Source organism: Anarhichas minor, unplaced genomic scaffold, assembly GCF_050575085.1.
Source record: "Anarhichas minor isolate MPS153535 unplaced genomic scaffold, ASM5057508v1 ptg000073l, whole genome shotgun sequence".
Lineage (NCBI taxonomy): Eukaryota > Metazoa > Chordata > Actinopteri > Perciformes > Anarhichadidae > Anarhichas > Anarhichas minor.
The window spans coordinates 8,005,014-8,130,370 of record NW_027466519.1 but is presented as its reverse complement, the minus strand read 5'-3'; the positions used below and the strand labels follow the sequence as shown (position 1 = coordinate 8,130,370).

At 41.9% G+C, this 125,357-nt stretch overlaps 5 protein-coding genes across 9 annotated transcripts; 2 read left to right on the top strand and 3 right to left on the bottom strand.

The window, feature by feature from the left end:
- Nucleotides 1–972: 972 nt before the first annotated feature.
- Nucleotides 973–16,908, bottom strand: crb2a (crumbs cell polarity complex component 2a). The gene is made up of 11 exons (XM_076079412.1): nt 16,801–16,908; nt 15,695–15,834; nt 13,956–14,126; nt 13,763–13,876; nt 11,449–12,402; nt 8,858–9,432; nt 8,049–8,214; nt 6,088–6,958; nt 5,671–5,787; nt 4,070–4,196; nt 973–3,462 (listed from the first exon to the last, which is right to left on the bottom strand). The coding sequence occupies exons 1-11, from the start codon at nt 16,809–16,811 to the stop codon at nt 3,241–3,243; spliced, it is 3,468 nt and encodes a 1,155-aa protein (XP_075935527.1). The 5' UTR covers nt 16,812–16,908; the 3' UTR covers nt 973–3,240.
- Nucleotides 16,909–17,176: 268 nt separating this feature from the next.
- On the bottom strand, nt 17,177–20,314 carry LOC142935256 (uncharacterized). Its single transcript, XM_076079470.1, has 2 exons — nt 18,684–20,314; nt 17,177–17,322 (listed from the first exon to the last, which is right to left on the bottom strand). Exons 1-2 carry the CDS (start codon nt 19,300–19,302, stop codon nt 17,177–17,179), a joined length of 765 nt encoding a protein of 254 aa, XP_075935585.1. The 5' UTR covers nt 19,303–20,314.
- A 14,677-nt stretch (nt 20,315–34,991) lies between these two features.
- Nucleotides 34,992–45,176, top strand: fbxw2 (F-box and WD repeat domain containing 2). Of its 5 annotated transcripts, none has more exons than XM_076079806.1 (8): nt 34,992–35,130; nt 36,760–37,052; nt 38,833–39,055; nt 41,038–41,232; nt 41,911–42,044; nt 42,488–42,574; nt 42,666–42,835; nt 43,878–45,176. In XM_076079806.1, the coding sequence occupies exons 2-8, from the start codon at nt 36,786–36,788 to the stop codon at nt 44,164–44,166; spliced, it is 1,365 nt and encodes a 454-aa protein (XP_075935921.1). In that variant the 5' UTR covers nt 34,992–35,130; nt 36,760–36,785; the 3' UTR covers nt 44,167–45,176. The 5 variants fall into 5 exon arrangements, with proteins under 5 accessions (XP_075935921.1, XP_075935922.1, XP_075935920.1 ...); XM_076079807.1 differs by lacking the exon at nt 34,992–35,130 and adding an exon at nt 35,246–35,385; XM_076079805.1 differs by lacking the exon at nt 34,992–35,130 and adding an exon at nt 35,417–35,648.
- A 6,687-nt stretch (nt 45,177–51,863) lies between these two features.
- Nucleotides 51,864–118,313, bottom strand: LOC142935463 (ras-specific guanine nucleotide-releasing factor RalGPS1). Its single transcript, XM_076079849.1, is given in 20 exon segments — nt 51,864–55,180; nt 55,914–56,005; nt 56,097–56,202; nt 56,521–56,613; nt 56,747–56,852; nt 58,726–58,806; nt 59,431–59,479; nt 61,967–62,118; nt 63,207–63,333; nt 74,287–74,354; nt 81,150–81,243; nt 81,797–81,934; nt 108,572–108,698; nt 110,989–111,081; nt 112,219–112,308; nt 112,948–113,031; nt 115,029–115,079; nt 115,762–115,866; nt 118,190–118,288; nt 118,290–118,313. Coding segments are annotated over 20 exon segments (1,809 nt in total). The 3' UTR covers nt 51,864–55,150.
- LOC142935416 (angiopoietin-related protein 2-like) lies at nt 95,318–105,910 on the top strand. Its single transcript, XM_076079785.1, is given in 6 exon segments — nt 95,318–95,356; nt 95,359–95,369; nt 101,140–102,041; nt 102,651–102,844; nt 104,686–104,956; nt 105,711–105,910. Coding segments are annotated over 6 exon segments (1,617 nt in total).
- Nucleotides 118,314–125,357: the final 7,044 nt, after the last annotated feature.

Below are 125,357 nucleotides of genomic sequence, written 5' to 3'. Positions count from 1 at the left end.
TCTCAGCTGGTCCGACTCCACTTGCACTTACATAATAAATATTTTGTCTGTCCGCTTCACTTAAATGAAATTTGACAATCTGACTCTATTGTCCTCATGTACACGTTGCTACTTTTTGCCAATGATGACAAAGTCCATGTGTCTGTTGATGCAGATATCTTGTCCACCGCTTCATATTCCCAGGACATTTAATATGGAAATGTAGGTCCCCGCCCAATGATTCCCCATTATTTGAACTTGGAAGCACTTAATATCCATAATCCTTAACACAATACATGATACACGTGGTCCTCTAGGGACTGAATTTGTGGTTCTCAGAGGATAAATTTTTTGGTGACTTGGACCCTTTTCTTTACCAACTCCAATCAGCAGAATGTACAAAAGAAATATTAAAAGAAATATGAAATATTACAATCCACAACACTGCTCTTTTTTTGTCTGGGTTTCTTAACGTCATTTGTTCTAACCCCCCTGTCAGTTGGGAGCATAGACTGTTTATAAAAGTGGACGTAGTCATGAAGTCACTCGGTTACCATTTTGTTGTCTTGAATTTGGCTTTTTTTTAACCAAAAGTGACTATGTGGACGAGAGGGTTGAGCTGGGGAAGAGCAGGGCCAGGTAGCGTTAGCAGCTAGCGCTAGCAATCTGCTGGTAGGGCTTCAAGTCAACAACTGCTGCAGCAGCAAAAAGACACATCAGGCTAAAAACAAAGCCTCAAACCAAATCAAATTGACATCCATAGAAAAGTCAGGTCTCACTATGAACCGGAGCGTCTGCTCACAGGTCACACCAGGACTGGACCAGTTTGAGACCAAGACCCTGGACCAGGTTGAGACCACCTGGCTGAGTGGACACGTTCTTCTAGTTTGTTTTCATCCCCTTCTCTAGAAACACGTGTTACAGGGTAACTTTCTCAAATCTTTGAATGTGTTTGTCTTCGTGTGATTGACTGGCGACCTGTCCTCGTGCCTAATGCATGCTGGGAAAGACTCCGAACAGACACTTATGGAACCCATTTATTGCATGTTTATAATACATTGTGAACATCCTGGATTTTCTACATCAAAAAACAGTGTCACAATGTGCAACCAACATCTAAATCTTTACTAAACAACGACATGTTTGTTTAAAAAACTAATACTTTACATCACATTACAGTGTGCTGCAGAACGTTTCATGTTTTAGTACTTTATTCCTTTCATCACTTATTTTGGTGCAATATTTCAACCTTGTATCCTAAAAACTCGGTTTAGGTTCTGGGAACCTTACTTCATCAAACCGTTGATTCTGGACCACCGCTGCCTCTGAAGAGGTCAAGACCAACACCAGCAGACACTCCTTTGTGCATGTGAGGCGCTAACAGTGAAACCCAAAATCCAACAGAAGTTAACACGGAGAATAAACATAAATATACAAACTGTACAGGCTTGACACAAAGAGGAAGAGCTCTGAAAAACAGTCCCCTCACTGTGGAGTAAACTGCAACCACGAGATCATTCACAGAACAAACAAAAGCTCTTAAAATGTCAAATAAAATTAGTTTTCGTATGGATTTTTCCCATTCTGCTCCTGTTTTCCAGTTAAAGGAATACTTTACCACCAAAATAACATTTTGCACATCAACACAATTCTTCTAAAAAATAATCATTTTCCTCACGTCTCCCAAGGTCAACGCAGAATCAAAAAACATAGAAAAGTAAAGGGGAGCAGCGTTTACAACAGCAAAACAATATCAAAAGATCCATTGACAAACTCACACAACTGGAGCAGTATAATCCCAGTCTCATGTATCCAGTGGTACGCTGCTTCCCAAACACGTCTCTGCTAAAACGTTACAATTCAAAGCTTGAGACTGTTTGTGTTAGAAAGTTTTTGAATTGGAAGGTTTTAGCGAAGCTAAGCAGGCGAGGTATCTTCTCATGAGCTCATTCCACTTAAGGTGCCATACATCTTTCTGGTGCTCTTGGGTGAGTTTTTGCAACAGAACTCACCAGATTGTCGCAGTGCCGTAACACAGTACCTTATAGCGAGGATTTGATTCGTTAATTGACGCTAATCTTGTTTTGGATTCACCACCGGCTGTCATTTTTTGTCAGTAAGTGGGACCAGAAAGAGCGCGGAGCCTCGTCTTGCTTTTCACACCAAATGCACAAGTGCAACCTTGTGCAGAGCCAGGCCGCCGGCGTCAACCGGAGAGTGCAGCAGCTTTTTGCAGAAACAAAATTCAACAAAATTGAACGTTGAGCAAAATATGTGCATCCGCTGGCATTCCGGCATTGACAGGAGGTGGGCGTCACAGTTTGACGGCGCTGATTTCACCGCTGAGAAAACCTGTGAACGCCATTTTGCGTGTCTTGAGTTTCGAGGCAAATGAAACTCGCTCAGTCCTCCATTCTGGTGCAGTCTGTAGTAAAGCTTGATGTAATCAATCCTACCTTCATACCGTGTGAAAAAACTATGCAAGCTTGTTTGTTGGACGTGAAAACCGTAAGTTCAGCGGAGGTGGGTTACGTGAATATCAGGGCTTCGAGGAGAACAGTTGGTGGCATCGATCCATTGCAGAAGAAGACGACGCTACAAAATAATGATGAATCAAAGAGCTCTGGGTCGAAGCTCAGACAAGCACCACGCAGTGGTCACCACTAAGACCCACATTACAAGTAAAACTGGACAGACAAGTTTTCTTTCTTTGTGCTATTAGAACGGTCTTTTTCTTCCAGCCAGCATCTAGTGGCCAATAGAGGAACTGCAGCCTCACAGCCCTGCGTATTGGCTTGACTGGACTGGATGCTGCTAACAGCGGGGCCCCAAGCATCTAATCACAATGCGAGAATTTGTGAGAATGCAACCTGGTCTCCGGCAGCACCACAGGTGAGCCTTTGACTCTGAGAAGACATTTCTGACAGTGTGTGTGCTTGTAGCGCTTCACTGGGAAGGAGAGCCCTTAAACTGTCCTCTATGCACTAGTTAGGACTACTAAGGCCCTGCCGTGGACAAACTACAGTGTGTAGAGTGTAGAAATAAAATATGTTCTATTTCTATGGTGGTATACCAAGGACTTGGGACTGTTGGGGCACACAGAGCAGCAGCTCATGGTTCAGTACCTGGTCACCACCAGGAGGGGGCTGTGTCCCACAACACAGAGTTCAGCCCAGAGTGTGTTTCATAGAGAGTCCCAAGCAACCTGCCCGCGGAGCTCGGACCCCCCCTCTCACACCCTTCATTTTTCGTTCTTTTGCATCAGATGAGTCTTTCCTCCGGTGGGACTTTGAGCATGCTGTCCATCTCCAGCCGAGCCCCGGCCACCTCCTGGGTGCTGGGGCTGTAGGCGCCCTCCGACTGGCGCTTCTTCCTCGCTGTGAGCGCCACGAAGGTCAAGCCGATGATCAGGGTCAACACGCAGAGGCAGAGCAGCGGGATGGCCACCACCAGCCAGGGGATAACTTGTTTGTGGGCTTGTTTCTGCGAAAGGCACAGAGGGGCAGAGGTTGTGTAAATGTCACGTCTTCAGATATTTGAGAACAGAAACCACATGGATGTGGAAAGATGTGCAGCTACTTAACAACACTCATAGATGCAAATAATGTAATGTATAATAATATAATGTTGTAATAATATAATGTTGCAATCAGGGGAAAATAAATAAGTTAATTGGATGTTCTGTTTGGATTTTTGTTGTTTCTAAGCAACAAGTGAAAAATGGAAAAATCTCTTGACCTGTACATACAACACTCTAGCTTTGGACGTGTCAGAGTGGTGTCTTTTCAAAATAAATGTACATGCATACAGTGTCTTTTCAAAATAAACTACTAACTACGCAACAAAACTACTTGATTTGTTTTAGGAAAAGATCCTGGTTTGATTTAAAATAAGCACGAGTAAACTAAAAGAAAACACCATCCTCCTGTTTGTTGGACCCCTCCTACCTTCACGCCAAGTGAACTTCTTGCACTTTATACAGTCAGATGCTCTGAGTGTGTAATAATGACGTGAATGGGTTTACATTGGAGTTAGCTGAAAGCAAACCAAAGAAACCTAAAACCAAAGAAGAAGAATGTAACAAACGTACGTTAGTGTCACAGGTCGGGCCGCTGTAGCCAGGCGGGCATTCACACACAAACATGTTGAATCGATCCAAACAGGAGCCGCCGTTTCGACAGGGGTTCGACTCACACTCATCAATCTCCAATTCACACCTGCGGGACAGAGAACACATGAGGGCACATCTGGAAGAGGACATGAACATTTTAGACCACTCTGGACATTTCTAAAGATCTTTATGGGAGAAGTCAAGAGTTTGCTACTCAAGTTTTCGTACTTTATCAGGATGAAAAACACATTTTACAATGGAGGTGAATGGGATTTAGTTTGTGCCGCTCAAAGAAATGTTCAACAGCAACGTGTCTTGCTTTAATTATATCATTTGGGTAAATAAAAGGGGGAACAGGTGGAAAAAATCACTAATATATGTCACCATGAGACTTCCCCAGTTGAATACGTTCATTCATTATTTTCTGTATTCCAGGTTTTTGTAAATTGTGAACCATTATCTTGTTAATGATGTGCTGATTTAAAGAAATCTTTATATTGGATAAAGCCAGGTTCATAATTCTTGCTTCATTTTGTTGACATATTCGAGTCAAAGGTTTTTACTGGATGTATTAAATCACCCTGTAAATCAGAAAATACTGTCAACAACCATAAAACGGTCAATTTCCGCCATGTTTTTAGGAATAAAATGTCGTGGCTAAGAATTATTTATGAACAAACCCATCATTAAAAAGCTTCAGAATAAAGAGAGGAATGAAAGCGTAACGTTTGGTGTATGTAAGAGCTGCTGAAGGGGAGAGTCTGAGAACAAACTCATTTAGAGAAAACAGTCTTTAGAGATAAGGATTATGATATTCCATACATTTTGAAGACACCACAGGTAAATAGGGTAACAATGTAACGAATAGACATCATCATGAAATTTCAGCTTATTACTGTGTTTTCTATGTTTAAATATGCAAATGAGGCATTTTCTTATGGCAACTTTTGGGGAATTTAGGAGAAATCTACAGAAGCAAATAGAATGTAGAATAAATAGAATAAATAAAAATGTTAAATGTGCATTTTGGATGTTTTCTTTCCACTCGACATAGGTGACATTATGTTCCTTACAGCTTCATTCTGCACTGCTGACAGTCACAGCATTGAGTTGAAAAGTACAAAGGAAGAAGACTGTTTTCAATGATATACAGTATCTTAAAATATGACTCTTATTATATCATGATAGACTGAATTAATGACCAGAGTGAGCTTCTACTCGTGCCTTGATGCTGGCACACATGACTGGTAGAAGCTGTTGACCTGGTTACAAATTACACAAAGTCAAAATGTCTTCTGGGAAAAGGTCTTTAGCCCACTGCTCTCTTACATTGTATTACATTCAAAACACACTAACAGAATTCCAGTAACTTCATTGTATGGCACCGACGTCACCATAGTAAATATGGCACTGTATGTTTCTGAATGTCGACGTTTCTGAACCAGAAAATGTGATTTATAAACATGTTTCGTACTGAGACATCAGCCAGGTAACACACTCATTTGGGTATCTAGGATTTTGGCACTGAAGTCTAAAACACACAGCTTCTGAACTTTCTATTCCATGAAAAGTGAGCTCACCTGCTGCCTGTAAAACCAGGCATACATGTACAGTTAGCTCCCCACAGCCCATCATCGCAGACTCCATCATTTTCACAGCGGACATCTTCACCACACTGTATTGGAGGATAGTTCCACCTGTAGGAAAAGGTGAGTAACTTAGCTTCAATGACAGTAAATGAAATGTTGCTTTGTGAGGGCACGGCCTGCTAAAGCTACAGATACAGATCTCACTGGTTCTAACTGATGACATCACATCATTGGCTTCTCTCCGTTGGCTCCCTGTTTGTTTTAGAATTGATTTTAAGATTTTACTTATCACTTTTAAAGCACGTCCGGGTCTGGCCCCAAAATATATGTATATATATATATGAATAAAGTTATTATTATTATTATACCACTTCCTGTTCGAACCAATAAACGGTTGGCAGTACTCACTGGCAGCGAGGGCCGCTGTAGCCCTTGGGGCACGTACAGGTATACATGTTGGGTCCGTCGTGACAGGTGCCTCCATGTTCACAGGCGTGACGCTCACACTCGTCAAGGTCCTCATCACAGAGCGCGCCGGCATATCCGGGGTGGCAACGGCACTCGAAACCAGCCAAGTAGTCCTTACAGCTCCCATGGACGCAGGGCTGAGACGCACAGTCATCGGTGTCCGTCTCGCACAGTTCTCCCTCCCAACCCGAGTCACAGACGCAGCCGAGTTTGTTAAAGAGGTCTTCACAAGTGGCTCCATTTACACAAGGATCTGAGTCACAAACAGGGGCACTGGTGCAACCCAAATGGATCTTTGGTTTTCCAGCTAGGTGGAACTGAGACGGCTGCGGGGCTTTATAGTCACCCACAAAAGGAAGATAGACTCCGCCGACCCTCACCGCCCCCAAGCAGCCGGTGAAGCTCTCTGCGATGGCCAACGTGGCCCCCTTGTCGTTGAGAAAGCGAACGCTTCCTGCGCGCTCCGGCCCGCTGCTGGCGTCTGTGATTCCGTCCACGGTGATGACCCAGGGAGAGGCTTTGCGCTCCTTGTTGGCCATGGAGATGTTCACGCGGTGCCAGCCCCCGTCGGCCACCCGGCGAACTCCCGTGAAGGCCAGCACCTCAACGCTGTTGCCAATGTGGATCTCCACCCGGACCGACGAGTCCAGCAGACCCACCATCAGCAGGTCAGAGCCCCGGGAGGCCCTCAGGATCACAGCGTTCTCTGAACGGGTCCGCAGCTCCACGTATATGCTAGAGACGGGTTCAGCCAGGGAGCCTCCAGCGCTGTAGTGCACAGGGTTGTTCTCAAACGTGGCGTTGTTCACACCTAAAGGTCAATGTGGAGAACGTGTTTATTGTATTATTATGATTTCAGTTATTGTAAGCATCAGTCTGACAATTTGAATTAGCATTTGTTCAGGGAAGAACAAATAATTCAACAACTTCTTCTCTCTCAGTACCTCAACTCAGGGCATCTGCCAACTCAGAGTACCCATCTGGTACCAAATGAACTGGTCAACAACAGAAACATTCCCACATTTACCAAGAATGTTCGCCAAAATGGACTCCCTTTACATGCAAAATATACCTTCAAGGAGTTGGGATTTCCATCAAGGTGTTTGTGTCTCTGAACCTGAGGGGTTTGGTTTTACCCAACAAAGACACTTTCTCCAAAGTTTTGCTACCAAGCAATCGTTTCAGGGAATCTCAGAGAAGGAAATCACACCTCACTAAGAAAAATGGATACATTTTTGCTCTGACTTTAAGGACTTCTACTAAGAAATTCCTCCTACCTCTGCTGATATTCTAGAGAACTTAAGAGAAGTCCTAACCTGTTAGGAGCCTTTTCTAAGGAGCAGATTTTCCACAAGAGGAAAGATGTTTTGGGAACCCTCGGTGACATTTAGCTCAACAAATACAAGTTATTTTCTTGACTGACTGAGGAATTGATGGTCTACAAAGAGACACCACCACTTAATCATATGTCATATATCAACATATGAAAGGGTAAGTAAAAATGGAAAAACATAAACAATTTCACTATTCATTATTTGAAGATCCGTGTTTAAAATGTAACTAAATGTATAATGACAAATCCCAGTTTTATTAATATACTGTATATTCCTTGGAAGTAATCATTTAAAAAATCATGGGACAACATTCAACCCTACAGCATACAGTATGTCCAATGCACTCCTTATACATTATTACTATAATTATTATTTGCATGCTGCTTGTATATTAAAAATAAGTAAAAAAATCTGTAATAATTAGATCAGGCAAAGTACTTCAAAGTCAGAGTCAAGACAACTAATTGGATGGAATGTACTGTATACATAAGGGCACTAGTGTTGCCCAAAGAATATGACCAGCATCTGACTAGAGCCACAGTTATAAAATGATCGGGATGTTCTTACATTCATATCCATCAGGAAGGTCCACACAGTGGCCGCCATTGACACAAGGATCGCTCACACACCACACGCGTGTTTCGCAGGTCTTTCCGGTGTATTCCGCCGGACACGAACACGAGAAATCGTTGAACGTGACGGTGCATTCTCCTCCATTTAGACAAGGCTTCACCTGAAGAGGGAGACATTGAGATATAATATAACGCAGACACAAGGAGATCAGACAGCAAATAATCTTCAGAGCAGGGTTGAAACTGATTGGATGTTATGACAGGTATCCAAAACTGTCAAGGGTCAATTCTGTGTCCCTAAAAACCTATACTTTGACACTATGGTGTAAGACGTCGTATTCGGGAGGAGGTGCAGGTTTGACATGGAGCTTAGTGTTAAGTCAATTCCAGCACTTAGCCTGTTAGCGCGTTAGCATTAGTTGATTTGGTTATACAGGCAACACAACTAATTTCTTAGGTTTAGGTAAACAACATTGTTTGGCTTACAGTAAGTACTTTTGTTACAATATTTAAGATACTTTTTAAGATGCTTCACACAAACAGCGGTCTCCTGGGTGAAAGTCCTGTGTTTGTTTGACCCACCCATACTCCCTACTTCTGTAAGAAAGCATCCTTCCCTAGAAACATATGGGAATGTAATTCAGTTCTGCGTCATAAGAGGAAGCAGAACTGAAGTAAAGTAAAGCGTGTTGCAATGACTAACTGATATGTTGGTCCTAATAACTACCAGCAAAGCTGGCCCCAAGTAGCTATTGTTACTGTACTACTGTAAGGAACAGAACCCTTTCAGGGACTATTTCCTACCTTGCAAGTATTGTCGCTGACGCAGGCCTTCTTCACATTTTCAGCATCACTTGGTAGATACACTCCCTCCTTGTCCGAACTGTTCCAGGCATCCACATCTAGATGCACCGAGTCTAAGCGAAGGTCCTGCAGGCAGCCTTTGTAATGCCCCCCCCACATGTCGGAGCCCCAGTCTCCTGGGAGTCCCCCTACATAAGCCTGATCCCCACTGTTGACATTCACCTCAGGGATCTCTCCTATCCCGTAGCGAAGGCCTGCATGCTCAAAGATCACCTGTCTGTGGTGGACCTCCACCTGCAGAAGTTGCTTCTCACCGGTGGTCACAAATATGGGAGCTGTTAGTGGGGCGCTGTTAGGCAGCGAGCTGACAAAAACCCTCCCCATCCCCAGGTAGACGGAGAAGTAGACATCTCCGCCCTCTTCCTCCGTGGGTCTCCTCAGCTGGAACAGCAGCCCGTCTGGCTTCAACGACCTCAGGAAGAAGGACACACTGAAGTTGCTCTTGTGGCTCCTGCCTACATCGTAGACACTGAAGCTCACTGTGTCCTCATGGCTGTATGTCCACGACGGGAACTCTGACAGGAGAAAATTGAAAGTTTGGATTAATTACAAAAAATAGGACCACAACATTTAGTAATATAACTTCAGTATCAGCCCCTGATGCCCCTGGAATGTATAAGTTCACATAGCAGCGCAAGCTGTTCCCTCAAACCTATGGAACTCAACACTGTTTCTCCAGGTGGCCATCAAATGCAAAATAATGTGGCTCCAATCATTTTTCACTGTAGTAAACCGTGGTGCAGCTAACTGCATCTTGCTCTCGTTTCGCTCCCGTGTGGGGCGACTGTGGCTAAGGGGATAGCAGGGCCGCCTTTCAGTCAGCTGATTCAATCCCCGGCTCCGGCTCTGCTAGTTGCATGTTGATGTGTCCTTGAGCAAGACACTTAACCCCAAAATTGCTCCCGTAGTTGTGCCTACGGTGTAGAAATCTGATAGACTCTGAATTGTAAGTCGCTTTGGATAAAAGCGTCTGCTAAATGACTGTAATGTAATGTTTCTGGGTCAGGTGATGTGCAAACAGGAGCTATCATCGCTCACAAAGTGACATACTTTTTTTTTTTTGCCATATATTCATTGTCAAGTCATAAAAATAACTAAAAACCAAAGTAACCGATCATCAAGGTAGGGATTCTCTGCAAGTTGCAGCCACAAGGGTTTTCTGTAAAATAACAAAGAATGATAAGTAAAATATACATTTTCCCTCGCTGGCTTCCCATCTACAAACAACAGCCATTTATGTTTGATGGAGAACCAGACTAAATACTTGTCTTTTCCAAGATATGCTACTTTATACTTCTACTTCACTATATTTCAAGGGGAAACACTGTACTTTTTATTTGACAGCTATAGTCACTGGTTACTTTGTAAATTAAATACACCCAAACTGGTTTCCGATTACTCTGCCTGGTTAGACCTACGGGCAGGTGTATGCTAGGTGGGGCTATGTTGGGTTTTATGTGATGTCACCAAACTCTATGTAGCCTACTAATAATGGGAGATCGTGGCTAAGTGGAGAGCAGGGCCATCCTTCAATGAGAGGATCGGTGGTTTGATCCCTGGCTCCGGCTCCGCTAGTCGCATGCCGATGTGTCCTTGAGCAAGACACTTAACCCCAAACATTGCTCCCGTAGCTGTGCCTACGGTGTGATAGAATCTGAATTGTAAGTCGCTTTGGATAAAAGCATCTGCTAAATGACTAATGTAATGTAATGTAATAAGATAATCAATAACTTAAGAGACTGACAACGGGGCAAATTGTCCCATCTTAACAATGTCATTAGATTAATGTTAATCAATGTTAATTCTGAGAAGACATCAAATTAGGCAACACCCACTAAGTGAAACTGTTTGCAGCTATACCTACGAAAAGTCTTGCACTGTAATTAATATAAACCATGTGATCGTGAGCCAAGATAGGTGACGAAGACTGCTTAGGAGGGAAGTTTGGGGAAATGGATGGGTCTATAAACACAAGACTTTCCTCCCGTGTGAAACCAGGAGTCAGAATGTATGTACTTGTACCACATCTGAAGTTCTTTCAACCCAAACCACGGCCTCTCCCTAAACCAAGTACTTTTGTTGCCTGATCGCTCCAGTTGGACACAAAGAAATATCACACAAACCATTGTGTAAGGAAACATTGGGGTGGACAATGAGTGTGCATTGGCTCTAAGATCTGACAAACAGTATATATGATCCCTTTATAAAATATGATGCAAATTAAACTACCAAGCAGTGTAATAACTAAATAGACTTTGCTCGACCTTGACTAACTACAACATTACAATGCTCCTGCTTCAATGCATTAGTAATAAAACAATAATACTGTATATAAGAATATAACAGGGTCCACTCTCTTATACGCACTATTACTTTTGATACTTTAAGTAGATTTTTCTCATAATACTTTTTTTACTTTTAACACTGTGGTTTTGCTTCTTTTAGTTAAGTAAATTACACCTATAGGGACTTGTTTTACAAGATTTGTCCAAAACTTTGGAAAAAAACTTGCTAGTGGTAAAGGTGCTCACCTTCAGAGCAGTTCTCGCTATGGAAGGGACGGTAGCAGTCACACTGATAGCTGGTCCACAGGTCCACACAGCGTCCATGCCCATGGCAGGGGTCAGGCTTACACCAATCCGTCTTACTGCATCCCAGCTCATGGCCTTGGTCCTTTGGAAGGGTGTGCGGTAGGATAGGCTTAGAGTCAATCATCAGGTCTTCCATACATCCAATGAAGCTTGCACCGCTTGCAGATAACTCTAAAAGCTCCTCTGGTGCTCCGCCGACATACATCTGAGTGAAGTCTTCAGAGGGCTGGAAGGGTGGTTCATCAGCACCGCCATCTGTAACTCTGCATCCGTCCCTGTCACAGCCCCGGCCTTTCAGAATCAGAACCAGGCCTTCCTTATCTACAAACACGTGAGCCTCCCGCCACTCTCCATCGCTGACCAAACCAAGAAATGTTACATCCAGTTCAGACTCCTCAGAAAAGGCTTTTGCGCGAAGACCGCCCTTCACGATCTCCAAGATGAGGTGATTGTCCGCATCCCCTCTGTAGAAGAGCAACATGTCAGGCAGAGTTGTCCGGAAGCGCAGCTGCACCCCAAAACCACGGTGAACGCTGTGCTCGACCTCCCTCCGGGTCCTTTCTTCTAGCACAACCTGGATGTGAATGAATCCAGGAGTGGAGAAGGAGAATGTCGTCCTCGTAGAGCACTGCTCATCGTAGAAGCCGTGAGGGCACAGGCACGCGTGACCCTGTTCTCCACCCTCCAGCCACGGGTGGCAGGTGGCTCCGTTCTGGCATTCGTGGTCCACACAGCCGTAGAGTTTCACGTCGCAGTGATCGCCTCCCCAGGGGAGTTCACCGGGCTCCGCCTCGGGACAGTGGCAAGTGTAGGAGGCCCTGCCGTCCTCACACCAGCCGCCGTTCTGGCAGGGTTGGCTCTCACACTCGTCAATGTTCACCTCACACAGCTCACCTAGAGGGAGACGACACTGAAGGTTAGACATGGTGGTGGCAGACTACTACCAGAGCTGCACCGCAAAAGAAAGGGGAAGGATCATGTTGATCATCCCTGTTTGTGGCTCTCACCTCCAAGCCCATCGACTCCAAAGATGTAAAACTTCCGATGGAACGTTTTATTTAATTAAAAAAAGGCTCAATCATTTCTTAAAACAGCTGGTCTCTGTAGTTTTTATCAAATGTCACTCAAACTGGAGACAGTATTGCATTTGTTGGGGACTATTTTCAGCAGCGGATGAAACACATGTTTTGCTATAGTGAGTATACCTTTCATTCTTTTTCTGTGACCGTTGATAGGGGACAGAAGTTATGTGACAGAAAATGAGGGGAGGGAATGGGGATTAGATGCAACAAAGGGTACCTGACTGGACTTGAACTGAGGACATTGTGATTCCATGGTAAGCATCTTTGAAACCCCTGCGGGTCAATACTGATATAGATTTGCCTTGTCCTTTCACACATCGAAAGCTTGGAACGAGCTTCAAGGCATACTTGACTTGGAATTTTCACCCTCTCGTTAGATGTTTAAAATATTTTAATCTGTGAACACAACAATGTTGCTGCTTTCAACAAGTGCCATCATTTGCCTTGATTCTTTGAGCCTCTAAATCCTGTATGTTTGGTGTCTGTTTTATTGATATGTTTTGTGTTGTGTTGTGGTGTTATCTGTCCCCATCTGTACTTTTTTACTTGCTGCCCATCTTTACCAGGACTCCCTGGCAAAGGACATATTGAATCTAGAGTAGACCTTTCTGGTTAGATAAAGGACAAACTGGAATTAGCAGCAAATTGAAGAAATTTGCTCAAGGCGTTTCGGAGATATCTCGTTCGCGAGAATGGACCGGATGTATGTACGTCCTGAAAACCTGGCCAAGGCTATCACTGGTGAGGAGGCATAATAAAATGGTTTGTAGCTCAGGTGTTAGATCGGGCCATCCAGTAATTGTCATTGTGGTGTGATCCCCGGCTCCTTTACAATCCCAACTAGAATCTGACAGTTTTGGCTGCACATGTAGCATGAGTTTCCTACCAGCGGATCAGTTGGATTTAAGGGATTAAACCAAGTGTTGAGTTTGCCATCATTGGCTCACTATTGCTGTTAGTTGGTTAACTATATACATACTATTTCGATCACTTAATTTCTATTTGCTGGGCCTGTTCTAGTGTAACGTCCAGTTTAGCTCATTTAAAAATAGCAGAAAATGTTAGATGTTCTCTTATGTTGAGTCAACAAACAAACGGATACAAAGCCTATATTTAGTATTCTATAATTCAACAGGAGATTGTGTCTATTTATTACAAGGTCCGAGACTCACCTAGAAATCCTACAGAGCATGTACAGGTGTAGCCGTTGACCTTATCCTCACAAGTGCCTCCATTCTGGCAGGGTTCAGACTCACACTCGTCAATGTTGACAGAGCAGTTCTCTCCTGCAATATGGAAGAAATGATGACGAATCAAACGATGAAATTGTTGATATGGCTGATTGGTTTCTTTAGTTTTACAGACCTGCAAACCCCGGCTGACACTGGCAGATATATCCTGCTGCATCCGCAAAGCTGAGCTCCCAGTCGTGCTCCCAGTGAGATGGATCCGAACGCTCAAAACATTCCCCGCCGTTCTCACAGGGCTGCTCGGCACACTCGTCTATATCGATCTCGCAGTTTGGGCCTTCGTAACCTAGAGAAAGCAAAGCAGACAATGTTTTATTCACACTGAACACACCGAGTTTGGACGCATTACCTAGAACCCAAATGAACCTTCAAACCTCATTTACAATGGAGAAGCATATTAACGATATCACAAAAGTAGCGTTCTTTCATCTCCGTTTATTGATTTCTGACATTTTGTAAATCTTAATTCAAAACTGAGAATCTTACCGCTTTTATGACTGAATTAATAACTCTTATTATATATAGCTAACATTATGCTGTTTTTGTTTTTAGACATGCTAGCATATTGGCATGGTCATATGGTCTAAAATATTTCATTAACTACTATTGTCATGGAATTTCCTCCAACATTCATGGTTCCTCTGACTTTGTCCAAAGAGAGGCTCCATATGGAGGCTCTTGAGAGCTCGAGTTCATGAAAGCAAATGTAACAGAGTTAATGATTCCACTTGCCATCACTGGCCATTATTTGCTAATATTACTGTATTATTTAAGTTATTGCTAAGCCATATCATTTTCATATTATTTCCTCCTCTATTTCTGTAAATATCATTTACAGCTTATTATCATTAGTTTCCCACGGAGACAAGTGTGTTGTGTGTCACATGAGCGCCCTCTGCTGGGCCCCTGCAGACTTGAGTGGTTCGCCCCGCTTTCCGTGACCAGTCTGCAGCACACTATCTCCGATCTGTGACGAGCTCCGTCGTGATATCTGTATAAGTTCCTTTTTGTTCGTAGAATTGTGTTTTGATCTATAATTTCTAGAACAAAAGCTTTAAACTGATAACTTTATTTAGCATTAGTAACATGCTAACAACAGCTAGCTTTAGCATTTGTTTCTTTACTTTGTCAGTGTTCCGGAGCTTGTAACCACGAGGTGGGCTGTGAGAAACCCTGAAATCATTCTGTTTGTTACCAGATGTGCTACCTATATGCTGTCCTGTGAATAAACGCCTGGTTGGAGCCAAAAAGACATCAAGTGTGCCTGAATTAAAACACAACGCAAAGAGAGAGTACACAACCGCTACACAAACACTTGCTCAGTTTAATCCAGTTTTATTTGGGTTTGGTTTTGGTTTCTCCCTGTTAAAGGTTTTGGGGGAGTTTTCCTGTTCCGATGTGAGGGTCGTGGGACAGAGGATGTCGTATGTGTACAGCCCTCTGAGGCAAATTTGTGATTACAAAAATGAATTGAATTGAATTAAATTAAATTGGTTTTGAAACATTAGGAGATACTCGTGTCTTTAAGTAATACAGATGCCATTTAAGTCACTGAAATAAATTATCCACAGGACCGTGACAGCGCAGTCCTGTGTGAAAGTCCTGTGTTTGTTTGACCCATCCACCCCAACTGTAGATGTTAAAAACGTGTTTGTGATGCGTCAAAAACAAACGTAATCCTGAAGAAAATACATTTTCCTCTAAATATAATGGACAGTAATATTAGCAGTTTTTGTCTTAGTGTGAAGCCAGCTAAAGTGCTCAGATTCACATGGACAGTGGGCTCAGTTCGCAATGGTTGCGTGTCCTTGTGTTGGTACAGGAACGTTTGATGTGCAGCATGTAGTTGGGTACCTGGCCAGCAGAGGCAAGTGTATTCGTTGACTCCCTCTAAACATGAGGCACCATGCTGACAGGGATCAGAGGCACACTCTGGAATGTCCACCTCGCAGTAGTCACCCTGGAATCCTGTACCGCTGCAGTCACATTCATAGCTGCAAGAGACACAAATTAGTTTTTAAACAGCAGGAAATACAATTCAGACAATGAGCAACACCTGAACAGGAAACCCACATGGGGATTTATCATAGCTGTAGAGGAACTGCTGTTTCTGCTGTTGCAACTGATATGCAGGCCTTTGTGGTTCCACTACCAAAAATGGCAACAAATGATAAACCCAAACTCCAGTCTTTTAAATAGATATCTATTGAGCCACTTCTTCCAACAGTCTGCGATATAAACAACAAAAAGCTTCACAGATTTTTCCAACTGGGAACCAAAAGCACATGTGACATGTGAGAAATGAAAAACCATAAAAGAGGCACTTTGAGATAACTCATTCACGATCAAAAGAAAACAGCTTTTTATCTTGAGAATACAGCATTATTGAATTGTGACCTTAAATGGCAGGTGTACAAAAATGAGCCTTTCAAAGCAATCAGAAGTGAGCAGCCTGAAGGTTCACAACGTCATTAAGGACTTATGTGTGGACATTCACACCAGAACATTTCCGGTATGTTTTGGTGGGATAGGTGGATTATGAGATCAAGGGCCTTTTGGCAGAGTCACTTCAAAGGCCCCACCTCCCATCCAGCAGCCCCAAAAATAAATGTTAATAGTCATGTCACACTGAGGCTCTGACCTGTATAGGTCCATTCATTAACTCATTCATCCCTGGTGGCCCAGACCTTTAGAAACATAGTTTGTAGTGAGCATAAAGTGTATATTGGTAAGTGCTGTTATATATTGTATTTTCAAAGATTTGGGTATTAATTTGTCAGAAAAACGAATGTTTAGCTCTGTGATAATGATAATAAATAAGAGGCACAAACTGAGGTTTGGCACAACATCACTAACAGGGGGGACCATCTGATGAAGCAGCACATTGCCAACCAACCCCCCCCCCAAACCCTGCACAAGTCTATCACTGTTGTAACTCCTACAGCGCATTCAGCTCCCACCTGTTCACCATGTCGTGACAGACGGCTCCGTTCTGGCAGGGCCCACTGGCGCACTCGTCCACGTCGACCTCGCAGTCGACGCCGTCGAACCCGGGGAGACACTCACAGGAGTACGCGGCGATCAGGTCGCGGCAGGTGGCCCCGTTGTGGCAGGGGCCGGACCCGCACTCATCGATCTCGGTTTCACAGTTGACTCCTTGTGTGTGTGTGTGGGGGGGGGGGGGGGGGGGGACAACAACAACAACAACGTGTAATGAGAAAGAGACATGTGAAAAGTGATGATGGTGATAGTGATGATGGAATGAAGCTGCAGTTTATAGCCAAATGATCGGTCACATTTTTTTTGTCCATATCATCAATGTCTGTGTCAGTCTGTCTATTCTGGTCTCCAGATACCAGCGGTGATAAAAGGCCCGTCTTTACATTCTCCAAACAAAGTGATAGCGTGCCGGCGGAATGCAGCGGTGCCGATCCACGCAGACTGCTCGCAGATAACACGGAGCTCCTCTGACACAGAGCAGGCTCGCGGAGAAGAGAGGGGAGTGCAAGAAAAAGCAAGACGGGAGTGTTTCTTCTCACTCTGCACGGAGAGGTTATCTGAGCCGCAGATAAGACGTCTGACTAACAGCATCTCACGGCACACTTAAAATACTCCCCATGCCCAGTTTATCGGGAACAAACGGAACACTTTGGAAACAACAAATGGTTGCGAGGAACACGGAGTAGAAAAACAAATAAAACGCTGTCAGCGAGCAGAACGTCCCTGTCTCGGCTCAAATACGTGTTGCTCGAGGAGATGATTAATGATGACATAATATTAAACATCTACACTCACAGCTCCAAACACGCACGCAGGAGGCTGAGGCAATATGGAGTTATATTACTGTGCACTCAAAATATTTATTTAGAACTGTTGTTTTTGTTATGAATACTTTCACACAGCGTCGTAAAAAGCATCGCTTTCGCATTCAAAATGAAGGCGTCAACCAATCACGCTGTGCAGAATGTGCATATTCTAAATGTATACTATATTGTACAACAACAATGCTCAATGGTCCGAACCAAGACAGTCAACTTTATTACTCCTTTCAGACCAGATCCACTCCTTCTGTTCTTACCTTTCACAATAAAAGCCCTAGACATGTAATATTGACAAGAAAGTATTTTGTGTTGTTTATTCATCACGCCAACATTGTGTAGAGGCCTTCTGGCCGTAGTTACACTTGTCCTTTCAATGCAACTATTGTGATTGGATGTGCCAGATCAGAACTCAGCTGCGTCCGCATATGTGTGTCCACACTTCGCCCCCTTGATGCGACCTGCCTGATCAGATGGTGATCGGATATACTTTCGTGGAGTGGCTCGGGAAAACCTTTAACAAACAAGCAGCTCCCCTCCTGTTGGAAAGTTAAATCGAGGGTTTTGCTGTCGTGAGATTAAACGAGGTGAAGGCAAACAAGAGACTGAAGAGAAGAGGCTGTTGACAGCGTCCCTGACAGGCTTTCTTCGGGGTGATCTCGTGAGGACACGTTCCCCTATACTGATGTGTTGTACAGAGGGTACCGACCGAAAGGGGACTGCCTTCTCTGCAACATTGTACTTCCTGTCTACATACCCCAAAGCCACCAAATTGTGGCAATGTAAATTACAAAATGCAAACAGCAACAGTTGACTGATAACTGTATGTTTGAAATGTGAAAGGACATCTGCCAAATATGTGTGTGTGTGTGTGTGTGTGTGTGTGTGTGTGTGTGTGTGCGTGTGTGTGTGTGTGCGTGTGTGTGTGTGCGTGTGTGTGCGTGTGTGTGTCAGTGTGTGTGTGTGCGTGTGTGTGCGTGTGTGTGTCAGTGTGTGTGTGTGTGTGTGTGTACATTTGGATGTACCTGCAAAGCCCTCCAGGCACTCGCACTCATAGTGGTCCTTCTCATTGATGCAGGTGCCGTTGTTCTCACAGGGCCGTGAGGCACACTCGTTGATGTCGATCTCGCAGGTGTAACCCTGAAAACCGGGCACGCAGAAGCAGTGGAACTCTGCCACTCCGTCCATGCAGATGGCCCCGTTCTGACAGGGCTCTGACGAGCACTCGTTGACGTCCTCCTCGCAGGCCTTCCCTTCGAACCCCGGCACACAGCGGCATTCGAAGCCCTCCGGTCGTAACACGCAGGTTCCGTTGTTACTGCAGGGTTCGTCAACGCAGTCGGTCACGTGCGTCCTGCAGCCCAATCCCCCGTACCCAGCGGGACACCTGCAGAAGTATCCGTTCGGCTGGTCCACGCACAGGGAGCGGGGTTCGGAGCACGGGTTGCTCTGACACTCGTCCACTTCCTCCGTGCAGTTGTCCCCCGTGAGACCGTCCGGGCAGATGCAGTGGTACTCCGCGGTGCCAGTGGTGCTGGTGCAGTCCTCACACGGTGCAAAGGAGCAGGCGTCATAGAGCTCTTCGCAGTTTTTGCCCATGTGTAGGACCCCCTCTCGGGCACAGATGCAGGCGTAATCATCCATGTCGTCCACGCAGGTAGCTCCATTCTGGCAGGGTGCAGACAGACATTTGTCCGAAGTGGCTGTGCAGAACGTTCCTAATAAAAGCAAACGGAATGTTATGCTGAGGACTACTTAATGCATTTTAAGAACAATATGTGTGTATTACAGAGTAGTGTTTCCTAAAGGAGTCCCGGGATAAATCAGAAGTTGTCATTGTACTGGCAGACTCAGGACTCCATTTGCCCACACATGTGCAAGAGTGTCACAGGAAACAATGCATGTATGTACTCCATCATTACTGTTCATAGTCCACTCTCATATACTGATCACTCTTCTACAGCTGCACCAGATCTGAATGTGTGAAGTCACTGCCAACATTTCCCACAGCTGCTGCTTCCAACACGTTCTCACTCCCAACTCGTCAAATACCGACGGCCTACGCTTCAAACTATATGCAAAGTGTCCTCATACAGCGGTGAGTATGATATCCTACAAAAAAGTTCCTCCTCGTGTTTCGTGTGTTTTACCAGGTTTAGGAATTGATGCTGAAATACTTGGTTACAAATACACTGAAAAAAAGCCAGGTGCATCTCATAGTTCATCGAGGCACTGACGTTTGTAATTAAAGATGGGATTGAGAATGAGTAGCTTTAAAATTAAAAGTCAAAGACCTTTATTTGACCCAATTGGTTCTGCTGTAGCATTAAAAAACAAACAAAAACAACAACTTAAAACATAAAAAACAGACATATTTAGACACATGTAATACAAGAGAGAAAGGTGAACACATGAACCTAAAGAGTTACAAAATTAGTGAAAAAAAGAACAACCATGTCAACCAGGAATGAAACCACGAAGATCAAAGGGTTATGAAGCTGTAATTATGTGTTTACAGTCTCTTCCTTCACGTTCTGAACTCCTCTGTCTGTACACAATGAGAGAAAAAAAACATTAAAATGTAAAAAATCAGATGTTATCACTATGTTGTTCCTGTAAAATTTGCGACAAATAATACGACTTTCTCACCACTGGTTTATCTCATTAAATATCCCCCCCCCCCCCCCCCTCTCTCTCTCTCTCTCTCTCTCTGCCCCCCTTCCTCACCACCATAACTCCCTTCACTGTTAATATCTTCCACATCAGTGAGATTTTGGAAACAGCACACTGATCAAAGTGTTGGGGGCTGGGAGGGTGGGAGTCGTGGATGGGGGTGTATTGGACGGGGGGTTGAGATTGTCCTAATAAAAGGAATGTGGACTAATTCCCCAGAGACCTCGTGGTGTTGGCCACTGTCTGTATTGTAACTGCTCACTTTAGCTGCTGTTCACATCCACTTTGTGAGCTGACGAGTGTGTGAGTGGCTATTCATAGAGTATAATGCACAATTCTAGCTGACTAAAGGAACTTTTATTCAAACTTGTTCCTGCATGCGTCTTTGTGAAACAAAGACATAAATCAGAGATCTTTGGGTACCATTTTTTAACAGGTCATAATTGTTCTCACTACTATCTATTTTCAATTGCTGTGAAAACCTTTAAAAATGTGTTTATTTAAGTTTCTTCCATTTTAAAAGATTACATTAGAACACATCATGATAACGTTATAATTAACCTTTGCCCAAAGCTCATTTTTACAAAATAGAGAACGCATAATCTGCCCAAAATGTCCACATTTATGAAAAGAAATATTTTAATGTCTCAATTAAAATGTCTATTAGTGATAATTATGATTATTACTATATTTTTGCACATAGGCGAGCACATTCATGTATGTATGTGTGTGTGTGTGGTAAGGGGCAGTAGTTTTTCCGTAATCCTGCTGAGAAACAAACCAAACACCCTCCACAGTGAGGAGGTAACAGCAAAGCAGACACTGGGACACGTGTGGGGGGGCTTGTCTGTACAGTATGTGTTCAGGATTTAACACGTCTGCATCTGAACACCGGTGCCAGGAAAAGAAGTGAAAGCAGATTAGTGGGAACGTCCCAATGAATAAGTGTAACAGGTTTAAAAGGTAATCTGTTTCGGTCACACTTGGTCGTTTTAGGTCGTCCAGGTCGTCAGGTTGTTTTTATTGATTTTTATAAGTATAATCGCTTGGTAACACTTTCTGTAATGCACATGTCTAAAGTGCATTTCAAACATATTTATAATGCTTTATGTTCTGCTTATAGCACTGTATTATTAGTCATTGGCATTCATGAATATTCATAATGCTTTACAGCAATAATCATAACCCATTTTTTAAGGACTTATAAGGTATAATTAATAATATATTTCATAATTGCTGGCCATTTTCTTTTGCATAAATCATAGTGTATTATAATTATTATAATCTTTTTTTAATCACTGTTAAAATGCATTATGATGTTATTACAAGTTACTATAAGAGGTCACTGTTTGCTTTAAGTTAATTGAAAAATTATCAATACATTTATGCAAGAACAACACACTGAACTCAACTTTACTAATCAGTCTTTATAAAATTCTCTATGTTCTCTATGTGTTATGGTTATAAAGCATTATGAATATGTATGAGGGCTTATTACTATAATAATACAGCACTGTAAACAGATTACATCACATTGTGAGTATGTTTATAATGCAATATAGACATGGCCATCATAGAAAGTGTTACCAATTATGTAACTGGGATCCAGTGCAGCACCAACAGGATTTAGTTTAAACTCCCCTCATTAAAAGAGTGGTCACGACTATTACTTGGTAATTAAGACCAAGAATAGTCAATTCCATTGACATTATTATTAATTTGTGAGATTCAAATGAATACGTGTCTGATGCAGCCCTGGCTGATGACCTCGTTATATTAAGGAATCTGATGAGAGATTTCTCGTTATGACGAGAACAAGAAAAAAACAATAAATAAATAAAAGTTGAAAGCAGTGTCTGCTCCACTGATGGATGAGCATGCAGCTCAGCCATCGGTTTAGTTTGTAGTACCCATAATCCACAACTCCATACTGTACGGATTATGACAAAAGCAGATTGGACAGACTACAGCACCTGTTAAAAGAGCTCAAATAGTGACTACTCAACTGTTACTACAAGCAGCAAATATGAAAAGGATTACAGTTTGAAATATAACATACAGATGTAAGTGTGTCACATATAAGTAAATAACCAACAAAAAAGTACAGGCAGTGAGCATCAGCAGTCATACCGACACCTCATTTGTCCATAACCCTCATCATGTTCAATATATTTAGAATGCTCTTTGGCAGCAGGTCTCAGGCTTTACAACGTGCCCCAGCATCGCCCTTCCGAAGCAGCAGGTTGGTGTCATTTCCAATTGCTATGGAGTTGCATCTTCCCCTCAGTCTGAACTGTGGACGCTAACTGTGTTTGAATGTTACAGATTACAGGGGGCCGCAGGAGTGTTAGCCGGCGGCGGACTAGAGGAGTCCCAGGTGGCTGTGGAGCGTTTTGAGATTAGGCTCAAGTCTCCCTGATGTTAGAAGGAGACCAGGATAAACATGTTAATTGATTGAGGACGTGATCCTTTGCTTGCTTCATAAGAAACTTAACATAAGTGCTGTTGGGTCAAACACTGGTCGAGGAAACACTGTACATTCGTGTGTTGTGAAGGGATGAATGTTTTCAGCCCTTTATTTCAACCATAAACTAATTAATCAATTGATTTTATCGTTTTGTCCCTTTCTTTGATTAAATGCATTCATATGCAACTAATCTCAAGAACTCCTGCCTCTGTGAGGCCTCTGTTCATAGCAACATCTACAAAAAGTGCTATAATTCGTATATCACCCACGCGATCAATTTGTATGTAATCAATAAAATCGTGAGCCAAGAACAGGTGATGTTGTATGAAGAGATGAAAAAAAATCAACGTAAGGAGGGTGGGTGGGTTTTCACCCAGGAAACCACCGCTCATGTCCCGTGTGAAACCAGAAGTCAAGGTTGACTTTTAGGAAAACACAAATAACCAAACACTTTACTCCCCAGTTTACATCGGGATAGGTTCACAATGTGAATGTGCAAATCTAGAGGTCCCAATGCTTGATTTCATTGATGTCCATAAGTAGACACTGATCATTGTGTTTCACTGTCAGCTCATGATTTCTTACGTGATGGTGCGCCTCGAGGATCAATTTCTGATCCACTCCATGATTGAATCCTCCTGTGTCTAATCACCTACACCTCCCCAGTGTATTTAAACCCTGTGCTCCCCTGTCTCTGTGTTGGTTCGTTGGCTCTGCTGTGCTTCCTGCAGTATTCCCTGCTGTGTTCCGTGGTGTGTTCCCTGGTATGTTCTCTGGTATGTTGTCTGGTATGTTCCCTGGTATGTTCCCTGGTATGTTCTCTGGTATGTTCACTGGTGTGTTCCCTGTTGCGTTCCCTGATGGGTTCCCTGGTATGTTCAATGCTGTGTTCCCTGGTATGTTCACTGGTGTGTTCTCTGATGCATTCCCTGGTTTGTTCCTTGCTGTGTTCCCTGCTGTGTTCCCTGGTATGTTCACTGGTGTGTTCACTGATATGTTCCCTTCTGTGTTCCCTGGTGTGTTTCCTGTTGTGTTCCCTGGTGTATTCTCTGATGTGTTCCCTGCTGTGTTCCCTGGTTTGTTCCCTGGTATGTTCACTGGTGTGTTCCCTGCTGTGTTCTCTGATGTGTTTCCTGTTGTGTTCCCTGCTGTGTTCCCTGGTTTGTTCCCTGGTATGTTCACTGGTGTGTTCACTGGTGTGTTCCCTGCTGTGTTCTCTGATGTGTTTCCTGTTGTGTTCCCTGGTGTATTCTCTGATGTGTTCCCTGCTGTGTTCCCTGGTTTGTTCCCTGGTATGTTCACTGGTGTGTTCTCTGATGTGTTCCCTGCTGTGTTCTCTGATGTGTTCCCTGTTGTGTTCCCTGGTATGTTCACTGTTGTGTTCCCTGATGGGTTCCCTGCTGTGTTCACTGCTGTGTTCCCTGGTATGTTCACTGGTGTGTTCTCTGATGTATTCCCTGGTTTGTTCCTTAATGTGTTCCCTGTTGTGTTCCCTGGTATGTTCACTGGTGTGTTCTCTGCTGTGTTCCCTGCTGTGTTCCCTGGTTTGCTCCCTGGTGTGTTCCCTGGTATGTAATCTGATGTGTCCTCTGATGTGTTCCCTGCTGTGTTCCCTGGTATGTTCCTGCTAATATCTGTTCTGGTTTACCTTGGATTTTTTACACATTATTGGACTCCCCTGCTCTGTTAGTTTTGGACATTTCTTGTTTATTAAAATGCCCCATGCATCATCCCTCTGTTCCCCTGTGTCTATATGCATCTGGGTCCATCCCCTGCTACCTTTTTGCCTCCAGGTGACAAAGATTCTGGTATCTGAAGCATTCTGGTTTCCATTTGTGTGGGGGGACACATTGACAGAAATGCAATCTGGAAACACACCGACTTTGGTCTTACGTTGATTTAGCTTTTTCTATTCTCTTTGGAACAGTTTGTAAAATGTGCTTGATAACGGGCTACTTGTGAAACAATCCGGTCGTAAACGTTACTTCTCAACTCCAACTCCAGTCTCTCATTTTAAGTTGCAAATCAGACTGTAAACAAGGAGCAGCTCAGAGAAAAGAAGGTCTTGGTCCGGTCATCTGCTGGATACCACAGAACCCTCAGAAATATGGGCCCTTGCACACACTACCTCCGGCAATTGTGATGTGTGCAACCAAATTGCCTTGGTACTGTGTTGCTCATTTAAGCCTGATGATGCAATACAACTAGATTAAATTCAACTGTCTAAATTAGAATACAATCACACCAGCATTACAGCAGATCAAAACCAGTTAATTTCAACAGAATCACCGCAGTCAGAAGGTAAAATACCCCTTACCCCTGACTCTCATAGAGTTCATGTTTCATTGCAAATAAAAGAGATGTGTGATCTTGTTTGTCAAATTCAAATTTTTGTCTCACTGCTTTGGTTTTCATTGTGCACACCGTTTCCCTCTTTTCTGATCCTCGTCTCCACCACCTTCTCCTCATCCACCCCCACCCCCCACTTCTAATCTTCATCCTACCTTTTGTCCTCCTCTTTCACCATAGCAGGTTTGATGGCCTCCCTGACCTCCAGAGCCTTTCCATGTTGTAATCCCTCTGGTCTCTTTGGGTCAATCCCCTTGCTCCTCTAATCTCCGGGTGGCAGGATACCTGCACAGATTACAGCCTCAAGCTCCAACCTCTCTGTAACCATATTGTCTGTCACGTGCTCTTCTTCTTCTCCCATACTCGAACCCTCATGAACAATTGTTGGGATTCCCAGGAATTTGCAGCAGTGGAATAACACAATAATATTTCACAGTTCATATTTACTGACAATACCTTATGCAAAATTACTTTTGCTCAGAACAAAGTTCATATAATGCAACTCATGTACAAATCTGTAAAGAACATCGGGAGCATGGCCAGCAAGATTTAATCTCCAACTTGTTAAATGATTGCTCTAATACTCAAGTCGTCACACTGAGGATTCATTCAGTGTTCTATTCTATTCTCTTTGGAACAGAGTTTACCCCTGCTTCAAGTGTTTATGCTAAGCTAGGCTAATCACTTCCTGACTCCAACTCCGTACTCAACACAAGGCATGAGATGGATCTTCATATCTCACTCACATAGTGTTGAACTATTGCTTTAGTATTACACATTGCAATAGATCAATTATATACAACTTTCTTTGAACTAATGGGATGGGCCAGTCCCAATAACTGTTGTGTGATCAGTTGTTACTCTATAGGAAACTGGAGCTATTAATAGAATCATGATTTTAAAAAACCCAATTCTACTGCATGTATCATGCAGCTCATCACCATCCTACATGCTTGCTCAGCCCCCATAATTGGTTGTATTTTTTTCTTTTTCTTTACTTCTCATCGCCATTGAAACTTTCCCAGTTGATTACTTACATTAAAACAATAGTTTTTTTCTAGTACAAGTTTTCTGAAATGTTATGTTTGAATAAGTAAAAGAGGCATTATCTAATGGTAAACTTTAGTGAATTTTGGACAAATCTACAGAAGCAAATAGACAAAGTAGTAAAATAAACATGTTTACATGTGTAATGCAAACAAAATAGCCCAAAATCTCCAGTTCCAGTGCATGAAAAATGACATTTTTATGCCTGTAGTGTCTCACCTTAAACCCCAAATGAAACTGGAGCACGAACCCAGACACACAAACACAGTGGAGTCAAATACAAGGTTACCACCTGTACATCATCCATGGTTATCCACAAAACACACACACACACACACACACACACACACACACACACACACAAGGTTGACCCTGACTGTTCAGACACCTGTACCGACAGTATCAGATGTGATATTTCATTCACCTGACACAGCTCCAGGTAATGCCCGGACCACCCGTCCTTTAGTGTTTAGGACTCATGCCATATCCTCTCCCTCTTGTTTCCTGTCTGCCTCTCTGCCATCAACTGTCCATTTAAGGTGAGAATGCTCCAAAACAGTTTTTAAAAAGCAGTCGTGTTCTTTTGAGGTCCACAGCTCAGCTACCACGTAGCACAATCAGAGCATTCTGTCTGTCACGCTCAATGGTGTCTTCTCTTAAATTGTGATAATCTGTTTTACCTTTGAGACAGATTAGCAGTTAATCTAGTTTTCTTTTCTGTAAATGAAAGCATGAAGGGACAGGAAGCAGAGCTCGCACTTTGCTGTACTAACTCGAGTAGTGCACTAGAGTGCAGATGTCCACCTAGTGTGTCTCCCCTCCCCAAACAAAGAAGAGTTGGCGGCGAAATAACAGATTTTGAGCCACGACAAAGGCCAAGATGTGGCCTGCAACAGATTAGGTCAGACTTGATTAGGTCAGAGGATGGTAAATAAGCTTTTCATTTCTAATGTTGATTGCACTTAAGATAAAAGCTGCAATTTGAAAAGAAAAGTATGTATTTTCATTTGACACAATATGCAAATGAACTGCAATATTCCTAAAAATGATAACAACAATAGCATTTTGCTATGATGGTGGTTTCTTTCAGTAGTCTATTCTTGGGGTCAATTAGTGAGTTATGTTCTCTACATTGCATTCAATGGAGAGAGTCCAAACTTTGACACGGTGCAAGAGTTCCCGTCATCATCACGTCACAGACAACTTCTTTACCACTTTGAAATAAAATCTCTATTTGTGAACAGAAAGTCCTGGCTCATAATATGTGAGTCCACCTTTTGCTGCCTTTTGGAATTCAAAAATCAAACTTGATGGAACATCGCTTTAAAAAAAACAACCAAACTTTCTGCACACTATGTAACCTCATTGTGCACCTCCATTCATGCGCAGACAAATATGAATGAGATTCTCTCTCGACTGTGCATGACCGAGGAGCCTCCGATTCTGAACCATTCATGTGTCAAATCTGATAGAAAGAGCTAGTTAAAACATCGAAACCACATCTTTTACAATCAAATCATACACCAGCTGCTACTGTAAGCACCTGTTGAAGATGTCTGTCGGCCGAAACATCACTACAACAGTTATCCTCCTCATGCTCCTGGTTTCTCAGTATTGTGAAAATGCACTGGGAACTAGCCAAACCTCTCATCATTGTTGTAAGTGACAAAGGACTAACCCCCCCAACATCTATTTGAGTCTGCTAATATAGTGGGAGCTCAAAACACCCCACTTGTGCACCGTCCATAGAGCAGCACCTCTCAGAGTGACATTCCTGAGGCCTGAGAGAGTGAGAATCCTCTGGACTTCCCCGAACCAAATAATGATGAAGTGTAATATGTATTGCGTCAACAAGCATGTAGCAAGCCACAATAGTTCTGGTGGATATTTACGTCCCTGTTAATATAACTCTTTCCGTGCAACCTGTTGCTTTGGCAGGAAAGAGGATTAACACCAACTTCACGCAGACACTCGGTTAGGATTTACAGCGTGATTTCCTTCAGTCCTTCAGCATTCAATTACAGAAATTGTTCATCCAGAAGGATCACTTCAAACTGCCCTTGAACTCAGGAAAAAACACACCCTGTTGTCTCTACTCACCCCATTTGAACATCATCATCGTCAGCAGCAGTGTCTTTAGATTCAACTCCATGGTCAAACCTGGATCTGCACAAGACCACAAGGTAATCTGTAGGAACAAGAAATTGCTGGGAGTCCTACAGTAGTTACATTCTGCTGCTCTTCACTGTGTTGCTCAGAGGCTGGCATGCTACACACTGCCCATGCTTGGCTACTAGTGAGTGTGCAGCAGCGGGCTCCAGCAGACGAGCCCTCCTCCCTGTGCTGAGTGTAATCAGCCGTGAGAGTAGAGAGACGACGGGAAAACATGAGCTGGATTAACACCTGCTGATACGGAGGCTCATCCTCTGAGCTCCTGTGGAAACGGGAGGTAGCACTTTCTTACAACACTATATAAGTATAGTAATAAGCACTCATGAATGTTCATAATTATTCATAACAATAATCAGAACATATTATAAAGCATTTTATAATGACTTATATGGTCAAGTACAATACTTCCTAATTGATGGTCACTCATTGACATTTCTTTAGTGTATCATAGTTTCCATATTTGTAATACATTATAATCTTTTTTATAATGCATTATAATCACTGTCATAATGCATCATAATGTGTTCATTGTTTGCTCAAAGTGAAGCTAAAAGAAATCCCCAAAATCGATGCAAGAACAACACAGAAAATGTTGTAAAATGAATTAATTTGTTTGTTTAACGCGGCATACTCCAATTTGACACAATGTTTTGAAACTCAATGATGGAATTATTAATATTTCACTGATGTAATGTTTTCCCCGAAAAAAACCTCACTCTAAATATTCAGTCGAGTCCAATTCTAGATAATTTCTGAGACAATTCTACTTTACCAGTATATCTTTTTCAAAGAGTAATTTTTGTTGATCAAACATACTTTGATTAGAATGATCAAATGACCCTAATTGCCATTTTTAACTGACACTGTTAACCCTTTACTGGTCTCATTTATAAAAACAAAACAATGGAGTGACATACAAGACACTTTTGAAATTACACATCTCTATTTGTGGACAGGAGCCATGTTTAAAAAAAACCCAAATAAAACAGTTTGATAAGAACTGATAAAACAAACAAAATCAACTTGTGGTCAAAAGGAATCCTGACAATCTGTGTTTTGGAGCAACAGCACATCAGTTCCTTTGTCAATGTTTCTTCTTCTTGTGGTTTTCTACTAACCATTGCCGACTTGTAAACAACACACATCCTGTATTTAACTGATTAGTCGCTGCATGTTGACAGTAAACATCTAAAAATGTTCAAAAATCATACTAATGTCATAACACTAACATATGGCAATATTCAGCTTTTATAGAAATAAATACTGCAATTAGTAAACATAATGCTTTTAGAAAGTGTTACAACACCATCAGAGCTTTGGTGGGTAATCATTTAATCATTCTGTTCAGTCAGCCGTCTGAAACCAGACGCCATCAACAAACAGGATTACATTTGAAAACTCTATATTTACTGGACACGGGCCACTGGAAAATCTGATTTATTTCTGGGCTCAACACAACCAGAGCTAGGTTGAGTTTACCTCTAGTGTCAGTCGACAAGACAAGACAATGGAGGAAACTGAAACCTTTTAAGGACCACTTTAAACAACAATACCCATGTGTATTGTGTTCTGGATGATGTATTTCAAATTGAAACTGTTTATTGAATGCAAGTCTGGAATACAGTCAAGTTAAATGATGCAGACATCCATTTATTCACTCCTCTATTATTGATATGTTGTTTCCCCAGATCAACAACATGTAATTCAGAATAAAATGAGTGGTGTGTATATTTGTTATCATCTCTGCTGCTGCTGCTGCAGCAAACTGCATTTTGGGTGTCCAGTTATGTCTGCATGCTTCATGCAGGACCTTCTGACTCCTCGCTCATTACTCAGGTCAGTCGGGCCGCTAGTGATAACACAGCTGAGTGCATCACCGACCAGCTGCTACTCTGCGGCCAGAGAAACAATAGACTGTCTATGGGGAAAACACTTTGCCCACCTTTACTGCTCTGGACGGTGTTTTTGGCTATCAGCTAACAGAACTACACATACAGCTGAGTACATCAGTGCCTCAGCCACTCCTCTGTGGCCAGATACACAGTTAGGCTTTTGACTGGCCATCAACCTCACGTTTTTACACGCATACTGCTGAAAAATAGACTTGAATGCTGCAAGTTGCAGCTCCGCCCTTGAGACACAATGGCCTGCCCAGAACATTGGTATTTTCCTTGAAAGCAATTCTAGATTATTTAAATCCAGTTTCCCTGTAAACCCTCAATATATGTTACCTTCAGACTGTTCCCTTACTGAAATATTATTGTTGAAGTATCTTATGAGTAATTTCAGGTGTGAATGTCCACTATGAGCCAGGGCAAATAGGCTCCAGCCGTTCATGACCTGACAGAATAAATGTGTCAGAAAAGAGATGGATCAATTTTATATTTCATATAAAATGTAATGGATGAAAAGAGAAACAAGAACACCAAAGCAGCATTTTGGAGACAAAATATCTCAACTGTCATAATTCCTTGACGTTACTGTTTTCTACAGTCAGCAGCGTTCACCAGGCGTCCTTGTGTGAACCAATCAGCCTCCGGCGCTGTGCTAACCTGTGCAGTCCAGTGAATCCAGGACGGGTTTTAGTGTCTTCAGCAGCTTTAATGGCTCCTTTGTAGCATGGAGCTTAGCAGTCAGACATCCATCACTTAGCTTGTTAGAGACTTGTTACCCCCTTTTACTCCCTCCACCCCCCCACCCCTGCCGAAACAACAGCTGTGCCTGACACCCGATGGCCCAACGGACAGATTTGCACCCATGAACTTTGTGTCACCTATAATAACTGGCACATGATCAGGATATTGTGCATTGTGCATTTGGGTAAACGTATGAATCATATTAAACTCTAGACAGGCATTCAACCAGAAAATAGCACAGGGTTAAAAACCACCAGGGTCTTTGTTGGTGTGATGCTTCACGTAGCAGTGAGAAGATGAAATACAATCAAAAAAGTGAAGCTTGTGTAATACTGTAGATCTGTGACTTTGTAGGCTTACAACTCTGGAAAGTTATCAACAATCATTGTAACCTCTGTTTCAATGATCAAGAGGTAAACAGTGTTCACGTTAAAGTAATCTGCCAGGAATGTGTGATTTTGATCTGATTGGCCAAATTGTGGTCTACGATTTTGAAGCCTTGACTGTCGCCATCTTTGTTTTAGGCTGTTTAGGCATTTTAGTTTTTTTGCAACCAGAAGTGACTTGAGAGGTTGGAGCTAAGTACGACCGAACGCTGAGCAGTTACAATTAACTTCCATGAACTGAAAACACACTGTCAAAAGGGTTAAAGTTCTAAGACGAAAACACGGACAACTCCATGGTAGCAACCTTTTAATCACAAGGTAGCCCCGCCATAAAGCATACCCTACATTGTAGTCTATTTTACACAAAATGGGACCATAATTTAAATTGAATAAATCAAGTGAGAGGTAGTTTTAGGGTAGGGTGACACCAGAGGATGGCTCATCTTTTGGGAGCATAAAAGTTACAGTAAATTTTAATGGCAACCTGCACTTTAGATTTTTAAATGTGAAAAAGTGGAAGTATTGGTCTGATGGCAGGGTTGGAGGAGAGGTGAGTGGTTCATTGATACATTTGCCTTTGCCAAATCTACTATCCTGCAACTGACCAATGAATGGGGTTGTGTACTAGGATCCTCCATGGACCATGAATTTCTACAGCACTGCAGGCCAGTGAAACAAACTAGGGACTTTCACCTAGGAGACAGCTGTTTGTGTCCCATGTAAAACCAAGTCACGGCTGACTTATTTTAACTTAGTTGTGTTACATAACTTATGTACATTACTACCAATAGTAAAAATGTGCACTTGTACGGTAACTGGCATTAGTAGTGTACATAACAAAACAAAACTTACGTAACAAGCACTTTTATGTAACAACCCAAACCACAATTTTTTCCTGAACCAAGTCATTTTGTCACAAATCTACATTGGAAGTTTATTTTGAAAAGATACTGTTCAGGTTCAGGTGAATTTATTTGTACCCATAGGTAGATTTGGTTTGCAGTAGACAGTATCCATCGTGACACATTTTACAAACAACACAGATAATAGACTAACATGACAAAAATACTCAAGGCCCCACTAAATCACAAAAGACACTCAAGTAAATCTGTACAATGTTGCTACGACTTGTTCATCTGAGTGATGGCTGCTGGAACAAAGCTGTTTTTATACCACTTTGTTTACACCATGGGATAATAAACGCCGGTCCAGAAGGAAGAAGATGAAATTCAATGATCAAAGGTTTGGAGTCATGCTTTGAACTTGAGCCGGTTATCTGCTGTATAACTTGTCTGCTGCACAGCGACCTGGGTTTAGCTGTGACTCCCCAATCAGCATGTAAGCATGTAACGAGCAGAAACTGTATGTTTCCTGTGACTGTGCCACTTATCCACAACTGACTTTAGAGGGGAACGTAGAGCGTCAAAGTTTTGAAGCGCAGGGCAACTGATCAAGGGTGGGTACTGAAGAGTTGGGCGTGAGAACATGTTGCCCATGAAGACAAGTTGGTATCTGAAGCTGCTCACTAGTACATGACAGACAGCAGTTCATTCCCTGCAACTGTTTTATCACTGAACAACTTCCAGTCAAGCGGTAAAACGTACCGTAACACTCAGACTGAGTCCTTGCATTGGATATTCTTTCGGTACGTGAAGTAACACGAATAACAAGCTGTGCAAAAACACAGCATGAGACACGCTAAACACAGCATGAGACACGCTAAACACAGCATGAGACACGCTAAACACAGCATGAGACACGCTAAACACAGCAGAGGGAATAGGCCGCTGTAGCGGATCTGCTGTTCTGTCCTTGGGAGGTTCCTCCCTAATCAGCGACAGATACGGATGGAGTGGTGAACCGCACTTGGAGTGAGCAACATTATTGGCAAGTTACCACCATCTATTAGTCACCCATTATGTTGAATGAAAGACAACGCTCCTGACATGCTTTTTGGGGTCAGCATTTTGAACAAGTTTCCTGTTGACCATGATGAGCTCATCAGGACATGACTCTCTGTGCCATATCTCCAGAACAACACAGACTTATGACTGTGTAATCAGGGATATGTTTGTGCTCAGCAGATGCTTGTGTTTTTTCCTACTTCAGTGGATACACTGTCAGCAGCACCTTAAATCTAATCATAGTTCATTCATGAATGACCCAGAGGGTTTGGATGCTGACTGCCACCTTTTAAGCGTCTGAAGCATCTGAACACCACGTTTAAACTGTTAGTTATAAATAGAATGAGCTGAACTGTTAGTCTCTCCAAATGTACTCAGAAACTGTTATTGGTGGCTATAGTTTCTCAGAAAGTTTTATTTCCAGAAGTTTTTCCAGTTTTAAAACCAGAAGCAAAGCTGTATTCATTCCCTCAGGTGTAGGGGGTAAATACTGTAGGGGCCGTGCAGTGTATTTCTGCCTGGGGCCCCCAGCAGCTTAATGTGTCTACTGGTACAGAACGGGTTCATGCTGACGTCTGAGTGAAAGAGGGAACTGTCAATCATCATCATCATCATCATCAATATAAAGTACAGCTTATCGGAGTGACTATTGTCCCTAAAAAATGCCAATGAGGCCCAGGGAGAAAGTGAAAGTTGAGGTTGATTCGCCAGGTTGTCCTTCCATGACAGACACAAAGAGGTGTAAGAAGGGAGCCAGAGCAGTCCCCCACTTCACCAGAACTCCAGCATTAGCCAGAAGATTTGGACACAAGCCCAGAAATGTGAATTGTTCGGGGAAACAAAGGAATACATACTCTGACCTAAGCCTCGCCCTCATACCCGGACATTTTTGGTGAAATTATGTAATTTATAACAAACTATTTAGCTTTATATCTAGAACACACATAGTTCCAGGGTCCTAAATATAGACAGTGTAGGTTCAATCTATAATAAAAATGTGGTTATTGTACATAAACTATACAAAATTACAAATAAAGTATAAAAATAATTGAATTAAATGAATGGTATCTTATTTTCTTTGGTATTTCTGTCACATACAGATATGCAATGATGATTGCTGGTTATTATACATGTTAATGTTGTCCTAAGTCAAGTCTCTTGATCATGTGACGAGATGATACGAGATATGGTAGCTAATTTAGGCACAAAATCGGTCAAGACTGACATGCATCTCGCTGCCATGTTGGCTTCCATTGTTATAAACAGGTTAAGTCCTGATTGATGAGTGTCATCTTTAAACATTACAGTGAACACAGGGTGGGAACTGCAGCAGTTAATGCAGGAAACAGGAATGGAATAACAAAAAGTACAATTGTATAGTATTTAAAAAAACAACTAATCTAGCCATTCCACTTCAATTTCAATGATCAATTCATAATTGTAACGCTGGATGAGGAAGTCAAATTATTAACAGGTAAATATGACATTTTCATTTTTTACTTATCGTTTTTAACTTGATTATAATTACATATTTAATGTTAGTTCATAACAAATATACGTTACATGTGAGAATTATTGTTCGTTATTTGTTTGCCCTCTGGTGGTAATAGTTCTTCATCACATTTCAGTAATCTACTGTGCTCGTGACATGCTCTTATCTCGCGTGATTTAATATGTCTGAAAAAAGTCGTCCGTGCATTGCTGGCAGCGTATGATAATTTGGTTCCACTACACTTTGAGATAAACCACAATGACCATAGACCACCTATGTCGCCGCTGAGGAACCAGCAGGAGTGACCAAACTAGCCTTGGTCACATATTTCTCACCGTTCCACATTGTACGTAACACCGGAAGCTAGTTTACCTGTGTATTTGAGAAACATCGGCCGCAGCTTTGTCTTACAGACGAGTTAGGACCTATGAATAGAATAAAATCCAAGGCAACTACCGTCTAAAACGCAAACATTTCATTAATTTGTCATTGTAGCAGACGTATGCGGAAGGAATGTAGTAGTCATTTTCTAAATATGTCTATTTGTTTTTGGAGAATAATTAAATACTCCTACGGCCTCTCCTGTAAGACAACGCTGATGGTAAAGTAAACCTTGGTCAATAGCGTTTCCATTATCTTTTGGTTTTCATGCTGTCAGAACAGAACTGCTGTCCTTCTACACTACTACTCAAACACTCCCTGCTTGAGGAATGAATACTGAATAAATGAAGACTACCGTTAATCTATTAGGGATACTATGTAATTCACTATTAGCAGAATCAAGTACTCACATCATGGTGGTTAGCTAGCGATAGCTACGAAGCTAGGTTACTTGGACAATCCTTTCAACTTGCCTGCTGACAGGTTAGCTTACGACAGCTAACTTCGCTATGTGAACTAACTAAGCCAGAAAAGTGGCGATAAAGAAACTCCCTGCAACTCTCTGGTTGGTGGACACTTCGAGTTTACATGTTTAATTGTAACTTTATTTACTAGCGGTAGCACGTACTGTTCATTGATTGTTTTGGATGTTACTAGTCGTAGCTAATTTGCTATTAAATTGTAGTAGTGTTACGTTACTCAGCTAACGTTTGCTACAAAAGTTGCTAACTAGCCAGGTAGCTAACTTGGATTGAGTGTACAAGCAGATGCTAACTACCTGATATGATTGACAGCACTTTAGTACAGCTATTCAAGTAATGTTACTAAACCACGAGTCAATGTATCTACTATCCAGCACGTCTCCATAGTATTCTCTCTGGCTACATTTCTAGCTCATGAAACTATTACAAATTGGTCAGTGTGATGAATTCCTGGTCATAAAGCCTCCACACTGAAACAATGTAACATGTTGTGAATGCTGGTTCTGTGTGAGCAGCTGTGAAGGAAGCCCAGCGTGTTAAACTGCAATGATGTGTAACCCAGGGAACGGAGGAAAAGATGACGGCATAAATCTGTCACCAGCAAATGTTTGGCAATTTGACTTGATAGATGATTTAAATGATAATGCATTTTAAAATGGTCATTTGTTAAATTTCTTTTATGATGGACACATCTTCAAATTATTACACAGAACAGAACAGGAGGAAATGGTCAAATGTTTGTTTCTGTGCCATCAGGTGAAGACACTGTACAGTACAATTTATTAGAAATATGCTCAAGTTATATTGTATTGTGTTATGTTATATGGAAAATAAGAAAAAGCCGCATTTGGTCTGCAGATGTAAACCATGCTGATAGTGCTGATAGAATAGCTCCATGATCATCTACAGCTGCAAGATATTTATTCACTTAACATATTGCATCTATTGTACATTTTTATGGAATGAGATTGTCAGTTAAACAACATATTTACAAACGTACAGGTTAGAATGATTATAAACCAATCAATTAAGATTGTATTTAAGTAAAACTGTCATACATTTGTTATAGCCTCAAAGACAAGACATTCTTTCACGTCGGCTTTGTCCTGCAGGTGTTGCAGGTCGCTCTCATGGTCCCATGGAGAAAGCAGCCTTCGAGAGGTGGCTGGAGTCAGTCTCTGCCACTTTCCTTACTCTGAACGACCAGCAGCGGAACCAGTCTCTGGACCACCTCATCTCTCAAAGCGGTGCCGTCCAGCTCCGTCATCTGTCTAATGGGCTGGAGACGCTGCTCAAGCGCGACTTCCTGCGCCTCCTCCCCCTGGAGCTGGCCTTCTACCTGATGCAATGGTTGGATCCTGAGACCCTGCTCACCTGCTGCCTGGTCTGCAAACAGTGGAACAAGGTGAATGTGGTGCATGGGTCATGGGGGGGGTTCTTCAATATTCAATCGGATGTTCTGCATAGCTGATGTGACTTGCCAAAAAGCTCCAGTTTTGAAACTGGAATTTGCCAAAATGCATATTGACAAGCCACAAAGCTTCTGGGAGAATGTCCTTTGGACAGATGAGACAAAACTAGAGCTTTTTGGCTCATCAGCTCTATGTTCACAGACATGAAGCATAGAAAGAAAAGAACACTGTACCTACTGTGAAACATGGAGGAGGCTCGGTTATGTTCTGGGGCTGCTTTGCTGCATCTGGCACAGGGTGTCTTGAATCTGTGCAGGGTACAATGAAATCTCAAGACTACCAAGGCCAAATGGAGCCAAATGTGCTGCCCAGTGTCAGACAGCTTGGTCTCAGTCGCAGGTCATGAGTCCTCCAACAGGATAATGACTCAAAACACAGCTAAAAACACCCACAAACCTGAGACAGCTGGAGCAGTTTGCTCACGAGGAGTGGGCCACAATACCTGTTGACAGGTGCAGAAGTCTCACTGAGAGTTACAGAAATCACTTGATTGCAGTGATTGCCTCAAAAGGTTGTGCAACAAAATATTAAGTTAAGGGTACCATCATTTTTGTCCAGGTAATTTTCATTGGTATGTTTTTTTAAAATGATTGTGTTGAATCATAATTCAAAAGCAATGTCTGATTTTCATTAGTTCATTTTCAGTACATTTCTATTTATTATTACTTAGTTTCAAGTTATTTCAGTGACCATTGTGGGTGTTTCTGTCTTTAACGGAAGGTACCAACAGTTTTGTCCATGTGTGTACATTTTATTTAAGGTGCGCTTTCCAAAAAGCTCAAAGACACAAAGTGGATAAGATAAAGTGTAAAGGCGAGGTATCGTGGTAACTTTCTTCTTCTATTACTTTGATGGAAATGTGCCCGTAGCACAGAGTTTTGACTTGTATTATTGTTCCATCAGATAGGTCTTGATGTAGTCTTGCCGATGTGATGCTGTTTTATTGAATATTATTAGATATGCTTATATCTCAAAAGTATGGCTAAATAGTTGTGTATTTGTTGAGAAACTCAGGAATTGGCACTATTTTTACAGAGTTACATGATATTTTTTCAAGCCAGTTGAATGCCAAAATTTAGAGTAACCTTCTAATTTATCACCAGGCCTTCACCCAGCCGTTTGGGGTGTTGGGGTTTTTCCTGCGGTAGCGGTGACTCGTTGTAGCTGTTAGGTGGTGGGCCATGCTGTAGCAGGACATACGTCTGTGGTTCACAGTCTGTCTATGACTGCTGGCTCCTTTGAGCCGCTCAGTAATGTCTGTAGTCGGGATGTGTTGTTTGGGGCCGTCCACTTGTCATCAGTTTGTTCTTGAGCATCTTGAAGCGTTTGCCGCCGTGCTCTACGCTGCTGTTGAAGATATCGGCCGATGTCGGAGCCAGATGGATTATTCACGTCACAACCTGATAGTGTGACGCTTTGCTGCTTTGGGGGCTGTTACAGCGTATGATTTCCTCTGGTATACATGTTTATGGTAATCTTATTAAGCATCTTTCACTAATGTCTTTCAGGTGTTGACACTTACTCTGCCATTAAAGCTGATTCTGATTATGATAATTAAGAGCTGGTATAGTGTTATAGGCAAAGCCAGAATCTAAACACCACGTTTACAAAACAATGTAAAGAAACTAACAAGTAGTGTTTATCAGCTCATCCTTCTAGTGTTCATCCATACCCGTGTCTAAAGTGTTCCAACAAGCGCTCGTCTCCTTGTAGGTGATCAACTCGTGCACCGAGGTGTGGCAGGGTGTGTGTCGGGAGCTGGGCTGGAGGATCGATGAGAACATTCAGGACGCGCCACACTGGAAGGCGGTCTACCTGAAGGCCAAACTGCGTAGGGTGCAGCTGCAGGATCAGGAGGCCTTCGAGACGTCGTCCCTCATTGGCCACAGCGCTCGAGTATACGCCCTCTACTACAAGGACGGCCTCCTCTGCACAGGTACTGTACACCAGGGATTCTCAAAGTGGTCCGCGTCACGATTTCCTACATGCTGTATCATGAAGAAGTCGATATCTACAGATCAGGACCGTCGTTTCCATCACTCCCACCCATGATCGCTTATGATGTTATGACTGTGACACATCACTTCACTCGCTCTAATATACATGTAGATAGTCCAGTCCAAATTACGTCCACGAAATCCAACATGGCTGACTTCCTGTTGGTCAAAATAGAAGTATGTTATGCGTATGTAAAATGTGTTCTTAAAGATGAGAGCAATGATCCCATCAAATACCGTGAACATAAAAGAACATCACTAACATATGACATCACTAACGTATGACATCGCTACCGTTACTTGACGGCTGCTCCACAAACAGACTGATGGCTTGTTGGTCACACGTTGTGATAAAGTTACTTGTGAGGGTTTTATTGTGTTTGAGACGATCAGAGTTCTACAATGTTTCCTTCTCTCTGCCATGATGTGAGTCTCACGCTGCACTGAGCCCGAGACAGGCCCTGATGTAAATGCATCTACTGGTTGGGGAATGTTGAATTCAAATAGTTGACGTGCATCTGAAGCATTCTTCTGTTCTTGTGCGTTTGGTTTGCCGTGGCAGTGAAGGGATGCTGCACCACAAACAGATGTCATGAGAAGTCCGTTCTCAGCTCAAAGTCGAAGACACTTTTCCAACATTCGCCTCATTTGAATGGACCTCTCTCTCTTGTGCACCGTGCACTCTGCACTGGACCCCAAAATACCACACAGATGAGCAGAGCCATGGTTACTCCACGAAGCCTCAACGTGAACAGAGACCTAATCAGCTAGCAGCACCAGTGTGGGTGTTTTAAAGTGCTACTTAACTTTCTTAATCGCTGGAACCTTCCCACTTACATATGGACACATCGGGTCTTAGTCATTGGTTATCACTCTGGTGCTGTCAGGCACAGCGCTGTCTGAAGTTTGACTGTTTCTCCGTTCTATACTACATACTAACTGCATACACAATCCATATCTACTGTATATACTAAAATAGATAGGCTTGTTGTTTTGATGGATATGTTGCAGCTGTGAGCAGCTCCTCCATTCCCTTTAGAGACAAGGCTGTCCATCAGCAGCACATAAGGACAGTTTAGAGTCTACTTCATTGTGTCACTGGTTCCAGTGTGAGCACACTACAGACTCAAAGCCTGCAGAGAATCAGTGCGAGGTTACACTTACAGAATGGAGTTAATCAAAACACATCTGTGGAACTACACTACCCAGAAACATGGGTATACTTCCCTCACCACAAAACTAAGTGAAGGAGGGTCGGCTAATACGCAATGGGCCTCATGCAGGAAGTGATACAAGGAAACAGAACGTATTTATTGAAGGGAACATAAATGCTAAATGGACTTGTACTTGTCAAAGATCTAACACTACATGTCATCATTCACACACATTCACACTCTGATGGCAGGGGCCACCATGCAAGGGGCCACCTGCCCACCAAGACTAACTAACCATTCACACACTGGAGGCACAGTGGTTTGATTTCAATTTAAATTATTTAAATTAAGACTATGTAAACCGTTGATAGTGGTGCGTTCAGCTTCTGAATGGTTTGCACACCGCTGCTGCTGCCGCTGCCTCCTGTAGCACCAGTACTGAGGCTCTAGAAGATCTCATTTACTTTAAGTTTATTTTACAGTAGCTCAGTCTCAGCATTTTCTTTTGCTATCTCTCCAATTCTTGGGCTTGTGTTAGAGTGCTAATAATGCTAATAATAACCCATCAGTCACACGACTCCAATTTATCATCAAGTGGGACCCATGTCCCAGTGTGGGTCTGGATGGAGTATGAAAGAGGCGTGTCAGAGCTCAAGGAGGCGGGACAAAGCTTTAAGAGGCGTGTCAGAGCTCAAAGAGGCGTGTCAGAGCTCAAGGAGGCGGGTTAGAGCTCTAAGAGTAAAAACAGACTTCCTCTTGTCTTTCAGGATCCGACGACCTCTCCGCCAAGTTGTGGGACGTGCGCACTGGGCAGTGCATTTATGGAATTCAGACGCACACCTGCGCCGCGGTGAAATTCGATGAACAGAAGCTGGTGACCGGGTCCTTTGACAACACTATTGCATGCTGGGAGTGGAGCACGGGAGCTAAAATCCAGCAGTTCCGTGGCCACACAGGAGCAGGTTGGTTTAAGCGTTCAGCAAACATCTGTTCTGGGCTGCTTGGAGTGAAAAGCAACACTTCAGTTATGTAGCACATTCCATTGTAGTTTACAGTGTTCAAGTACGTATACAAAATACACAGGTGTACCAACAGAAATGAAATCAACCAAATTGAATGAAAGTATCCAGCAGCTTGGACCATGAACTCTACAAGCTCTTTTTTTAGAGGCATAAATCATATCCATATGTGTGGTTGATTTTGTATGAGGGTTAAAAAAGGCATTCAATTTATTCATCTTAAAATAAAGCCTCAGATTGGACTGAATCGTATTAAACGAATCTGTCAGAAGTCTTAAAAATGCTAAGACCGATTATTGCATTGTTAAATCTCAAGCTTCTATTCTTTACTAATACTTTACTGAATGCCTCTCGCATTAACGTCACGCTGTTAAGGATAACAAAACCAACAACACGGGGCGGGACACTCAGAGAACTCCAGCACAATGAAACCCTAATCAAGTAGTGCCACTCTATGTTTCTTCTTTTTGTGTCTTTATTTTTAATAATTTTAGTTATTGTAAAATTGGCCGTTAAAACCGAATAAATGTTTAAGCTGTAGGAATCCTGTGCAAGAAGCTGTTTATTTTGAACCTGAATTCATTTGATATTGAGAGCTGATAAAGCCGTGTGTGTGCTCAGTCTTCAGTGTGGACTACAACGACGAGCTGGACGTGCTGGTCAGCGGCTCTGCAGACTTCCAGGTGAAGGTGTGGGCTCTGACGGCCGGCGCCTGTCTCAACACTCTGACCGGACACACGGAGTGGGTCACCAAGGTCAGCGCACCTGCTCCAGCTTTCATGATGTTGTTCATTAAATAACACATTGTGTTCAATAATCAGATGTCCGTCATGTTCTCAAGCTGTTTACTGTCTGAGGAATGTGTTGGTTCCTCAGTACAGAGGAAGGTTTGAAGAACCCCGAGCAGTTTCTGCTCTCTGTGGCTTTGATTTACACTGTAATATATATATATATATGATAAATAATATAATATATTTAGGTCCTGCACCGCTATGGAAAGTATAACACAATTATAATGCTATAAATCATACAAAACTACAAGTTGAATTTCTTTGATAATTTCTTTTACAAAAATGGAAAACAAAGAATCTATTCATCCAACTTGTTGTCACTACAGTTTGAGAGGCTCCACAGGTTCTACACATTGAACGCTTTACGCTCTGTTATAACCTGTGTCTATACGCGTTCTCTCCGTCAGGTGCTCCTCCAGAAGAGCGAGGTGGAGTCGGTGGTGCACAGTCCTGGTGATCACATCCTCCTCAGTGCTGATAAGTATGAGATCAAGGTAACGCTCGTGCCTCGGCCCTGTGAGAGTAAAGACAGGTTTCTCATTGGTTTGGTGAGCGAGCCGCTCAAACACCGTGTCCCCTCTGCAGGTGTGGCCTCTGGGCAGAGAAGTCAACTGCAAGTGTTTGAAGACGCTGTGCGTGTCGGAGGACCGCAGCATCGGCCTGCAGCCTCGCCTGCAGTTCGACGGGCGCCACATCGTCTGCAGCTCAGACCTCGGCATCTACCAGTGGGACTTTGCCAGTTTTGAGATTCTCAGGTAACAACAGTGGCTCTCAGCGATCATCACGTCATGAGAGCTGATGTAACTATTACATGAATGCATAGATAATAATAACTATAAAACCACAGGCACATGCAAAGAAAGTACTTTTAGAGCTGTTTTTATAAAGTGTCCTTTGAGCTCCAGCTTTGTATTCATGCAGACGTTTGTGTAACTTTAACGAGATGTATCGAGGTCACAGGTGAGATTCTGCTGAGACAGTGTAGACTGAGTGAGGAGGCTAAATATCACTTTCACATGATATGAGTAAGTATGAGGCTCAGTTTATTCAGTAGCAGCAAACATTGCATCTTCATCGTCAATCATCTTCATCATTGTAGATCTCAGAGATGAGTTCAAAACTCTGAATCATCCGTCTGAGGGGAAAGCTCCACAGTCAGGATACTAAAGCGTGGCTGGTAGATGAAAACTGCACCGGCCAGAAATACTATTATTACTATTGTCATCTTATTTATGATCCTCGATCGGTATTATAGGAATGTATTAAAAGTAACTGTATGTAGAAACATTCATTTAACAGTTTAGTCTAAGTGCAACACATTCTAATTGATACATTCAGTGCAAGCAGGATCATTTATTAAGAGGAGTTAATAACAAGTGAAGTACAGGGTAATAACAGTTCTATCTTTTCATTCTGGAGCTGCATGTTCACTCGTTAGTTCCCTCTCAACGGGATTTTCCTCCTTTTTGTCGACAGCATTTAATACACAAAGTATTGAAAACCACACATTTTTTTATTATTGCTAATTAATAATTAAGGCGTCATAGAAATGGTAAGAACACAAAATCTATCACTTTATGACATTTATTCATTATACAGGTTGAGTTGGTACGTTTTGAGTAACGAGGGGGGGGGGGGGGGGTGATGAGGCTGAAATCAAATGGGTTATTCATTTAAAAACAATAAATCAATCATCAGTTTCCACTGAGGAACAGTTGTCCTCCTACCAGCCCAGTGTGCTCGGTGTCATGGTCTGGTGTGTGTAGAACTCTAATGCAGCCTGTTCCCGTCCCTCAGGGTGATAAAGACACAGGACCCGGCTAACCTGTCCCTGCTCAGCTTCGGTGAGGTGTTCGCGCTGCTTTTCGACAACCACTTCCTGTACGTGATGGACCTGAGGACGGAGGCCATCTCGGGCCGCTGGCCTCTACCGGCCTACAGGAAATCCAAGCGGGGGTCCAGCTTCCTGGCCGGCGTGACGTCCTGGCTCAACGGGCTGGACGGGGACAATGACTCTGGACTGGTGTTTGCCACCAGCATGCCCGACCATAGCATTCACTTAGTACTGTGGAAGGAGAACGGATAGACGACAAACGGGGTTTCCCCAGACTGCTAGGACGCGAGCCGCCATCACGTAGCTCTGGAACATGAACCTGAACAGCTCAACGTGGGTCACGCATGGACCAAAGCGTTTCGTTTTTATCCGTTTTCTTCCTCAGCTCACAAACATGAACATTCACACACGGAGGCAGAACTAAGACGACACTCGACACGCTCTGGAGAAACCTGTAAACCTCTCGTTAAGAAGCTGTTTTTATGAAAGCCAAGAAACATCAGCGACGATGAAAACGTCCAAAAAAGGTTCCGAAATACTTTGGACTGTGACCGTGTTCTCATCAGTAAAGACAAGTCCGACGTTCCGCAGCCGGTTCACCGGGAACGTTGTTTCCTTGAAGAAAGGCAGTCGCTGTCGGTAACGGAGAACATTTCCTCTGACGTCAGAACGTCCGTCACCACGAGGGTTCATGTGATTCACTGAAGTTCACGTGTCGGCTTGAGAAATATGATGTGCCTTTTCACTTCATTCCATGTTGCAGACTAGAAGTCCTCCAGAACAGCCGCGTTGATCTTACTTTTACCTCGAGTTCTTTTCTTCTTATTTAACAGTCTCAGATGTCATTTTATAGTTATCTACTTGACACGACTTGCTTTTACCAATCATTGACTGTAAAACATCAGGTTTATTTTTCTAATGCATTGCACAGCAGAGGAAGTTGAACTTGGCGAGCAGTTGGTTTTTGTGCAAAGAAATTCAGATTTTAAGATTTCCGACTGAGAGCGGATGTTTCTCCTGACTTGAGAAACGTGTTCTGTTCAACATCACGTCTCACTTTGGTTTTCCACTCTAACATCAGTAAGTGCTGCTGTTCTCCAGGCAGGCCACAGATTGAAATGTATTCAGAGCACTAAACCTCCTTCATGTACACAGACTGTAACCATGTTTCTCACTCAGAGTATTGTACACAGCAGATGTACAGACTGTTTGTGGGTTTAGGTTTTTTTCAAATCTAATTAAAACACCACCAATATATTGTATTTTGTACTGTTGTCTGGCCAATGCACCACATGGTGTCCTCCCATCAGCACTGAAAACACAGTAGCACCGTTTGTACAAAAAGTGATGAGGTGAAACGGGCCAAACTAGTTTTTTATCTCTAATTATTAATAGTTTCAAACACCACTCTCTCACCAGACCTTCTATTGTCATGGCTCCTCAGCCTCCTGCATCAACCTACAGTCAGCTTCAATGCTGCACTCACTCAACTCAATAAAAGTAGCAAAAGCACCTGTCTGTGTATTTGGTCATGCTGCCATTTTTAAAATGTGAGTCAGCATCATGTTACAGGTGAACGGTGTTTTTAGCCACGTCAGCAGCAGCCGTAGGGATGGCGATGTGGGTCAAAACTCACCCTGTTGCTAAGCAACTAATGAAGACAATTTACACTGATTTGATCCTCGGCTCCTCCACTCGCATGAAGTGTCCTTGGCCAACACACTGTGTGTGTGTGCGTGCGCGCGCGCGTGCATGATTCAACTACAGCCGATGAGCAGGCAGCACCTGGTCTGGCAGCCTCAATGAGGCGTTATGAATCCCACTGCTCTTCTTGGCCAGACCCGCCCTGTGCAGCATTCGAGCGCCAGGATTGGCCTGACGTCCGTGCTCGCTGAGGTGCTGGTAAGATGACGTGTTCGGGGCCTGTGCCGTGATCAATGGGGCTATGCTGACCCGAACTCTCCAGGTTCTTGTTGGACCTTAACCAATGGTCTGTACCTCAAACAGAAAAGGGGCGGGTCTTGCCATGAAGAGCAGTGGGATTCATAATGAAGACTAGAGAGGCGCTTTATAAATGAAAGTCCAGTTATCTTTGCAAAAACACGTTTTAATGTCCAATCCATCTCGTTCGGTTAATAAATGAAAACATGAACTTCATCTTGGACTTGGTTCACAGACTGTTGTCTACCACCAGACAACTGACCTGAAGCCACAGAAGCTCCAGGCCGAGCCGGCAGTGCATCAGCTGGTTTGTGCGTATTGGATTGTAAATGTGTGACTTCACCTCATCTCGGTGCCCGGCCTCCAGGTAGGTTCCTGCGATCAAATCCAGCTGCAGGACCTTCATTATTCCAGTTTGGCTCCTACATGTTGGACATCCCTAAATCAAATTACTACACAGCATGTCTGGGGGCCACGAAGCAATCCAGCAGAGACAAACTGTAGTACACTGCACAGAGAGGAGCTGGTACCCAGCGCTCATTCAGTAAAGTCTCTGCTTTGTTGCTCGACGTGCCCGCATGTGTTTTTATCTAAACCATGGTTCACTCAGTCTGGATTTTGTAATTAGATGTCTTTCTCAGTATATATACAGTACATAAATATATCAGATGCTACAGTGGGACAGTACAAGGTCAGAAGTAAAACTACATTACAAAGGCAACATGAACTCTGTACATACATTTTTATTTTTATTCCCAATTCAATGTCTGAAGCTGACATACAGCAACACATACGGCATGGTAAGAAATAACTTATCAAAATAATCACAGACTGATAATTAGAACCCAGAGGTCATCTTCTTTTCACAGTTACAATACTAGAAATGTTGTACACGAGAAACACATGCATCGTCCCGTAGAACCCATCCTCAGGGAACAGGATCACATCTGACACGTACAAGTATCAAAAGAATTGAAAAGTGATACTTGTTGAAATACTTTGTGAAAACAAAGATGGAATCATGTAGAAGTTGATGCTAGCATACATTATATCTGGCTCACATGTATTTGGATAATCACTTGTAGAAATGCTACTGAGGAGCGACTGTGTTCCGATTGTTTGGTCGTTTGGTTCTCGAGTCCACATCTGCACGAGCTGCATGTTGCTGCGTCCAAACTACCGGCTGCATTTCTGGACAACTCACTGGCACATGCTGACGTGTTAATAAAGGTTGATGTTATCGCTACAGTTCACTGGAATAACAGGCAGACTAAACTTTAGCACTGGTGGTTTGATTAATCGCTGAAAGATCCATCAGCATTGGCTCTAAAAACATCATCTACTAAAAGAACTTCCTGTCTGGGGGTAATCTAATGAAAACACAGAAACTACTAGGCATCAAGTCCAATTCATAACAATCCAAGTTAATAAATGGCAGAGTGTTGCATTTAGAGAATGGGCTTCTTTCTGTTCATTTAACATTCGTGTGTGCGTGATGAATTCCACAGATATCTTGCATTACCCAACACACGTAAACAAGCAACGTGGAATACTTCACCGCACAACATGATCATTTGTAAACCCGCTTTAGATGCTTGTGTTCGGGGAGCAGTGAGCTGGATTATGTTGCACCAGTTGTGAGAGTTTGTAAATGCTGTTATTAAATGCAGAACCCATTCACTCTGATACAGAGACTTTATTCACTTCTTTTGATTCTTCGTGGAGGCGTGAGAGGGAAACAGAGTGATCATTTCGGGTGATGAAGTATTCTTTCAGCAGGTGAGAGGTCAGACACTATGAAGTCAGGTCAGCAGTACACTGAACCACAACAATGGCTTGGAAGAGGAATGAATAGCACTTGTCATCTTTTTCTGCCATGATGTTCATACTAATGTTGTTGGTGCAAAATCACAAGTTCTGAAGAAGATATTCTGGCATTGGCCAGGGATGATCTGGCCCCGATCCGCTCTATATGAGGTAATAACCTAATAAAGTAAAGGTATATATATATATATATATATATATATATATATATATATATCTCAACTCTCTGAGACTTTGCCATACCAGTTATACCTGTGTAGCTCTCCCTTTTACCTTTAATATCTTTATCATTAATATCACACTATGTTACAGTGCTGCATACCACTGAGCAGGACTGCTTCATGGTATGCTTCAGGTATTTGCTACATGAACCCAAAACAACCGTTCCTGTCCGGTTATTTTATCCATGAACAATTCATTTAAAGAACAAACTATGAATTGTGATTTGAATCATAATTTGATTGTTTTGTGGTGTTCAATGTCATACACAATGTCATCCATGCAAAATAAGTCGGGTAAAAAGAACAAAACCAAAACCAAACATGTGCATCACACACTTTTGAGGTGTTCCCCAGAGTCAGACGATGAGATCAATGTCACTAAACACCAGAGTCCAGATCAGCTGGGTTGGGTGTTAGCCGAGCTCAGCCGGGGATAGCAGGTAAGGCCTGGGGGAGTCACATCCACCATGAGGGCAGTGGTAGATGGTGAATGAACTGCATTTATTTGCCTCTCATTCACCCACTCAACGTGGGATTCAGTGTCTTGCTCAGAGACACTTTGATATGTGGACAGGAGGAGCTGCATTTCAAACCGTTAACCTTGTGTTAGGACGACCCGCTCTACTTCCTGAGCAACAGCCACCCCCACTGCTCTTCTCCCCGTTTACCAACAACTACACCTCAGGAGACCCGTCTGTTAAACTTCTGAAGTTTGCAGACGACTCAAAGGTCATCGGCCTCATCCGGGACGGTGATGAGTCTGCATACAGTCAGAGTCCCGCAAGGCTTTTCACCTCATACATGCTTCCTTTAGGCAGCATTAGTAGAAAACATTCCACAAACCTTCATCGTTATGCAGACGATACCCAATTATGTCAATCAACCAGTCTGCTAGACTCCAAGAGTGCCTTAAGGACATTTTCTGATGTTAAACTCAGACCACACTGATGCTGTTGTACCCCTACCACCTCCCAAACACTATCTAAAGATATAGTCCCTATAGATGGCATTACCCTGGCCTCCAGCACCTCTTCCTCCCGTACAAAGCCCTAAGTAGACAGGCACCATCATATCTTAAAGAGCTCCTTATTATACAGTGGGTACGGAAAGTATTCAGACCCCTTTCAATTTTTCACTCTTTGTTTCATTGCAGCCATTCAAAAATCAAAAAAGTTCATTTTATTTCTCATTAATGTACACTCAGCACCCTTGACAGAAATCTTGACAGAAAAAAACTGAAATGTAGAAATTTTTGCAAATTTATTAAAAAAGGAAAATTGAAATATCACATGGTCATAAGTATTCAGACCCTTTGCTCAGTATTGAGTAGAAGCACCCTTTTGAGCTAGTACAGCCATGAGTCTTCTTGGGAATGATGCAACAAGTTTTTCACACCTGGATTTGGGGATCCTCTGCCATTCTTCCTTGCAGATCCTCTCCAGTTCCGTCAGGTTGGATGGTGAACGTTGGTGGACAGCCATTTTCAGGTCTCTCCAGAGATGCTCAATTGGGTTTAGGTCAGGGCTCTGGCTGGGCCAGTCAAGAATGGTCACAGAGTTGTTCCGAAGCCACTCCTTTGTTATTTTAGCTGTGTGCTTAGGGTCATTGTCTCGTTGGAAGGTGAACCGTCGGCCCAGTCTGAGGTCCAGAGCACTCTGGAAGAGGTTTTCTTCCAGGATATCTCTGTACTTGGCCGCATTCATCTTTCCTTCAATTGCAAGCAGTCGTCCTGTCCCTGCAGCTGAAAAACACCCCCATAGCATGATGCTGCCACCACCATGTTTCACTGTTGGGATTGTATTGGGCAGGTGATGAGCAGTGCCTGGTTCTCTCCACACATACCGCTTAGAATTAACGCCAAAAAGTTCAATCTTGGTCTCATCAGACCAGAGAATCTTATTTCTCATAGTCTGGGAGTCCTTCATGTGTTTTTTGGCAAACTTTATGCGGGCTTTCATATGTCTTGCACTGAGGAGAGGCTTCCGTCGGGCCACTCTGCCATAAAGCCCCGACTGGTGGAGGGCTGCAGTGATAGTTGACTTTGTGGAACTTTCTCCCATCTCCATACTGCATCTCTGGAGCTCAGCCACAGTGATCTTTGGGTTCTTCTTTACCTCTCTCACCAAGGCTCTTCTTCCACGATTGCTCAGTTTGGCTGGACGGCCAGGTCTAGGAAGAGTTCTGGTCGTCCCAAACTTCTTCCATTTAAGGATTATGGAGGCCACTGTGCTCTTAGGAACCTTGAGTGCTGCAGAAATTCTTTTGGAACCTTGGCCAGATCTGTGCCTTGCCACAATTCTGTCTCTGAGCTCCTTGGGCAGTTCCTTCGACCTCATGATTCTCATTTGCTCTGACATGCACTGTGAGCTGTAAGGTCTTATATAGACAGGTGTGTGCCTTTCCTAATCAAGTCCAATCAGTTTAATTAAACACAGCTGGACTCCAATGAAGGAGTAGAACCATCTCAAGGAGGATCAGAAGAAATGGACAGCATGTGAGTTAAATATGAGTGTCACAGCAAAGGGTCTGAATACTTATGACCATGTGATATTTCAGTTTTTCTTTTTTAATAAATTTGCAAAGATTTCTACATTTCTGTTTTTTTCTGTCAAGATGGGGTGCTGAGTGTACATTAATGAGAAATAAAATGAACTTTTTTGATTTTAGCAAATGGCTGCAATGAAACAAAGAGTGAAAAATTGAAAGGGGTCTGAATACTTTCCGTACCCACTGTAGATAAGCACTACAGCACCGCGCTCCTACTGCAGGGTTACTTGTGGTTCATAGAGGAGAACTGAGCCTTCAGCTATCAAGGTCCTTCCTGTGGAACCAGCTCCCAGTTTCAGTCCTGGGGGCAGACACCACTCATTAGGAATAGGCTCCTCCTCTTTAACAAGCTAACAGTGAGGGCTGGCTCAGGTGAGCCCTGAACCGTCCCGTAGTGATGCTGCTATTGGCCTTCACTGCTGGGACGCCTCCCATCCATCTGTACACATTCTTGTCCCACTCTCTGCTACATTTATTATTACTATTTTTTATATTTAATAACATTATTACCACAAACAATTGCTATTAAGTTACATATCTTGCATTGTGCTACTGTTCTCCTTCCTCCTGACAAAGAGACTGTGTTCCAATATTACAATATTAATATTGTTCATGTTAATAATATTGTTCATGTCAATAATAATAATGATTCATTCTAGTTCTCTGGCTGCTCATGCAGAGCCAGGTTCTGCTCCAGCTGTCTGCCCGTAACAGGACGTGTCCCTTGCTACTGCCCGGTGCTCGCTCATGTTGGGTAAATAATATCAGAAAGTGTAGTTATATGAAAAGTGCCCTGAGATCATTTCTGTTATAACTTGGCGCTGTAAATAAAATTGACTTGAACATATACTTACTATCCATCATCGTCAAATATAAATCCTGCACACTGTACACACTGCATACCATGTACTGTACATAACAGACCACTTCAAAAAGTAATTCATAATTAATAATAATGTAATATTTCACTACCCATTCAATATTTATTTGACTTTGCACTATTTGTATTTGTTAACAATCTACACAACACTTGACTAGACAATGTTGTTGGTCATTGCTATATTTATATGTGTATATATATATATAAATATACACCTATTGTATGTGTATTGTAGTACTGTGTTTCTGTCCATGTTTTTAGCAGCAGGTCTGTCTGTATGTCAGCGCCCCTTCCTCAACACGTCATCATTGTACGATCAAACTTAGTATGGAAAGCATGATAACCAAATGTCATCAGAATGTTCACGTCTTGTTTTTCCGTCTCTCCTACACCCTTAGATGTAAACATCCCAAAATGAAAGCTGGAAGTCTGATGTTTCAGTTCAAAGCAGCACGACAACAACAATCCCTGTTAACACCTTCTGACTGCATATACTGTGTATCTTAATGCACAGATATTAGGATCCGACTCTGGTAAGACATTAAACAAAAGCATGTTCAGCTGTTTATTACATTCCACTTATTTACTGTCTTTACCCATCAAATAACGTTAAATATACTGTACACAAGCATGTCTCCACTCATCCAAATAGGACGCAACAATGTCGATCAATGCAGTTCAGCTGAAGTGCAACAATAATATAGTACAATAAACCAGAGCACAGGCTCAGTCATTCACAGGTGATGAGTGGAAGAGTGGACATTGTGTTATCTATCTATGAGGAACAGCTGTTATTCCCTAGTGGGTAGAGGACATTAGTGTTAATGTACAATAAAAAGAATGAATAGCAGTGTGTTAGTGGCTTCATATTGATATTGAAAACCAATTAGCAAACCCTTGAAACTTGCTTGAGTTCTTTCATCCATTTCATATGTAGTGTATACTTCAATACCTATATGCTGCAATAATCATCCTCGAGTCTGCTAATTGATTTTCCGACCACAAAGACATGAATGGAATCCACTGAACGCCTGGAACAGTACAGTCGATGAGCCTATGATTTGTATTAAATGGGCTTTACAGGCATCGGCACCACTAATTATCTTCTAAAACCTTCATGGCTGCATTCATCTGCAGACGGACAATAACACTGGAGAACAAAATCCTGCTTATTAAAATTGTCCACATTGTTTTAGTCGAGGACAATTAATGAAAGTTCTGAAAAGCAACACAGAGAACATTCAACTCAAGAGACTTAACATGATTACACTCGACAATTATATTCTTTCGTTACTGTTTTTCAATAGTTCTTGTTGTAATAATACAAATGACAGTTACTATGATACAACAGGGAAACATCAGAAATATGGCATCTATTAGTAAATGTATAATTTCACTTACGTTTTTTGAGTTCTACTCTTGAAGGATAATTCATATTTAATACAACTTGGATCTTTATCATGGCTGTGGTTTGGAACATCCAGTAATCAGAGGCTAACTGTGATGACCCATTGTTAACTGGGCTAACTGTGATGACCCATTGTTAACTGGGCTAACTGTGATGACCCATTGTTAACTGGGCTAACTGTGATGACCCATTGTTAACTGGGCTAACTGTGATGACCCATTGTTAACTGGGCTAACTGTGATGGCCCATTGTTAACTGGGCTAACTGTGATGGCCCATTGTTAACTGGGCGTTGTCCGTGTTTTCGTCTTACGACTTCATCCGTTTCACAGTGTGTTTTCAGTTTGGGACAGTTCATTGTAACCGTTTTGGTCGCCTAACAAATGTCTCTTTCTGCGTTCAGTTGTTCTTAGCTCCACCCTCTCGTGATACTTCTGGTTGCCAGAAAAAAAGAGATGGTAACGGCCAAAAATCAAGATGGCGACGCATGAAATTCGAGAGTCAAGGCTTCAAAACAGTAGTCCACAAAACAACGGGTGACTTCAACATACGGTCTATCGCAAAAGCTTCAGCAGGAAGTGGGTCTGGGTTCTTGGGTAGTACTTTTACCGTCCACCTACATGTCCTCTTCCTGATAGGTTCGTCTAACCTGGAGGTTTTTTTTTAACCTTTCTGATCATCTGACTGCTCGTGTATCTCGACCCTTCAGACTTGGGTTCAGCCTGGACAGGAGGCAGTAGTCTACATGGGCCAGATGGGATATGTAATCCCACCAGGGCGTTCTGTCTGCTTCAGGCTCTGTCCTGGTTTGCCCTAAGACTTTCTTCAAGCTTCTGTCAAGAACTTCCATAGGAGCATAAAGGTGCTGGTAGAAGAGCTTGTCAGATGGTAGAACAGCTGTAGATGCGTCTTGTGATTGGCTCTCACTTCTGGTTGGACAACACATTGTGCAAACGAGTTCATTTCTATCTTAACCCTTCTTTCTATCTCTAACCTGTTGTTCTTATGCTTCATCTTAACCTCACTGATGAACAAGGCAGAGATGTTTTAACCTGTGTTCCCAGATCTCAGTAATTACCCTGGAGAACAATATTATTATTAATGCTAAGAATGATTGCCAAGCCTTGTCCAATTCAAGTTGTAATAAAGCAGAATTATCCTTTAAATTCAAATAAACATTTTGCTTTTGAAGCAGGTTATTTAAAGGTACCAATGCTGATGGAATCTTTCCTTATTCCAATGTCCTTCAGTTAGGAGTCAAGCTAGTTTTAGGGTGGCTTCCCACCATCAGTCTCTGAGGAGCAGCTTCTTGCAGCAGGTGGTGAACAAAGATAATGATTGTACCATTTCCCTTTGATGGCCAACTGTCAAAAAAATAAACTCTTTTACAAATAAATACAGTATTTACAGACACACGTGATTGTTGAAAGCTTGGTACTTCATTGTAAATTGCTTTAACTTCACTCCACCAGCAGCCTTTGGCATACTGGTGTGGACAGTAACTGGCTCTGTTCTGCTGATTGTGTCCGTTGTTCATTTCCATGCTGTTGATTTGTTCTGTAGAAAATAGGAATTTTGCTTTTTGTAAACCTTGTTATGTACATCAGCAAACACCTGCTGAAGGGAACTGATCCAGGGTCGCTTCTTCATTTGACCAACAATTCATGGTTCCATAATAATAATAGTTATTTTGGAACAGATTCAGTCCAGCTGTGTGTCACAGGGCTGATGAAGACTCCCCTTCTGTCCTTTGTTGCTGCAGAGCTGCTCTTAAATGGTAATAATGAGACCTTCAAACAGGGTCACGTCTTTCATGCTCACGACAAGTTCAGAAGTTTGGACGTGCCTCGACGTCGTTGCGTACTCTTACTCCTGTAGGATGTTGAAAGAGCTATAGCACTTTCACAAATGCAACCACTGGAACAACAGGGGGCGTCTTATTCACCTTCCTGGGTTAAAAACCATTTGAAGGCCGTATAACACTGGTCTGCAAACCGAAGATCAGCATCAGTCAGCTAACACTGTTGTCCACATTTGTGCACTGATCGTTTCACCCAAACAGCAACCCAACATGGGCCAAAAAAACCAAAGTGCTTGCTCACATTTTTTTTAGCAGCTTAACAAATGACAGCGAACGATGAAGCTTCGAGAAAGTAACAAGAAACAACCTCACCAAAGTCTTCCATTGGCTGGATTGTTCCACAGATGACATCACATTTAGTCCTGGGGAAGAAGGAAGCAGGTGTGTTGGCGGTCACACATCCAGTATAAAAGAGCTTCTTCTACACTGTCAGATGCTTCTTGACTCTCCCACTTCAGTCGATACCATCAAATTCCACCGTGTTCCATTATTTAGTCTATACTTCACAAAGAAATGGGTTTGGCACAACAATGTCCCGCTGGGTGAGGTCTGCTCTCATTCAAATGACATGAGGTTTGCTGGTATCTGTTGAAAGAATGGTACATATTTAGCACAACAATAAGCTGCTGGGAGAATAAATACACCAAGTACACCAAGCCACTCGTAGGTCTTCTTTAGAGGCTACTCTATGTTTGTACCTCTGTAACGGTGGGAACTTCATCATTTTACCCTGGAAGGCATTTCTGTGAAGTTGTCAGTACTAGCATATCCATTCTTGAGCTAAATGTGTTTTGTTAAGTCACAGTGACCTTTGACCTGAATCAGATTTAATGCTGTCCAAGTGGACGTTTGTGCCAAATTTGAAGAAATCCGCTCAAGGTGTTCCGGAGTTATCGTGTTCATGAGAATGGACAAACAGACAAGACGGACATAATGCGTCAAGCGCGTCTGCATACAAATGGACATCATACAGAACAGTGTGCCATCATAGGTCATCACATGGTGCCGATATCAACCCCTTCTCATTGCCTGAAATGATCAATAATTTGCAAAAAAGTAAATTCAGGTAATAATTCAACTTTTAAACTCAGTCAGTTGAATTGTGGAGGTATTTTTGTCTAAGTATTGTGTTCATGCATTTAAATACAAATCAAAATCATCTCTTTGTAATTGTACACAGCGGTGAGAGGTCTCTGTGGATTGTTCAAGTATTTATGGTAAGAACTTTGCAGACCACATATCTTATACTGTATATTTAAATTACAATTCATCCGTCTCTTCAGCAAAAACAGTTGTTTCATCAGTGTGCTGAACATACCTGAGGTCTACTGCTCCTGCAAGCCTCCTCCAGGTTTTTGTGCCAGATGATGGCTGAAAACCTGGATCCGGTCTGGAACTTGTAAACATTGCCTGTGAAGTGACACAAATAGCTGCGTGTGAATATCTGAACTTAACGGACAAAGTAAAACAGCAGCAGCTCTGTCGGTGGAGCGGAGCGGACCTTTGTCTGGGTCGTTGAGCTGGAAGATGTTGGGTCTGGCTGAGTCATCTGGCAGCACCACCATCCATCCAGTCACACACACCTTCTTACAGGGGCTGGACTTGTACTGTGGCAAACACATGATTAACGTAGTTCAGAGTCACAGCATGGATGTGCATGTTATTATACATTACTAAACTGCTTTCTCATTTTTATGTTAGCATTCAGATTGACAGTACAAAGGATGTAAAAACACAGCTGTACAGCTGTTTATCACACTGTAGTCCATCTCACACATGTACTGCGCTGATATAGAAATCCCCTGGAGGAGCTGTGAGTGAGAACGAATCAGTTGGGGCAGACATTAAACAGACAGCTCCCTAGGACAAAGGTCTGTGTAATTTGCGATTGAGCCCATGTGTGAATACAGCAGGTTGTTACTTACGTGTTTCCTCTCTGAGGCCCTCAGTGCTTTCGCCCCGTAGAACGTCAGCGTTGATCCGGACAGAACGATCCAAAACCTGGTCCACGATGACAACTGCAACGCAGAAAAAGAAATGGTCACGCTGAAAACTCTCGTCAGATGATTCCTTTCCAACTTTTCTGACGTGGTCGGTGTTTAGAAGAAAACAGAGCGGCTTAAACCAGAGTGGTATCACAGATCAGCGCACCTTGGGCTTCCGTCCCTCCTTCAGCAGCGTTTTCCTTCGCAGGGGTCCTTCAACGGTCACGCTGCTGGCCTCACTGCATCCATAGCAGGAGTTGCCAGCAGAGGAGCTGAGGGCGATGGAAAGGGGAGAAAAGATGCAAGGGGGGGGGGGGGGGGGGGGGGTAAGTAAGAAACTGAAGCAGATTTGTGACCAGTATTAAGAGTTCAGTGTTTGACACAATATGATGCTCTGTGACAGTGACGAGACTCACTTCTCTACTACTCTCTATCAGCCTCAATAGACCAGAATTCAATGCAGGATGTGTGGGTGTGGCCATATGCTTGGAAATGTAACCCTCTGTTACTTCTGTCCCTATGATGATGCCATATTTGACTTCATGATAGTCCAGGCCATAGAATGTACTGTATATAAAGTTGGATGACATCACAGCTCCCTGTAGAGTGAAGCCAAAACATCTCCATCGCCCCCTTTTGGCAGGTTGCAGTATAGGTCATGAATTGCTACGTTAGCGGATGGGACATGGGCCAAACTAAAAAAAATCAAAGTATGCGCCAATTTATTTTAAAGATGTTTCTGGAAATGTATGAAGATTAGGAGATGTAACTTTAACGTTCCATAACCTTGATTGTCTGCTTTCTACCCCTTTATCTAAAGTCATTGGTTCATACTGTCACTTTATAGAGATATTATGGTTAGTTGTAGCCAACCAGCTCGTGTGGTGCTAATGGAGCAGCTAGGTAGCTCTCACGCTAACAAGCTAGCGGCCGTGCTCGCGACTGGGTCGGGCGCGGCCTCGACACCACGGCTCCACTAACCGATCACTACTGCGCAGCCTCTGGCTCCGAATGTGCAAGATGGCAGCTCCCGTATCCGCGATATTTTGGCTTCATTTTTCTACAGGAGGAATCAGAGACGCGTCGTCCTTCTGTATTAACAGTCTATGCTATAGACTCTGAGTATGACTATTGTAGAATAAATGCAATGTGAACAAAGCGGAATGAAAATAGTGTGATCACACAACAGTGTATGACAATGACAGTGACTTTAAAGTTTTTATTCTGAAAGTATCCTGTTCTACAGGATGACATTGAAAACCCCGTTTCAGACTGTGATTGTAACTACAGGGTCAGCTCAGTAGGGATGTAACGGTTACTGGTTTCACGATAAACGGTCCGTTTAAAACTTATTTATCATTATCATTTACCGCCAGTGTATTGCAAGGCCGGCCTAATGTTGGTGAGTTGTGGCCGGTTGAGACAGAATGAGAGCGACCATGTGTGTGTGAAGGTGTGTAAGAACATAGCAGTGCAGTGTGTGTACGGTTTATTTGTTGGTGAATAAATGCTACAACTCCTCAAGAACCAAGTCAAGTTCCTGTGTCTTGCTAGCCACCTGCTGACCAAAGCGAACCGGGCTAACTTAAGGTGGGCTGACCTTTAAAGTGGACCAGCTATTCTGCGACGTGGGTCGACTTCGTCACAAGACTCCTCTGTAGACATGTCAATTGTTGGGGTAGTTGCTATTACTTAAATGCAACACAGATTATAGACTTTGTGTGTGTATGTGTGTGTGTGTGTGTGTGTGTGTGTGTGTGTGTGTGTGTATGTGTGTGTGTGTGTGTGTGTGTGTGAAAGAGATAAAAATAAAATAAAAGAAAGAAAAAGAATCATCCAGGTTTTGAGAAATGTGTTGATGACTGGGTATTGATCCTTTGGTATTCATCATTTTTCTAACAGTAAAATAAATCAGCATCCCTATAGACAGCTGTATAAAGAAAATCAGCCACTGTACTTGGAGCTAGGAAGTACAACCCACAGTCAGATTAATTTGCTGAAAGCTAAAATAAAAATGACCAGCATGCAGTGAAGGGATGAGGTGAGATAAACCACAGTAAGAGTCTAGCTTCTGTTACCCCATAAAGAAGAGCTCATTCTTATTTAAAGGGATATCGCCCTCTTACTCTCCTACTTCCACTGTACCTGTAAACATAGCTGCGGCTCCGGGGGGAGTTGCGAAGCGGGACCCTCCAGTTGGGGCCCAGTGTTGCGTACATGCGGCCCCTGTTTGTCACACATTGTCACAGTCAGTCTCAGGCTCATGGATTTTACTGTTTGATAAAAAGAACTGTTCAATGTATCTCACGTCACCAGAAGAACCCAGAGTGTAAACTAAAGCAAATTTAAACCATTCACAGTACTGAGATACATACATGGTCATATTGTCCAATCACAGCCTGTTTATAATCTGCCTCTCATGGATACATTTGAAATATTTATTCTATGTTCTTGCTGGGACAAACATAGATATACAGTATGATTAACATGACATAGGGTGTTAGCAACATTCAAATACATTGATATTATATGCATAATGAATATGCAGAGTCTTTTAAAAATGTTGCACTAAGACATTTTTGGTTTAGTCTTTTCATGGGATAACTGTCTAAAATAACGTAAAAAAATAAATAAAAAGAATCTTGTCAGCCTCATTCTCCAACAGAACCTGTCTGTTGGTTTGCGATGACTTTGAGGTGGTGACGTTGTTTAAATGGGATGAAAGCAGGTGGGAGGCAATCGTTTTTGTCCTTAGCTTGATATCTAAATACTTAAATAAACCACTTAAATGCTAGGCACACTTTACTTGACATTTTAAAGTAATTTAAATATGTAATGATTGGCTCTCACCTCTCCATTCCAGGTGACAGCTCCTCCCCAAAAGAGCTTTCACTGCTGCCTGTCAGGCAAAACACAAGAGTTTATGAGGAAAGCTAATCAGGCATTTATATACATATATACTGTATATACATATAGATCAGTGGTGGGCCGTGCATTTTATACCTGGGCCTTCACTGCTGTCCTGCAGCTAAAACACCTCCTAATAACCTCATGATGGCGCCACAGCTACGGTTATTTGTTTCTAGGGGTTTAATACTACACGTATTCGTATTAAACCGTTTGGTACAAGGCTTATGAACCGAACAATACGTTTGAATAATACTAGTGCATTTGGAAAATTCAGAAGCTTAAATTGTGGGAAATATAATATTTTCGGTGGACTGCGCTCACGTAGGAGACAACGGGCTGTGACCTCTGAACCCAGAACAATGACATAAAACAGCTGAGGCCCCGCACTTCTGGGAGGCTACGCTAAACTAGCTTTACAAACAATAACTCCGTGCATGACGGTATGCTTCGTAATTAACGGACAATGCATATAGTCCAAATCTATATAATTAACACAATGACAACAACAAACTCACAAGAACCAGTCACATATATTCATATGACAACAAAGCAACAAATCCATCCAGCAGACCAGCAGCAACACGCATTCTGCTACACACTCGAGGGCCATTCAGATATTAGATGTAAAAAAACAAACGCAGTTGACTTACCAAATGCTGTTCACTTAAAGACAAAGTCCATCCTCCTTTCTTTGTTGACAAAGAGTTTAATCCCAACTCACTAATCCATTCCTCCTCCTTCAGCCATTGAGTGTTAAAAAACAAAGCTAGATAAAATAAATAATCTACACCAAGCAAAATGCTAAAAATGTCATAATTTCTTCCATATCTTTCAATTTGAAATCTTACTACTCCGACTAAGCCTCTGCTTAAATTTCGTTTTCCAACAGTCACGTGCTCGCCCACTGACCAATCACAGCACACACTGCACCTCACAGCGCACACTGCACCTTAAAACTGAGCTGCACGTAATGCTGATGTACTTGTAGGCCAGCTAGCAGGCTCTGGCACGTCAAAGAATACGCCCAACATGTCAAACTAAAGATCTGATTGGTTGAAGACTATGACAATCAACAATATCGTCCCCATTCACTTAAACTGCACATGGATGCACTTGTGAGTGTGCAGGCCTCGGGCCTCTCTTACCTAGAGACACAGAGGTGAGATCTGATTGGATAAAAGCTCTACTTAAAACAAGCTGCACTGGAAGCAGAGCAACTGAGGAAGACAGTAGCTGTGCAATGAGAAAATAAGATAATGGGAAAATGACGGCACGTATGAGCCTCAAGACGCACCGTCACAAGAAGAATACACGAGTTGTATGAAAAGGAGACAACTACAAAAGCGACGGTGTTACAACGTGCACCAGCTGTTGCTCTCACTGGAGACTACTGGACATCGCTGGGTAACCATCATCACCTCGGAGTTACAGCATTATATTGATGAACAGTAGAGCTGCATTCACATGCTCTGACTGTCATGAAGACACACATTTAGCTGAAACGTGCTGAAACATTTTATTCATGTTGCACAGCAGTGGAACGTTTCACATACAGTCACACACTGAGCACAGATAGTGAAGAGATAGAACTGCTGCTGTGTAAAGAGAATGCTGCTGTTAACAAGAACCTGATGTGTTTAAAGTGTTTGCAAACCAAATGTTATTGACCTTTTGTTCATATAGCAGTGCTTTTAAAATAAAAGTGCACAATACACTACTTTTCATTATTGAACTTTATCGCGATTAATCGCAAAAAGTCCATGCGATTAATCGCGATTACAAATTGTAATCGTTGCCCAGCACTAATTAATATATATATATATTTAACATGGGCGGAGGCAGAAAGTGGACGGCGCTTCTCTGCAAACCGCGGTGCCCGGCATGAGACGATGTACACCTCAGTGCTGCTTAAGGTGCTTGATCAAAAATGAAGCAGGCACTTCATTCAGATTACACAAAGAGTAAAAATAAAGACCGATCGTATGATAGCTTATGAAAAGTTAATTCTCATTTTTCGTGCGTACTTCAAAAAATGTCCAGCAGCACGAGCGATCAGTGTGCCTGTGTAAACTCCTGCAGTGTTTAGGAGACAAGACTACTTGGTCAGGTTTAGGAAAAGATCGTGGTTTTAGGTTTGTTATATAAAATAAGTATGATTGCTACGTAACTTACCCACGCGGCGTTAGTTCAATAAATAAGTTAAATAAGGTAAAATAAGTCAACAACAAGTCCTGTGTCTGTTTGACCCCACCATCCACCCAGACCCCCTCCCTACGTGAACTTTGTTGCTCTTTATATTAAGTCACCTGACTTTCTTAGCGGGCAGCCCTGCACGTCCTGGCTCACTGTGACATAGGTTATAAATTACAGTGTTACACTTCTACAGCATGGACACAGCGTCATTGTATCTGTCATGAAGCGAATGTCATTGCATGTTATAATGTTGAAAATAATGAACCGTACCATGGATACATACCTAGAGACAGGCCGTTGGACACAGACGTACTGTGCGGGTCATTTCTCACTGGACTCTGAGACTCTAAGAAGCTGTCGTCCAGCAGGTGTCGTGCTTTCTCTACGGGAAACGTGGTGCTCCGGCTCTCTGACATGCCGTACTGACACATCATGCTGCGGACACAACGGGGAAAACATTTTCATATCATGTGAGCCATTAATATAGTTGTATCTCACCATAGTGTGCTGCCTGGCTTATGCGTTTGGTGAATGGAACATGATTACCCTTTTACCAACTTACTGCTGCTCTGCATGTATCAATAAATATAATCAGTATTGTTTAGCTGTGTTTTGTTGCTTTCTGTTGCTTGAATGGCTACATATTACTGCTGTATTATTATTATTATTGATATCTTTATTATTGTTATATTATTATTACTGTTATTATTTATAATACAATTAGTAGTAGTAATAACAACAACAACAACAACAGTACTACTACTACTAATAATAATAATAATAATGATGATAATTATTATTATTATTATTTTTATAATTATTCTGATTATTTTATATATAAAGCACCTTTCAAAACTACCGTTACAAAGTGCTTCACAAACAAGCACAAATAAAAGAAAGCAGAAGAGCAATCAAATACAAATAAAACAGCTAAAAGTGAAGATATAATAATGGATGAAAGCACACATAAGAGCAGATAAAATAAGTGACATATACAATAATTACAAAAAAGCCTAACGGTAACATTCAGTCTTGAAAGATAATTTAAAAGAAGTCAGTGAGTTTATAGTCTGAAGTTCCTCTACAAATGTTATTTGTATTATTCTACAAACACGTTGCGGTTTCCTGTTACAGCGTGACAATCAATCACTATTCTGCTACACTGTGGCGCTACACTGTGATGCTACCTCATCTGAGTCTGTCTGCTCCTGGTGGTAAAGTGCATATCAAATGTAGAAACGTTGTTTTACACAGCCTCAGGTATTATTCTGTGCAGTAACTCATTCTTTTTCATTTATAAATGAAATTTCAACACAGAAAGAGCTTTTTTTTTTTTTTTTTACAACTAAACGCATTGGGAGTTGATGAGGAAGTTTAGCCCCGAGAGGTTCCACAGCTTATTCAACACTTTTAAACTTGTGCGTGTATGAGTGTGCAGGTTAGGCTTTAACATGGGTTTAGAGAGACGTTAAATGTTGTAGGAATCCTGAATATACCTTCGGGGTAAGACCTGTCACACTCACTTGTTTCCCAGACTGTGGCTCTTCCTGTGGTGAGAGGGAGGGGGGGTGGGGATATGAACCCCCACAGAGGCGTCGGGGCAGGTAGGCCGTCGGTTATACCGCAAAGAGGCAGATACCTCGGACAGACCTGAAACACAGAATAATGTCATTACTATTATCATCAGAGATGAGGGGTCATTGTTATGCTGCTGATTAGTGCTGGGCGGTATACCGGTTCAATACGGAACGCAATAACAATCCAGCTATGCAAAGACATGGTCCCGCTACAGACAGTCGAGAAAGACGGGTTCAGAGCAATGATTAAAACACTGGATTCAAGGTACGTCTTACCGAGGCGACAATACTTCAGCCAAACTGCTATCCCAACATTATAGGAACAAACGAGCACAGCCTTTATACATGATGACATTAAAATGTTTTTATATTCTATGTACTTCTGACAGTAGAGTAAGCATAAACATATATAAAAACACAGTCAAGGAAAAAAACAAATACCGTGATATACCGTGAAACCGCCAGAATCTTAGAAAAATACCGTGATACACATTTTTGGTCATACCGCCCAGCACTAGTGTTGATTAAACAGACTTATAGATACATCTCTAGATGTTGACAAGGTTTCTTTTTAATGTTGAGTGTATAATTGTTAGAGGCATATACACAGATATATTTATAAAGTATTCCTTTACTGTAACAAACGTGCTTATTTGAACCTAAACCACAATCTTTCTCTAACCTTAACCAAGTACTATTGTTGTGTAAGTAAACCTAAAAACTAAGCAAACCTACGTTGGAAGTTATTTTAAAAAGAGACTATATGCATGTAACAAGCAGAAACTGTTTCCTGTAAACACAGCAGTTTATTTTGAAGAAACACTATGCTTGTAGCGAGCAAAAACTGACACGCCGTCCCTAACGCGTCCAAAGCATAGACTGGGACGTAGTCGTCGTGACGTCACCCATTGGTTTGTGGATTGACATTTTGAAGCCTCAAGTTTGGCTAATTGGCCGTCGCCATCTTGGCTTTTTTGCAACCAATGAACGGAAGTGACCATATTTGGATTGTGGAGGAGTGACGTAGAGATGCAGTGTACAGCTCTGGTAGCAGCAGCGACCTGTCAATCACACTAAGCCCGCCCTAAAGCATACCCTGCTTTATGGTCTATGTGACTCTAAATGGACCATAATTTACTAAATGAACATCCTGCTGTATTGAAGAAGACTTGAAACTAGAGATTGAGACCATAAACTCATGTTTACAATGTTTACTGAGGTAATAAATCAAGTGAGAAGTAGAGTCATTTTCTCATAGACTACCAGACAGTCAGACCTTTTTTTTCCAACCAGAGGAGTCGCCCCCTGCTGGACATTAGAGAGAATGCAGGTTTAGGACACTTTAGCATTGGCTTCACTCGGCAGAACCGGAGGTTTCAGCCTGGTCCAAAACTGACCCCTGGAAAGGTACCTAGAGCATCATAGTTTGAAGCGCTGGGACACTGACCAAGTGTCGGTATTTGACGAGACCCGGCTACATAATATCGGATTAGTGAGTGGTGCAAACTCCCAAAACCATTTGAAATGACCCCAAAACTAAATGACACACAGTAAACCTGTGCCCTCTGTGTCATTGCCTGCTTAGCGAGGTTGGTAACTACATGAATCAGATCCACTAGATGGAGCCAGCGAGGCAGAGAATGAAAAGAATAAAAAAATCATTATTTCCATCGGAAACCAATCCCTTCAACTGTAGGGACTCTGTCTAAATGTTCTGTGTGAATGTGTTAACAGGTCTGCCCATATAATGCTATCATCAGTCCAGCCAGAGTTCTGCTCAGCTTCTGGCAGGACTGAGTTGGATTGGTAAATTAAATCAGAGTTATCACGTGCATTATGTGGCGGTGGAACCTCTGAGTCACTCTGTTCCCTCTCACTGGAAACCCACTGGGGCCATTCAAGCAGCTTGACGTGACCAGTTTGGACCAGGCAGGGGAGTCTATGTTCATCATGCTCAGCTTGGAATGCTTCTGACTTGTACAAAGTCATTTTGTGGTGTTAAGTACCACGAGCATTAGAGTAGGAACCGCTGCATTAGAGGACAGACGGACTGTGATTGTGCCTGTTGGGTATTTTGGTGGGGGAAGCAGATAGATTCCCACTGATGATGTTTCTATGGAATTTGTTCAAATTAGAATCTTTCCTTCAAACAAGAGGAAAATGTTGACTCATCTGCAATTTTGTAATCGCGAAACCTATGTGGTAAAGTCAGAATTACAGGAATGTAATGTGGCAGGATAAATTGATCCCTCTGGGATCAATTTATAGGCTGGCTTAATGAATCTACTATTGGCTAGTAAAGACACATGCTGGTTTGGGTTGCTGCGGCTTGCTTTCTGCACACTCAGCAGAATAGCACCCAAGTCTGAATACTCACTTCAAGTATACAAATGTTATTCTTCTTCTCCCCACACAAATTCACGCAACGCCTAATAATGTCGATATCAGGCGCCCTGGGAATGAATACTGATTCACCAAAGACATCCAGATAAAAATGTTAACGTTTTAAGTTTACAAACTTCATGTCAGTGTTTCAAAAGCACTACTGAATTTGATTTATGATCATATTTTGTTTTGTTCATTCACTGCAAGAGATATAAAGACAATTTACAATAATTTGAGAAAAAAAAACATGACTGAATCAAAATACATAACACTGAAATTGAGTGACATAAGCAATATTTCTTGGGAATTTTAACAAAGAAGCCAAGAGGTGGAAAAAAATGTTGAGGTAGAGGTTGTTTAAAGAATAACACCAATAACTATCCCAGATGAGTTCTATCTACAGACGAGTAGAAGAGGGTTTCAACAGTTCCATTTTCAATGAAAAAATTCCATTTAATGTTAGCGAGCATTTCATAGTTAGTGACAGTCAAAATGATGTCGGCGGAGGCATCAACTGTAGCTAACATTAATTCTGTGCGTAACTTGACGAAAAGCCAAACTTTTGGCTGTTGTCTTGTTAATGTGCTCGCTGCAAATCAGCCAAAAATTATCTGTTAATCCATGAAAAGGAGCACTAATACTATTCTGGAGGGCCATGGTGGCTCTACACTTTATTTTGGTTTACCATTTTGCTAAATACATGTGGGTGTCATTTGCTTAATGCAGCCGATAGGAAGATGCACACACACACACTAGGACTGGCAGCTTCAACAACGCAGGCACAAACAGAAAAGCTGTGATCTCACAACAGGAGCTGGACATGTCCTTCTGATGTTAGCACATCTCTAAACTACCTCAGCTGCTGCTGAGACACTGCACTTACTGAAGTCGTGAATGCTCTTCTGCTTTCTATGGATCTGGAATCCACCGCAGTGCTTCTTTTGCTGGACCTCAGTCTTCGTTTTGATACTGTTAATAATTGTATAAACCTTGAGCGATAGGGTAAACAATTTGGCGTATCTGGCCTTGCTCTGGCGTGGTTACAATCTTACTTACCCTGAGTAATACGACATCAACAAATACAAAGTACCTCAAGGCTCTGTTCTCGGCCCTCTGCTTTTCTCTTATCTTTATATTTCACCTCTTGGCCAAGTTATACGCAGTCATCAAATTAATTTCCACTGCTATGCTGATGATACTCAGCTCTATATGCCTATAAGCGCGGATGATCCGTCCCAAATGATTGAATTTGAGGCTTGCTTGTCTGCTGTGAAAGACTGGATGTTTAGTAATTTCTTGTTCCTAAACTCTGATAATACTGACATGCTGGTCATTGGCCCTGCTCAACATAGACAACAGTTTGATCAAGTAACAGACAACTGTGTGATATCTCAGAGTTGAATCGAACACAACACTAAGATTCTTGTCGAACTTTTTCTTTTGATCAGAACGTTAAAGATATCACCAAGATCACCTTCTTTCACCTACGCAGCATAGCTAAAATCTGATATTTTTCATTCATGGCTGATGCAGAGATCCTAATCCACGCCTTTGTATCATCCAGACAGGATTATTGTAACGTTTTATTGTAAGGCTATGTGCTAGAAGTCTTCATTAGCTCCCAATCCATGTCAGACCAGACTTTACGGTGCTTCTGGTGACTTATAAATACCTACCTGATCTCTTTATACCCAAATCAGGACTCTCCACTCAGAATACAGGGCTCCTGTCTGTCCCCAGAATGAAACAAAGTCAGCTGGCCAAAGGCCCTCTTCCTAGCCTGCCCCCTTCCTTTGGGATAACCTTGCTATGGAGGTATCATTTTTTGCCCTAACTTTCAGTTAGTTGCTTATTCTTTGACTACTTCAGACCGTGTACCTGATACCATTATATTTCCAGCTGGTTGGTCTCAGCCAAGTATTTAAAATCCTTGTTAGTCCTGCCAACGAGAATACCGTATTTTCCGCACTATAAGGCGCACTTAAAAGCCTTTAATTTTCTCAAAAAACAACAGTGCGCCTTGTAATCCGGAGCGCCTTATATATGGATCAATTGGTTAATTGGTTGATCCATACTGGTTGTACACGGCGCTCTGTCAAAATGTTTCAGTACGACTGGTAAACTACAAAGCCGCACCGCGGTAAACACCGGTACTGTGCTTACTCCTAGTCCAACACCACTTGTGTGTATAAAGACCCCAAAATGGCACCTTTCAAGAGACACGCTTACGACGCTATTCTATTCTATGCGCCTTATAATCCGGTGCGCCCTATATATAAAAACAGTTCTAAAATAGGCCATTCATTGAAGGTGCGCCTTATAATCCGGTGCGCTTTATAGTGCGGAAAATACGGTACTGTGAACTTTCTGAAAACCATGGCACTCCTTATCTGCATTCATGGGCTATACTGTATATGCGTTATGAAAAATTGAAATGAGCTAATATTCTTGGGATGATCTGAGCTAGAGTCACGTACAGCACCACCACCAGAGGGCTTTCTCCCTGTTTACAGCCGTTATGTATGAACATCATGTCACGTGGATTTTCTCTTGTTTTTGTCCTTGCACACATTCTGCTCCCCCATGTCATCCTACACTGACTGGTTGTACATGGAGAGAGTGAGTAAACCCAATTCTTCTGTTTGGCAGTGTGTGAAGTGCATGACACTTGTTTATTCTGAATGAGCCAACAAGCCAGGGGACACAGCCAGAACAGGCCTTTCCTGCCATGTTATATAAATGATCATCGGAACAGCTTAAGCAGGAAAAATCGGCTGTTTTTGTGTCCTGATGAAACACTCATATATCATTCAAGTCAGAACAAATATATGTACAAGTCCATTCAAAGCAGCACGTTTGATATACACGTTGAATAGTGAGTAAAAGGAAAAGGGGAAATTACTTAAAATGCACATTTTTCATCAGTTACGTTCACATCTACATTTAATGTGTACAAGGCAGCCTGTCTGCTGTACTTTTTTGCTGACCCGTAATGGTGGAAAGTAACTAAGTACATGTACTCAAGTATACTTCAGTACGATTCGGAGGCTCTTGTACAGTGTGTTTGCTTTCTTTTTTCACTTTATACTTTTTTCCGCTACATTTTAGAGGCAAATATTACTTCACATCAGCTTATAAAATACAATACATGGGGTTACTCCAGGTATGTAAGAGAGAGAATGACTTAAACCAATCGATTTTCTGCACAGTATTGTTAGTGTTTAGCATTCATTTGGACAACTTCTAGACGAAGGCAATCAACAGACCCAGCAGCGCTGCTTTGGATGCTAAGCTATTAAATGTCATGACGGAGTCACTTAAATGTAATATTTTTGTTAAAATCAACTCATCGTCATCCACACTACACTCTGGAATCCACAGTGGCTGACAACCAACTCAAGCGGCTGGACGGCAAGTGGGAGGACCTGGAAGCCAGATCTAAGAGGAACGTTTGTGGCCTAACTTCTCTGCCTGGAGGACAAATCCCATATTCCATAACGCACATCTTTCCCTACGCACAAAACCAAAAGATGGCGGACCACCTCATTCATTCATGGTCAGAGTTCACTACTTTCAGGTCAGAAACCAGAACCTGCAACTAGCTTGATAATCTCATGCTAATTTATCATAACGGGAAATATTTTTTAACGAGCTAGGCTGGTGTGTCACAATGAGAAAAACATGTCTTTATGAGAAAAGATAACATTGTATTTTTTTTTGTCTCGGTGACAGAAGCCACACGTTCACCCTGGGGCCAAACCTTTCCCTGTAATAGCTCAGACACATGGTTCCTTCCTAAATGACTCACTGCTGTTTATTACAGCGGCTGATGCACGGTGCACTCTTGGCACAAAGAGATTATTTTGTAATCAACAGGCACTGAAATTGAAACCTTTCAGTCCAGTGACAAGCACCTTATCACTGTCACTTTATAAAGATTAATAGCACCAGATTGTCTTAAACGTAATCATATGATAAGTGGTGGAGAGAGAGAGAGAGAATAGCAGCTCCTAACGATTACAAACAAATCCCAGCATGTGGCTGGCCGGCCTGTGAGACATGAGTCTATGGAAAAGGATCAGTGCGTTTGTTCCCCGAGGACACGGCTGTGGAACGGCTGACATGTTGCTGCTGTTAGCTGCATCGTTAACTTATTCTACGACTTCAAGCTCAAGCAAGGAAAACCCTGGCTTATTATAGGAGTTCATTTATCAAAGAATAAAGCTGATTATTAGTTACATAGTATTGTGAAACCACAGCATGTCGGACTTCTAAAACAAAACTATTTTTCTATCCATTCCCTCGGCTGTGTGTGTTTCCTCCGCGTGTCGGGCTGACGAATCTTTAATGATCAAACTACATATAAAAACAGAACTCTAATGTAATCACACTCACACACAGAGCAGAACATTAACGTATGCAGACAAAACAAATACCGACGCTTGGTCAGTGGCCCAACGCTTCAGACTAAGACTCTCTCCGTACCCCTCTAGTGTCAGCTTTGGACGTGGAGATGCATTTTAATGCCGGTTGTAAAGGGTCTTTGATACCTTACAGTCTCTGAACACCTGCAATGTTTCAGTGAGCTCTGTGTGGTTTGTATGCTGAGAGTTTTCTTGTAATTGTGAGAAAAGGTTAAGGCGGTTATCAGTCATGGCTGTTTGAGAAGACAGAGGCATGATGGTGCTACCTGATTCAATTACATCACTTTGAGGATTTATGGGTTTTTATTTGCAATGGATATTATTATCTTCTGTCATCAAGTTACTCACAGAATTAAGATTCATCAGTAACAGCTGATATGAACTGCCGACAGGTGGAAGTGACGGTCTGCGCTGGCTGTGGTGAGAGTCTGCTACCTGGATGTTTGTACACTGCTCTTTGTTAATGACAATCACAGAGTAGAGATCAATATGAATATGTGTATTTTGCTAATACGGATGTCAAAACTCAGTCACTTACCAGTGCGTCCAAATAATTGTTCATTCACACAGTCTATGTCGTCGACCTTACATGGGTTGCAAAGAGGCATTGTTTATGTATTCACAATGTATCGCTTTATATTTAATGATCGGGGATGTCCGATTCTGTAAACAGCTTTCCAAAGTTACCGAACTAGATAAATTATGAGACATTTTCTTGTAAATCATAATTACGAGATAAGGTGTATTGTTTTTTTCTTTTCTTTTGTGAATGTATTGCACTTCTGTAAATTTCCACTCGCATATGCAGCAAAATGCAGAAGAGGAGCGCTGCGACACCAACAACACAGTAGAGTCAAGTAAGGATTGAAATGTGATCGGCTTTCATCCGATACGATCCATTCAAATAGATTGATCCTTAAGATCATCTCACGACATCTCTACTTACTCTTATTATCAAATTAATCAAATGACTTCCCAAAAAAAAATGTAATTGATCAAAAAAAAAACTGAAAAAGGGGAAAAATAACTTCTTCCAACTGGAGAAGTAGGACGCAGGCCAGTTTTTTATTTTTTATTGATAAATTACTATCATAAATTATTACTCAAATGATTAAGAAACTTTTTAAATTGTTATGGTTTTGACTGATCTGTTAACTAATGCTTCTAAGGGTTTGGATGTGAATTTCTTCGGCATCACTTGAACATTGGATCAGGCTAAACGCCCTCACTGACATATACGCAGATGAAAGCACAGCTCACACACGTTGATGTGGCTCTGGGTTCATCCCTCTTCATTACTCTGACCTACATCCAGCTCTTGGCTTGTTCTTACTGCATTGCATTACATTACATCACCGCAGCCCAGTCCAGATGAACCCCTCCTAACCCCTGCTCAACACAAGAAAGGAAAATAAAGGAAGTGGACTGGCCCTCGGCAACATGTCCTCATGGAGCTGTTCATGCACTATGGGGTCAGATCAGTCTCAATATTAATAAATGCGCACAGAGGGATTCACAAATGCATTTGATTGTGATTCATATATGTCCACAAATAAATGTATTCCACACCAAAGCTAACGTTAGCTGTCCGACTACTTTGCTCTTTTCCCTTTCTACCCTGTTCCCTACCTGAGCATGACGTAAGAGAATACCCTCATGGAGACATCCGATTGGCCACAGAAAATGTCCTTTTTATTAAAAAAAAGAAAGAAAGAAATTTGTGGATTTCTATTTCTACATATATTTAGAACAAGACACGTGTGTGTGCACCAGAAATACACTTGTGAATCTCATTTTTTTGTGTGCATTAAAAATATATTTTTGTGGAGAGAATCATTTATATAGAAATCACAAAATAATTTGTGCATCCTTCCGTGTGCATTCATTAATATTGAGACTGATCTGACACCATACTGGCCTGCAGCTGCTCACCTCCATGAGGACCTCAGAGAGCACAGAGAGGTGAGGCAGGGTGGAGGACATGATGGAAATCACACTGACACATTGTTTGTTAGTGCACTCAGGACAGCCAGCTCATTCTCTGCTGTTTTCTTTTCCAATCCAATCAAAATATAATCAATCAAGTGTCAATATGGAAACCTGCTGTGACTAACTCAACCTGCAGAAAGCTATGGGTGACCATTTACCATTCTGCTGTGGTCTAAACACTGCACTACATGCATGTCATTAATCAAACAGCTTCTCTTCTTTATGCTCATAAAGGGATAGATGCGGGAGATCAGAGCATCATCTGAATTGTTTGGGATGTTGGACACTGCTCTCAAGTGCTTTATCTCCAGATACTTAACTGTTACTCTCGGGAACTTCACATAATCTACTGTCCCTCTGAACTGTGGAGTACCCCACGGTTCTGTTCTAGGTCCTTCTTCTAGTTGGTATTTACAGGATTCTTGCCACATGCCCAATAATACATAATCCAAACTTTCATCACTATGCTGATGACACGCGACTTTATGCATCTGTAAATTAAGGAACATACGAAAGCCCTGAGAGGCAGTTTTTTGTTTGTTTTGGGGGCAACGTTGATCTCCTACGTAGGAGATGAGTGGATCTGAATCTAAAATCTCTTGTAGCAAAAGCTAAAATCTCCCGTGCATTAGCCCACTAGTTTGATTAATCAATTGAAAACAGTGGCAGTCTTACAGGGGATTACGTTGGTCTATTTCTTGGTCAGGCACTGTAACATCCTAGCATCTTATCGTCACTATGAGGTTGACAAGCAATCAGGCAGACACTCTAGGGGAGTCATTGTGGCTGGTAACAAAATGTAACTATCCTTTAAAAAGGAACTTGGCATTTTTAAAAGTTAAACGAATGAGATTTAACATGTTAATTAGTGAGCGTTAGAGGTGCTGGGAGGTGAATATTCTAACCTTTGGACAGAGGCAGGATAGCTGTTTCCCCCTGCTTTTCAGTCTCTCTGCTAAGCTAAGCTAAGATAATCGCCTGAATACTGTAGCATTCACATTCAGTGTACAGACATGAGATGGATAACATGAGAGGGTATATTGTCATATATTCCTTGGCAAGAAAGCAAATAAGCATTTCCAAAAATATCTAACTTATGTGTTCTTTTATATCGACATATTTCTTCAACACCGCAAACATTAACTGGTCCTAGCAAACTGCTACCAAAAGCTTCTGAGTTGACTTAAAATGATGTTGGGAAGGACACATTCACGAAAATGTGAAACGCAATAATGAATTGAAAACAAAACTTCGCTCAAAAAAATCAGACGGATTTTCTGGAGCTTTGATGAGCGGGCCGTCCTCTCCCTCTTCATGTATACCTCTCACTGCAGCTGAAACAAAGTTCTCTGATGACTCTGCCAGAGTTTGGTGCATCAGTGGGAACAGGAGAAGGAATACACTGTAGGGTGCAAACCGAACGAGCTGCTGGTGAAGTTCCACAGGACCAAGCCTCCTCTGACCCCTGCATCCATCCAGGGGCAGAATCCAGAGGTGTTATACTAGATACGGGAGATCATAGCATCTACATCTGAATAGAGACATATTTGCATTTTTTTCATATTTAATATTTTTTCACATTTTTATTAATCCTCGCAGGATTAATAAAGTATGAAAGGATATCTATCTATCTATCTATCTATCTATCTATCTGTCTGTAAGTACCACGCGGTGCACCTGGACGACAGGCTGGAACATGCTGGAAACAGAGGTCATCTACAACATCTGCAACAGGCTGCTGTAGATGTTCCAGCATCACCACGAGCTAGTTTAAAGACCAGCTCAGTGAATGGAGGAGGAGCTGGATTCTCTGCTGGCAGTGACAGAAAAGAGCATGAATGCCTCCCACCACACACAAGCTGGTTGAAATAGGAGATAATGCAATTTGATAATGCAATTTGATAATGCAAACTGTGGTTGGTTTGCCTCCTCTACCAAATGAAACGTTCAATCTTCTGTTATATGCTACAGTTCATGTGTAATAACTATATTTGTAATCAAGTGAAGCTACATAAGATGAACTGTTCCTGCTTTTTCAATGATTGTGATATTGGTGTAATGGGGTCCTGAAATATTTTATTGTTCTCACATGTAAATTTATGTAATTTAGTGATCCTAATGAAAAAAATACTAAATAAGTAATTGAAATAAACACCTGATATTCAATAAAAGACAAACCACTGGAGGACCTTCCCATCGGTGTAGCTCTACCTACGAGTGTGTCTTACCTGCCAGGTCTTCTTTAGAAGAAGCGATGCGAGGGGAACTGTTTCCAGGTTCAATCTTCAGAGACAGCCTGCAACACAAACGGGTTCCATCAGACACACCACATCACTGCTGCTCCCACATCAACTGATGCTCACTAGTGTCGAGACAGAAATACATCACGCGCTCACTGCTGTGACATCAACTCCAGCAGTTTCATTACAGAGTTAATCAGTCAGTAAATGATGCAGAAGTACGAGCATAAACTTTGTCTTTGAACTGCGAACAGTTTATCTGAACATTTCACAAAGCCAATTCCAGAGCTTTTTACCATGGCGTTATTTATTTACCCCAGATGATTAAAGCCAGATCAGAACCAGCCTACAGTACGTCTCACTGGGCATTGAGGTTTCCTGCTGTCTCATCTGCTGATGTGAAAGGTGGGTTAACAAAAGGGAACACATGGCTCAGTCATTTGGACCTATAAGATATACAGCTATGAAGGGAGTCTGTGTCGGGGTTGTATTTGAAAGACAGGATTCAGCGATTACATCCTTATTTCAAGTCAGTCAAGCCAGTCCAGCTGCCAGTTTTAGGCTGAAATTAATTTTGCCTGCAATTGCATAATAAATTACATTATACAGTTGAACAGACTCACACTGTACACGCATAACAATAATCCAAAGCATAGTTTTTAACTTCAAGTCTATTTATTCAGTTTTTTTTAATCCACGGAACCACAGTGATTGTGTATTGGGCTCTGAGTGCTGCCAAAACACTGGTGGCCTACACGCAATACTGTCCCTGAACACATCATGAGTAGAAATCTGAGAACTGAAGCTACAGCCTGAAAATATTGTGTGAATGATAAAATAAGTAGTGCTGGGCAACGATTACAATTTTTAATGGCGATTAATCGCATGGATTTTTTGCGATTAATCGCATCGTTATGGCAAAGTTCAATAATGAATTCAAAAGTAGTGTATTGTACACTTTTATTTTAAAAGTACTGCTATATGAACAAAAGGGCAATAACATTCGGTTTGCAAACACTTATTAAAACAAATAAGGTTCTTTTTAACAGCAGTATTCTCTTTACACAGTAGCAGTTCTATCTCTTCACTATCTGTGCTGACTGTATGTGAAACGTTCCACTGCTGTGCAACATGAATACAATGCTTCAGCATGTTTCAGCAAAAATGTCTGTCTTCATGACAGTCAGAGCATGTGAATGCAGCTCTACTGTTCATCAATATAATGCTGTAACTCCGAGGTGATGATGGTTACCCAGCGATCAAAGAATAAAGACACTTTACGCACAATTTAGGTGTATTTTCCCTTTAACTCACGAGATGCAGGTAGCATGTTTTATACTTAATGTGAATATAATTCATACTTTGTTGGCATCTTATTCTGAAAACCGGATGTTCGTCTGCAGAAAACGGATGTTGTCTCACGTTAATCTTTCCGCTAACTTTCTTAGCTCATTCTTGAGGTTCATACATGCCGTCATTCGTTGTGATCCTAAGAACGTTCCTCAGACCAATACTAACCGGCTGCAGTTTGTCTCCACTTCTCTGTAGCATCTGTTAGCTTGTCTTGCTTTTGTTTATCTATACTTCTCCCACACGCTGCATCAACGTAGTCTGAAGACTTCCTCCACGGCTGCCAGTGAGCAACGGACTTTCAAAATAAAAAAAATTTAAAAATGCGTTAACGCGCTATAAAATAATTGTCGGCGTTAATCAATTAATGCGTTAACGCGATAATAACGCGTTAACTTGCCCAGCACTAAAAATAATGTATCTATTTGAATTAGGATCCATTCTGTCACATACTATACTAATTAAATGTGTCAAATTGATAGTATATTTTATGAGACTATATTAATCAATTCATTCATTCATCATTTTCTCTTTTCAAAGGGTGATGCCTCTCGGGGAAATGATATACATATTTATTCATAATATATATAATCTATCTTGTGACTGCATCTCACTGTCAATACGGTTATTTTTTTCTTCTGAAAAGAGGAGTTGAGAGAATTTTGTCAATGTACATTCAGCCAGAAAACAGTTAAAGTCTGATCACCAGAGCTGGTGTCACCAGAATGCCAACTGCATTCTGGGAGTTTGGAAAAGTCTCTCTTCCTGTCTGCCCATGCTCCCTTTGCTTATGGAATTGGTAAATGGGACTTTGCAGCTCATCACTGCATATGGAAAGTATTTATTGAAAGACCACGGGGGGAAGGAAGTAGCGGGTAAAGAGTGGGTTTGGTTGTGTGTTTATCAATGTCTGTTTAAAGAGCTGCTTCCAAAGAAAGACAGAAGGGACTTCAAACGCAGCCTGTCATGTGTAACGTCCACATTACATCACGCAATCAGCCCGGCTTCATCCGTTTTCCTTCTCGTCACAACTCCAATGCTCTGTGAGCATCTCACCATAGCGCCACAGATTGAGTAAGAATTGCACTTTCAGACTTACACTTTTATTACGTTATCTCCCATAAATCTGCTTAGAAATCCTGAAAAATACTGCTTAGAACTTCCAAAGTTGCCTGAGAATTCCTGCTTTAATGTGATCTCTCCAAAGCACAGCACACAGCTGAACTGTTTGAATCAATAGCATCAATGCTAATCTCAGCTGTTTAGATCCTTATGCATTAACAACTAACATTGATAAGAATACAAGCGAATGTAAATCCCATTATGGTTGTGAGTTATAGTTGTATCATATCAGGGTTTTGATCTCCTTGATGTAGGCCAATCGTTCCACTTCATCATGTCTAACAAAGGGAACCGATGCAACACCTCGTCCTTTACTGCTTTTCACTGGTGCCTCCATCATGTCGATGTAGCCAGCTGACTCTTGATTTAACACTTTATTGAGTGACAGAGCTGACGCCTCTGTGGACTCGCCTACACACACAGAAAAGCCCCTCACACATTTCAACTCAAATTCAAACGCTCAAGTGTGGAAAGTGTGTTTCCTGTCGGCCTGATGTCAGTGTGTGTGGGTTAAAGATGCCCACTGAAAGGCTCATCATGGGCTGTTTGTCTTTCACCACTTGCACATTTTAGACTACAAGGCGACTTTGTCTCACACGAGGTGGATAAACAGACTTTGCATCAGGAAAATGTTTCCGAAATGTTCTTAAAATTGGATGAAAGTAAGAAATGACATTGACTCTTGTTACTGTAACAAAGTTGTTCTTTGTGTACTCTTTTGAGAACTTTTAAAAATCAGTTATTTTTCTTTTATTTAAGTACTTATTATTATAAATATTTTACTTTGCTACATTCAAAGTCGCATCCATTACAGAGCCACTTAGTGGATGGTACATAAATGCACAACATTACAATAAAATGAAGGTCCACGTCATTATGGGTAAAACTAGGATCAACCGCCTCGTGGGTTGTTTGCCTTCGCCAACCAGTCATGTTGCAGTATGAATCCATGTCTGCCCAAAAGGTTATCATATTTTATCATATTAGACATTTGTGTGAAATTGTCATAATTAGAATGTGAATTCTCGAGTTATGGCCAAAATTTTTTCTTGTGAAGTCACAGTGACCTTGGCTTTTGACAACCAAAAGCCAATCAGTTCATTCTTAAAGGATGTTTGTGCAGACGTAATCTCCTCCAGACATTCCTAAAATATCCAGGCACGAACATGTGAAAACGTAAGGTCACAGCGGGCTGGACCTTTGACCATTAAAATCGAATCCGTTCATCCTTTGAGTCCAAGTGGACGTTTTTTTGCTCCAGGCGTTCCTGATATATGGGCCAGTCTACCGAATTCGTTCAAAGTGCTGTCCCCCAACAAGAAAAACTATTTAACAAAACAATTAAGTATTCAGACATAGATATTTACTAAGAATGTATTGTGGTCTATTTAAACCCAAGGCATTAAATTAGATAGTGATAAGCTAAATATATACAAAATCATCATTATAGGGTACTTTCTATTGGGAAGTAGCTGTCCCCAACCCTGACATCTAAATTTCAATTTCTGTAAATAACACTTAAAACAATTTTTAGATTTTGTTCAACGGTGTAATTTCAAAGATCTTTATGATTAAGTTTAAACAGAAGTTGTAAGATTTAGATTTATTTTGGGTTTAATTTTAAAATAAAAAAACTATACCCAAAAAATCATGTCCCCAGTTTTCATGTCACTACCGAAACACAAGCGTTTTAGTCCATTGGCTGAGCCTGGTTTTTAGCCACACCCCTGCAGTTTTGACCAGGCAGTGACACTGCATCCCTGTCCCTCATGGATGAATGATAAGTAGCTAAATCCCATACTTTTGATATAAATGTGTTCCAAAGTCTGAAAATCGGCGTGTAACCTTAAGAATTGTCACTACCGAACACATATTCTCTTCAATTAAGTAAACTTTTTGGGGTTTAATGCAAAGTATTATGTTTTTATGTGTGTACACCTCTTCAAATACGTGTATGCTAGCCATCTGCTTGCTAGCATTCTTTAGTTATGCTCAAAGTTAGCTAGAATTGTCACTACCGAAACAGTCACTACCGAAACATATGGTAAAGTCTCTCTTTCCATTCATTCTCACTTGGCAATCTTCCGTTCTCATATTCCCATTCCCTTTGAATCAAACTTTATTTCATAGTCTTATAAGATTCTAATACAAGCAATACTTATCATATCTCGCCCAATGTCCTTTTATTTTACCCGTTATCTGTTTGCCCTTGAGGTCAAAGTCATGCACAACATTGGGCGAAACCGCTTTTATTGACCGCGACTAGAGGACAAGATCTGGTACACAGTGGACAAGGTCGTCACCTTAATCCCTCCACCAGAAAACGTCACACGACGTTGGGCTGATCTGGACACTCTTGGGCTGTCCAGATCAGCCCAAGAGTGTTCACCGCAGTATGTGAAAAACTAAATTTGTGAATGGATTTGTGATGGTGTCTGACACTGAACCCGCTTAAAACATACAGTACAACATAATATCAGTTATTTGTCAATGTTTTCTTGTTCTTTTACTGAACCCACTTGAGTAATTTTCCATTGATAAGTAATGTTTGTACTTTAAATGGTTCTGGATGAACAATTGTTATGTCTTCAAAAATAAAATTATTCTATTGACCACAAAACATTTGTGTTTGTAATATTCCCAACCTAAGGCATGTTATGAGTTAAGATTAAGCAATAAGGTTGAGGAAATATGATACAACCTTGCAAACAAAATACTGTGGTCACAACCGAAACAGTGCAGTCACTACCGCAACACTGGATGTTTTGTAAAAAATAAAGTATATTGAGTTGTCAACTAAAATGTTATGATACTGATTGGTTCAATTGTATCAATCATCAACTCTGGAATCAATATGATCAGTATTATGCATTTTACAAAGAAATATTGCATTAAGATTTTGATGAATTGTATAAATTGAACTTAGAAATTTGGTACAAATCTCGTTTTTATTGATTTAATTGTGAAAACCTTCAAGAAATATTTGTAAAAATACTCTTCAGAGAAGGGAAGGAAACACAATCTTAACAGGTTAATAATAATACTTTTTTACTATAGTGTATTACTATGTTTCGGTAGTGACAATTTTTGGGAGAGGAAAAACATTCCAACACAGTCTGAAAATACAATATAAAAATTGACGGTTCTTTTACTAGATATGTGTACTTTAGATATGGTACAATATATATACGGACAAAGTTTTGGGAATAAAACACACAATTTAAAAATATTTCCAACCTGACTTTGAACCAATTCAGTAGAATGGCCCATATAGCTGTCGCTTATGGTCCATTGAGAGTCAAATAGACCATAAAGCAGGGTATGCTTTAGGGCGGGCTTACTGTGATTGACAGGTTGCTGCTGCAACAAGAGATGTATAAGGCGTCTCTACGTCACTCCTCCACATTCCAAATATGGTAACTTCCATTCATTAGTTGCAAAAATCCCAACATGGCCGACGGCCGTAATCCAAGATGGCGACGGCGAAAGCGCCAAACTTGAGGCTTCGAAAAGCCAGTCCACAAACCAATGAGTGACATCACGATGACTACGTCCACTTCTATATGGTTATACCTGCTTTGACACATATGTATACAGTACATATATTGGCTTGCTTTACTTTAGCTTCTTCTTGTCTCTGTAGGTAATACAAGTAGTGGATCATATTATGTATTCACTAATTAGGGCGTTCCCCTTCTTCGTATTCAACATAGTGTCAGAGTCAGAGGTATCAGTTGAGTCCTAAAGTCAGCACTAGCCACCATAAACTAATAGTCATATTAGTCAGAGTGAGGTTATATCAGTAAAACCTGAGTGCACAAACTGATTAAGGGTCTGAAATACATTTATTATCCAAAAGATAATCTCTTAACTATAACTCATCAATAAGCCTGATGTGTCATTTGAGCATATTTCATATCCCGTGTGAAGCTATAGTCTGAAAAGGGTAAGAAATTAAATAAACCAGGTATAACCAAAGCCCCGAAATGACGTCCCACCCCCCACAACAGGTGCCAAATAAAAACGGCCACGAGCCGGTGTGGCAGACAGACAAACCTATTCCTGAGCAGAGGATGTGAGACGCTGCCTGAGAAAGTCATCAGCAGCTGCTGGACGAACGAGCTCCCTGTGGAGACAGACAAAACCAGCTGCCTGACCTTTTTCCAGCCCTGCTTCCCGTGCATTGACCCCCGTCAATTTCACGCCCACTTCCATGAACCATGTGCTGGGGAAAAGCTTGTGTTGTGACCGAGGTGGACAGAGTTTTCAGTATATCTCTTTGTAATCTGGCCATTAGAAGGCGAGAAGAAAGTATCCACAATAGAGGGTTCATCCTCTGGGGGGTTTGGACATCGCCGTTAAAACAAGATTAAACTCACTTGAAGTTGTCGTCCTCTACAAACTTCTGGAGCTCCTCGATGTAGCGAACTGACAACAGATACTTCTGGACATGTGGCAGCGTCACCAAGTAATCTGAAGGAAAAAAAGGTTGGAAGAAGTCACTCGATCTGACGGTCCACAGATGGAGTGTGTGCTGGATTTCCTTCATCATTGTGGCTCAAGGAAAACACATAAATGATACAAAATATGAAACGCAATAAGAATCGGTGTACAGACGTTGACTCGGTGAGGATAGCTCTGATTGTCCGCTAAAATTAAATACAGGACTCATCACTTTGGTAGTGAAAGAAAATGTCAGCAAGTACAAAAAAAGAGAGAAAGACCCAAATGCTGATAAAGCTGTAGGTCACGAATCTATGGGCAACCTAAGTTACACTGTTGACAGGACAATCCTCCTGCATTAGACTACTTAAGGCTGGGGGCCTAAAGCCTTTCATCTGGAGAACCAAAATTGAAATTGTGGTATTGTATTGTATTTAACCATCATCATTATAAAAGGCAGAAACAATGAAAATACTTGAAGTTACAGAACAACAGTCAGTCAGCTCACATCACGCGTTACATTTTTCAGCAGGTAATGTAGCGTTTCTACTGGATGATGTAGACACCGTGTCTTGTTTCCTACCATAGTTACATGACATCTGCAGGTCGGAGATGAGCCTCAGAAGGTTGTTCATCTGATTGGTCCGCTGCTCCGTCTCTATGATACTGTCCGAGGCAGGATAGGCTGAGTCGATGTAGATCATGTCCAACAGGTAGATCCCTGGAGGAGACGGCACAAGACAGGGAACCAGTCAGCACCGACACTGGCTTACTGATGGAATGAAGTTCTGAGGACAAGCACCCATTCATCTTCAATGAAAGAATATGCGGCTTTAAGAGTGCTTTTGGCTCCTTTGGAACAAACAATGTGCTCATTTTGGTTGTAAAGACAAAGACAATATGATGGAAATGTGGCCATTGGTTTTTTAGACACCATCTCAGAAATGAAAATGTTGGCCATGGAGACATTTTTTACCTGATGGTGGAGCTAGAACTAACTTTATAGAAGCAGGCACTGGGCCGCAGTTGGCCCGGGGGCCGTAGTTTGGACACCCCAGAGCTAAAGGGACTGGATTGTCCATGCTAGATTTCTTGACAATATGGACAGGTGTTTTTAAGACACAGTTGGATTCCTGTTGGACGACTGACCGACATTAGAATCTGGCATAAAAAATAAGCTACAATACATGTTATTGATCAGTAACTTATAAATGAACATAGCAAGGATTTTACTGTATTTTCTTCTGTAAGACATCTTTTATTTCTTAGGTTTTGGATACTAACTTGGATATTTTTGGTGCTTGGATATGCTAAGGAATGTCTTTTAGGAGCCACAAACTTGTCATTGAAGCTGAAGGGGTGTCTGATTTCTGGCATTTTTTAACCGAGGACCGGAGGAGAAACCACAGAGCACATCACACGTGTCAAAAATAACCTGGAAAACATCTGCTGAGTCACAGACTTTCCTACAATTTGTCTCAATTACTCTAACGGTTACTAAATACCAGACTGGAAACTCACCCTCGGCTTCACCCATGTATGCAGAGTTTGATGTAGTGTGCTTTTTTGAAAAAGTATATACATATACAGCATATGTGCATGGCAGACAGATAAACAAATAGATATATAAACAGATGTTGGACACCGGTTTCCAGGAAAGTGTCCAATTGTTGAACAAGCAAATCAATACGGACCCTCAAACAGCTGAGACAGGTTTCCAAAACAAGCTCTAAGTAAAACCGACTGATATGAGAGAAAGCAAACAATACCAATATGTCTGCACTGAATCTAATAACTGATGACGTTGTTGTGGCTAAAATCTCTGACAGCTTTCCACAGTAAGTATTCAGTGTTGCTGCAGAGCTGGACTCATGTTAGGAGGTAAAAACCATCGTTTTCCACTGAAAACCACACCAATCATCCTCCTCTGGTTAGCCGCTGCATGGAGTGATGTGGACCACCACATGAGATAATGGGCTTTCATTAGGTCATTCATTCACACTATACTGGGCCTCATTGGGTCCAGTGGTCTAATGTGCCATAGTTACATTATAATCTCCTCATAATGCTGCATAATCCCTGTTGTAATGCAATATATTGTACAGGTTAAATTGTTATTTCTTAAAGCACACAATGACCAATAAGAGTTGAGTTATAATCACTTTACAATGCATTATAATGGCTATAATGATTATAGCCATTAAAACGATTATAATGCATTATAACCAGCAATTATAACGTATTATGATACCTGACCAAGTCATTATAAAATGCTTTATAATGTGAAATGAATTATGAAATTCTAGTGCTTATAACTAAAATCCTGCATTATTGTAAGTAGATCATAACGCATTATAATATGTTTTTAATGTATTGTAGACATGGGCGTCATAGGAAGTGCTACAAAAATAACATTTAATTGAATGAAACTAGTATTTCTCATTCTCTACTGGTCAGACTGAACATCTTCAAACATCTAATGCGTCTCCATTGGACCACAAGTCTTCAGGCCGGTCCTGGTTTCCCCTGGACTACATGCAGATCAGGCTCAGCTGTACTGCGGTCCAGAGGGTGGTGTTGACACATGTAACTGACCGACAAATCATTTCAGCAGTTTACTCACAACAGTTGTCAATAACAGCGAGCTAGCTAACAGCTATCCATTCACACCGACTCATGAGTGAATCAGATTCATGATCGACAGACAAACGTTTTATCGCCTTCGCAGGATTCTTGCTCACATCCCTCCATCACCCACACAGACCATCCAACTGATTAGGGATCAGATAAATGCTACACGGCTCGCTGTGCCTTCTCTAAGATCATATGTGCTAAAAATAGCTGCAGGGCTAATTTGAGTGTATGTCACGGATTGCACCACTTCTTAGTTTCTTTTGATCTGGATCTGGGGACGAGTTGGTTGCATGGTCTGAGTGGCAGGACCTGAAATGTCAGGAGAGTTAGTGACAAAAGCAGATCCAGATCAAAAGAAACTAAGAAGTGATGCAATCCGTGACAGCGTGAGCCTCTGGACGGCGCGTGAGCTCCGAGCTTACACAGAGGCGTTTATGCTGAACGCGCTGTTTGTTGCATGTTCTCCAAAACACCAGAGGGCGTACAAACAAAATGAACTGTGAAGAATCAAAACAATAACGAATGGAACTCAGAGATATGCACATAGACTGTAGGTGTAACCGGCAAAACGCCATAAATCCACCTCCACAATGATGAGGAGGGATTGTGATTATTGTTAACTCATATCTCATATTCATGGACTACTTTATTGTCTTTGTTCAAGCCCTGTGAAGAAACGAGTCAAGTATTAAATGTATTTTAAAGAAACAAAGGTTGAATATCCAACAATTTGATTTGGCTGCAAAATATTTACTGAAAGGAAGATTTTAAGACCTCTTGTTTCTAAAGCATCTAAAAGAGAGTTGTTTTTGTGTGTGTGTGTGTGTGTGTGTGTGTGTATGAACGTGTCAGTGTCTATATCTGTCCCATTACTGTACATTCTAAACAAATCACTTCAATAAATAATGAAATAGAATGAAGGATCCCCGGACTGTCTGATGTCTGCTTGTCATCTACACTGTTTGCTGATGTTTGGTGTTGGACTGTCTCGTTAATCACAGCTCACTTTTAACAGTGATGTCGTGGAAGTGTAATTAGTGGGCACCCAATGCCCACATTTTTACATCTATACCAGCACAAAGCTGGAAGTTTTGTTTACCAGAAACAAATGTTTGCGGTCACATAAAAACAGCAAACTGCATCTTTCCTTGAATGCTTAGCAAAAACACCCGTAAAACCAAGACGGACGGATAACTGCTCATTTTGGTTTCCTCCGGACTTTAACAACCATTTATAATAAATGGTGAAGTTATATGAGGTTGGTTTAGTAGCGTTCACGGTGGCTGAAAGCCCCCCCCCCTACAGTATAAGTTGACAAAGCATAACCAGATGGAGAAAACATACACACACACGGCAATGTCATGTGTGTGTGGGATGAACTGGGAACAAAATTTGTGCGGTGGCGGCAAACTTTTCAGAGATGAAAGCATATGACGCTGTGGTTGGTCAATGTAGTTCCCTCATCAGGTCACAGGGGGACAAAATAAAGTCATTGATGAGGGAATGAGCCCACCTCTCCATCACTACACCGTGCTAACACTCTGGTGGTAGTAAGGTAGTACGCAGCCTACTGTGTCTCATAACCGCCGACTGTTCTGCCCGATTACGCTCTAAGTACTAACTAATGACTCACAGCTGCTGAAATCGCTGCGTGTAGGAGCTGCAGCTGAAGACACTGCTGTGGTAGAACAGTAGACATGAGTGGATTCCCTCCATGTTGGTTTTCTGTTTGTTTAAAGGCGGTAAATGTAAATCTCACCTGATTTATGTTAGTGTGAAAACGGACACTATTCTTGCCATTTTTGCCAGATCATTGGACACATCCTCCGCTCCCTTATCTATCAAACAGGCACCACTTTCCGAAGAAAAGGTCTCACCTTGACCTCTTTGTTCTCAGAAGATGTAGTCTGTAAAGAAACTGTAGAAAACACTAAACAAACCCCGCAAACGCCATCCGCTGATGAAGACCATGAGACCACGAAAAGTAGTAAGTGGACCTCGAGTTTATTTTGTCAGAAATAACTGCAATGTCCTGTTTTTAGTTAAAGTTGTGCATTTCCACAAACCACTGACTTTTATGTGACATTTATTTTCTGAATACATTTCATTGTTTTTGTGAGAATAACTCGTTCTCACCCCCAACTCGTCAAATAAGGGTACTATGGCGCTCTAGATGCCCCTCAAGTGTCAGTTTTGGACGTGTCAGGGACGGCGTGTCCGTGTCTTTTCAAAATAAACTTCCAATGTAGGGTTACATAGTTTTTAGTTAACAAAAGTACTTGGTTAGGCTTAGGAAAATATTGTAGTTTAGGTTAAAATCAGTATATTTCTCTCTCTCTCTGTTTGTTAAGTAACTGGCATTAGTGAAGTACGGAAGTTATGTAACAAGACTAATGTACTCGCTCTTTATTCTACATCAGTTAACCTGACTTTCTAATAATTCCATGAATGGGTTAATACTGGCGTTAGCTGAAAGCCTGGTACATCTCATACAGACAATAAAGGATGCCTCGGTGTGTCGGTATCAGACGCCGAGGACCACCAACCAAGCAGCGGTGTTTGACAGGCTGGGAGTGAGACCGGGTTTGGTATAAATTAAATTAAAGACACATTACTGACTGATGCGTAATATCTTCTAGCTGAGGTTTCTTTTGTTGGACAATATAGAGTTGAACGTTGCGCTCTAACGGGAGGGAAGAGATGTAGGAATGTCATCCGAGCTCGTCTGTGTGGGATTCAGAGAGCTGCTCTGGTGAAATACCCATTACCTCAGTTCTTCCTTGAGGCTGCTGCGTGTCTCATGTGGTGTTGCCAATGCACTGAAGCACGTCCATAAAAATATCCAGCGTTGCTTTGTTATGATTTAAGTGCAGGACCGGTCCACACAAGTACCGATGTCGATCATTGTCAGCTGCTGTTGGTTGGTGAGCAAGTTGCTCGTGGACCCACAATGTGAAATATAGAAGATAAAAGGTGTGAATATGACCGTGTTTATCATGCCTTTGAAGCTGCATCACCAACTGGTCAATATGCTAATATGCACCACTAAAGATATATTTTGACATAATGATGAAGTCATGCGTTGTAGATGGGCTTTGAGTCAAAACTAGTTTAAAGACCTTTATTACTTCATTTGATATTGTGCTTACGATCCATATTCCTAAATATGTTTGTGTTTAATGAAATTATCAAATATTAAAAAGGTGGAATTCTGCTTCTCCAGGCTGCTCATTGAGAAACCAACAGATGTCGTTTGGACAAGTACCCCTACGTTTACTTCATACTTTGACAGATTGGGGGTTTAACTCATGTGTCCACTAGTAAGCAGTGTCACGTTCAGCAAACTCCATTAAAGAAACGTAGAAGACATCGGAAAGCAGAAATGAATGTCACCACGGTGACAGTGAACACAAACCACTCATACATGTATGATATCTTACAAAAACATTACTCCTTTTTTTCTTGTGAAAATCCAGCAACACGTGTCACTTTTCACTCATTACATGCATATGGTTTTGTCAAAATAAACTTCTGTTTTGACAGAAAACTCAGTTGGGTTTAGGCAACTAAGTGAGCTACTTAGGTTTAATAATAGATGGTGAAATAGTTAGTTACTGTCTTGTGGGTTAAAATAGCTACCGAGGTACCGTTACTTAACTACGCAAGTTACATGACAAATAAATCAACGTTGCCCTCCCGTTTCACATGACGAACGAACAGCTTCATCAGTGTGTGTTGGACCCATCCACCTCCCCTCCCGTCCCGTCCCGTCCTCCCTTCGTGGGCTTTTCCTGTCTTTCTACTTCCTCGTTCATGATTTCGTGCATAACATACCAATATATTTCGTGGGATACCTACGAATTACAGTGCATTATTTTTGGTAGGTATAGCGACGAATGCTGGATGAGACCAGAAACCAGCCTGAACCCCAACATCTGTGAAAGAAATGTGAAATAATTTGGATTCATCAACATAAATTGACGGGGTGATGACAAAGTGCCAGGAAGAGGATTTCACTTCCTCTGCTCCTCTAGGGTCCCCAGCAGGATATTTCCATCCCAGCTAATCCAACCGTTTGCTTCACTGTGGTAAGCTGACCCTAGAACCACGCTGAACGCATAGAGATGAACATTCACACTTTTCAGCCAAAAGCTCATTTTCTTTAAAGTCCAAGGGCCAACACCAAGAAGACTTCGGTGGCTGCACACAGCTACCTCTGCAGAGGCACGGAGCCAGTTCCAGCCTTGATCCTGAAAAGGGCTTCAAGATGTTGGAGCATCTTGATCCGGGTTGTATGCTGGATTAAATGTCAAAGCGTTGACATATGTCAGTCCCTGATTAAACTATTACCGTGATCACGTTTTCCCACAACACGGAGTGTTAACCTCCACATTAGCCAGCTCATGGCAATAAACGTGGATCGGCCTGCTTCCACCTCCAGTCCTGAAGAGACAGGAACAGACAGGGGTGCAAGAGGCAGTGATATTCAGACCTGGGACTTTGTCTTGTCTTCTCTGGAAACGTTTAGTGGATAAGTCAACATAGGATGTGGAAAAATAGGATGTGAGATAGGATGTGGAAAAATGGGGGGCAGATGTAGCATTTTAATAGGCCTTTGGAGAAGTCCAGAGGGCACAGGTGGACATTTTTTCATAACAGTTACAGGACTCCAATAAACTGAGGAGTACTGCACCTGTGGAAGCTGTTCCACTACGGCGACACCAGGGTTAACATTAATGTAATTAGTACGTTTGACTGGGAGTGTTACTGTCCCACCGTCAGCGGCACTTCACCTGATGAGGCCATCTGACAAGGTGTCATTGGAAGCTGTTTGGGAAATGGCAGGTACTCAAGTAATACTTGGCAGGATGCTGGGTGCTCTTCTTTCAATGAAGACATACTCCCCAGTTCTGATAGAACTTTAGGAGCCGCCATTGTTCAGCAGAACGAACAGTCGCCTCTCCGCGTGGTCTCGCACACACCGCATTCCATCTATTTCTAACACGTTAAAAGAAAATCTTTAAATTTGAAGATACTGAGAAGTGCAAGAAGAGATGCACGTGTCTCAGCAGCTTCAGCTGCCGTCACAGATCCTCGTGTGTAAAACGCTGGTATGGTGGGTTTATACATTTATATATGGAGATGATAATCCATGGGACAATTCTATCACTTTCCTAGTTGTGGGAGATTTCAAACAAAGATGTCAATAACCAAAAAAGTTTGAATTTCCTCTATTTAGAGACGTATGCTGTTGTCACCACATGTCTTCACCAGACATGTGATATGTAGTCTGTTAGGCGACTGAGAAATGCCAACGTTTGGTCTTTAACTGGTACTCTACATGTCCTACACTTCCCCTTAGAACTATGCCGGCATTACGTTTCCAACACATGAACAGATGGGGAGTGTCAGTATTCAAGGGATACTGTATAAGAACCATGTTGATCACACATTTTGAGCATCATATTAATGCTTATTAACAACACATTTTAGTGAATTCATGAAGAGCCAGTTTGAGGTACGAGAGTAATCTCAGGAGCAGAAGAGGTTAAAAGCTCCTCATACAACCACAGCGATCATCTGACTAACTAGTCTTTACCATCCGACAGCATACGAGCAGACAAGAAAAAACAAGTCCACTAAAGATCCGCTTTTTGTTTTTACATATTTAATGAGCTTAGTTGGAGTGAACCTGAGCTCTAAGACAACTGCTTCTCTGTAAATGTTGTGCACGTGATAATAAAGAACTTGAAACCCACTAAGCTGCTGCAGTTCTGAATACACTCCATAACTCCAGGGGTCTCCCTGTTACAGCCCGGCTGCTCTGTTTTCATTGTGCAATCATGGAGAGTCGAGCATGACTCTGTGTTTTATTAACAAGGCAGGCGTGGTGATCCGACAAAAAGATCCTCAAAAAACATGTTTTAAAAGTGACTCACAACTAAAGAAGACTAAAAAAGGGTTTTTCCTCTTTTCCTAAATGTTCACAAAAAAATATCCATAACTTTTCATAGAATGGACTATGAACTAAAGTACACTGCGCGTGCGTGCGTGCGTGCGTGTGTATTATTGATCTTAAAATAAAGAAAATAGTTGTTATGGTTGCATTCCTTATCCTTCTCAAACTGAGCTTGACAGAACACATGACATCAGCGCATTTCACAATGATACAACATGTTGAGAAATCTCTAATTGTAGGTTCTGCACCTAAACCGTTCTATGCACTGTGACCACCAGCACCACGTGTGCAGTGAGGCGCTCTAACATCACTCACACAAGATACTTAAGCAACAGACCGACGCAAAACTCATTTTGGGTCATAAGATATGAACCACTGCATCGCGGTCAGCACCACAAAGAGAAACAAAGTGGACGCTTTTTGCTTGCAGTTTGATCATAAAAATGTCCGTTTCAGATCAAATAAATGTGGTTTATAAAAAAAAGAAAAGAAAAAAATACTACTTCAGAGGAAATATATGCACTTTCCTCACAGGTCTCTGAGAGGTCAAGGTGGGACTGATGTTTTGATTTATTTGAAAGTTTTGTGCCTGAAAGAAAAAGTCTTGTTCTTTTCTCTGTTTTCATATTAAACTATCAAATCAAGTATCAGCCTGTGATAATAAACACACAATACTTTCAGTAGATACAATCCACTGTTGTTTGGAGCTGCACATGAGATTTGTTGACAAGAAGAAATATAAAGGAAGAGAATAGAAAATATCACCAGCCTTAAATGAAATATAACGTAATAAAATAGTGAGACTTGGTGAGTGTGGAAGAGTTCAGAAGAGGTAGTTTGAAAATATTCAATGGAAGTGGAGAGGATTGACACCACTGAAGCTGCTGTTTTGAAGAAGACATTTGAATTGCCGCCTTTTAGTGGTTTTCATCAACCGGAAGTCTGATGAGTTAAGTTACTTACAGATGCAACTTAAAACAAGGCAACTTTGACTTTTGGTTTCACATTAGACAAGAACACGTGTCTCCTGGGTGAAAGTCCTGTGTTATGTACTTTATTTATAATACGTCACCTGACGTCCTCATAGAGTGATAGAATTCTTGAGCAGGGCAGTGAGAAACATCTTGAGTGGCTAATAGGCGATTTGTTCGTATTTAACATCGGGGACAGACCCGGTTCGTTTAGTTTCTCTGCGACTAGTATTTGTGTTATAACTAATACCTCCCTTTAAAAAAAAAAAAATACCATATCTATATGGTTCAGTGTTATCAGATACAAAGAGTAAAGATGTGAACGTTGAACATGTAACGAGCTGCACGTTAAATAGAGCTAAAAGTTAAGACTGAAATGCACCAATAAACAAAAGTCTGGTTTACTTGTCAAACACCTGGTTGGATCTAAGTCCCGACTCTGGCTGGGCAGATAGCCAATCAAAGTTTAGAACTATTAGATGTCAGGGGAGGCCTGTGGCCAGGCAAATTCCCTGGACAGGGCCTCTGAGTGGAGCAGGGAACCTCCATCATTAACTATTACACACAGAGTTTACAAGAGGTGTGCTGGCTGCGCTAATGCCAACATGTGAAAGTGGAGCTCCACTGATGAGGGCAGATGGAAACCAGGGCTGGAAACACTGGACGGCACCTCAGGCAGTGTTTCCGAGCTTTAGGCTGCGCCTGTAATGATGAGAGAAACAAGTCTGAAGACTCACTTCTGTCCCACCAACCAGCTCGCATGTTGCTGACACGGCAAAATAACTTGGTTACAATCAAGACGAGAAATAAAATAAAACGTTGCCTTGAAAAATGTCCAGGAGTTACAAATCGGTTCCTATTGGGCTGAAAACATTTCCACAGCCTGCTGCATTCTTCTCCGTGCTACACCAAAAATCCCAGCGCGATGTACCGGCTGTCCATGATATCAGCTGTGCTGGCAGCTCCGGCATAAATATTACATCTGCATAACACAGCACCAGTCGCTTCACACATAGCTGTCGATGATGTCATCCTGGTAGACGTATGAGTGCGGGGTGTAATATGTTTCAGCTGTGCAGCTTTGCTTCCCGTCTCCTTGCCTCTCTGACGCACAGCGAGGCCCGGCCACATTCTTCCATTCAGACACAACAGATCTGCCACTTCTGTCACTCGGGTTACAACACTGGTGCTTTACACGCAGAACGAATAACATGTGTATTGTCTCTTCGTGTGACAATGTGGGAGATGTGTTCCTGAGTTTAGCTTCATAGAGCGCTGCAGGGCCGACCAGGAGCTTAGCATGGCGCTGGTTCCCTCGACAGACGATGGGATTCTTCTGTTGGATTATTGCAGGAAATAAGCTCCGTGGCAAACACAAGTTAATGATACCTGTATGTAAAAAGCTAACGCTAGGCTACAAACAAACTACAACACTGTCACTTGACCACTAAAGGTGGACTAGTGTTCTAGTAGTTATACTAGTTTATTTACTATGTTTCTTAGTTATGCCCGTATTTATTTGCTGCCTATATTACTTTCTTGTACACTTACTTTGGCTAACTTACTTATTGTAAATATTTTCTTAGGGACTTACCCACTTGTTTACTTTATTGACTTAACGAGTACTTACTTATTATGCTATTTGTTTATCTTATGTACGTTTCAAATATTGACTTACCTATATAACTTATATAACCTATTTTACTCATGTAGTTCATTTTCCCACGTTGACTTTGTTGACGTTTTATTGGATAACCCTAATAAGTCGTGGTGGCTCTCTCGACTCCTACTAATCCTGCAGAGATGTGAAGTGCATCACTTCCTGTAAGTGATGTTCTGCTTTAGCATTCAACAACAGAGAGTTAATGGAGCTATTCGTCTCTGCTGAATGGTGGTCTAAATGAAGCTGCAGCAGGACAGGCGGTTCACCGCCCACTGCTTCTTTCCTGACTACCTGCTGCTGGAGGTCATCATCAAGCCCATCAGAGCAGAATGTGGGACTTGAATAGAGAAGACGGAGCCTGGATGGTCACAGGCTGGGACACGTCCTCCTGTGCACAGAAAGGAAAAGACACGGGACTGCCCCGACATACAAAGGCCACTGCAAGAAGTCCAGAGATTGTCCCTTTGTTAGGACACACACAGAGAGGAAGGAAGGAACCACTCTGTGGTATTATGCTCTGCTGCATCTGGATGGGCTCCGTTTGGACGTCGCATGACCGCGCTTAAAAGGGTATCATCGTGTTTCCGTTGGGGATTTTGAATTGGCTGTGATGTTGTTATTGCGCCGGCGAGCCTTTCAGTTTCTTTTGTCAAACACGATGTTGACTTTTGAGACATAATGAGAAATATAAAGAAAGTCTATTGAGCCATATCTTGTACTAGCTTCTTGCTGGTGGGAAGAATTATCCAGCCCCCCCCCCCCCCACACTACTCCACTATATTAAAAGAAGAACCTGCCACTTTGTGATTGGAATACAGCTCATTTGAAGCTGCAAGCTTAAACCCTCTGAAAAAGTTCCCCGAAAAGGACTAAAAGCGACAGCACAAATGAACACGAGCATCGCTTCCCCCGAAGAGGAGTTTCTCCAAATGTCTCAAAGCATAACCATCTGACTCTCTCTGAGACAAAGAGCACTTGTGTTGATCCAGGGATAAAAGCCCATCATACATCACACGCAATCAAAAACACAAAGCCACTGAATGCGTTTAGAAAAGGGTTTGTCGGCAGTAAATTACTATGACAACATAACAAACTCCAGCCAAACTGAGAATAGACAGTCTCTGCCTGGTTCCTCAGAGACAGAGAGAGTCCATGTAAGAGCTGTCCTAAAGACAGTAATGGACTGAAAATACCCAACTCAACCTTCTGTTGCTGTTAAAGTCAAGGATCATAGGAGTCTGAATGAGGTGAGGAATTAAAATTCATTTTTGCTTAGAAATCAATATTTAGCTCTCGCTTTTTGGATGGAATACAATCTTAAAGGTGTCCTTCGTTAACGAAAACATACGTTTACATTTTCTCTCCACGTGTTTCCTTGAGGCCTAATGGACACGTTGAATGCATTTCCCTCCACATAGAACCTTTGCAAAGCTGTTTTGAAAGCCCTTTTTTTACATCCATGTTTACTGGCAAGCAGTCTTCTTCGCAGCCTTTTGTTGACGCTTCACGTTTCATGGCGTGTTGAAACAGTGTCAAACAGGCAGCAGGGAAATGTGTCGCACCGCCGTGTTATTCTGCACGTGCATGTCAAGCAGGTTTAAAAAAGGAGAAGTAAATGGTAAATGGACTGTACTTGTAGAGCGCTTTTCTTCTTTCCCACCATTCAAAGCGCTTTCACACTACTTGTCATCATTCACCCATTCACACAGTGATGGCAGGGCTACAATGCCGGGTGCCACCATACCAACGTGACTCCACTGAGCCACAGCGTCATATCGTAGAACACACGAGCCTTCACTTTAATCAGCAGGTAGCAAGACACGGGAAATAGTCTGGGTTCTTGAGGAGTGGTAGCATTTATTCACTGACAAATGAACACACACTGTACTGCTGTTCATCGCTGTAAAGTGACTGCTGACTTCACTCATCTTCTCACGCACTCTCTCTCAGTCATCGTAATCCAATAAAGCAGAAATCCCCCAAAAACATTTTTAAAAAAGTTCCACGATGCTTCGGCCCGGCAGGGAGGCAAGTCAGGCCAGACGGGGCAAAAACCCTGCGGACGTTTGTGGAACATTGAGTTGGAGAAAGCTTGCAATATGGGAGCTTTTTCTTTTTTTTCTTAATCAACCTTTATTTAGAGGTAATCTCATCGAGACACACGTTCTCATTCTCAAGAGAGACCTGGTTAACTTGGTGGCCACAGGAGACCAGCTAGAGGGGATGTTTGGTAACCCTAATACATAATCCTTGTTATATAAATGACATCAACCATCAATGTATTGGAAGTGCTGGAAAAACAGGAGAAGACATAACGTAAAACACTTCTTTCCTGTGGATTCCCTCAGGGAGTACAGGTCAAGACCCACATGCTCCAAACCTGTGACCTCAACGTCTCCTCCACAGACGGAGTCCTGGGCCCGCTGGGGGGGGGGGGGAGCAGTGGAAAAACAGGAGGGCTGCAGGGGACAAGGGTTTGGGTGAGAGGACTGGGAGCCTCCGTCTAATTCCTCCACTCTCTCCCTGTTGTCAAGGGGAGGGGAAAGGGGGCGTCGCCGCGGCTCACTGCTAAATTACTTCAAGAAAAAGAAAAGAAGAAGTGTCTCACTTGTGATGGCAAGAAGACGGAGAGAGGTCGAGTCTCTGGGAGGACGAGACACAGATTGTAACTGAGGGACAGGAGATGTCTTAAAGGTGGAGACAAACCCTCTGCTGCTGATGAATTGAGCTACGACAGGAAGAACCGTTTCCTGCTGCTGCTCGATTGGACACGTGGGGACTGATTAAAACACGTCATCACAGCCGGACTCTTTCTGCTCTTCACAGAGCATCGATTCTGTCAGCAGGTAACAGGAATATTACGAGGAAGTGGAGGAAATGAGGAGAGACTGACTAGAGAGGGAGTCTAAGGAAACAGAGACAAGTGGAGGTGAGTGGGGCAATTACTGACTCTCTTTATATGCAACACACTGAATACTGGATCGTGCTCTGTGAGAACTGTGCTAACATTGACAAATAGTTTTTACCCTTAACACTGTTTTCTGTCCCTGTGCTCCCCTTTAAGGATGTTAAAATACACCTAATCCTCTGACAGCATGGTTTACATCTCTATAACATATTTAAACTAAAGACTCTTATAGATGTCATGTGCATATTTCTTTTTTTAAGCCTGGCACACTTGATAAGTTCTGAAGAAAGATTTGCTGCACAGCATGACTTTGTTCTGACTGACCTGTGTTGGTGTGGTTTAATGAGTGACACTTACAGTCACTGTCCTCTCATCAATCACTAGTTTACTGTCTTCTTATTTATAGTCAGGAGTAGAGTCCACACTTTGTTCTGGAAGAGTACGGCAAGTGTTTTTGTGCAGCCAGTTGTTACACTGGTGTGGAGCTCCACACTTCATTCACATCCCTCACCAACGTAACTATCTTGGGAACATTGTTACCTTGTTGGTTTACTTCCTAGCATGCATATCATTTGGGTAATGAGCCCTCTTTTTGTCTAATGTGAACAAATGACTCGCCGTGCTCTGTGTTTTTAGACATGTGATTAATTCACAGTGCAAACCGTGATGCAAATCCACTTCAACCACTCCAGCGTGCATCTTTCCTCCACGCTGCAGCCCAAGAGTTGATATTGTTATATATCAGCACTGATACAGCTTTGAATGATGAGGCAGACGCGACACTGAAAGAAAAGAAAAATAACTCGGGCTTAAATAGAAGCAGATTCTACTTTAGAACAGCTAATGGACAAACTGAAGCGCTGTTTAGTTCAATTTGAACTAACAGGTGCAGGAGCAGATTGGGAGCATTTCGTTGCCTCTCCACATGTTGACAGCGAGCCAGCGGCTCATGGCTAGCGGTGCTAACAGTGCTAACTATGGAGAAAGTGCTGAAAGAGCTAACAGTGTTTACCTCTTTATCTTCACATATAATAGTAGTTTGCTGCCATAGTAATGCTCTGAACCGTTACAACTGACAAAAGCAATAGTTGGTTAGTTAGTTGACGTGTCCTCGGAATGCTTATCATTTCATAGTTGTGCAAAATGAAGAACTCCACGTGTCACACCCTTTGTATGAATATGAATTCTTCCTTACTGTTCATATCCCTCAATGCAATCTTTCCAAAGCTTTAGAAAGGTCCAGTGCTCAGGATTTAGTGGCCTCTAGTGGTGAACTGAATGCCCCTCTGCTCATCTCCTCCCTTTCTCCCAGGAGGCCGCTGTTCATGTCCCGTGTGAGACCCAAAGTAAACTTTGCTCTTGTTACATAGCGCCGTGACTAAACATAACGTAGGAAAGTCCGCTATGGGTGTTGTTTATTTAGGCTAGTTACATTGTTATGGTTGTGAAGTTGTTACCTTTTTGTTGCTTAAATCGGATCAATAATGTTAACCATGTGTCATTGTGCATTTCTGCAAGCGTGCCACCAGGCTGATAGGAAACAGACTTTCAGAAACGTTGACATTCACCTTCTCCTGGTTTACAGAAACAAACAATGCCATGAACTGAAGTTGATCTTTACACTGCAACATGTCCTGCTCTAACAGCTCCAGAGCCCCTCTGTCCACTGCTCAGCACCAAACAGACACAGTTAGAGACTAGCTGGTGAACATAGCGGATTGCCCTCAGGAGTAGGTGGAGGCCAAAACAGAGCTTTTAGCGAGTGAACAATAAACTTCGATTCATCATGTGGAAACAAACATGAATGATAATGTTGCTCTGTGTCGGCTGGATGTGAAAAAGAGGCAACTGTTAGCCAACATGTCCCTGGAACTATTGGCATCAGCCATACGAGTTACGAGTGCGCACGTGCACCTGCGTCCTCATGAGTGTGCATGAGACAAACAAAAAGGGAACCTACATGTAAAAGAAGAGGGAACCTTAAAAAACTAATTTAGGGATCCTTCATTTGTTTACGCAGAGCTGCTGGGATATTTAGTATATCATAAAAACTAACACCTCTGGTCCAGTCATGACTGACGATGGGGGGGGAACGGCTCCTTTTCCTGAAAAGAAATATCCATTATCCTCACGATGAGGTCAGTTAGTTGACATGTGCAACTGTGCGATTATGTAGTCTCAAAGTGAGCCACGTTAGAGTCGGGAGAACGATGATGTGGCTGGTTAACGTTCGGCACACCACAAACCAGAGGCTGAATAAACCCTTTGGCACAAGAGGAGGACATTAGTCAGACTCTAATGAAAGGACAGCTCTCCTGCTTCAACCCATTCCGCTTCAGCTAGACACAGGGACTACTTACTCACTTCTTTAAATTGTTCATCAGGCAGCTTCAACACTTCAACCTAATCTGCTGATTGAGGCGAGCCGGGTGTCTGCGTTTGTTCTCCGGGGTCAGATGCCCTGACACAGTGTAGCCATGGAAAGACCTCACTGTCATCTCTGCACAGACCTGCATTTTAGAATGCATCTAGTTTTGCAACGACCACTGATAAATACATTTCCCAGTGAGTTAAGGTGAAGCATGAAGGTGGCCTAATCCTAACTGTACATACTTATACTGAGCGCAACCATGATGTTTTTTACAGACGTAAGTGGTTTTGTTGCCTAAACCTATTTTTCATTTTTAACGTAATCATTCCAAGCGAGACAAAAAATACGGACAATTCGTGTCCCTCTACACAAAACCAATAGATCTTATTCTGACTATTTCAGGAACTGCCGTGAGACTGTTGTGTGAGCGCACTTTGACGCCAGCTTCACCGACAAGGTTAACTTTCAGCATTCAGAAGTAAAACCGCACTAAAATTACATCAAGAAGCTGAAATGTGTGATTGCCTTCCTGCTCAGTTCCTCTGGGGCCGGGATGGATTACTTTATGTCATGTTCCGCAGAGCGCAGGAAATGAACAATTCATCTTCATTAGCGCATAGTGGCAGATATACAACCACGCATTAGAGAGACTGAGTGCAGTTGTGGAGTAACCGATGACATGGTTCCATCAAACATGTTTTGTGACAATTCAATCTGCGAAATAAGGATAATCAAATCATCTTAATCCCCTCTGTGAATATGATTAAACGAATGCAGAGAACTGCAGCATTTCAAGACGTGGTGTCATGATTTCGAAAAGGTGGAACATTCTCAGTCTGCAGTGGTGGATCAGTGCGATACGCAATATTGTTATACGAGCTACAGGTACATTTACAGGAGGGCACGGCTTAGAAATCAAATGGAAAAAATGGCTGATCCACAGATTCTACCACAGCTGGCATATACATCATTACCAGCACATGCATTAACAACACTGCAGCTCAACACAGGTCTTATGGAAACAATAAGCTCAGCCTTTTTTTCACACCTCCCACAGTTATTTCTTTCAGGAGTAAGAGCGCCCAGTCATGTTCATCCACTTTACATTTTCACAACTTCATACTGTACATGTCACACAAGTTGAATTTGTTAAATGGAGGTGCCTACTTTGACAAATAGCCAAGTCTCCATCTTAAGCTAAGGGTAAGAATATTAGTTTTTCTTTGTTTCATCAGAGAAGCGATGGACCAGTGAACGTAGCCAGGGTTAGTGGTGAATGTTATTTACGGTTTCATTCAAACCAACATAGACACTATGTGATATTATTATTTTGATCCATTGATCAGTCGATCGTTAAGACATCGAATGTCAAAAGATATTTAAAAAAATGTTCGTCACAACTTCCCAGAGTAAAGGTGACATCTTCAAATGTCTTGTTGTCCGACCAAGCAGAATAAATTCAGCTTACTGTGACGTAAAACAGAATAGAGACAAGCTGAAGACAATGGTGGGCATGTTTTCATGTTCATGTAATTGATTAACCAAATACTTGATTATTGTTTTGTAGATGAATTGAGAGATTAATCAGCTAATTGCTTCAGCTCTACTCCAGCACCCCATATTTATGAGCGCATATGTCAACACAGACGAACAGAAAGTTGGAAGAACAGATCCCCTTGCTGTCTGCATCCATTTTGTAGTACATCTTATTAAAATCCCGCTTCAGAGAGACTTGCCCAGGGTCAGCGACAGAAACAAGGCCAATCTCCAAACCCACTGATGGAAAAGTCCCAGAAAATAAAATAAGTACATTTTAGTGAAAGGAACTGTAGAGATGCTTCAAAGTAGAAAGGATGTTGTGATTGTTTTAATGTGGTCTGAAAGCGGTCAGTAACAGATGGTTTGTGGGCCATAAGAAGCTCCTACCTGTAGATGAGGGGCTTAGACTGAACACATGGAAAAACTCCCCTGTTGTATTATGGGAAAAATGTATGACTAGGCATCATAAATGTTGTGATGAAGCAACTACCATCTCCCCCTCTTTGTGTTTTGTGTCGGTGAACATTCCGATGCTGTGATAGAGCTTTTCCCCTGAAGACCAAGAGAATCATCAAAACACGCTGGCCAATATACGAGCTTTGAGCCGAGCCTGGAAACAAGGAACACGTTGGCTTGAGCAATCCATCTTCGTCAGATCTTTTAGTAAAGACAAGTGCCGTTCGGGGGCGTTGCTGTTCGGCATGTGCTGCTCACAGCGTTCCCGAGGACCGCTCGTCGCTTGTTGACTCGAGGGAAGTAAAGAAGAGTTCGGTTTTAACGTTAGCGTCTCCAGAATACAGCAGCTAAAGTGAAGTCCAGTCAGTGGGCCTGTAAATGTCAAATCTGCTCAAAATGATGTAATGGGGCTTAGGAGTTGATTGATTTGATTATTTCAGGGATGATACAGATATAGATTATTACTAATCAAGGACACCAAATACCAATATTAACTTTTGTGGTAGACATTACAATTTTGTCTCAAAATTTAGAACAACACAAACTCCACCATAAAACTTTGTTTAAATGTTCATGTACAGACACGTTATAGAATCTGCAATGTGCAATGTTTTAACTCTGGTTGGCCAAACAGGAGAGCAGGAATCTTAAAACCATTGCACCTCGGAGTTTGATTTCAAACTTGACTAGTATTTGCTGATGTTTAATTGAATGCTGCAAAAGAGACCTTTTTAACGTTATCTTAAAAAGGAAGAGAGGGAAATGATTCCCATGCCGACACCTTCTCAGTCTTTGCATGTATATTATCAGTTAAGTGATTCTCTTCTAACAGTGACAAACAGAGTTGCGGCTGTCTCATAGGAACAGGTCGGGTCGAATGAGCATCGGCAGGTCCGCGTGTACGTCTGGTGTATGAAATATCTGCATCATCGCTGCGCTGCATCTTTAGAAACTTTGATAATCGGGTCAAGGGTCACATGTCTGGTTGCAACTTCAGCATAGGGAATTGTGATGTTCATTGCAACTTATCGGCAGCCTTAGACATAGCTCCACTCACTCACCGCGACAATTCCAGTCTACGTCCCATCTGTGGCACAGTAGTCTTCTTTAGTAGTGTTGATAGGCTATTACTTGTGACGAACAACCAATCAGATACTGCGGTGGACCGGACACTGAGCGAGGATACAGAGGGGTGACTACAGACAGAGAGAGGAGGCTGCATCAGAGCCAAAGTAGCACATATTTGAAATTATTAATCAGCAATGAGCTAGAAAAAAACATCTTTGATTATTGTGAAAATGATCGCCAATAATCGTCCAGGCAGATATACGGTCGATGGCGGTCAGTGAATGTTGTGAGAGAATAGACATTTACTGATAATCTCTTCCCCCCTCTCTTTCAGAAATCATCTTGGCTCGGGTGCAGCAGGACTATGATTCTCCCTGTGGTTGTTTTGCTGGTGCTCCTGTTGCTCTCTGGACCTAAGTCCTCTATCCAGGGAGACACTCAGGAAGTCGGGAACAGCGACGAGATCTTGGAGAGAGAGTTGTTCTATGCGCCGAAGCGTCAAAAACGTGCCGTGGTTGACCACAGCGCTTCCCAAACGGACAAATGTTCCTACACCTTTATTGTCCCCCAGCAGAAAAACAATGGGGCCATCTGTGTGAACTCCAAGGAGCCCGAGGCCCTACTGGAGAACCGGGTCAATAAGCAGGAGCTGGAGCTGCTCAACGGCGAGCTGCAGAAGCAGCGGGGGCAGATAGAAGCGCTGCAGCAGTTGGTGGAGGTGGATGGGGGGGTGGTCAATGAAGTCAAGCTACTGCGCAAAGAGAGCCGCAACATGAACTCCAGAGTCACGCAGCTGTACATGCAGCTGCTGCACGAGATCATACGCAAACGAGACACTGCTCTGGAGGCGTCACAGCTGGAGACACGCGTGCTCAACCACACACACGAGATGGGCCGGCTAGCCTCACGCTACCGCGACCTGGAATACAAGTACCAGCATCTGTCGGCGATCGCAAACAACCAGAGTGCTCTCCTGGTGCAGCTGGGGGAGCACTGTAAGCGGGGAGGATACCCGTACGGTGTGGTGCAGGACAGGAGCCGGCCTGCGCGTCCACAGCCTCCCGTGATCCCTCAGCCTCCTATACAGATGCCCCCATTGTCTCCTGGAGGCTACAGACCCTACCATCCACCCACCTACCCCCGCCACACCAACCACCGCATGACTAATGAGATACAGAATGACCAGAACGCCAAAGCATTACCACTTCCGCTGGCCACAATGCCGAGTGCGACGTACAGCTTTACCAGCGAGCCCTCTGGTAAGTAGATGTCGTCCTCTGAGGTCTATTACTGCAGTGGACACACATTCTCCTTGATTTCACAAAACTGTGGAAAGGTTTCTTCGAAATACCTGCAAAACTATCCATACCGGCAGCGATGCAATTTTCAAACGTTGCAACACTTTTTCAATAAAAGATTTAAATAGATATACCCCACTCTAGTGTTTACTCTTCTCAAACACACGTACATTTTTCCAGCAGTGTTTTACAGTAACGCTGCAAAATGAAGCTTTCCAAGACTCTAAGGTGGACAAATGACACCAGTAACTACTGTACTGTACACAATGGTGTGATGAGATTTGAATAAAGTATAGCCATTTAAATGTGTTGTTTACATCTGATGTCCTCTGCACTGCATTTCTTAGTAACTACAGTTTTGCTCACTGTAATATTTACTGCTGCCAGTATCACAGGGACTGGAAAGCATTAGTCATATTTGGCACATATTACACTTGGTCAACGGTGACTTCTCTTTTCCAGGAGCCCTTTGACCAAATGTTCTACCATTGGTTTTGATGTTGCAGTGTCTGATACTTTTTGATACTGCAGTATACAGCTTTGTTGGTCAGCATTCCGTCTCTCCTGCAGGTCCTTTCAAAGACTGTCTAGAGGGTCTGGAGGCCGGATACACCACGAGCGGCATGTACCTCCTGAAACCAGACAACGGCAACCAACTCATACAGGTTTGGTGTGACCAGAAACATGACCCTGGTGGCTGGACTGTCATTCAGAGACGTCAGGATGGCTCCGTGAACTTCTTTAGAAACTGGGAGACCTACAAGGTAATACGGATCTGAGCTTTGAATCATGAGGTCCAACAAGAGTGCAGAGTAGCTTTTATAATAAAAGAAAAATGTTTGGGCAGAGCATTGATATATATATATACTGTCCTTTTATTCCAAAAGTGGTAAAGAAAGCAATAATCAGGCCTTGGGCAGGGATCATTTCATTGGTCAACACTACACCTGGCATTCTATTGGTTGGGGAATTATGAAAGGATTATTGCAACAGAAAATCCTAGATATATAAATCCATATAATATCTGAGAAGACACGTTTCACAAGCACACAGTATGAGTAGAAGAGCTGAAGCAAAAGATTTCCGTGCCAGCAACATTATATATTCGTGCAAGTATTCAGTTAGAGAAGAAGTGGAGCAAATCCAAGCGCGAGCAGGGTATTGAGTGCGAGGACAGCATTATAAAATCTGAACGTGAAATCAATAAAGCACGCTCTCAAATTGAAAAGACATGCTCTTGAATTAAGATAGGAAAAATACTCAATACATTTCTTTTATTATTTTAGGCCTAGCTAAATAATCGGACTGGAACTCTAATATGCGATTGTTGCTGTTGCGACAACAGTTAGGTTAAGACCTAGCTCGTTTGATTAATTGAACACCAAAACCCTGTCAGCACCAGCCAATATTGAAAGCAGCAGCACATGAGTAGCACATTAGCAGCAGCTGGTCTTCTATCAGTGTCACACTTGATGAGTTTAGCAACAAAACTACCAGAAGAAATTGGAAGACAATAGACTTGAAGCTTAATGATATGCCGTGTGCCAGAGCATAGACAGTTGTATTGTAACATCAACTTCATAAAAAATGCAATTGTACAAACAGGAATTGGAAAACTGCCATGGTGTAAGTATGACTAAATAAGTGCATTATACTACAATATACCAACAATAAATGTGGTCAAATAGAAAGAAGAAATATCTAACAGATGAGATAAGAATAATGATGAAAAATGCGATCCATGATTAAGTGTGTAAACATTCAAGAATAGTATAAATAAACAAGACTGTTAGTATTAAGTGTACAGTATAAATAAATGCAATATGAATGCCAGAGTAAACCAGAGTATTGCACAGTGGAATTATTACAGCACAAAATGATTGTACTGTACAGTCAGTATTGCAAGACAAAATGTTTGGTGAATCCATTTCGTTGTGTAGGGTGTGAGTAATCTTAAGAACAACTCAACAAAATCAAATCTATGAGATCACATGCTCTCATTGTTGCAGCCTGTGCAGTGACCCAAGGACTTCATAAGTGTGTTTCCCAGTTACTGGTGGATACCAGACGTTACGTAAATACTGGTGCACATTGTGAAACATTTAGTTGCTAAAGATTAACATCCTGTGGCCTAAAGTGAGAACATCCTAATATGGATACTCTTCTCAGTACTTTAAACTCAAGACCAAAGCAGGGGGTAATACTTCCAAGTTGTCCCCCGATCCAATCCTTCCCCAACCCACCCTCAATGAGTCAACAAGGCACTTAAAGCCAATTACATGCTCACATTTGGCAGGGACGAGGACTCCCTCCTGAGTGAACCCATGTGTGATGTAATTGAAACCAGTGATTCAGATACACTGAGCTCTGGTGGAGAGGATCTTAAACGTGACCTGCCATTGTGCCATTGCTCTCGGCCTCTCGCTCCGACATCATACCAGTCTTTCACAGATGCTTGGAAAACATGGGCGGTTTGTTGTTGGAAGGCCACGGCTGTATCCAAGGGGAGGAGAAACAGCTTCTTTCTTGTCAACGTTAAATCATGTGTTAGGAACAGTAGGAATGGATTACGCCTGACTGGTTAAATTTATTTCTCTTTTCACAGCAAGGGTTTGGAAATATTGATGGTGAATACTGGTTGGGCCTGGAGAACATCTACTGGCTGACCAACCAGGGCACCTACAAGCTACTGGTGACTCTGGAAGACTGGACCGGACGCAAGACCTTTGCGGAGTACGCCAGCTTCCGTGTCGAGTCTGAGGCCGACTTCTACAGGCTGCGAGTGGGCCGATACCACGGCAGTGCCGGAGACTCTCTCACCTGGCACAACGGCAAGCAGTTCACCACACTGGACAGAGACCATGATGTCTACGCAGGTGAGTGGAATGCAGTGCAAGAGAAGGCATTCAGAACTGTTGGTGGGCTTTCACTTGCTTACATTTTGGTATCTGATTCAATACATCGCACACAGTCTCCACAGTAGTTCCAGCCACATATTGTATATGCCACTCCTGTCTTTGAATGAGGGAAAGTAAAACTTAGTCTGAGTCACAGGATACACTTTGGGTACAATTCTGCCATTGGCCGCGTATCTCATGCAGAATTCTCCGCTATCTGTGGCATTTGTTTTTAATGGCATCGTCGCTGCATTCCGTGCGACGATTGTGATTGGTTGGAGATAGGTCTGGCTATGCGAGACTAGGTAAAACATAACTGGCTGTATCCATGGTTTCTTTAATACCCACAATGATGAGTCAATACGACACTTTCCACTCTTGCTTTCTTCTTGTCTTATGGTCTACTGGTGGGTTGCTGTAGATTTGTCCAACATTTGTAGAGCAATGACAACTCGCATATAGGAAAAGAGTATGACTGGTGCAAGTATGTACACACACTCAACCGCAGAGGAGACGGCTGGCGGGTCGCCGACTGTAGCATGCTGAGAGCTTTACTGTTGCAGACCCAATGAAGACGGACAGAAAAGCCAATTATGCAGGAATTTGATGAAAACAGCAGGGCGGTCCATTGTTGGGCTCAATGATTAATGATCAATCATTGCCCGGACCCCTGACCTAGAAGAGTGAGTATTTCGTATTTCAGGTGGTCTGATTTGATTGCTTGTGTCTCCAGGTAACTGTGCCCACTACCAGAAGGGAGGATGGTGGTACAACGCCTGTGCTCACTCCAACCTGAACGGCGTGTGGTACCGTGGTGGGCACTACCGCAGCCGTTACCAGGACGGGGTCTACTGGGCCGAGTTCAGAGGAGGAGCCTATTCTCTGAAGAAAGTGACCATGATGATAAAACCCAATGCAAACACCTTCCATTAACACTTCAGTCACTCAAAAGGCAAGAGATTTTACTGGGCGAACATCAGAGGGTTTCCCTTTCTATATCACAAAAAGCACAAATCCTTGATTTGATCTGCGCTCTGCTTTTTTCCTATTGGTTGCCTTATATTCACAATGTAGCTTCAAATTGCAAAGGCCCCTGCAGTGATGCGATAAGATCCATGCATTCTTTAATTTGTATTTTATTCATTCTACAGGTTCATTCTATAGGTATAGCTGGTACTTCCAATTTATTATAGGTGCTTATATTATATACGTATAATATATATTGGGATCAATTCTACAGGAGAGAAATCTGGTTATTTATTTTGATAAAATGTTCCTGAAAATTGCTGTAAATTTGGATTTGACAATAGTTAGTAAAACAATTGGTTGCAAGTCTTCTGAACACTTAGCATGAGGACTAAGTTTAAAGTTCAACATGCAAACAAAGTTCAACAGCTCAACTTTTCTTCAATCTAAATAGCAGGAGTGTGGACTTTACAGCTACCTTTACCACTGAATACACTATGCATGTTCTTGAACTGAATCGACTGTAATGCTTGATAGTTGTTTAATGTGAGATATGAAGTTGCAGGTTAGTATTTCCACTAACTGAGCAGAAACGGCCCCTTGGAGATGATCTTCCTCCCTGTATCCTGATCAACCATTGAAGGGGCCGCTGTTCTATTACTACAAATTACAAATGTCTTGGTACTGAAGAGTCTGGTACTTGATATTTCGTGCCACGACTTATTAACTTTACATTCAACAACTCTATTCTCAGAAAGGCATTCGTGTTTTAAATATACCTTTTCTTCCTAGCATGAAACCATAACGGGACACAAAATCTCTCGACTGAAAAAACAGGACATTGTTAGCCTAGCTTAGCATAAAGACTGGACGCAGGGGGGGAAACAGTTTGCTTGACTTCGTCCAAAGTTAAAAAATACACGCACTAACTCTCTGTTGTATTGTACATGTCAAACCATAGCCAGAGCAAAGAAGTGCGGATGGTCATCGGGTCAATCAGTGATCTTTAGAGGTGCTGGTAGGTATCTTTTTTTACTTTGGTCAGAGCCCAGCTAGCTGTTTCCTTCCATTCCCAATCTTTATGCTAAGCTAGGCTAACCACAGCTCTGTACTTCTTGAACCATTACTACCACTGTAAGTTACCAGCACCAAGATAACAGGACCTGCCCCCATGTCCATTTAATATGGACAGTGTGAAATCGAATAAAGCCTTTGAATGTATACAGGATTTACAAAAACATTCAACAAATACAATTTCACTGCAGGTGTTCTAAGTAAAAGCAGCTACAGTACATTCAAACAGTAACCGAACAGTTCAGTGTGTACAGCTCAGTTATTGCCTCTACCCAACAGTTTCATGGTATGTTGGCAATATCAGTCACTGCATTAATGTGCAGATACAGTATACAGTACCAGGTATTCTGTGTATATATATATATATATATATATGCTGTCTCATTCAAATTATTTTTTTATAGTCTGTATGTTATCAAACTTACAATAAACTATGTACAACTCTGTGCATGTCTCCAGTGATCTCATTTCAATCAGTTCCACTTTGAGATCACGAGCCCAGAAACCAAAAGCGTGAAGACAAACAGCAAGGCATGACAATAGAGTAAAGCATGAATCATGAGTGTGGACGAAAGAGCAGAGTCACTTTACACTTGCAACCAGTAACATGTGCTCTAGAGTGATTCAGTAGCTCTCAAATCGCTGCAGCCAGTAATATTTTGATATATTAATAACCATAAGCTGTTTTTTTGATGAACACGGTTCTGAGAAGCCGGTTAGATGCATGGGTCCACTTCATTTTGGTGGCATATCAATTGTTGTATGAAGTTAGACTGAATGAACATTCTTTAACTGATCGTCTCTTCAGTGTACACTCAGTCATACTGACTTTATCATTTCTTAATGGTGGGCAACATGTTTTTATGATGCATCCTGCAATTATTCATTATCGAGCATTACTTAAGAATATGATTTGTACCCTTACTATAAAGAGTTATCGATAACAAGACCTGACACCAGTGTGCTCCATTCCAAGTATTAGTAAAGTGCAATCCCCCCCCCCAACGAAGAAGACCTGAATCTCACTCAAATGTCCCTCCCTGCTCCCTTACAGACAAGATGGCGGCAAAGATAGCAAAAACAGGGATTCATTATTTTCGTATTGTGCCAAAACAATTACTTCCTCCGAGCCATGACAGGTCTGACTATAGATTCTGAAGGCCAAGACCAGGACTGGGATGATAACAGCATGACCGCAACGCCGCAGGGGTTGAGCTTATTACTGTCGTCAATGCAAATTTCAATGTGCAAATGTTCAACAACACCTGGACTTACATCATGGACCGTGCAACTAAACACTAATACTGAACAACAACGTCTCAGTGACGGTGCTCTGTAGAAGGATGTTTTGTAGAAACATAGAATCGTATTCTACTTGTATTTTGTATGGTTTGGTTTTGTGCGGACTGGAATTCCATCTTAAGTAAAAAAAACAATCTATGTATGCAGGGCTTCAAACTGCCAACTAGAGTTTAGACTAGTCGTGTAAGATGTTTGAAGTGGTTTAAAGCAGGGTGTGGTGAAAGAACATCGCGGCAGAGATGGAGGACTTACCGAGGTACGGGATACAGGGCACCATCTTCAGGGAGCGGATGTATTCTCTCATGCGGGTGTAGTTCTCCTCCTTGGATGTCAGATAGTTGAGCTTCTCAAATGTGGCCTTGTCTTTCCGACTGATCAGCTACAACAGAGAAGAACGATCACACATATTTAGTTGGTGCTACTTAATCAAATTGTTACTATTACCTGAGTGGTAAACACACAGACATCACATTATCATATATTACCCCGACCAAACTAAAGTAGCCTGTGTTCCCTAACCCCGTTTGTAGCTGGTAGTTCATTCCCTCTTCACTAGACTGCAGCAGCCAATTAGGCTCCGTTCATGTACAGTGAGTCAGAGGAGCTCTGCAGTGCATCATCCTGAGCAGTTCAAACTCATTTGGCAAAACCTGTTTTTTTTTCTTTCTTGCCAATATGTGACCCAATACCTTTGCTCAGGCACAAAGTAAGTGACTGAGTGGTATTGGTTTCCATCAACTGTACAGAAGAAAACTGAAAAGGGGGGCTTGGCGGGTCAATCAGACTTACAGTATGTCCAGAAACAAGAAAATGTCAAAGTAGTTTATGTTCTAACTCACACGGGCTCCTCCGTCTCCTGGAATACTCTCCCGCTGACAAGCTTTCCTTTCTCTCCTCAGCAAAGGCGATTTGCCAACTGACTGCCTTTCTCCTCCAATATTATATCAGATGTAGCTAATCAACATCAACATAACACATTAAATAACATGCCCGAAGGCCAAAAGAATAATCTTTGAATGCCTTTATTATTTATAAGAGAATCTGTATCATCGGGAAGGGTTGGTGTCTTTTCGACTGGTTATTGTTGTTTTTCTGGTTGCTTAATAGATTGCCAAAGAATGAATCAGCAACTATTATGTTGTTGAAGAATTATTTGGAAACATATTCATCACATTGAAGATGGGTATTGACAACGTTTTCAGACATTTTAAAGACTAAACACTCATTTTACCAACTGAAGATCAAAGAAATTGGACACCAGTTAAACTTAACATGAGATCAATAATCATCAACCTCATAGTTCTGAATCAAGACCTTTGGAACTTGGTTGGACCAAGAAGCTGGTTCAAATATAAAGGTGTAAAAGTGAGCAGGCTCTAAAGAGAACATATTCAAATGTCTCCTCTTAGCTGATTGAAGTTGGCATGCCTGCTAATACATCCACTAAATGGGCAATAGGAGTGATTATTAAAGTGTTCTCACTCTTTGCTGTTACAGTGAATGTCTCTCTGTACTGCTTTCTAACATCTAATCAGCAGCAGCCAGCCTTCCTGTCGTATTTCTCCACGTCTTGGCGCTGATGCATACACTTTACATGGTCCTTTATCCAGCATTGTAAAATCCTGATTCATGTTCAAAAATTAAAACCAGGAACAAATACTTTGCATTTTAATGGCCGGGAGGGGAATGGCTCACAGCTCACGAAACAGAAAAATAAAAGGCTACCGGCCAGCCAGATGTGAGTGGAACATAGAATTCACTTTGAGCGGACGGCCAAGCAGCACACGTCATCTCTATTTCCTCTGAGGGGCGCTCATCCGAGGCCACAAGGAACTAAGATCTGATCCACCGACAACTTCCAACACAGTTTTCTGATCTATTAAGCAGAGTATTATGATAAACTCAACTCATGCTTCCCCCACTGTTCACAATCCAGATACTTGGCCTGAAGAACCACTGCACATACTGTAAGCAAATCTGACCCCAAGACCACTGGTTTTAAAAAAGACATTCATGTAGCGACCATCAGCACGTTCACACCAGCCGAGTTTAGTCCAGTTGAACTGAACCGAATTTTGGTCCGCCTCGAAGGGATGTTCTCTGACCGCTGTCGCCTGAACTCCGCAGCAGCTCATTTCTAAAGGTGAACACCATTAGAACCAATCACAGGAAGAGCACCATGTAAGGATCATTTCCTTTAGAGATAAACCTATACCGATATCGGTCCGACACTGACTAGTGCTGAAAATAGGCCAATCTGGTATCATACACCATTAAATAAGCAACTGAATAAGCAACACTACCATGTATTTATATGTATGCATACATGTTTCACAAAGTTCGGAAAGCAATGTTTAAGTCGAGCCTGATGCACATAAAAGAAAGATCCCAGTCATCCCTGCTCATTAATTTAACACTGGTATCCAATCGGTACTTGGTACCGGATGATATCTAAAGCCCAGGTAGCGGTATCAGGAATGCAAAAGTGGGAAAGGTGCATCCTTAATTGTATCGGTAAATGAAACATTAGCTTTTCCTCTTTTGGTGACTGGAGAACTAAAAGCCTAAATGTGTAAAGTTTGATTATTTTACTTTTTATCAACGCACAGATGATTTCACTGTACAAATTCAAAATGTAGTCATTATAATGATTTGCCGGGTTGTCTTACCGCCCAGGTTTTGCTGAGTCTGAAGATGGGAGCGCTCTGCAGAGCCGACACCACTGACACCAGAGAATGAAGGTTGTTCAACTCAAACAGTTTCTGGGAACAAACAGAGATTTCATGAACAACACGCAAAGTACGGTATTACCCAAGGTTTCACGAAAAACTTTCACGGCCTGTTGGCACTGTGAAAAATGCACCTGTAAAAAACACATATACATCTTTAAAAACGCCCCCTTGGCTTAGGGGTTAGGATGTGAAACATGGACAATACTAGCTGACATGAAAGCACAAATAGAACTTGCCCGACTGAAACAAGTTCCTAAAGGCCTCTCTCCATTGTCTCCCGTACGTGTGTTAGCTGGTTAAAAGATGACTTGTTTAGTTTACAGTGCACAACCTCTTCTTCTTCTACTCTGTTTACTGGCAGATTACAGCCATGTGTAGCCTATAGCGCCAACTTCTGACCAAACTACGCTGTAGCAGAGTTTATCCACTCCATCAGGATGGTATCACATTTCTATTTTTTGGGACATATTTAAAAATGTTGCTTAAAATTGCCTGATGATTGAATGGAAACACAGGTGTTCACCGCTGATGTAGCCCAATCAACCTGATCACCCGACCTCATGTTCTACGATTAGGTGTCCTGGGAATGGACTCCATTAACACATACGTTTGTGAACGGTCACAGCCAGGTGCAAAGCGTGTTTCAATAGTTTTACCTCGCTCATCAATATCTGTGCTAGTTGCCAAGAACACTATGTCACGGCTCCACGTTTCCTTTCCATCCTAAGCTCTGACCTCATGGGAAAACTCCCTCTGCTATTACTCCCTGCTCAGACCACAAGAGGAGAAAGGCCATGTTGTTTCTGCAATCAGTGTCTGCTTTCCCCATCTCTCCCTATATAGTATAATAAAGTACCTGGGCAGCTCGTTCATGCTCCAGCTTCACAAACTGTAATTGATTTTTTTTTGTTGAAATTGCTTTACAAACAACTGACAGTGACCCATGAAATAAAAAGACTTTAACAGCTGTTGGCTTCCATTTCTACAAACGTTTCCATGTCTGATGATGGATGTTCCTATTGCACTGACAAGCTCACCAAACATCACGTTGAGCAATTCCTACTGTAACATAATAGACAACATATTTCTGTCCACTGGTTTCAAAGTTATTTGCAAGAATAACTTACAAATAACGTATATATTACTATGCAATATGTTTCAACTCACCTTGGCAATTTTGACAAAATGGCTCAGTATTTCTGCTCGGATTTTCAGCGTGTGGGCGGTTAAGAGTTCTCTCACCAGCCAAAAGCTCACCTGGAACACAACAACACACCAACACATTAAAACTAGAATCACAACCTCGTGGTTCTAGAACTCCGCCAACCAGTAAAGTTGCCGTTTACATCCATGTCTGTCCAAAAGTACATCATTACATTTGTGTGAAATCAATTTAATTAGCATATCAATTCCTGAGATATGGCCAAAAAACGTGATTTAAGAATCACAGTGACCTTTGGCCACCAAAGTCTTGAGTCCTAGTGGATGTTTGTCAGACGTTCCAGACATATCACGTTCAAAAAATGGGGTCGGATGTGAGGTCACGGTCCCCTTTAACCACCAAAATCTAATCAATTCCTTCTTGTGTCCAAGCGGACCGAAATTCCTGCCTGGCGTTGCTGAGATATCCTTCTTATATACAGTCTACGGGTTCAACCAACAGCAACAGAATCCATCAATGAGCTTCTTTAGGTTATGCTCAAGTAGAGGAATAGTTTCCCTGTAGGGTTGCCACCTTCTTCTATAAAGCAGAGAATGATGCTATTGGCTCACTGGAACAGCTTTAATTAATTAAGGCCTTTGAGACCAACATGTGCTGTACTCATTATCGGTTTCACTAACTAGCAGGATTTCACATAAAACTCATGGAAGAGATGAAGCCATGAAAAGACGTACCTGGTTGAACCTGCGCGTGAAGGCGACCACATTAGGGGACAAACTGTGCTTCTCTTTCCCATTCCATCCGCAGCTGGCCAGCTCCTGCCAATCACAAAATCACATTAAGCAAGACTGATTTAAGGACCAATACCATCCCATAGACTTGCATTGGGAAAGAGATGTCTAATATTTGAATAGCCTTTATTTATTCGTTCATTATCATTAGGGCTTTAACACAAAGTACAGCTGAGGCTGATGGGACAGCTTTGATATACATTTGGTCATAAGCCAAGTATAGGACAAATTAGGGTTTAGACCCAATGAGGACGCAAGATAAAGAGTATATTTAACAAATTGTAATACAAAAGTTATTACAATTCATCCTGAGAGAGACAAATGTCCGTATAAACTTTTATGACAATCCATCCAATAATTGTTAAGACATTTCACTCTAAACCACAAATGTCAACCTCAAGGTGGTGCTAAGTGAAAGGTCAGGGGATCACCGACGTCAGTAGGAGTTATCCTCCGGGGGTCAAGCATTTCTGTTCAAATTTGATGGCAAATCAAGAAATCATTAGAATGGTAGCGGACATGGTCTTAACGACACAGTACAGACCCACTGTTTGACCCTGGTCTTCTCTCTGAAACATAAACCAGGGATCCGATTTAATAGAACAGCAGGGATTGACAGCCGTCCATCAGCGACTGGAAACTCCCTCGCTTTTTACTTTGCGGCAATCAAAATTTCAGCGATGAGATAACTTGCACTGGACTGTGCTGGACTTAAGAGTATGCTCGCCACTGAGTATGCTCGACACTTCCATTCTTAGAAATAAAAGACCATGTTGAATGAGAGGGCTTGATCTTGTTCATTTCTAATCCGTCAGTCCCTAATGTCTCTGCCTGGTTCTCTTCCCTGCATACAGTCTGTGTAGAGCCTGTGGTGGGAAGGAAATCCTTCAGGCCAGAGCAGTGCCTGGAATTTCATTGACTAACAGAGGGTAAGCTGGGTTCCAGTGGAGAGTTCAACCGCTAAGGCCGGTCTGGGTTCAGCTGAGTGGCAACAGCTGTGAAGGCATTAGAAGTATTTGAAACAGGAGGACTGGAATCCTTCTGTGAAGAGGGGCAGATCTCTAAAGGGGTTCCCTGCAAACATTTATAATCTGATACAAATGACTGACAGATGGTTTGCGATAGTGGTGCAACGGATCATAAAACTCAATACTCACTTTCACTGAACAGAGCCTGAATGCATCATAATGTAACTGAACCTTTGTTACCAGCTCTCCTCCTGTCATTATCAGAGATCAGTGACTAGAAAATCATAAATGATGACCTGATCTCATATTTTACTGAAGTAAAACTGGATTACACACTGGGATGTTAACGTTAAACTGTGTTATTAATCCGCGGTTCACATGCGTGTCGAGCCGCGAGTGGGGATCCGTACCGATCACGGATCGACAATGGTCCGTTACACCACTAGTTTGAGATGGGTCAATCATGACCTCTATAAACAGATTCTGCATATTAGGACAGAGAGAAGATTTTGATATCGGAAGCATTCTGGTTTCCGTTTGTAGCCATTGGTCGAAATGCAATCTCAGAACCCATCGGCTACGATACTTTTGCTATTTACTGGTTTAGAATTAGCTTGTAAAACTGGCTACAATCCCGTCATACACAAGGTATCTCAACTGCAACTCCAGTCTCGCATTTCAAGTTGCTAATCGGACTGTAAGCAATAAGCAGCGCACAGAAAAGGAAGTCTTGACCCGGATATGTGCTGGCTTCACCGGAACCCTACAAATATGGCCCCTTAACCCCGAAATCATCGTCAGACCAAAAGCCGATAAGTACCGAGATTGGGTCATTCACAGATTATTGTTGTACTGTAAGATCCTCTTTAGAAGACACTACCAAGATAATTAGTGAACAATATAAAAACGGAATTTATATGAACTACCAGAACCCCTTTATCTGTGCACCAAAGCTGGAAACTTGGTTTTCCTCCAAGGTGAGAATGTGGTGTTGGGAGTTGGCAGTGGAAATGACGGTCAGGAGACCAACCACTTGACAACACGAGTCTCTCTTACCTCTGGATGTATCGCCTTGAAGACCGGTGCATCCATCACGGTGATTTGGCTCTGACATAACAAGAAAGAAATCCTTATTATCTTTCACTATGCAGGAGATGAAGAGATTGTGTGTAAAAAAAAAATATATATATATATATATATATAAAAAATACATGGGAGAACTGAGAATGCTTGGCTGGGAGTAACTGCTGACAATCAATGATGAAGATAAGATAAATGAATACGATGGACTATGTCTGAGGCTGCCGAATTCAAATAGCGTGATAGGCTTGGTTGAATGCTGAAGCCTGTGAGCGATTCCTTCTCCTTTACGCTGTTTGAAAGGTTTCTCTTTTAGTTCATCAAATGGCTGCAGACATCTGGAGGCATCAGGTCACGTGTTGATTTATCCACGGCCTGAGATTTTAGGCGTTGCGATCTGCAACCTGTACTTCTTCTACTCTGTTTACTGGCAAATTCCAATCATGCGAAGCTGATAGCACAAACTTCTGAGCAAACTATGCTGTAGCGTAACATTTTGATGGAAACACAATTGTTATTTATTTTTTTGCAACATTGCAAGTTTCGATGTTTGCAATCACTTGCTACCATTTTTTATTGACGAAGTTCAACTCTTTTGGAGGGAACTTTGGAGCCTGTGTCCACCTCCCTCTCCTCAACATTTGAAGCTTTGCCGGGTAAGAAGTCTAGCAGCTTGCTTCCGTCTGATCCGGTTCGTACGTTTACTTACAGCAAACTCCTCTGGCGTCACCTTCAGCACATCGAAGACGACTGCGTCGTAGCTCTTGGCGTAGTCCACGCAATTTACATCCAGAGAGTCCGAGCTGCTGCTGGCCTGAGAGACACACACATGGACCAGAGTGACTGCTCTACATCTACAGAACCAGCCGTCAGGGACCACACGGACAACATTTGCCATGAAACTGTGTGCCGTCTCAATAAAGTTAGCAAATTGTAGTGAGTCAGAAGTCAAGGTTAGATAATCATTTAGTCAAAATCCGAAATTCTCCTTGAACACTTGATGCATTGGAGTAACTAAACGTATTTTCCCCTGCTAGTGCCAGGCCTCAGTGATGGTAAAGTCAACGATGGAGGTTTGTCTAGTCTGTCCACCTGTCCAGCACCTTTTAACTCTCCTCTATATAGCACAACCTTCACATAAAAATGTCTCCCTGACCATCAGTTTGGCCTGATTTTGATAGTAGGATTATTTATATATATATATATATATATATATATATATATATATATATATATATATATATATATATATATATATATATATATATATATATATATATATATATATATATATATATATATATATATATATATATATATATATATATATATATATATATATATATATTTATTAGTGCTGGGCAACGATTAAAATATTAATCGCGATTAATCGCATGGATTTTTTGCGATTAATCGCGATTATTTGCATTGTTATGGCAAAGTTCAATAATGAATTCAAAAGTAGTGTATTGCGCACTTTTATTTTAAAAGTACTGCTATATGAACAACAGTGCAATAACATTTGGTTCACGAGATGCAGGTAGCATGTTTTATACTTAATGTGAATATAGTTATAATTCATACTTTGTTGGCATCTTATTCTGAAAACCAGATGTTCGTCTTAAGAAACCGGATGTTGTCTCACGTTAATGTTTCCGCTAACTTTCAAAGTCCTTCGCTCGCTCCCGATCTGTGCCGTTTAAATGCGTTTACTGTGAATTTCAGCATATAGGTGCACTAACATGTAAGTGTCTGCTGAGTTGACCACGGAGCTCTGAGTGTCTGCTGACTGACTATAGGATGTTTGCTGGCTTTTATCCCACTGTTCTTGTCATCCTCTTGTTGTTATGTCTATGTATTGTCTCTTGTCTTTCAATAAAAATAAAAAAACAATTTATAATAAATTTAAAAAATGCGTTAACATGCGATAAAATAATTGTCGGCGTTAATGAATGAATGCGTTAACGCGAAATTAACGCGTTAACTTGCCCAGCACTAATATACATATATTATATTATTATCTCTGAAGCTCTGGGTCGGCAGCACAGAGGTCGCCAGTTGACCTTGTAATTTGAAGTTCATTTTCAGTATCAAGAATATTTCGGATATTTCTACAGACATTCTCATAATGTCTGTAGAAGCCCAGCTAGAAGCCGGCGGTGGCTCCTCTGGTGGTCAGCCGGCCTGCTCAAGTTGCCCTCTAGCTGCTACAGTGTTGCCAGGTTCAAAAACATCCCCACTCTGATAAACCTCTACTGCAGCCATGTTCTTGGAGCAGCTGGGGTTGTGGTTTGTAATGAGTCTTCTTGCACTGAGAGGCAAATACCACTGAATTTACAATACAGTGCTGAAACAGTTGAATAAATATTCCTGGATACAGTTAGTGTCTTATCATTACCGCACAATACTATAATATTGATTGAGAACATCAGACAAAGACCTCAAGCATACACACAATGTGTTTAGGTGACAAGCACTGAATGTAAAAGAAATGTTATTTGTTTTTTTACAAGAGAACTCCACAGGGCACCTTTTAGAAGTCCTGTACAGACAGACAGGAGAGGACATCGGCAGAAAGAGACGGAGACAAAGAGATACACTAAAACATTTAAGTTACTAGCATAATGATTCACTGGGTTATGAAGGACTCCACCGAGCAAAAGCAGATGCTTTGTCCCCGACATATTATCCATTTCAAATCATGATAATATGGCATGTATGCCTCTGAGGTTTAGCCTTGATTTAATGTGCTTTCAATCGGGACTTTTGATCCTTCCTGGTTTAATGAGGCTCAGCTCTGGCATTTTAATCAAGAAAAACAAATGGAAAGGGGTAATTATAAATGATTACAAGGAAAACGGGACCAATAGGCATACAAAAAGACACGTGCAACAAGTCATTTTAAAATGAGACTTTGTGGTCCGCAGGTGGAAAAACACATTGTTTTTTTGTCCTGATAAGTAGAGTTCTAGCTGAGCATCCGTCTCACACTTTGTTCCAGAGCCTTACCTTGAATGTTGGTTTGCTTTTCTAATGATGTAGCACCACCACCATCAGGTCAAAATGTATTCCAGACATTTGTAGTTATTTTGTTAGAACTACAACCTATAGCAAAGAACAGTACAGATGGTCCTTACCTCCGAGGTGACTGAGTGGATGCTGGTGCCATCTGAGAGCCCGTTCCTGCGATACATGCTCACAGAGGGACTGGCGGGATGCACAGGTTGGGGCGACAGAGGCCTTCAGCTGGTGGGCACACATAACCTCTTATCCATGCCTGGAGATGGAGGACACAAGTTATTCACCTTTCATCATCATATTCCCCTTCATTAGATTAGGTTTCTTTATTACACCTGTTCTCCATGCAAAATGGTCTGAGAGCCAAGCTGCTGGGGAAGACGTTGGGAGGTAGAAGCCAACCAAACCAAAATATTATTCTCCTGTAGCATTTCACAGCAATACTGGACAGAAATAGGTCAGAATATAGACACCATCTTTCAGCACACACTGCTATTGGGGCTCAAAACATTATTTATTGGCAGAACACCACAGCCACACTCAACAACCTGATCTCACGTATCTTTTGAAAACGTTAAGAGCAGCGCCACTTAAACACATAGGCTGGGAGGAAGAAGAAGTTACTACTATAAGGGATCCTCTTATTCTGTATCTGCTTGTATTGATACTACATTGTGATGCATTTCCATCTAAGCTGCACCATGAGATCAAGTAGAAACATTCTGTACTCAGCATTGACGGATACCTTTGGAAACATTGAGGTCTTTGAACAAACTCTGTGGAATGGAGCTGAAATGAACCAAACTAGAGACAACACTATAGTTGTACAGGCCAACACTACAAAACAATGACATCACTGCAGTCTAAGAAAGCAACTGACAAATCCAGTACTTATATTTCTGACTAATCGATTAATTGACCGCTCAGTTTAGTCGTGACGATGACTCCACTGAAATCTAGTGGTGAAGACAGACCATACTGACATTATCGCTGATAATAAGGGTGCTTTTTCTTTAGAACAAATAGCCTACAGTGAAACATGATTTAACATAAATCTAGTCTTTTGATATACAGGGCTAACATTTCCAGAATAATTAAATGTCCAGATAAAGGCTGTGATATGTGTAATAAAGTAGTTAACTATAGCAAGCATAGTTTTTCAGCTTTTTGGACATTATCTGGACATATAGTCATAATAGTCCAACATGAAATTGCATAGTTTTCAGTCAAAAGCCTTTTTATCTTCCTCTCCTCGTAGCTGTTCTTGGCTGATCATGATTGCTGATAAGATACACTTCAGCCTGTGAAGAAAAGGAACACTGTCACTTTTCTGTTTTTTATCTCAAGCACTGGCGACAAATAGAGACACAATCTAATAGCAAAAAAGAAGAAGAAATGCCCATATCAATAAAAAAATAAATAAGTCAGATGCATATTCATTTTTCATATATTAATGTTTATACGAGTTAGTCTGCAGTGCTTTGTTGCTCTTTTTCAGATTTTCTTTAAGTTAAGTCATGATGATTATAATACATTATTACAGGGCTTGAAGCTACAAGTTATAATCTACTGTGACTGAAGGTTATTCATTAGCTAAATAAAGTTATGTTGTTATGCCATTAATGCAGCAAATCATCTCATTAGATTTGAACACCTTTTAAAGAGCAGTTTGAATGTTTACTCTAGATCCTAGAGAATGATGTTCCGCTTGTCTGCAGTGAATAAGGAAAAAAGAAAAAGGAACATAAAAAAATCAAAAAATGAACGAAAAAATAATCACTCACTATATTGCAGTATTTGTGACAAAGACAAATCGCAATTTAATTATTTTTCCAACGGACATCCATCCTAAGTTCATCCAATATGTAAAATAGCGTAACATTGCCCCCACAGCAAACCTCTCGCTCCACAGGACACGCTGCTGCTGCGCATTACTTTTTTCCTGCAAGGTCTGAACACCAGTTACACAATTTACAGTGAAGTAAAGGAAATATGAGGTAACCCTACAGGTTCAGAACCTGCACATCTAAGTTAGAGAAGTTACAGCGTTACAAGCAGAGGGGCTGTTTGTAGTGCTACGATGCCCTCTAATGTGCAGCTCAAACACTGCACATTGCTACTTCTAAATGTAGACGCACTCTAACACAGTCACGTATGCCACAATCCAGCACATGCATGCAACAGCGTTAGTTATTTACTAACTCACAGCAATGGCTACAAATGCTACAATTCCTTAGTTACAGACTGGATATAGAATTAGTTTTTGTCTTTGAAAAGTGACAAACAGACGGGGGTTGTTTCTGTGCCCCTTCACTGTTACAGCAGTTACTTATCAGCACCAAGTGATGGTGTGTTTAAAACTGGGCACCCCACTGATTTAACACATGATGGTTTACTAGTGGATGGCAGTACTACCACTCAGCCTGTGGAAACACTTGTAAAATGTCTTCTGTATCTGTATTCTGTAGCCAAGCCTTGAACTTTACCAGGCAGGGGGGTTCCAATGAAAAGATATCATTGAGATGCATTATGGGAAATGTAGGGTACAGTGTTGATTATGAGCCTGGTATCGCGCTTGCAGAAACGCACAACAGTTGCATACAGCTTGTTGATATCTAAGGCTGAATGACTTCAAGACCTGCAAGAAACTTCTGAGGACATCTCTGGTAAACAAGATTTAAAGTGGTGCTGTTATGTGATTCCTGGTGGACAAACTCAGCTTTACAGATCTGTTGATTAAAACAGCTAAAATCTTACTGACTCAGAATGTCTTTGCTCGAGGAAAAACTCATCATTAAAGAATAATAAACTCCATCTCTCTATCTCTTCTTGTTTCGGATATTTGCATGCAAATATTTCAGAGCCAGATAACGGACACATTCGAACAGCTGAGTTCCCTCAACACAAACATGTGACCATTAGATGGCAGAACACACCAACCACAGCAGGACACCTGTGTGTGTCCAGGTCCATACTACACATGGGTTTGTCTGGCTGCAGTGTGCTCACACTGGGGAAGTGACAAAGTATACTAAAAACAATCATGATGCACACTATTAAACACATGGTCTTTGAGTGATGGACACATACTGTCCTACAATTCAACTCACAACGGAAGTGGAAGAGCTGCTCACAGCATGTTGGTCAAACAGATTCAGGAACACATCACAATACTAACAATAGAAATCAAATCCTTGGAGAACATTTGAATTTGCATTTGTTAAGCTTCACCTGCAGTGCTATTCTCGTCCACATTGACATGCACAGTGCAAGAGCCAAGGATGCTGACTTGTTTTGTATACTACGGCAAAAAAGGGATTAGTTAAGTAGTACTTATGATATAAAATGAATGTGGTATGGACTTGGGACAACTTAAACCACTGCACTGACCCACATTGTAGAAAGAACCTCAGAAAGAGGAAGCTTGAATACCTTAAAAAACGTTTAATAGTCGTAATTCTCCCACAAGGCAATGCAGGTGGAAAGCTGTGGGAGGAATTTAAAGAGCAACTCACTGCTGCATAATAATGTTAAATATTTAACTGTGGTGGAGAGACAGTTTGAAAAGTCTGAAACTTTATAGAGAGAAACCACATGTTGTCCGATGTCCTGTTGGTTTAAAATGTAAATATGCTTCTCATTTACTACATACAAACAGTATACTATAAAGAGGAGTGCATACTGTATATAATTAGTGTGTAGTATGGAATTGGGACACAGATTGTAGTTGACTTGTGTATATATCATATTTTGCCCTTCTACCCTGTCATCACAATAAGCCTTAGAAACCCAGACCCCCCACTGTTCAGCATTAATATACATTTTGAAAGGTCCTACTTTGCATTATGTGTTTTGTATAACGGATACATTCCAACATAAGACAGTAGCATGGTAATGTGATTTTAGATGAGATTTTGTGTGTTTTTGGAATAGAGCTATCTCAGTTCACAAATGCCTGAGACGTGCTCTCCTGTTTGGAGCTACACTGATCAATTGGCCGGCCGTTAATGTCAGAAAATATCTGCTCATTGCAGATGTTTTAGCATCTGTGCATTTTTCTAGCTGATAAGCAACAAGAAACGTCAGCAGAGAAATGCTGAACTAGGTTTGAGTTAATTTAGAAACAGTGTCACCATCACAGGTTTGTCCACCAGAGAGCACAGACAAGTTGAATTTCATACTGAAAAAAAGTCCAGCCCACTATGTATTTTCATAACCAATAATTTAAAAAAAGGAGGAAACAATATCAAGATTATTTGTCTGTTATCTGCTGATATATGAGAGATATGAATACATGTATGAACACGGTATCCATGTCGGCCAGGCTGTAGTCCTGTTCCATGGTGAGGTGCCTCAGACATGCATGTGTTCACTCCTCTACATGGCAGGTATGCCACATTACAGAGGAGCGATGAGCAGCCCAGCAACATCATATGAATACATAAAACTACAGCCAACAGCCGAGGATTTTGTGGAATTATGGAATTATCGTGGAGACGCTTTCTACGTCTCTGGTAGCGGCAGCGACCCGTCAATCACAGTAAGCCCCGCCCTAAAGCATAACCTGCTTTATGGTCTGTTTGACTCTAAATGGACCATCATTTACTAAATGAACATCATGCTGTATTGAAGAAGACTTGAACAAGACACAGAACCCCTTCACAGCAGCCCACTACTCCTAAATATGCGTAGGATGGGTAAAATGAGATATGTAATGTAAATAACGATTGTAATAAAGTTGAAGCTTTTTAGTACGCTAGCTGTTATACCCGTTAGCCGTTAACTGTAATGCCGATGAGAAAGTTTGTCTTTTCCAGGAGCTCCAGGAGGAATACTCCTTCCTTTGAAAAGTACCCAGCAATGAATATCTGCTTCCTGCACACACTGCAAAAGGAGTCGCACAATATGGAAATGCAGATATAACAGATCATATTAACCGGCCTCATAGCAACACACAATAGCACTTCTATGGTGCGTACATAAGCATGAATGTGCAGTACACTAAAGGTCCCAGTTTGGGCGTTTGAAACCATGGTCCCCCTAATCATAGAGTACTCTCACATTACTAGCATACTCCTCTCAGGCTGCTAACAGCGTCCCTAATGAAGCCCTCTCACTGAACAAACACCTTTTGGGGAGAGCCCCCGAGAGGTTTGTAAAAAGGGGTCAGGGCTAATTTATCTCTGCAGCAGCATGGTAATCAAATGTTAAGGAGCCATGCTGTAGGGTGGGGGATGGGAGGGGGATTCAAAGAGAGCGAGAGAGCTAACAGTAATGACCACTAGCTAAATGTAGCAGCTAGACATCCTCCCTCTAATGTCTCTTTACCATGTGTGGACATTAACGGCTTTCAATTGGAACGCCATTCTAGCAGGAAAACAAGAAATATATGGAAGAATAAGGACAGATAAACACAGCTCGACGACCCTCCTCCTCCCAGACACCAAGAGTCCCTGCTGTGTTTGCTGATGTGTTACAGGTGCTGATTGGAGGCTCGTCAGCTGGATGAGCCACACCTGAGCCGGGGTGGCTCTGCCTTGAGTATCCTCCTCAGTGGGCAGCCTGGGGCTCTGGGAGAGGAGATCCAGCAATCAGCCACCACATTGTTCTTTTGGTTGATGGTTCTGTTATTGCTATTCACTGCTACACACACCCATACATGCACTTCAGGACTGATAACTGATACCAACCTTTATATTGTTTAAATGATGTTTGCTAAGGTTTTGGTATATTAAAGGGGCACTTTTCCTTTTTACACACGAAGGTAAAGTAACTCATCACAAGGAGTAAAAAAAATAATAATGTATAGCACAAAGCATGCATTACAAACAGACTATATAAAAAGTGGACGTTTTGAAGCCTTTAGTTCGGCGATTTTGCCATCGCCATCTTGGATTACGGCCATCACCATGTTGTTTTTTCCGCAACTGATGAACAGAAGTGACCATATTTGGAATGTGGAGGAGTGACAGAGTAGCTGTATACATCTCTGGTAGCGGCAGCGACCTGTCAGTCACAGTAGCCCCGCCCTAAAACATACTCTGCTTTATGGTCTGTTTGACTCTAAATGGACCATCATTTACTAAATGAACATCATGCTGTATTGAAGAAGACTTGAAACTAGAGATTGAGACCATAAACTCATGTTTACAATGTTTACTGAGGTAATAAATCAAGAGAGAAGTAGAGTCATTTTCTCATAGACTTCTATACAACCAGAGGAGTCGCCCCTGATGGACACTAGAGAGAATGCAGGTTTAAGACACTTCCGCATTGGCTTCACTCGGCAGAACTGGAGGTTGCTGCCTGATTACAAACCGAGGTCGTGGAGTTTGAAAGATGTGGGAAATGCATGAACCAGCATTTATGGTGCATTAAGGTGTTGCAGCACAGGCTTCTTGCATTTTCTGATGCCAGTGGAGAAGCATGTTGTTAGTCAACAAAGACATCTTCACTGCAAATCCCACCAGAAGCACCACTCTCCATCACAGAAGCACATCAACACAGCCACTGACCTTCTCATGTTCATGACTCAGCTTTTACTTTGGAAATTGGTAAAAATGTTGTCAAACATATCAGTCATTGTCAGGAATTGTGGAGCAATTTGTTTTTCTGGCACCTACGTAGTATTTCAAGGCACAAATGTGAGACTTTTATATCTCTAAATTGATAAAGTAAAAATGCGTTATTTTATGTCTATATTAAGTCAGCAATGTCCTCCAACCCCAAAATAAAGGAATAAAGACATTTCCCCAACAGTTTAGTGGTATTTTCTTTAAATGAAAAGGAATCAACAATATATACACAAGTAGGTTTACATCATCATGCAGAGTGTTGCATGAGCTTGGTTACCATGTAAACAGGAACAAACAGGTGCCTCTGTGTTACTGGAACAAAGATAAAACTTTTCTATGGATGCATATCCACAAGGTGAGAACACACAGCTTCATTAGCGTTTGTCTGGACATTCCTTGATATTCGTGTAGTTAGAGATAATGACTCCTGACGTAGACTGCTGCTCCACTAGGCTGAACATCGGGTTCTTGGCATCCCTCACATATTGCTGATAGGAATGACTCATTTATTGCTGTAATCTCATCAAGTTGAACTGTCACTGTGTGGCTGGGCTGAAAACTATCTCACATCAGTATCTTCAGGTTTCAGATCAGCTCTTACTTACCGACTCAAATGTATTGTTGAGTAATGGTGCAACGGATCATAAAACTCACGGTTCAGATTGGATCAGCACAAAAGAAAAAAGGGAGCAAATAGAGCTTTTAGAGATCC

Excerpts from the sequence above, each read along its gene's own strand:
- LOC142935256 (XM_076079470.1), bottom strand. The coding sequence starts at position 19,302 with ATGGATGATTACGCCTGCATCTGTGCCCGAGAGGGGGTCCTACACATG. Across the intron at positions 17,323-18,683 it reads GTGCCTGGAGGGCTTTGCAG|CCTGCTCTGTGTCAGAGGAG; the intron begins GTACATCCAAAT and ends CTTCTCCGCGAG.
- fbxw2 (XM_076079803.1), top strand. The coding sequence starts at position 36,382 with ATGTTTGTTTCTGTGCCATCAG. Across the intron at positions 36,404-36,759 it reads GTTTGTTTCTGTGCCATCAG|GTGTTGCAGGTCGCTCTCAT; the intron begins GTGAAGACACTG and ends TTTGTCCTGCAG. Across the intron at positions 39,056-41,037 it reads GGACGGCCTCCTCTGCACAG|GATCCGACGACCTCTCCGCC; the intron begins GTACTGTACACC and ends CTTGTCTTTCAG.
- crb2a (XM_076079412.1), bottom strand. Across the intron at positions 9,433-11,448 it reads TAGCGAGAACTGCTCTGAAG|AGTTCCCGTCGTGGACATAC; the intron begins GTGAGCACCTTT and ends TTCTCCTGTCAG. Across the intron at positions 4,197-5,670 it reads CCTGGTTTTACAGGCAGCAG|GTGTGAATTGGAGATTGATG; the intron begins GTGAGCTCACTT and ends TCTGTCCCGCAG.